This window comes from Lytechinus variegatus, chromosome 15 (genome assembly GCF_018143015.1).
Source record: "Lytechinus variegatus isolate NC3 chromosome 15, Lvar_3.0, whole genome shotgun sequence".
NCBI lineage: Eukaryota > Metazoa > Echinodermata > Echinoidea > Temnopleuroida > Toxopneustidae > Lytechinus > Lytechinus variegatus.
Window position 1 is genome coordinate 21,548,517 of NC_054754.1, and position 144,179 is coordinate 21,692,695.

The following is a 144,179-nucleotide window of genomic DNA, read 5'->3' on the forward strand; positions in this document are numbered from 1 at the left end:
TAGAGACGTTATTTATAATGTGTTATGCGCTATACAAGAACTGTCTATTATTATTATTATTATTATTATACATACTTTATAGTTTATACATACTTTCTCTAATGAATTTGTGGAAAGTGTTATTACAGTTTTAGATTACGTAAAGATTAAAAAAAAATCTGCGGGCATAAAAGAGAGTAGGTACTTGATTTACATCCCAGATTTAATATTTGTTTGTTTGAAAAAATGGAAATATTACACAAACTTTATCATTATTATTATTATTATTGTTATTATCAATATTATTGTTATTATTGTTGATATTGTTATCATTATCAATATTATTGTTGTTATTATTCTAACTTTTCGCATCAAATATTAAAAATCGCAGATTAGAAAATATATTTGAATTTCAATTAAGCTTTATTATGATTTCTGTAGATATCCTTGTTCATTATTCGTTTCATTATTTATCTTCATTTGTATTCACAGTGGAGAGGTTTTTTTAATAATCATATACATTTGCATTAGCAAATATGATAAAACATGAATGACTTTTGCCTGAAATCCCCTGATAACATGGCAAGATGGGCATGAAATCTTTTAGTCTATGTAAAACACTAGTATTCTTTATAGTGAGATAACTGAGCACAACTTATATTGTTTAAGCAAAGACCTGTATCTTTACAGGGCCGTCACCAGCTTTTTTCTAGGGGGGGGGGTGCTTTTTATGAAAAAAACACAAAAAACAACGTATTAACACAATTTCATGCAGTTATATAGCCCGCCGGCCAGAATGGGTATATCCCTCAAGTATCCCTACCCCCCCTCCGGTTTTTTTTTTTTTTTTTTTTTTTTTTTTTTTTTCTATTTTTATTTTTTGGTTCTGAAGGGGGGTGCGTTCGCACCCTCCGCACCCCCCCCTGGCGACGGTCCTGATCTTTACATTAATTTCTAGCTTCAGGTGTTTTATTATTTTTAATTTACTATTCATTCTCATGATAAGCACATAATTTTAATTGTTTATCTCTAGGCCTTATAGTATTGAAAACAGATTGATATCATATTTTTGTTATCCCCTTCACCAATGATCGAAATAAATAAACATCTATTATTATGCTTGCTCCATCTGAAATATCGAATGATGAAGTCAAACAAACCCCTTCCAATAAACATGAGAAATTCTGGTTCCAACTGGTCTGAAGGGAATTCCCCTTAATGATATCGCAACAATTTGTAACCTCTCTGATTGGATGTAGAGGATATGACGTGTCATATTTTCAGCCAATCATACAACGTCACTGTACACACCCATCCAGAGCTGGAGCTGCCGGTGCGAATTGCAGTGCATGCTGCATACCTTTTGTCATTTCAACGTGGGCTTTGTATCGAGTGAACGTGCATGCACCCCACTGAAGATTGCATGTTTATTTACTCTATTATCACATTGATCAAGATTGAGAAATATTTCTGGTTTTCTTTTTCGATGGATTTGATGGAGAGCTTAATTCGAACGATCATCTTTGGAGGACTACTGCTGGAATGGGTCCGTTTTCACGTTTTACAAACTCAACAAAATTAAGCGTTTCTGATTGTTATTGGATCGAGCTTCGATTAATTGTAACGCTTTCTGCAATTGGATCCAGAAAGGCATTTTCACGAGGAAGCTTTATATTTCAGGTTTTGTAGCAAATTGCTATGCATTTGCGAAGGCAGCTAAGTCCTTGAATTGCGCATGGGCATAACAAGAAGTTTGGAAAATAAAGATCGTCATAAATATCGCAAATTTCCAACTGTGTGTTGTTTGATCGAGCCATCATCGATGATGCTGTTACATGTCGGTTAAAGGACGGTTTAAATACTTTAATCTTAATTGTGACGAACAGAGGTAGTAAAATTATTTCTCACCCATATTTGTGATTTACGGGGTGAGAATTTATTTGTTGTCACTTTGAAACATGCCGGTTGCCTGTTTTAAATTTAAAAATATAGCCTATATGTTTGATTAATCATTGACAAAGGTGGATAGAATGTTGGTTCATCTGTAAATGGTGGATTAAAGATCAATTCAGATTTCATGTGAGTAGATACTGCTTGTGTACGATTTTCTTATAAATCAAAGTAAAAAAACATAAATAATGGTTAAAATGTCATATAATTATGTCATGTGTCCTGCTATGTACGCTATACGCACAGTAAAACGCGTGTTGTTTTTTTCTTGTGAACGAATGTGTGTATATCAATAATTATTTGAATTGTTTTCCTCTCCCTTAGCTGTTCCTTGAATGTAAATAATTCATCCTTCGATATGAATGTAATATATGCCTACATCATAAGTTATTCTTTTACTGTTTGTTTTTAACATTTTAATTATTGCATTTGTAGAAGTATACGCCTAGCATATAGCCATTATCCATAGAACATTATTTAGGCCTAGATAAATATAAAGATAAATAGATAGAAAATTGCATGTATGAATAATCAGAAAACTGTAGATAAATAACCTGTAAACTGTACTTATAAGATTATCATTAAAAGGACCTATAATTATATCCCCAAAAGCTATGCTCTATTATGCAGGCCGACTATTCTAATGTTGAATTTTTCATACTTGTAAATCTATTTTGATTGGTAGAGAAGACTGGATAATTTATTTTTTTTGCTAACATTCTTTTACCATTGCCTCTTTCGGTCTTACACCCCACTATTTTTTTTATTCGTGCCGACCAATGCAAGTCAAGACACTTGGAATTTACCTTTGATAAGAAGGGATTTTGTTGTAAAATTCCAAAATTGTAATCTCGGGTTAACCTCCAAATTACACAATAATGTTGATGAGATGGGACAGGTTCGATTCCTGTGAGATTCCGATCATAACAATATCGATCACGAAGAATCTTCATTGGTGTCCATTCATAATCATTATTGTGTTGAATATGATAATTATACAATCATTTTTCATTCAAGATTCAAGAAGTTTATTTCATTTCCATGACAAATATAAACCAAATACAGACACAAATCAAATTATGAAAACAAGATCAATTTTACCTCGGCATATGTATATAAAGGCTTGTTTTAAAATAGTATCAAGCCGTGTGAATGGAAATGAGGGGATCCACTATAGCATTGCTTGTGCGTGGGTCCCCTATAGCGAGTTGAAGAAATAATTTCTATTAACCAATTGAGAAAAAGCTAAGTATTAACAGGTAATGAAAAGTGGAAATACATTCGATTGTACAAATGTACAAATATACAATATTATGAAATGGGAAAGTAAAATGTGATAAATATAATAGGAAAAATGTTTAAATGTCATGGATTATTAGGTGTGGGGATATATTCTGGTTACCATTGATCCTTTTCTGTGTAATGTTTGTGTAATATTTGACCGTAAATGTATACAGGTAGCTACAGAATTTTATTTTGTATTAACCAATATTGAATCTTTTGATACAATAATAAAGGCCGGCATGACTTGGCATTACAAATTATTATTGATGTTTTCAGATTTTTGAATTGGTGGAAAATTGAGGATGAAACTTAATTTGCTTTCATCGTGACGTATGGTAATTATATTTTTAAATAGAGCAATTTTTAGATATAGTATATTATCCTAGGGGAAGCTGGGCTCAAACTTCAAATATTGATCCAGAACAATCTTGATTCCTCATACATTTTAAGAGCATATTTTTCATAAAAATTCCACATTTTAGCAAGTCAGTTATGATTTAGCTATTTACATGAATTTCTTCCTAATTTTCTTTAAATTGTTTTTTTTTATTTCATTTTTAATACCATATAACCGTCAGATTTCTTGTCTTTCTGTAGCTTTCACATGCCGCTCCTGACTCCGAGTTTCAGATCATTCCCTTTCAACCCCTCCCCCATTCTCACCGTCTCTCTCCCCCCTCTCAGCATCTCCTCACTCATTCTCATCCATCTCTCCTCTCTCCCCTTCTTTTATCCCTCTCCGAGTGTAACAGCTAAACCAATAGTTTTATCTCTAATTTTACATTCTATCTTGTATGACACTGTATGAGATTTGTTTGTATTAAAATTCATAATACTTTGATTTTAGTTGTAACTAAGATATCAATTATATGAGCTCATCAAACCTTTTAATGCAAGTACAAGGTACACGAGTGTCGCTTAAAGGCATGTAGGAAACTATAACAAATCCGTCAATTCGCAAATACCGCCTTTAGATAAAAGAAATGAGATACACTGAATAAGAAATTAGAGAGAAACGGGAATGAAAAGTACGAAAGTCGAAATAGGTGGAGAGAGAGAAAGAGAAATACGATATTATTATTTTGCAATTTCCTGTCCCTTTCCTTGCTGACAAATACTTGCTTTTGATTATTACAATTTCAGGAGAGCAGGGGAAAAGACGAAGAGGGAGAAAAAGAAGAAAAATGAGGAGAAAGACGTAGTATACCGTTATGAATATCTTTCAGATCATAACCATTATCTTTATTGTCATCATCATTATCATCATCGTCATTATCATCATCATCATTAGTGTCATCCCCAACATCATTTTCATCACAACCATTCTTATCTCCGTTCTCTTAATGATCTACATGTTCATCTTCAGCATCATTTTAATTATCGTAGTCATCACAGTAATCATCGTCATCATCACCACCATCATCACCACCATCATCATCGTCAGCACCACCTTCATCACCATCACCACCATCATCATCACCACCCTCATCATCATCTTAACTATCATCATCATCATCTTAGCCATCATTATCATCATCACTTTCATCATCATCGTCATCACATTTCTGGTTGTCAGCCACGATCGAGCTCGACTACCAATATTTGATATACAAACATACCGGCCAAGTGACAATATAGACGACAGCTGTCAGGGCATTTACCATAATATAACATAATATTTCTTCATAATTTCACATGGAATACACAAGAGGATTGAAGTTACAATTACCTTATATTTATTGATCACTAACTGAAAATATTATTTCATTGTTATATCATTTCAGGGATTGTTAAAAATATGATTTCATTTCAGGCATTGTTATACAAAACAATTTTATTTCAGGCATTGTTATACAAAACAATTTCTTTCACTCATTGTTATATAATATCAGTAGCGACACCACAATGAGGGATAATAACCATGCTCCCACCAAATTAAACCTAAATCCATTTCACTTTATTTCATTTCATTTTCATTTATTTATTTCTACAATAAGAACAAAGATAGTTGTAGCATCTATCAAAAGTAATTATTCAAAACTCCATTTTAAACTGCATATGAAATGTAACAATTCAATACACATATCAAAGTAGTTGAATAATTATGTATATTCATGTAATTTGACAACTGTATTGTAGTGGAAAACTGATCCCCCACAAAATTATCATGTGAATCAAAATCCTATCAATTAGTGTCACATCAATCGAACACCGGCGAAAATCCGTGATTATAGTTTACCCCATCCCATTGACTCCTTATTTCTAATGAAAAATAATGAATTTGGTATTATCTACATCATATACTCCTCTTAATCTAGCGACCCTACCCCCCCCCTTCCCCTACTTCTCCTTAATCTAAGAATTCTATTCTGGCATCGCCCTTGAATCTTTCCAAACCAAACATAAACATGATTAAATTAATCAGCTTACAAAAATCTTTTCATGTGTCTAGAGTATGTGCGTCCCAGAAAAAACGAAACCGAGATTTAGCGATGATTTATCATGACTTAATCATAAATAAAATAGACAAATGACCCATCAATGTAAAGCTTAGAATCTCCTCTTTCATCTGGTATTACTTAGATTATTTCTCATTCACGCATGAGTGAGCAAAAATAATTTGAAAAGGGGATACCAAAAAGTCACTTGGCGGGCCGTATCTGTGTTTTGAAAAGAAAACCACATTTTTAAAAAGTTCAATATCTGCTCTTTAATTTCATACCTAAATTACAGAAAATGGTCTAGAAATAACAAAGTTCTGGTTATTTGAAATAAGGCTTGAATTTCAATAATTTTAGAAAATGAAGAGGTTTTACAGGCTAGGGTTCAAACTCACTCGACACTCCTTTTTGTTGACGATCAGCCATGCATGAAGTCTTTTGTTACCGTGCGATAGCTTCTGTGGGAAACCGGTGAAAACAAGTTTATTTAATGAAATTAGGGAAATACAAGCATTGTTTTGAGGGATCATAACTTTTTTAATACTCGACCATTTTCTGTGATTAAGGTATCAAAGAAAAGAACAGATATTGAACTTTTTAGTCATGTGATTTTTCTTTTTGAAATTCTTCGAATTGTTTTTACTCACTCATGCGTAAATGAGAAATAATCTAAGTAACACCAGATAAAAGAAGAGATTCTAAGCTTTACATTGATAGGTCATTCGTCTATTTTATTTATGATTAAGTTATGATAAATCATCGCTAAATCTCGGTTTCGTTTTTTCTGGGACGCACTGTATAGAAACACGACAAAGATAATTATATTCATAATTAATATAGAGCCTCTTAACTGTCGCTAAGCGAATATGAAAAAAAAATATCTTATTATGTACATTACAAAAATGAATGATATACCTTGGGCCCATCTTACAAAGAGTTACGATCGATCCGATGATCAATCGCAACTATGGAAAGCCAGCAAGGTCAATATCTAAAATGAATGTTTTTTCAAAATATTTTCAAGATGTGATGTATATTCATAAATTCATTGTTTTCTTGGCAATTCAGTGTGCTCCCCTTTATTTACAAAGGACATTTTGCAGATTTCCTGTGGAAAAATTATTTATGACACTGATGGATTTTTCATAGAGTCGGATCAATCGTAACTCTTTGTAAGACGGGGCCCAGGCCTGATATACCATGCCTATACTATAGGCAGGTAGCCTGAATTTCGAAGATACAAATGAACGGGTTCTATGAAAGACTAATAACGATTAACACATAATTAAGTACAGTACTTTAAAATCAAAGATACATTTAGGTACAACGGTCTCAGATATTTTTTATCAGCTGGTGGAGTTACCCCCCCCCCCTATTCTTGCTCTGAGTCAAGCAATTCGAAAATGCCTTTATTTCTTTTCCACTTTATCATACACACTATGCTGTTTGGTAGATCCCCTTATTTCCTCAGATATTACATCTCAATATACAAGGTGTATGATAACTGAAGTTATTCATCAACAAACGAGAAACATATTTGTAAGCTCATCTTGTTTTCAGTACCTCAATTGAGGATAATTAAAAAAAAATCCCAGAGAAACTTGCCTCCCTTCATCAGATCTATTGTCTTACCATTCCCTGTACCCCTACTGTCCCCTCCCCTCCCCCTACAAGCTAATTTTGATTCGCGATTACTCCTCTGGCAATCCCACAGAAATTTGCCTACCTTCATCAGATCACAGTGGTCCCTATGAGAAATGAGAAAAGTATTTAGGTTGAGAATAAGATTTTATTCAAGAGACAGCATATTTACACTATCGTTGTGTAGAATTTGATATGGAATATCTTGGAATAATGATATGCCATATTGCCATTATTATTTTTAAAACCATGTTCTCGAAAATTAAGTTTTTAACATTCTCTGGACATAATTCCATATGCACATTTACAGGGATTTGCATTTCTCCACGCTAACGTTTGCTAAAGCTGGCTACTCTCATCCCAAACACGCACACACGCCGCAGAGAAGGGGGGGGGGGGGCTAATAGAAGAAATAAGCGCTGTATACTTACAATTTCGGACATTATCGTCATCGTGTGTCTCCGACCCCGAAGTTTCGGGAGCAGTGTCCAGTCCCGCACCGATGTTTCATTCGTCCTGAGGCTGTACACCCACTTTCAAGACCTCTTTTTCTTCCTTTAAAAGTGTGGGGGAATTAAGAAATAAATGATGAGGTTGAGGGAAAACTATTTCATTGTGAGAAAATGTCAAAATTTACTTTATTTTCTTTCTCCTGTCTATGGCAGGCCTATACGAAAAGGTGAAATGAGAGAAGTGATAGCACTCATGCATAGGGCCTATATTAAGTTGATCACTTCTGACAGCCGTTTCTTTTTGGCTGATAAACACAAAGCTGGTATTTAACCATTTACGTAGGGAGCATTTACCTCGAAATAAATCAGGCATAGTATGGCTGACCTTCTAGACGACAGAGAACTCTTGGGTCTTTTTTTAAAAATCAAATTGGCAGAGCAGGGATTCGAGCTCACAACTTTACAATTTTCTAACCACTGGACCACACGACCCGTAAACGTCATTACAAAATTTAGCAACAAGAGGATTTATTCTTATTAAGGTTTGCATACGAGGAGTGATTGACACAAAATGAATATGAAAATGAAAATTCGATAAGTTTATTCTGTGTAGCACTTGTCTGATTATTTCAGTTGGTCAAAGTCTTAGAACGGCATGTAGAGGGCAGCATTCACATTAATCAATTTTGCTCTTCAAGCTTTATTTGCATCCGTAGCTTCATATTGATTGATTTTTTTTCAAATTAGCATTATCATACTGTATGAAATCATTTATTTAAACAATATTTTCAATAATATCACAATGAATTCTACCGTTTTATTGATCTACTCACCTTGATTTTTAACACGATTTCTACTTCATTTTTATCAATGGAGCAGGAGAATTTGGTCTGGCGAGTTGAATAAATTTCAAAACGTAAAACTTTGAGATTTATTGATATCTAACAAAATAAGAGCAAAGAAAAAAAAATTAAAAATAAAAAAATCTGATGAAATACAAACTGTGAATTTATAGTTAATTCCTACAAAAAAGCCTTAGAATACCCCTCTTGAAGTCTGAATTTCCTAAATTTTCAGCTCGCGCTTCGCGCTCACAATATTTGATTAGTGAGATACCTGTTCCTCATAATTACAATGACTACAAGTGCTTCATGTGTTTGTATAACAAAATCAGCAAGCGCTTGGTAATCACATTAGATGACTATGGTGAGAAATGCATATTTGTAATGGATTCCTAAAATATAGTCGGTAATATGTCCCTGTTTCGGATCTATACAAAAATTTCAACTCGCGCTCGTATTGTTTGTTGAAGCGAGACAGGTACGTATTATGATTACAAACATTTGCTTATAATGTCCCTTTTTAGGTCTGAATATAAAAGATCTTCAGTATGCGATTCGCGCTCGCATTATTTGATCAGTGAGATACAATGCTGTTTAATGGCACTGTCCATAAAATTAGGTCAGTATACCTGGCACTGTCCATAAATTAGGTCAGTATACCTGGCAACTGAGCACTTTTTGCGCGCTCGCTAAATGAATGGAATTTTTTGCTGATGCCCCCCCTTGCCGCGACCCACGGTAACATCCTAAATGTTGGTAATCTTAACACCAGTGGCAGTAACTCCAACACCAAATGGTGTGGTCCTTTATTGATTAGGCTGATGTTCGATTTAACACCCGTGGTGTTAAATATAGCTAACGTTGCATAGTCTCCAATATTATATTTAATGGGATTATCAGTGATTCACCGTATGATTTCTACTTAATGGAAAATGAATTCTAGTTTGTTATTCCTATTTAATAAACCAGCCTTTTTCCTTCTGGATGTACAGCCGAAAGCAGCACACGATCCCGGCATGATTTCCTCAAAATTAACTGAAAGGAGGGGAAACTTCAGACCAAGCCCTGATCGACATCATAGGTAATGCACGTACAGCAACCTATTTTTTGCCCCGAACATGGATTCACCTTGTTCACAGCAATTTGATGAAGTCCGCCCTCTAGTGTCAATAATATACATCTCTATGCCTTAATCTCACATGAAAGCAAAAGTAAATGAACATTATTTTTTTAGTGAATTACTACAAAATTAGATTTAAGCTCTTGAATATATCTCCAGATGAGTATGCCCAAAAGGACTTTTGACAACTAAATCATTCTATCAGGTAGACCAATATCAGTATCACGTACTTATACACTCTCATTCTCCGAATTATAAACTTCCTATTTTCTTACCCTATTTTTTAGCGTTGTCTCTGTCACTGGGGTATGTTTCGCGATGCTGAGTTGCCATGTCTTTTGATACTCGTTCTAGAAACCAAATATATATTGCAAAACATACACTTAAATGACTAGTTTATAGGGCCAGCTGGGTGCAACTGTTATTCTAGTAGTATTTTACTATTTTCTAGTCGTATTTTACTAGAAAAGAGTTATTTCTGACTAGAATATATGTCAAAATGTGACTGTCAGTGATTGTCATATTAGTTGCACCCATCTGACTACTGGTTTAGTCAATTTGACTGAATTGTTCTGAGAGTGATGAGTTGACATTTCTATGCATGAAATGGAGAAAGAAAATGATTTTTTCTTCCTTTTTTATTATTTTCCATTTTAACCGAAGAACAAAGTAATGTGCTCAAAATAGTTATAACGAACTTATACAGATAAAATAAATTTAGGCATATACAGTATATGACATTTATCTATTAAAAGAAGTAAAACAAAACAGAATATTATATATAAATAAATATCATAACCATTACCTCGGAGTGTTGTGGCCCAGTGGATAAGTCTACGGACTCTGAAACAGAAGGTCGTGGGTTCAAATCCCAGCCATGACGTAATTTCCTTCAGCAAGAAATTGATCCACAATGTGCTGCACTCAACCCAGGTGAGGTAAATGGGTACCTGGCAGGAATTTATTCCTTGAAACGCAGCGCGCGTAACACCTGCACTGCTAAAGCCATCAGGGTAATTATTAAAGCTGCATATACTGTAGAGCGCTTAGAGACTTCTGACAAAGTGAGTATTAAGCGCTATATAAGCAAGTAAAATTATTATTATTATAAAATAAAATTCTGTGAAAATGGAGAGATCCACTAAAAAGCAGTGCATGCTTGTATTGGGAAAAGCAGTGCTTGTATTGCATTCTCAGGCTCCAAATTAAATACATTATAAAACATCAAATAACTCGTAAAAATACTTTTCTGCCGTATAATTTTGATCTGTCCTTTATAACAAATTTATTCTCTTTCTTCTCACCACATCTCATTTAGCTTAATTTCTACTAAACGTTTTTTTTTAGTTATGAGCCTTCTGACCAGTGTAATATTGTTATACCAGACTGTTTTTTTCTTGTCAATTTGTCTCTTATTTAATCTTTCATTATTTACATTAAAAAAAAGATAAACCAAATGTTAGTTACAAATTCCATCGATATTTGGTAATATGATTTTTCTCTTTTGCCGAATCAGAGTCGATGGGGGCGAATCAATACTACACAGGGGCCGCGGAAGCAGGGGTCATGGGTTGGGAAGGGGTAGGGGGGCTTTAGCCCCCACTTTTTTCCAAAACTGTGTACTAAAACGTAAAAATGACCATAAGATTGTGTTTTTTGCATGGTCAGCCCCCCCCCCCTTTGAAAACCGTTCCGCGGCCCCTGCTACATCGTATGACATTTGATTTTTCTTTGTTGAAGGACAAGTCCACTCCAACAAAAAATTGATTTGAATAAAAAAGATAAAAAATCAGACAAGCACAATTCTGAAAATTTCATCAAAATTGGATGTAAAATAAGAAAGTTATGACAGGTATTTAAGGTATTTAAATCAAGTTTTTGTTGGGGTCGACTTGTCCTTTAAGAGCAAAGTTTATTTCCCGAGCCTCCTTTTTATGTTTTGGTGCGGCACAAAGGTATCATCTTATAATTTGAGTACCCCTCCTCCCCCGGGGCATTAACATGTATGAAGTGGTGATGGATCCTTATCAAATGATTGGCAGAAATCCATCACATGACCAGTCGTACATTTCAGCTGACGGGAAGATGTTCTGACCGATACTGATGACTTGTTCTATTGACCAGTCATGGTTTTGAGACGAGGATGGCGTATCAAACAACAAGGATGCACATCACTATCTTTTAAAACATACACATCATTATGGTTGGGCACTGGAATAATAACCGACACTTCATGCGTGTACCCATAATTCTTCCTAATGTCCTCAATTAAGAGGGGGGGGGGAATAACTGGCGAAATCTCCCCGAGCGGAGGATGAAAATGCTTTTTTTGACGATTCCAAATGACCCAAGGTTAAATATTGAAATTAATCAATTCTACTAACTAGTTTGCAAATAGGTCATATTTTTTTGTACAGTAAAATAAGTACAAGAAATGGTGATGGGTGCAATATTGTAGAGTAGTGTTTGTGATATCTTTTCTGCTTCTTAGTAGAGCGGATAAGCTCCAAAAATCACAAGAATTGTGCAAATTTTGACTAAAGCATGAAACTTTCACAAGTATTAGTATATGCCGTAAGATTTATTTTAAAGATGGGAGGTAAATTTAAAAATGCCATTTTCGGCCGTTGCCATGGCAACGGAATAATTTCTCAAAAATGACATACATGCCCATGTAAATGGTAAATAAACATGATATAGATGAATAAAATGATAATTTTCAAGCTTCCAATTGAATATACATAAAATTTACAAACATTCAAAATCAACAAGATAGTTCCAATTGGTCCGTTGCCATGGCAACGGCTTGTTTTTCCCCAGAAAAATAAAAATTTTGATTAAAAAAACGTTGTAGAATATGATTTATCTTTAATTTCCCCTAATTTTACAGTGTTAAACAAAGATATTTTGGTTGCTAGATGTATAAATCATATCTCAAGCCATTGCCATGGCAACCAAATAACAACTGATTTACAAAAATAACATGGTTGACAAGACAATGGGCAGGTGGAAAAATCAACTGGAATTGACTTAATCTGTATGCTTTAGTTTTGACCCCCTCATTTGAACCAAAAATACAGAAAGTGTTCTGCAGGAGTTCTTTATAAAGATAAAACTTTATGTTGCCTTGTTAATGCTTGAATTAAATAAAAAAACAATGTTGCAAAGATCCCGTTGCCATGGCAACAGCTTATTTCCCTCTAGAAAGGTAAAAATATTGATAAAAATGTAGAATACATGTATGATCATCAGTCCATTTTCAATCATTTTTGAGGTACTAATCGAGATATGCTTGTGACTAAATTTATAAATATAACATCTCAAGTCATTGCCATGGCAACCAGATAACATCTAATTAAAAACAACAACAGGGATGACAAGGTTATTAGGTGAGCGGCCAGAAGCCAAAAAGTGCCTTATTTCTTGACTTTAATCCCCCCGGCTGGATCAAAGCAAGATCATACATCAAATTAAAGGAAATTTCCTGAATTTTTCGGAATTGGGCATTAAAAATGCTGTAATGTGTAGCATCACTATGGAAACCAGCCTTGAACAAGCCACGCCCATTTTATATACTTATTGAATATTTATCACGAATATTGATTTTTACTTATCAATTTAGATTATCAGATATTTTTTCTTATTTCTAAAGGATAGATCTACTACATATTGTAAGAAGAATTACTGAAAAACAACTTGGCATGAATTTTATGAACATTTTCTCAGAAATTGTTGCCTAGCAACATAACTTTCCTTAGCAAACATTTAGCTCCTTAAGTTAACCACTTATTTTTCCATTTCCATGGTAACGGCAAATTAAATATCAGACCTATTTCTGAATATCGCCACAGGTAGATTTAAGTTCAGAACCAATTCATTCGTGGAAATAGCAAGAAGATCGAACTCTACAAAAGAAAACATAATCCTATACAATATCATGACGAGTATCGCACTGATATAAGATATGTGCAATATCGATGTAATATTGTGCGCTGTTTATTTTTTTATAGGAAATGCGCATCTGATAAAATAATGTGCATTGTTATATTTCGCATATATAACATAAAATGATATATATCTTGCATCTTATTTCAGTATTTGTTTTCACTGTATGTGACATGACAACAATTATGAAGTATTTATTCGGTTAGCACTAAATCTTGACGAAATTGAGATGCGGAACACAAACATTATACCATTACTAATTTTTAAAAACCTTTATTTTGAGTAAATCACGATTTTATATTTCATATTGCCATATATGTGTGTGTAATATTCAAATTTGAAATGCATATTTAGTAGACTTATAATTTGAAACTCTGAATAAAAACAATTCCATATCAAAGATAATAAAAAATATGATGATAATCCGTCAAAATATCGAAATGCGTGATTTTCAACAGTCTTCCAGATTTTACGCTAAAAATGATACTTTCACGCAAAAGTGCACTTGGCATCCGCCCGTACGCTATTCCTCAGTATTTCCGCAAGACTTTTAGCTGGGATGCAAGGAATTGACAAATTGTGCTATCCAATTAAAAACTCGCTTTATTATGGACTTATACATGTAAATAAAAACTCGCTTTAGTATGTACTTATACATGTAATTATGTACATAATGTACGGTATTTTCAATTTTTCTTTCAAAATGCGCACCCGGTAAAATGCACATTGTCTCGTTTCGGATAACATAAAATAAGATATCTACCATCTTACTTGAAAATTCTTTTAATATTTGTGGCACTAGGACATTTACTATACATTCGATGGATAAACGCATTTAAATCGAAGAATTTATGTTGCGTAAAAAAACTTCAAACTATTGATAGTTTTCACAAACTTTTATTTCGAGGAAATCGCGGTTTTATGTTTCCCTGTGCCATATGTGTGTGTGTAATATTCAAATTTGAAATGCATATTTAGTAGACTTATAATTTGAAATTCTGAATAAAAATAATTTCATATCAAAGATAATCATAAATATGATGATAATCCGTCAAAATATCAAAATGCGTGATTTTCGACAGTCTTTCAGATTTTACGCTAAAAATGACACTTTCACGCAAAATTGCGCTTGGCATCCGGCCGTACGCTATTCCTGGGTATTTTTGCAAGACTATTAGCTGGGATGCCAAGCATTAACAAATTTTGCCGTCGAATCCTTATCTAGAGCACTTTTTGAGGTTTGGCCGGTCTACTATATACAATATGCCTTACACGTGCCTCAATTTTAGGCTTCCACCAACCTTAATGATCGTTTTGGCCGAGCTTTCGTCCACTCCTGTAGACTTTCTCAAGCCGATTGATCAGTCACCAAGTTTGCTGCCTGTGGTTGGTTGGAGCTTGAAATTGTTTAATTTATCATCCCCAACGGATGAAAGTTTCCTTATTATGCCTCACATGTATGTTGATATCGTAATGTATTCAAATTGTGTGTGTTTCTTATTTGTCATCGATAATGTAAATGTCCTCTAGGATCGTAGGAAGATATATTTCTAATATGATTTGCTTAAAGCCTGTATTGAGTTTGTTACATCTTGAGGCCTGTCTAACGCTTTGATATATGGTCTGTTATCGGAAATTTAGTCTAGTATCATCTTGCATTCCAATATTACAAAAGTTTAATGGTGGATGGGTTTTGTGCCATTCATTGTGTTGGAAAAATATGAATTTATATTTTTTAGTGTATATCTTGTGCCTTCATATGGGACCATTCTCATTGTTCTTTAGACAGAATCTATGTATGGTCTAGTGGTTTAGAGCATTGGATTCAAGTCGCAAGGTTGTGAATTCAAATCCCCGCTCTGCCATTGCACTCCACTTTTTACAAAAGACCAGAGAGTAATATCTGTCATCTGTAAGGTCAGCCAGTGTACCTGCATTCGACCCAGGTGAGGTGAATGGGTACCCGGCAGGATCAATTCCTTGAATGCATGAGCGCTGAAAGGCAGCTCGAGCGAAAGCCGGGGTAATAATAATAAAAAACGCGCCTCGGAATAGAATATTTCTTGAAAGCTGGCGCTATATAAAGGCCTGTTATTATTATTATTGAAAATGCCCATCATAACAAAGAACAACAAGGACAAGTCTTTGTCGTAATTTGGTGAATCTAGACAGCAGTTTATTCCTGGATTCTTTGCATACAACCTATTTGCAGTGTTTCTCCTGCTTCGAAATATAGGACAAAATTGCTGTTCCGGTCCACTGATTTTAGACAAAGTCCTCCCAGCTGTTCTTTGTCATTTGACGGGCGTCTTTAATATGTTTTCTGTGTTCTGGAGTCCTATGTAGGCCACGGAGCAATAATCCCAGATGTGGCATCCGTTTCACTGTAAGTTCAGAGTGTAAGCTAGTTCGTAGTTCCTTTCTGTGCATGATCAGAGGAAGGTCATTGATACTAACATGACTAAAGTGACTTGGTGGTTTTAAATTTAATGAGATAAGCACCATATTTGATGTCTTGATTATTTATATATATTTCTTTAAATTGTGTTTTTCATTTACATCCACAAGAAACAATGCGTCCACGAACGACTGGTATTTCACAGTCCGCCAAGTATATTGTGCAACATGCTATGATATGCATTCTAAGTAGAAATGCAACAAATACCTTCATAAAGTGTTCATTGAAGTGCTATTCTAGTCACCTGGTCTATTCAGTTTCTTCATCCTGCTATGTAAGGCATGCTTATGTAATATCTTGCTTTGAAATCTGCCTATTATAATGAAAGAAATGAAAGGTCATTTGACCAACATTGTCTACGAAATAACTTCAAACAGATCTATTGGCGAATAATTTGTCACCAGTTTGGATAACATGTATTCATTTTCAAGATTTGAATTCATTGTCAGATGAGACGAACAAAAAAATAATGAATGAAACAATTGTGTGAAAATTGTGATCCAGTATCTGATACATACAGATAAAGGAACAAAATAGCAATTAAATGTTTTAGGCAAAAGAATTTGGTTTTCCAAATTTATTTTCTTTAATACCGCTTTATGGAACCTAGATTGTTTGAAAAGTGAATGGTTCATTCTTTATCTTTATGTTTTTGATGTCCAGCAACTAATGCTAGATATTTTTGTTGTAAGTAGTCACGAGAAGGCATTTAATATAATTGATGGTGAAATTAGTACTATTTTAAAATATTTGATGTTAGTTTATTAATCCCATGGAAACTATCATACAATTTACTGTACATGGGAATAAACGTAAAATATTCATATAACATTACAACATAGTTATTATAAGGATGCAATCAATGATAAAGAATCAGTCACTGCACTTCCATTTGATTTAAATGACACAGGTGAATAATAGTTTGATATAATTTGCAGTAATAAATTTTCAATTTCTGTAGACAGGCTTTATAATGCTTTGTATATAAATTCAAATCATTTGTGTATGCTGCATTTTGATGACTATGTAGCAGTTTCATGAATGAAATTAATTTCATTTCTAAAGATTTCTTGTCATTCTGTAGTGGCATATGGATGTTGACATTGTGCCTTGAAGGAAAGTCTACCCCGGCCTTTTGTTGAACAACAAATTCAAATTGGGTATTGGCTTTAAAAAGATGTCATCGTGATATGTCTATTGCCTGGTGTGTGATTATCAATAGTGGTGGACCAAAATGGCCAATTCCAAACTTGTAGTACCATACAAATGAAATATTCACTCTTTTAAACCTGAAATGATTATAGGTTTACAAACATATTCAATGTGATGGAAGTAAAGTCTAAGATGGGATGTATGATGAAGGTCAAGTCCATCAAAGAAAAATGTTGATTTGAATAAAAAGATAAAAAATCAAACAAGCCTAACACTGAAAATGTCATCAAAATCGGATGTAAAATAAGAAAGTTATGGCATTTTAAAGTTTCGCTTCATTTCGCAAAACAGTTATATGCACATCTCGGTCGGTATGCAAATGAGGAACTGATGACATCACTCACTATTTCTTTTGTATTTTATTATATGAAGTATGAAATATTTTTTTTCTCGTCGTTGTCATGTGAAATGAAGTTTCATTCCTCCCAGAACACGTGGAATTCCATTATTTTAACATTTTGCACTTCAGGCAAGGAGGTCATAATCGTCAAATTCGTAAAAATTGAAATATTGTATGATTCAAACAATAAAAACAAAAGAAATAGGGAGTGAGTGACATCATCGAATCTCTCATTTGGATGTAACTGGCTCGTTCATATAACTATTTTGTTAAAATAAGCGAATTACTTCAAATCATTTTTCTGAGGTGGACTTGACCTTTAAGGTCAACATTTGGACTTGACCTTTAAGGTCAAGTCCATCCAAGAAAAATATTGATTTGAATCAAAAGAGAAAAATCAAACAAGCCTAACACTGAAAATGTCATAAAAATTGGATGTAAAATAAGAAAGCAAGACCTTTTTACGTTTGGCATATTTTCACAAAATAGTTATATGCAAAGATCAGTGACATGCAAATGAGTGAGTCGATGATGTCCATTACTCAATGATCCTTTTTTTTCTTTTAATTGTACAATATTTCAATTTATACAGGTTTGACAGCAAGGACCGACTGAACTGAAGCATCAAATGTTAAAACAATGGTGATTTCACATGTAGAGGGAGGAATAATACTTTGTTTCAAAGGACAAGGAGGAAAAAGTCAATTTCAAATTTCATACAATAAAATATACAAAAGTAGTAGTGAGTGTGTGATGTCATCAATCCCCTCATATGCTTTTGCTTTCTTTCTAGATCGAAACCAAACAGAAAGGGAAGATAATTGAAAAGGAAACATGTATGTTTGGAGGACGAGGTGAAATAAATTGGCCTCTTTGAATCATGGAAGAGACAAAGAAGGTTCACTTCTAGGTACGTGATTGGAAATACGTGGTGGTGATGATATAGGGATGTCAGTTTTCAGGCAAACCCTGAATTTAGGCTCCGGCAATTTATTTTCAGGCCATAGTTATAGCATTTTTGTGTACAAAGTATTGTATTTTAGGTGGTTTTCATACAGGCAACCGCGTAGCCAGGATTTTATTTTGGAGGGGGCGGTAAATGCACGCGAAGCGTGTCAACACTTACAGAGCGCGCGAAGCGCGCTCTCTAGGGGGTGGGTGCAGGGAGGGGGAGTTTCCCCCTCCCGCGCAAAGCGCGAAGCTTTTAGTGTTTCATAAATTAAAATGAAAAGGAGCCGTTTCTCTTGTCTCTAGTACCTCCAATTCGACTATATTGCGATTTTGAACCTTGTTTTCAAAGGATTGTGAATGCACAAAAGAGGTATACAATGGAGGAAATTAAAATGATAATAAATCCGCGCGAAGCGCGGAAGCTAAAGCGTTTTATCAATTTTTCTTGCCATAAAAGGGTTTTCTCAAAGATATATAGAATGCTTTCTTTGGAAAGATCAGATCATTGATTACAAACAATTTAGCAACAGTGCATATTTTTAACTCGCAAAACAGAGAAGATTGGTAGAGGAAGATATTCCTCCCCGCGCAGAGCAATGAAACTCTGAAATTTCAACGGGCGGACGTTTCATCAAATGTAGATGAATACCCAATCGGCTCTAATTCAATTGATTTTCTAAGATTATTGAACTTCATTACAAGGAATATAGTGCGCAAATCGCTTCTGCGATTTATTGAAACTATCTATATAAAAAAGCATGCCAATTTTTTTTTTGACTTATCCTGAAGCGCTTCATTTTGAATATAAAGAAACTTAAGTGTCATTCAAAATTTCAAAATTTCAAAATGAGGGCGCATAACAGGACAGGAGATGAATCTATACAGGGAAATGACATGAAGTTTAATACAATTTGATAAAAAATATTGTACTTTTTTATTTAATACGACACGAACGAAATTAGGAACCTGTTTGCCCCAAAATTATGGTTGTTTAGTAATGAGCTGAAAAGCGGGAGAAGTTGACTTTATGTAGGTGACGGCAGAAACTGATATAAAGATTTTACCCGCCCGGAGCCGACCAGACCAGAAGTTGCGCGATCAATTGAAAAAACAGATAACTTCATATATTTACTTCGGTCTAACCTTACTCAAATTCATACCCTAATGTATACAATTTTAACTGGCAAGAAGCACATAGCTGAGGTGGAAAAACAGGGTTAGAGAAAAGGTGGGGAAACAATGGAGAACTTCAATATTGCCATCTAACCGCGCGCAGCGCGGAAGCAAAATTCATATATAGATTTAGAGCAAGAAGAGTGAAGGAGTTTCTCTTTTGAGAAAAAAATAAAGAATAAAAAAAAACACAAAGCTACCTTCCTTTCTTCCCTTTCCCTTTTCCTTTTCTCCTCTCTTTTTTCCTTCTTTTTTTTTCTTGGGGACGTTTTGGGGGGCGACCGCCCCACCGCCCCCCGGCTACGCGCCTGCATTCAGGCCCTCTGGGGTCTGTTGCAGAAAGAGTTGCGTTTAAACGCAAGTCAAAAAATCAATCGCAAGTCCCAAATGCGCGCTGTTGATTGGTTGAAAATCAAGTTTCGCATCATTTTTAGAGTTGCGATTGATTGCAACTCTTTCTGCAACGGGCCCCTGATCAATTCCAACTGGCATCCCTAATGATGGTTGGTATGATTGGGTGTACGGGTGGTTGTCTTCAGTGTGTCTTTTTTTTATCCAACTTGGATATTATTTCAGTCCAAAATATATATGTTTGTAAAACCAATAACAAAAAATAAAAATTTCTTGAATTCATTCATTAATCATTTTGTGTTATGTGATTCAATGTGCGCATTGTGCTGAATATTGATAAAATTAATCGGAAGGGGTTTAAAGAAAAAAAGCCCCACAATTATCACCTGTACACCACAAACTTCATCCTCCTTATCATCGTCATCATCATCAGGGACATCGTCAACATCACTTTCATTACCAACATCGTCATTATCACTATCGTCATCAACACAACACCATTATCGTCATCATCATCATCATCATCAACACGATCATTAACATCAAAATAATCACCATCAATATAATCATAACAATCATCATTTACATCACCATCATGATCATCATCATTACCATCATCAACATATTCATAATTATTATCACTACCACCATCGCAATCATCATCATTATAATTATCATCATCATCATAACCATCATCATTACCATCGTTATCATCATCATCATCATCAACAACACGATCATTACCATCATCATATTCATAATCATCGTAATCACTACCACCATCGCAATTATTATCATCATCATAATCATCAACAAAATCATCACCATCATATTAAAAATCATTATCACTCCCACCATCGCAATCATCGTCATCATCATCACCATTATCATCACCATCATCATTATCATCGCCATCATCATCAACATGATCATCATTGTCACCATCATCATATTCATAATCATTATCATCGTCATCATCACCATTATCATTATCACTATCAACATCACAATCATCGTCATCATCATCACCGTCATCATTGTCATGATAATGATCATCATCACTTTTCTGTTTTTAAGCTACTATTAAGCTCGACTACCAATAATTACACAAAAATAGTCCAATATAAACGACAGCGCGATTAGAGGGCATTAATCATGATTTTATTCGCCTGGATTATATCCATCATTTCAGTAACTGTTACACAACATCAAAAGTGGGCACACTAGTATAAGAACGGAATATTTACTATGGCTCTCAAAGGTGGGGGGGGGGGCACGGATGGGATGTGCCTCCTCCCCTACCATGATTTGAATTCAGGCACCCCTCCCATTAAAATCCCCTGGCAAAAAAAAAACAAACAAAACGCGTTGCCTTTAGCATTATGATAAGCAGATATAATTGTTCCCTTTTGACAAAAAAATCGTGGTCATATACAGAACAATGGGATTACCCAGTAAAATATTTCCGGCGTTTAATACTAAAAAAAGTGAATATATGCAATTTGTAAAGTAAATGATTGTCTAGCCCAGGGCAAAAACCACTGGCGTAAATCCCGGGGGGATAGGGGGGATATATCCCTCCCACTTTTTGAGAAGGGGGGGATGGCCTGTACAACATCCCCCCACTTTTTACGAAAGAAATGAACAAAAAAAAGCGCAAGAGATAGTTGCTTTCTTGGTAAAAATTCTTCCTAATATACCGCTTAACAAATAAAACAATATTATTGAAACATGAAATGCAAATAAAGAGCCAGTTCACCATTTCCAAACGAAATACTTATGTCCTTAATTATAACATTGAAGAGAAACCCTCGTTTCTTCTAATTCATCAATGTTGGGGTCTTTGGGAAGGGATTAAGATGGAAAGTCATTTTTTATGTAATCTCTAATAAAACCATTGAACCATCATGGGGTAAGAAAAATAATAATATATTTGAGGGGTATTTGCCATATGGATATAGAGTGGCGTAACTACGGGGGCACATACCCCCCCCCCTCCATCGGCTGACCCCCAAAAAAGGGGGGAAAAGAGAAAAGAGGGAGAAAGGAAGTGAGACGTAGTGGGAAAGAAGAAAATATTATTCATTACGATGTTATATTATAATTATGTTACATTACATAAGAAACAGTTTTATCATAACTTTATGAAACATAATTTGCCCAGGGCCTACGTCTTCATTGTTCCTGGTGCTCGCATTGTCTGTTTAACGAGATATCTAATCCTGAAGTACTAAACCATACCGTTTTCAAGTCAATATAAACCAAATATATTTCCTAGCACTTAAGTTATCATTGTTTTATGTAGTGACATATGCTTCTTTTACATGACTCAAAAAGTGATTGCCCCATGTTAAGGTCTTCATATATATAAAATATTTCCTGTCCGTGATTGCGTTCGCATTAGTGGATTGGTGAGATATGTCTGCTCTTCATGAATTCCTAAAATCAGTCCTTAAAATGTCCATTCTTCTGATCTGAATATCAAAAATTTTCAGCTCGCGCTTCGCGCTCGCATCATTTGACTAATGAAATACGTATGGTCCCAGTTACTTCCTACAAGGAAACCTTAGAATGCCCCACTTCAGGTCTAAATTTTCAGCTCGCACTTCGCGCTCGCAATATTTGATTAGTGAGATGCGTATGATACTCATGATTGCAATGACTACAAAAAGTGTTTCATGTGTTCAGATGTAATTCTAATAAAATCAGCAAGCGCTTGGCACTCGCATTCTATGACTATGGTGAGATATGCATACTCTTAATGGATTCCTAAAATATATTCCTTAAAATCTCGCTGTTTGGGGCCAAAATATGCGAAAATTTCAGCTCGCGCTTCGCGCTCGCTTTATTTAGCAAGACAGGTACCTATCGTGATTACACAAATTTGATTATAATGTCCCTTTTTAGGTGTGAATATGAAAAAAATTCAGCTCGCGCTTCGCGCTCGCATTATTTGATCAGTGAGATACATATCCGTTTAATGACATTGTCCTTAAAATTTCTCAATTAGGTCAGTATAACTGTCAAATGAGCGCCCTTCGCGCGCTCACTCAGTGATTCAAAAATTTTGCTGGGTCCCCACAATGCCGTGACCCACGGTACACCACAGTGGACATATCAATGACAATTCCTTGCATATCTAAATACATGATTGCAAAAAAATGCCAAAATATTTCAGTCATCCCCCCACCCATCAACATGGATTTACGCCAGTGGCAAAAACAAACAAACAAAAACGGGTTGCTGTTAGCATTATGATACAGGCAAGATAATTTTCCGCCTATGGCGGAAATCGTCATATACAAAACACGCCGGCAAATTACAGTAACATAATTCAGGCGTTTATTTCAGAAAATTGTGGATATATGCTATTTGTAAAGTAAATGAATGTCTTTCCATCAACCTCTACCCCCCCCCCCCCAACTGTAATGGCGATAATTCCTCGGGTCCCGAGATAAAACTTGACGGTCGTTCTCTCTTCAGACAGATCGGAGAGGACCCTATGGTAATATAAAACAAAATTGAAAAGGAATAATGAACAATAAATATGAAATTATAGTTGTAAAATTATCAGTAGCATAATGAATCGATAATTCTAAGGGTGCTGGACATAAGCTATGGGGAAAATTACTAAAAGGCTGCACACGAGCGAAGCGAGCGAACAAAAATCACCCTTTTTGATAAAAAAATCTGCGATTGATGTTAACATAAAATTCAGGAAATACTATCATGTCACGTATATTCCTTTTTCTTTCTACCTTTGTTTCGTTGTCGTGAATTGTTTTGTGCGGCTCGTGGCCTCGAAAATCGAGTGTTAGATCCAGTGCGTTACACTTAAACAAGAACTTTGTTTTTGCTATGGTAACACTGACGAAAATTAACAATCACCCCCTCCCCGCCTCCTCTAGCAAAGATGAACTCAAAATAAAAGTAAAAAAAAAGAAAGAAAGACTGAAGCTCCGATCACTTACAATCTCAGATGTGTCCTGAGGCTGTACTCCCCCCTGCAAGACCCGCTCTCCTTCCTTAAAAAAAGAGAATTACATGTAGAAATGAGTGATGAGTTGGAGAGAAGACTATTTTCAAACGTAAGAAAAAAAACGACAAAATTTACTTTATTTCCTTTCTCCCGTTATTGTCTTCACAAAGCAGTGATATTGGAAATGATAGAGCATTCATGCATAGGGCTTATGTATTGACTTGATAATCATAACCATAAGTTTAGCCCCAAGAGGATTTTTTTACATACTTTATATGGTTTGTATAAGTGGAATGGTTAATTTAATATGAAATTTCGATAAGCCCATAGTTTAGTAACACTTGTCTGATTTTGAGAAGTGTGTATGTGTGTGTGTGTATTTGAGTTTTGTCAGACGTGTATCAATCAGATATGATTATTTACGTCTGGGACCGACCTTTAACGTCACCATCCGAAAGACGTGACCAGGGCTCGAACCTCGACCCTCTGCATCAATTTGTAACTTCCTCACAGCTTGAATTACAGGCGCACGCCACAGTCTGCGCCCAGTTCTAAGTGTGTGTGTGTGTGTATTTGAGTTTTGTCAGACGTGTATCAATCAGATATGATTATTTACGTCTGGGACCGACCTTTAACGTCACCATCCGAAAGACGTGACCAGGGCTCGAACCTCGACCCTCTGCATCAATTTGTAACTTCCCCACAGCTTGGATTACAGGCGCACGCCACAACTCCCAGTTCTAAGTTCCAAGTATTAAAATAGCACATAGAGGGCAGCATTCACATTTATCAACTTTGTTCTTCAGCAGGTGTCAAGTATATTATCTCCATCCCAAGCTTTATTCACAACGCATGATTTGTTCATATTTGCATGAGTATACTGTATGAAAATATCTTTTTTATAAATAATTTTGAATAATATCACAGTAAAGTTTATGTTTTTATTGATATACTCACCTTCATCTTAAGGGTGAATTCTATTTCATTTTTATGAACAAAAAATGAAATCTTGGTCGTGCTGGATGGGTCGATTTCAAAATGGAAACCCGGTCCCTTCAATAATATCTAACAAAATAAAAGCAAAATAAAAAAGATTTTTGAAAATACAAAGTGATAGACACCATAATCGCACATGAAAACAACAATAAATGAACATTATTTTTAGTGAATTACTGCGAAATTATAATTAAGCTTATGAAAATATCTCCAAACCAGTTTGCCCAAAATGACTTTTGACAACTAAACAATTCTATCAGGTAGACCAATATCAACATCACTTATACACCCTCATTCTCTGACTTATAAACCTATTTTTCCTATTTTCTTACCTTATTTTCGGCGTCATTGTCTCTGTCACTGGGGTATGTTTCACGATGCTGAGTTGCCATGTCTTTTGATACTCGTTCTAGAAACCAAATTGCGAAACATACAGTTAAAATGACTAGTTAATAGGGTCAGCTGGGTGCAACTGTTATTCTAGTCGTATTTAACTATTTTCTAATCGTATTTTACTTGAATTGATTTATTTCTGACTAGAATATATGTCAGAAATGTGACTATCACTGATTGCCATATCAGTTGCACCCATCTGACTACTGGTCGAGTCAATTTGACTGATTTGTTCTAAGAGTGATGAGTTGACATTTTTATGCATGAAATGGAGAAAGAAATAATGTTTCCTTCAATGAGGATCTTATCTCAGGCTCCAAAATAAATACATTATAATAACTCGTAAAATACGTCTCTTCCATATACTTATGATCTGTCCTTTAAAACATTTTTTCTCTTTTTTCTCATCACATCATAGCTTAGTTTCAGGCTATGACACGTTTTGTTTTTTAGTTATGAGACTTCTAACCAGTGCAATATTTCTATACAAGTCTTATCTATTTGTTGCCGATTTGTCTCTACTCTAATCTTTCCTCATTTACATTAAAAAAAGGATAAACAAAAAGTTAGTGTAACAATTACCCGGGAACAATTATTCATTACAAACTCTATCAATCTATCCCGTGATATGATTTTTCTCTTTTGCCGAATCAGAGTCGATGGGGCAAATAAATACTACATATTGTATGGCATTTGATTTTTCCTCGTTACCAGGGTATACAAGGATCAAAGTCCATTTCAATATTATATACTATAGTCATGATAGTGGAAGAAATTATGCTGTACGTACACCGCAGCTATGTAATACATACCAGCATACTGTATATACATGTATACTAATCATAACGCAAGCATTTCCATGCACTGCAAGCAAAGTGTTGATAAAATATAATGTACGATTTCCTCATGTATTCGAGTCATCATACATTGGAATAAAGTCAATATGAAGGTAATATGATGTGTTTTGTTTTAGTAGACATTTTATAGAATATTATCATATGATTTTGCCTTAATCTATCTGGCTATGTTGATAATAAAATGGTTACATTCAGTCGTCTTTCCCGTACAATCTCACTGTGATTTGCATGGTAATAATTTTCATTGTACTGTAAATAGATTACATAGACCAAGTGAACAATCATAAATTCATGGACTTGACTGACTGAACGAAGAGCAGGATTTTTTTTCAATGCATCTCCCTCAAAATAAAAATTACAATCGCAATCATAATGCATATATTTCAAAGGAAATTGTTCATTATTGAAGAGAATCTCACTAATCGCATACACCCTGCGGGTTTTAGCAGTGGTGTATTGAGTAACACATATTTCTTTTTTTTTTGGGGGGGGAGGGGCAAGACATGGCGTATAAGGCAAAATCTCTCTCTCTAAAAAAACAACAACTGCGAGAGGGCGAAGCGAGAGAGAGAGAAAAAAAGTTGACACTTTTTAATACAAAAATCAAAGTTTGTGATGTTTATGATAGATTTTGAGATAAAATACAAAAGATGGCCCGTATTGGTTTCTCTTCCTTTCCATTTCTCCCTTTTACCCCTTCGTTGTGTATCTTTTTTTCTTTGGGGGAAGGGGGGGGGGGGCGACGCCCCTCATTATGAACTCAAATCTGTTATTCTAAACACTTATTTAAACTGTTAAAACAACAAAGTGTGTTGTATAAACTTAAACAAGGTTTTGTTTTTACTCTGTATACTAACGGCACTCTATATTGAGACAAAAGAAAATATCTTCATGCACGACTAGCAAGTTTACAATTAGCAGACCATGGTTTGATATTCTTTTTTTATTAAGTGTTGGTTTTTCTTTTAGAGTGGTGCGTATGAGAAGTAGACCACCGTTCTTACGCTCAATTACTATTCCAATACATCAGCACATTTCCTTTCGCGAAAAAAATATCGCAATGATCACCGTTCAAAAACTTTTTTTTCGTCGCCTCTTCGTTCTAATTCGTTTCTTTTCTTCATGTATGTGAATTCGGTTGACACGCTGCACGCTCGGACGCACGCATCGAAGTCCGTATTAGCCCCCACATAGATGTACTATAATGATAGAGATGTGATGCAATCTATGATTATAATGGGGGGGGGGCTACATGACTATATGATTCACCCCTACCATGCCTATTCGCACTAAGCGCGTAAGAGTCGGTCGGTCAGCAGTGTACATCATGTACATCGCCAGTTTACAGAGGCCATCGTTGTCACCAAATTCATAAACAGTTTGCATAGTTCCGAAGACCGTCTTTTTCACGATTAGTCAGTCTCAATGCTGGCTCCCTGTTTAGTTTTTTTTTGCCCGCAACGTATACCTACCAATTCTGGGGCCAAGCCCCCGGCCTGGCTACCATCTTCATGTATTATGACTAGCGACCCTTCGCTGAATTATGACTAGTTGTTTTTCTTTTTCCTATCATGACTTTTGGACAGGTCAGTATGACTATAGCATCTGGACTCCGAGGATAGAAGGAGATCCAGAGTATTTTTTTTCATCTATTTTCTGTCCGAACCGAGAGAGTGAAGCGAACGAATCCATTTACCTGTTTTCTTTTGAACTCTGTCTCTCTCTCTTCAACCCTTTCTACTCTTTTTTTCCAATCTGCATGCTCTTTCATTATTTGCCATAAAATTTTTCTTCTTTCTACATTGAAATTGAAGAGTTGACAATTCGTTGTAATAACTATGGCAAGAAAATCTACGTAATGTTTGAAAGGAGACGTTAATTTCAACCAGTATTCGTTATAAAAACTGAACAAGAAAGTTCCATTTTCACTGTAGATATTTTGCACCGGCTACCCCTCTCCCCATCCCACGTATGAGAAAACAAAAATCGTGAAGTTGCCGTGACCAAGTGGTTATATCGCCTGACAAAACATAAAACATTCAGGATTCGAATCCTTGTCATTGCACCTACATGCACTTCTTTTCTATTATACAAGAAAAAAGACCCCAAAAGTTTAGTGTACATATTATTGACACATAAAACTGGTGCACGAAATTTTTAGATAATAAACATATACAACATTTTATATTTCGCTTAATCTTTTTATTCTAACATGTCTACATGATCTAAGCGGTGAATTTTTTATAACCCCTAGCACAGCTACTATTAGCACGACCGCTCGAGCGTTCAAGGAATTTCTACCTACCTGGCACCCTTTTACTACACTTGGGTGGAGAGAGACAAATGCAGATAAACGCCTTGCCAAAGGACGAGAGTACCGCGGCTTGATTCGAACCCGGACCTTTTGGTTCAAAGTCCAGAGACTTATCCACAACACCCTTTTGCGGGGTTTTTAATATTGTCAAATTTTTAATGATCGATTACAATCATATGAATAATCAATAAACCGTTAGGTTGATTTATATTGTAACATGCACAATGGCTTGCATAATTAAAAATGAACGAATTTAATGAATACTATTATGAAACGAAATACTATTCTTCAAGCACTCTCTTGAATCTATTGGAAAAATACATAAGAGGATTAAAAAAAAATCAATTTTTCTATATAAATAATTAACCTTTGAAAATGCCTCATTATATCTTCATATTCAATAGTGCGCGGATGTTCAAATCGGTGAAAAAGAAACTATAAATCTGATAATGAATTAAGTTATAAAGAGATAATTTTGTGTGAATCTCTCTAAAATTTACAGGCCTACGTCTTTATTTCGCACGTATAAATATCTTTTAACAAATAAAATTTCAGGATTATGATTAAGTTTTCTATATAATTTTTTCTGATCTCTCTGAGTTAGATTCTTCAACAACTTTCTTTTTTTTATTCATAGGCGTACGGCAAAATGAAATTGACCTTGACTTTTCAACAAATATTAATTCGACAAAAGAGCAATATTTCCTTGACAACTGGCAACCATGAAGTATCTATGACATATATTCAAAACCAAAAAATAAAAGGTTTTGAGTGATCGGTGTCATTTGAATGTCAGCACAAATTAATTATGAAGAGAAACGATTATGAAAGAAGCGTTAATTATCGCAATTATTTCGTAATTAGGATCATGATTATACCATAATTAAAATGCAAATTTTCTAAAATATTTCAAAAATGCACCACTGAAAGAAACAGTTTACAATTATTTTCTAGTTTCATATGAAATTTGAAAATCAGAAAATTAGAGCCCTTGCATATTTAGGCTACTAATGCTTATTGCTAAAATTTCTTTGGTGAAATTATATCTCGCATTTGTGATTAAAAAAATAACTGAAGTAAGGCCTACTTACTTTTTTGGAAAGTTGAAGATGAGTCGTTCCGTACCAAGATGGACTGTGAAATAGATGTGAGAAGATAAATTGAAAAAAGGGTTAAAAAACTACATGAAGCTCTCTCCCAGCGCAAAGCAAAATGAAGTACCCTTAATGGTATAGGTATATGGTATCGTAACGTTGCTGTAGACGCAGAAAGTTGATTGGCTTCCACGGAGAGTGTTGGAGTGGTGAAGTGGTGACATGAACTTCCGCGGGGGGCGAATCACTGTAGTATATATAGCAGACCCAAAGATATATGCAACTTGTGCTGGTTAATACTGTTATGACAAAGTAAATCGATAAAATAAGGAAAATAATATTAGTTTGGAATAGTTTTTCTTTTCAACTTAATGATTTTATTAACGCACGTTATTGACTAAAATTTGATTTGGATTCCATTATATCCAGCCAAATATAACGATGTAATTCAAGAGACTTGCATTTAATTTCAGTTTATTTCATAATCGATCTATGACATAAAAATCCAACCCCACACATGAAGAATGATGAAAATCGGGGGGGGGGGGGTGCTCGGGAAGATGGCTGCCTTATTTTAAACGAGATAGATATTAAAAATGTTATTGATTACTCCTTATCTAACCTCAACAGGGTCTTCAAATGAGACTAAGGTAGCACGTTTTGTTGTTCTCATAAATGAACGCACAATTATAATGGTATAATCACGTACATGGAGCGCTGTACGCGTAACGATTGATTTTAGAGCTGATTGCATTGCTTATTGCGTATGATCAATCGTAACATGAACCTCACTATCAATTGCAGATCCTTTGTGTTACCGGGCCGTGGTCTACATTTCTATTCTTTTCCTCAATCTTTTCTCATCCTTTAGAGACTTTATATCTATTGACTTTGTTGGAAGTGTGATGACAGTTTGAGATGAAGTAAGGTTAATCCCGGGGCCTTATACACAGCAAAAAACTGGTGTTAACCGGTGTACATAGAGGACCACACCAGTTATTTTACACCGGTGTTAAATTGGTGGTCTTAGTTTTACACCTTTAGGTGTTATTACAACACCTATGGTTGTTACATTTACACTCTTTGGTGTTATGTTCAATCTCTAGGGTGTAAACACCTCAGGGTGTGGTCCTCTATTAACACCAATTGGGTCAGTTTTAACACCACAGTTTTTACAGTGTAGGCCAGTGGCGTACCGTGGGTCACGGCATTGGGGGGGCACCAGCAAAAATTTCGGGTCACTTAGGGAGCGCGCGAAGCGCGCTGAGTTGTCAGGTAAACTGACCTAATAGAGATATTTTAAGGATATGCAGTGCCATTAAACGGATATGTATCTCACTGATTAAATAATGCGAGCGCGAAGCGCGAGCTGAAAATTTTTGATATTGAGGGCTAAAAATTGACATTATAAGCAAATTGTTTTTTAATCATGATACTTAACTGTCTCGCTAAACGAAGCGCGAGGAATTTTTTTGTATATTCTGACCCTAAACAAGGAGATTTTAAGGATTATATTTTAGAATCCATTAAGAGTATAAAATTGTCTCACCATAGTCATCTAATGCTAGTGCCATCCTTTGCTGATTTTGTTAGAATTACATCTAAGCACAGTCATGAAGCACCTTTTGTAGTCATGTAATCATGATTATCATACGCATCTTACTAATCAAATACTGCAAGCGCAAAAGCGCGAGCTGAAAATTTAGGAAATATAGACCTGAAGAGGGGCATTCTAAGGGTTGTTTGTAGGAATTCTCTAAGACCCTACGTATTTGACTATCCAAATGATGCGAGCGCGAAGCGCGAGCTGAAATTTTTGTATATATTGACCACAAACATGGATATTTTAAGGACTATAGTTACGAATCCATTAAGTCAGAGTATACATATCTCACCATAGTCATCTAATGCGAGTGCCAAGCGCTTGCTGATTTTGTTAGAATTACATCTAAGCACATGGAGCACTTTTTGAAGTCATTGTAATTATGATTATTATACGCATCTCACTAATGAGATACTGCGAGCGCGAAGCAAGAGCTGAAAATCTAGGAAATTCAGACATGAAGAGGGGCATTCCGAGGCTTGTTTGTAGGAATTCACTAAGACCCCACGTATTTCACTAACCAAATGATGCGAGCGCGAAGCGCGAGTTAAAATTTTTTGATATTCAGATCAGAAAAATTGACATTTTAAGGACTGATTTTAGGAGTTCATGAAGAGCAGAAATCTCACCAATCCAGTAATGCGAACGTTAGCACGGACAGGAAATGTTCTATATTAAGACCTTAAAATAGGGCAATAACTTTCAGTAGTCATGAAAAAGAAGAATATATCACTACTTAAAACAATAATAGCTCTAATTGCGAGGAAATATATTATTTTGTTGTATATTGATTTGAAAACGGGAGGCTTTAGTACAGCAGGTTTATATATCTCGTTAAAAGGTCTATGCGAGCACCAGGAACAATGAAGACACAATTAAGCAAATAATGTTTCATAAAGTTGTGAAAAAATGCTTCTTATGTTATATAACATAATATAATATAATATAACACTATGATAAACAACAATTTCTTCTTTCCCCCACTACGTTTCTCTTCCTTTTTCCCTCTTTTTCTCCTTTTCCCCGTTTTTTTTTTTTGGCCAGCCGATTGGGGGGGCACGTGCCCCCCATGCCCCCCGTAGTTACGCCACTGGTGTAGGCACTTGATTTTCATCCCGGTTGAAATCTTTATTTCTTTGAGAAAAAATGGAAATAAAAACAATCCATTCATTTTCTGGCTAAGGCCAGTTGAGGACTCATATTTCACAATACTGTATAAAGATTCAAGTCCTAAAAAAAATGGACCAAAAATTTTTAGTAACATTTAAGGCCTTAAAATTCACAGTTAGGAAAATATGTTTTAATTTCCAAGCTTCATTATGATTTATTGTTTCTTAATCTTTTTATTGTTTTACTTTCGTTAGTATTCGCAGTGGAAGGGGAGGGGGTGATATTCAGTACATAAGTAAAAACGGGAAAACCACAAAATGTATTGAAGTAAGAGATAAAATCATAATAATTATGTATAAATCCTTCTATGACAATTTTCAAAGTCATATTTACACATGTTTATTTGAGATAAGGTGCTTATCATAGTAAGTTAAATGAGCACAACTTTTTTTAATAAGGACCTTTGTTTTTATGAAATTTCTTACCTCTTTAGGCGTTTTATTTATCTTTTAACTAATATTTTCATTCTCATGACAAACACATAAATTGAATAGCATATTTTCAGGTTTGACTTCTTGTACTAATTGTAAGCAAATAAACATCACAATTAATGTACCCCGAAGAATGAAAATAGAAATTCATTTAAGCATGTTTCTCTGCCAGAAATTTCCCTGCAGTTTTATCATTTGAAATATTGGATGAGGAAGTGAATCAGACAACACTGCCTATGGTATGGGGTGCATACCTTACAGGTAAACAGTGTCTCTGATTGGCTAGAGAAGTCATAGCCAATCAAAAATGTAGATTCTGCTTCACCGCTCTTGAGGGTATTCCCTGTAATGTATGTCGCAACCATTTAGAACCATCTCTGATTGGATAGAGAGGATATGACGAATCACATTTTCAGCCAATCATCATCTTACGTCACTGTACTAGCCATAATGGTACTAACCAACACAACCGAACCTACCAGACGCAGAGCTCGCGGGGCGCATATCGCATGCCATTGCAGTGCTTTATATCATTTCAACGTGTCGCTTTCTCGAGAGAACATTGTACTGCTCAGTCATTATAATCATTATCTCAATCAGATTGATCATAGAGAAATATTTAGAGTTTTTCTTGTGATATAAAGATACAGTTGTAAATGGAGAGCTTGTAATTCGGAGCACCGGAGTGGAAAAGTTATGTTCAATCATACATCTTTTCACCCTTCAAAAATAGACGGGAAAAGCGTTTCATCGATTTGTCGGAGTTTCGTTATATTGCAACGCTTTCTGCCATCGGTCCCAGAATATGATTTCACGGGGCAGCTTTACATTTCAGGTTTTGTGGCACGCTTGAGAAGGACAATTACTATAGTCGTTATATTGCTCATATGACTAACAGTAATATTTTGGAAAATAAAGTTCGTCATGTACGTATAGCAAATTTCAAACTGATTTTGGATCGAGGAGGATGTTACATTGGAGTAGAAGGACCGATTTGAAATACTTTCATCTTTGTGATGATCAGATGGAGTGCAATGATTCCTCAACCAAATTGATATACGGTGTGGGATCTCATTCGATGCCACTTTGAAACATGCGGTTAGTTTGCCTGCTTTAGATTTAAAAACATATTTCTGTATATTCTTGGTCGCGTTTGATTAATCCTTGACAAATGTGTATAGAATATTGGTACATCTGTACATGCTGTATTAAAGATCAACTCAGTTTCGAACATGTGAGTAGAAACTGCTTGTGTATAATTTTTGTTAAAAATCAAAGTAAAACATACACTTATAAAATTAGACCTATGTCATGTGTCGATCCTGTTATGTACGCACAATAAATCACGTGCTGCATATATATATTTTTTCTTGCGAACGAACGTGTGATCTGTATCAATACTTCTTTGAATTTCCTGTCTCTCCCTCTAGCTGTTCCTTGCACAAAAATTATTTCATTTTTTGGAAGATAGTATATCCTCCGATAAGACTATGGGGCATATCATGCAATGTTTTTATTTTTTGACTGTAAATGTTGTCTAACGTTTTTCATTATTGCACTTGTCTTGCACTTGTAGAAGTCTAGTCCTAGTCCGTAGCCGTAGAACATCTACATAAGTAAAAAGAAAGCTATATTTATACAATAGTCATGAGAAGGACCTTTATCTCGACAAGATATGATTTCTTTATGATCGTGCTCGTACCCCCTTAAGTTAAAGAACTCATGAAATTCGATACATCATCGTGCATGTCTACACTGTTAGAAAATTTATCCTTAAACTAAAAGAAGTTCCTGCAGCAGAGTCTCGAGAACACCTGTAATCTTACCAGATTGCGTAATCTTACAGGAAATTGGTATTTGGTGTGTGTAATCTTACAAATTTCCTTAAATAAAACACTCTTTTCCCCTTTTTCTAACAGACCTGTTCTATTAAATTGCAGAAAAATTCCTGTTTCATGAATTTAAAGAATGATTCTGGTATTGCTTTCTGCAAAATCTTCTTTTATTTTTCTGTAAAATCAGGGTTTTTTTTAACAGTGCACTATTTGAAATCGTAGTTTATCGTACTTGTGAATGTACTTGACTGGTAGAGAATTTGATATATAGACTGGATTATTATAATTTTTGACAACATTCCCTTACCAAGACTATCCGCTCTTTCAGTCTTACAGCACCCCCCCCCTTCCGTCCCGCTACACCCCACCCTTATGGATTCATGCCAACCAATACAAATCAGGACTCTTAGCATTAAGAAGGTATTTATTGTAACATTCCAACCGACCCGCACACTTTTCAAAATGGCGCCCAATAATTCATGGTTGCTAGGTCGAAGCGCCATCGGCACCAATCTTGCTTGAGGCTTGTCAAGAATGGGGGTGTGGGTGGTTAATGCCCTTTGTTGATTCCAAGTAACAGAGTTAAAATTTTATTTACATCGAAACTCATCAGAAATCATGACTGGGAATTATGGGATATCACGTGATCTCATGTAGTACATAGCGCTTTTAATGTTTCTAAGCAAAGCATAGGCCTACTGTTACCCTGGATCTAGCACCGCTACCTCGATCGGGTGCTCAAGCATTCAAGGGTACCCATTTACTACACCTGGGTTGAGAGTTCCAAATGTAGGCCTTGCCAAGGGACTCATTGTTGTGGTAGGGTAAGAAATAACCGAAGGTAGCTGGTCAAACATGTTTAGGAAATTTTTGGCTAAACCAAAAATCACACAATAAAGTTGATGAGATGGGACAGGTTCGATTCCTGTGAGATTCCGATTATATTAATATCGATCACAAAGAATCTTCATCGGTGTCCACTCATTAACAATATTGTGTTGAATATATTAATACAATCATTCTCAATGTTATGGAATGTAAAGTTTCCCTTTGGGAGTATATTCTTTTTATCACTTTGATAATTTTCACCACAATATTTTCGTAAAATTTGACTTGAGAGTTTAGTGTCAATTGAATTTATGTATTTTATTCATATACCTACCTAATATATAGTGAATGTAAATAAAATAAAATTTAATTTTAGTATGTTATCTATGGGCTTAAACCTCAAATCTATAATCCCGATACTCGTATATTGACGTGAAACATATGTTTTTTTTTCGCGATCCAATATATCTTTGGCAAGTAAGTTATGATTTAGCTATTTACCCGGTTCTTAATTATTTACTTTCAATTACTCTATTTTATTTTTCCCCATCCTTGCCAATTGTAAAAGCTTGAATCTTTAAAAGATTCATAATCATTTTTATGTTATATCATGCATTGCAATGTATCTGACGTTTTTTTTTAATGAAATCTATATAATTTTATTGTTTAAGCCACCTTTCTATTATATGAAGTATGAGCTCATAATACTTTTTAATCTAAATAGATGAATAAAAAGGTGTCGCCACAGGGGTGTAGGAGAATGTGACGTATCCACTCGTGTTTTTTTTTTTGAAAAATGACTGGAAATTGAAAGGTAGTTTGAAGAAGGGAATAGAAAGAGAACGTAATGAAAGACACGAAAACCGAAAAAATAGATGGAGAAAGAGAGAGAAAGAGGGAGAGGGGGAGAAAAGAATATCCTGTTATTTTGTCATTTTTAGCGACAAATAATTTTATGTGCCAGGTTTTATCACAATATTTCAGTGAGAAGAAACAGAAAAGAAGGAGGAAAAAAGAAGAAGACAAAAAGAAGAAGACAAAAAAGGAGAGGAGGGAAACGGAGGAAATAGTTAATAACATTCCTAACATCATTCACCACCACCGTCATTATTACCAGTGATATTACCATCATCATCATGATCGTCATCATGATTATCTTCATCTTCGTCATAATAATCTTCATCGTCATTCTCATCGGTGTTATCATCATCACCATCATCATTAACATCATAATCACCCTCATCACCCTCATCATTATCATCATCATCATCATCACATTTCTGGTTGTCATCCACAATGCAAAAGAAAACAATAAATCAAATAAATCGAATTAAGCTCGACTACCAGTGTTTTATATTCAAACGTATAAACGACATCTGTTTGTGCATTCAGCATTATGATATAACATAATATTGCTTCATAATTTCACATGTATTACACTCAAGAGGAATAAATGTGCAATCATTGTTTATACGCAAATATGAACAAGGTATTTTTTTAATTACATTATGTAATAATATGCATAATAGTCAAGAGACTCTATGCGCTGTACAAATATTAAATTACTGAATTATACGAACTATACATTACACATAATTTAATTTGTCCATTAAACCCCAAAAATATGTCTTACAAGTAAGAAAAAAATACATCAACACATGAAATTTACAAAATTAATGAAGACAAATAATATTTAACAACAACATACTTTACCGAGCATTATGAATACTATTTTGAATAAAAAAATAATGTACTGCTGTGTAAGAAAATGTGTTTCAGAATTTCTTCTGTTGAACATGCGTTGATAAAAGAATATAAATCAAGATGCATATTTCGGCACCCCTCCCATTAAAATACCCTTGCGTAGACCATGATTACAAAAAACGCGTTGCTTTTAGTAGATCATACAGGTATGGTAATTGATTGGGGGAAATCGTAGTCAATTAAATGCAGCACATGCAAAATATACTGTAGTAAGATATTTCAAGCGTTTATTTCAGAAAATTTTGGAAATATGCAATTTGTAAAGTAATAGGGATCGTTCCTCTGTTGATCGAACAGAACCTTGCCTCCCCTTATCAAATCCAATACCATACACCCCCATCCCCTCTCCCAACTAAAGAATGTGATCACGATCACTGCCCTGATAATCCAAGGGAACCTTCAAAGTACAAAAATAACAAAAAATAACGTTGTTTAAGCCTGTCACTCTAACAACAATTTGTTTAAACTGTTTTAAAAACTTGTTAAAAAAGGTTAAACAGTTGTTTATTTTAAACAGTTGTTTAAAATGTTTAAACGGTAGTTGTTAGTGACGGACTTAAACAACGTGCTCAAAATTTTGAACAGCGTTTTTACAGTGTTGTCTCCCTTCATCAGATCCATTGTTTTACAATCCACCCTTCCCCACCCCATTTCCAAATTAAAGAGTGTGATCACGATCAATTCTGGTAATCCCAGAGAACAACGTCTCCTTTCATCAGATCCATTGTCTAACCCACCCTACAACCCACTCTCCCAACTAAAAAAAAGTGATCCGCGATCACTTATCTAAAAATACAAGAGAACCTTGTCTCCCTCCATCAGTCCACAGAAGACCCTATAATGGAATAATTGAAACATGATAAATTGAAGTAGGATAATGAAAAATAAATATGACATACCAGGCGCGCCGGAACACTTTCAGTTTTTTGGGGGCAAAATCCCGAAAGGGGCACAATATTTTTGACAGTGTGAGATACCAAAGCGATCGAGCGGGAGAGGCTGTGGGACCCCCCCCCCCCACGGTAAGGACTTTGTGTGTAAAAATGGAGTATAAAAGTTGCGTTTCTAAGAGCATTCAAAATAAATTTCTTGAGAATTAAACAGTCTTGGAGTTCTTTTTGCTCCTTCTGTTTCCTCCCTTCTAACCCAGACTGGGTCGCAGTTACAGCAAATTACGAGCCTTATTGCAAACGAAATTGTTTCAAACCAATGTAATATAGGTCTTTTAAAGACTTTAAGATGACAAACATGACCGTACGCAGCCGGGGGCAGCCGATCGAGAGGGCAAAATTCACCAAAAGTGTGCACGAAATCCTTCAATTTTATTCTAGAAAATTTTTAAGCTCCCTCATCACAAACCCCCTCGCTCTTAAGTTTCTTCGAAAATTTAGGTCTTGCAGCCCCACCCACTCCCGGATTGTTTTTTTTTTTTTGCAAACGTCCATGAATAACAAAAGCTGGGATGAACCAGAGAACATAGCTGTCATCTCGATCTGATTAGTAACAGGTAATGGGTTTTGGAATCTAAAACACATAAGCGCTATATCACATGAGCTGAAATAGTATCAAACAAAACGCCTTCCAATCATGCCAATGAAAAGGAATAGAGGAAAATACGGGGCTGTGAAAATATCTGAAGATTTTTTTTATAGTAGAGCAGTACTGTAACGCTTATTTTTTCTTTTATATTCTTTATTTACATTTTTATTCACATGTCGGATAATATGAGTCCGGTCAAGAAGACACTTTCACAGATGATTTTATTTCTTTCATGTCTAAACATTATCTCAAGTTGCTTTCGAGTGGGCCATTTTCACAAATTATAAATTATATTCCTCTACACATGATTATTATGCGTGTAATTTTCTGATAACATGTCTATATTGAGTTGAAATGACCATGGTATATTCTTTAGGCACTGACTTGTTAGCACTGTATTAACTCAATTTATATTCAGTTGAAAATGATTTTTTTTAAACAAGTTTCTCGAAATGTTATGGTTTCTGGGCTTGACAGCTATGACATAGATTCCATATGTTGCTCGAGTAACTAGTGTTCACGCGCGTTAGTGATATCGGGTCTGGTCTGAGCTTTTCTAGGCGACCGCGCGTTTGTTAGACGACACAGCCAGCATCATAGAGTTATAAACGTAGTCATTGGTGGACCACTATCAATTTGCCATTCGCTTTTAGTCCGAAATGTATTCATTAAAAGGTTAAACGTTATCACACTGTTAGATGGAAAAGGTGCTTATCAAAGGTATGTTTCACAGATCAGAGGAACTGTTCGTCGAAAGACGCGAGACTTACTATAATAATGTATTTGCCCCGTCAGGGGCAAAATTTTGACAATGGAAATGGCAATTTTCAGGCAGAAAATTGCCTTCGTTTGCTTTTGTCCTTAAATAATTTATCATTTTTCTACTTTCAGGGGGGCACATTGGGTGGAGGGGGCAAAATCTCGTTTTGCCCCCCAAAAATTTTATTTGGGGGGGCAAGTGCCCCCCTGCCCCCCCCCCGCTTCCGGCGCCCTTGTGACATACCATTTCAAGTAGCACAATGAGACGAACATTTTGAGGGGGCCAACATGGCGTATGGGGCAATATTTTATTCTAAAGGCTGCGAACGAGCAGAAAATTGACCCTATTAAGATATTATCTTTGCTTAGATCTTAAGATAATACTCGTAAGATATTTCATTCGTTTTCGTTTCTCGTTTTTTGTGAAAATTTCGGGGTCAATCCTAGTCCAGATCGGACCTTGTTGTTTGGAAGTGCCCTTTCCCAAAAGCTAACATAGAGGGCACATGTCTCCCAATCTCTAATCAGCGACAATCCACTCATCTTCGCTCCCGGCGAGATGAGTGGATTGTCGCTGATTAGAGATTGGGAGACATGTGCCCTCTATGTTAGCTTTTGGGAAAGGGCACTTCCAAACAACAAGGTCCAATCTGGACTAGGTCAATCCCCGCTATATGTACGGCAGTGTTTGCCATTGATATATAGTCGACCGAATCTTTATTCTGAAATCTTTGTTCTCGAAAATCGAGTCTTATGAAATTCTACGGACTATGTATTCATAATTTCCAACGCTGTAGCTTTGGCCAAAATTAACTATTACCCCCCCCCCCCCCTATTACTCCCCTCTAGAGGAGAAGGAAAACAGAGTAATAGAAAAAACCTCTGTATTACTTACAAGACATTGGTTCTTCATCAAGTGTCCCCGATCCCGATTCCTCTACATCCATTGTCACGACCTCCTTTTCTTCCTTTAAAATGTAGAAAATTAATTATAAAGTAAATGATGAGATGGAGTTAGAAGACAATTATATACTCTAGAAATTATGCGTAATTTACTTTATTCAATTTCTCCCGTCATTTAGCTTCACCAAAAAACGTGAAATGAGAGAAGTGATAGCATTCATGCATATTTTAAATTGGGCCCATATCGAGTTAGAATAGAGTTTCTGACAACAGTTGTTGTCCCCGCAAAGTTGGTATATAATCAATTAGGCCCATGTAGTGATCACTTTTCTTCTTGGTTATGGGACAGTCATATTTGGCAAACGCTGGCCGTACGGCGAGCCAAAACATAGTCAGGCAGCATAATTATTCACTTATTGTAAATGCTGACATCACAAGGAACAACTTTCAACTTGGTGACATTTCTAATGGTCATCTTGACCATGTTAGGCAGTGGCGTAACTACGGGGGGGGCATGGGGGCACGTGTCCCCCCCCCCCCATCGGCTGGCAAAAAAACGGAGGAAAGGAGAGAAGAGAAAGGAATGAAGAGAAACGTAGTGGGGAAAGAAGAAATTATTGTTTTTATAATTTTATATCATATTATGTTATGTTATATTACATAAGAAGCATTTTTTCATAACTTTATGAAACATTATTTGTTCAAGTGATTACTCTATTTTAAGGTCTTAGTACAAAACATTTCCTGTCCGTGCTAACGTTCGCATTAGTTGATTGGTGAGATGTCTGCTCTTCATGAATTCTTAAAATCAGTCCTTAAAATGACAATTTTCTGATCTGAATATTTAAACAAAAACAACAACTCGCGCTTCGCGCTCGCATTAATTGATTAGTGAGATGCGTATTATACTCATGATTACACAAAAAGTTCTTCTGTGTTTAGAAGTAATTCAAACTAAATCAGCAAAGGATTGCACTATCATTAGATGACTATACTGAGATATTTATACTCTTGATGGAATCTTAAAATATAGTCCTTAAAATGTCCCTGTTTGGGGTCAATATAATTTTATACAAAAATTTCAGCCCGAGCTTTGCGCTCGCATTGTTTGTTTAGCAAGACAGGTACATATCATGATTACAAAAAAATGCTTATGATGTCCCTTTTTGTCTCACCTGCGAAGCAGAGTGAGACTATAGGCGCCGCTTTTCCGACGGCGGCGGCGGCAACATTAAATCTTAACCTGAGGTTAAGTTTTTTTGCAGGAGTTTCTGCATTTTATTCAGAAATCAATGATAGATTAACATGTTCACATAATTGAATGAATACAAATTAAATGTGACAATTTAAAAGATACAATGTAAATAATACAAACAAGACTGGTAATTAAATCATACCTAAGCATGTGATATATTTCGGTAAAATACAGGGGCCAGCTATTATAAGCACAGAGGTGCTTGAAGCAATAGCAGCCAGGAGAGGGGGCTACATGAAAACCATCATAAATTATATTTGATAAACTGATCGTCACGAAATATAAGATTTATATATATATATATATATATATATATATATTGGTATATAAAAAAAAATTGGTAAAAAGAAGTGCAAGTGTGTGCATGTGGGTGAGTGCAGGTGAATTAAATTAGGTATACTTAGAAATAAGAAATTTTTTCAACGAAGCTTTAAACGAATAGAGAGATGTACATTGTTTTATATCATGTGGCAATGCATTCCAAATGTCTGGGCCACGGTGGCGTATCGTCTTAAGAGCGAGTAATATTCTTGGGTTGGTTAAGTGGAGATCTGTTGAATGCCGTGTTGGATAATTGTGAATGTCTTTGTTGTAAACAAAAAAATTGCGAAATGGAATCGGGATTGTATTGGATGAAAATTTAAACATAAATATGGCCGTTTGATAAATGTTAATATCTTCAATTTTCAATGTTTTTAAGTTGTGAAATATTGGATCAGTATGTGCAATGAAATGTGAATGAGTACATATGCGGAGTGCTTTCTTTTGGAGACGGAAAATCCTTTCTATTTTTACCTTACTACCATACCCCCATACTAAGTTGCAGTAAGATAAGTGAGATAAAACGAACGAATTATAAAGCATAAATAATGATTTTTGGGAGAGATAATATTTTAATCTAAACAGAATTCCTATTCCTCTGGATGCCATCATGCAAATATTGTGAATGTGACTGTTCCAGGTTAAATTTGAGTCAATCCATACACCTAAAAATTTGGTTTCTTGTTTTTCAATGATAGGGATGTCATCTATGTATATATTAAGGAACATATGTTTAGTTTGAATGTGTTTAAAATACATAAAATTTGTTTTGCTTATATTTAGGGAGAGTTTATTAGCTTTAAACCATTTTGATAATTTCTTTAATTCTAAATTAAGTGTCGGGACGAGTATACTTAAGTCTTTGTGGGAATAGAAGACATTTGTATCGTCTGCAAATAAAACATATGTTAATTCTCGAGATGCATTTACAATATCATTCATATAAATCAAAAATAGCAAGGGACCTAAAATCGATCCTTGTGGTACTCCACATTTCATAGTACAAATATTGGATGTGTTTGATTTGAAAGAAACATAATGGCGTCGATTACTTAAGTAATCTTTGAACCAAGTGAAAACAACTCCCCTGATTCCATATCTCTTTAATTTAGAAAGTAAAATGCGGTGATCCATAGTATCAAATGCTTTTGATAAGTCCATAAAAACCCCAACATTGTGTTCTTTTTTAGAGAGAGAATCAGATATTTTGTCGAATAATTGTAAAATTGCATAATTGGTTGAGTGATTCTCTCTGAAACCATATTGATTTGGAAATAATATATTGTTATTGTTCAAAAAGGAATACAATCGTTTGTAAACTACTTTTTCAAGAATTTTAGAGATACTCGGTAATAAAGATATTGGTCGGTAGTTGGAAGTGAGACATGGGTCATCTTTCTTGTATATTGGTATTATTTTTGCAATCTTAAGTGAATCGGGAACAATGCCATGATACAGAGAGAGGTTAAAAATATGCATGAGCGGTGAAGCTATAAAGTGAATTATTTGTTTTAATAACCAGACACTTATTCCATCATGCCCTAAAGATTTAGTTGGTTTCAAAGACATAACAATTTCTAAGATCTCATGAGTGTTAGTCGGATTAAAAAATAAAGAATGTTCCGGAAAGTCGTTTAAGTATTCAGAAAAATCATTATCATTAGATACTATTTTTGAAGCTAAATTTGGACCGATATTATTGAAGAAGTTATTAAAGGCATTAGCAACATCATTTGGGTTTCGCAAGTGTTGACCATTTTCTACGAAATTGATGTTATCATAGTTTTCTTTTTTCTTACCTAAAATCTCATTTACAGAATTCCATAATGAATTTTTATTATCTTTGTTATTTTCAATTTCATCAGAAAAGTAAGATTTGCGAGCTCGGCGAATAACTGAAGTTAATTTGTTGCGGAATTTTTTGTATTTATTTATGTTTTGAATTGTAGGCGATTTAATGGATATTTTATAAAGTCTATTCCGAGTGAATATGGATTTAATTATACCTTGTGTGACCCACGGTTGTTTGTTCTTCTTTTTACTCGATTTAACTCTTAGTAATGGCACGTTTTTATCATAATAATAAAGAAGTTTGTTTAAGAATATTACATAAGAGTCATTATCATATTGTTCCAGGTAAATATCATGCCAATCTTCTTCAGCCAAATCTACCTTAAGGGATTCTATATTACGTTGGGTTTCATTCCGTCTGGTTATGTTTTCTTTGTCCCTAGGTTGGTGAGGGCGTTTGTCATTTGGATACATTGCAAAAATAGGCAGATGGTCTGAAATATCATAGTATATTATTCCATTATCACTTTTATCAAGTGCATTAGAAAAAATATTATCAAGTATTGTATTTGATATGTTAGAAATTCTAGTTGGTTTATTAACGAGATGTTGTAATCCAAATGATGATAATAAATTAGTAAAATGTTGACCTTTTGTAGTATAGGGAAATGACAAATCAATGTTAAAGTCGCCCATGATATAGATTTTTTTGTTTTCTCGAGAAACTGATTCAAGACTAGATTCCAATTCATTTAAAAATATGTCAGCATTATTGGTTGGGGGTCTATAGATTACACCGATTATTTTATTCTTATTTTTAGCGTTAGAAATTTCAATGAATAAGGATTCCACATTTTGAAGTTCAATATCATGTCTTACTTTGTAATTAAGATCTTTATGTACATAGAGAGCGACACCTCCTCCCTTACCAACTTTTCTATCTATATGGAGGAAATTGTAATTATCAATGTTGTAAATTGGAGGAGACATTGGATGCAACCATGTCTCCGTGAGACCAATAATAGAAAATGGAAATGTGTTTAATGTGGATAAAAATTCGCAGAAAGTATCAAAATTTTTTTGTAAGCTTCTTATATTTAAATGCATTAAACTAAAGTAGTCGGGAATATCACTTTGAGCTAATTTATGAAAAGCCTTATTAAATTCACTGGCTGTATAATATTTGCACTGGGGTGAAAAGGTTTCCCCGTTTAGTACGTCTGCTCTATTGAAAGAGAATAGATAAGATTCTGTTTGCAATCGTTGAAGAAGTATCCGAGGTGCGTGGTGCATGTGAGTGCAAATAAGGGTGTATGCCAGAAGCATTGAAGAAAGTGTTATACATGTTCACTTATGTGTGACGATCTGACAGACTCGGGCTGGTGCTTACATCATTGTCATTAAAACAAGTTATAAGGTGGATCTTTGAAGATATTGATATATCTTTATATAATTGTCCAATATTTGGTAAAAATAAGTTTTAAAGATAATATGAAATTGAAATGACTTTTTAAAACGTTTAATACAATCAACAGCTGGTAATAAAGATTTTTCCTTTCCAGACGATTTCATTACATCATAGTGCCTTAAATGATTAATGTGCTTTACATTATTCTTCACTTACAGCAGGTCTATCTTCTTCATAGGCATATCTATATGTATATACAGTGAATGGGGAATAGTCCATCTATAGAGTCATTAGCTCCAACAAATACAATAATCAAGAGCAAAATGTGATTGTTAATGAATAAAGAGGCGTCTTCAATTTGAATAGAAAGTTTCTTGCCTCTCAGAGATAGAAAAAATATAGGAAATTGCCATCACACTGTGAATGGCATTGGAATGCACATAGATAGATAGAAAAGCATTTACTTCTGTGTCAGCAAGCCATGAATGATTGAGAATGTATATTAGGGCAATACAGGTATTGCTGTGATTAAAAAAAAGTACGAGATCAAATATATACATAGCAACGTCTCAATTGTTATACAAATAGCGATTTTTTTTTAAGTCGTTGAAAGAGCAAAAAGATCCTCATTTACATGGGATTCCGACACACCTATATACGTATACTGTATAACCGATTCAATTCTATTCAATTCTAATTGATCAACGAATGCAGTATAACTACAAAAAGGTATTTATGTCAGACCACAATTGAAACAATCTAAATGTTTGCTCTGGAATGATGATAGATACAAAAGAATGCATTTATAGTGCATGGTATACACAGTAGACAATATGTAATGTGTCGGAAACGTGATTATATGGGATCCTCATTTATCCTGGAATTTTTTGTTTCAAACAATCAAACAAGGCAAAAAGACTAATTGAGATGCCACAATTAAATCCGAAAAGGGGCAAGGTGTTGTTAAAATACAATAGTACACTTGGAATAATGTAGATATTTGCTTGCAATGCAACCTGTTCTATTCACACTCATTTACATGTAATTTAAATTACTTGCAAGTTAGACAAGAGTGTACGGAAGACAGAATACAGACAAAACCAAATAAATAATGACATTGTATACAAAATCAGTTCAGTGCAAGACTTTAAATTGTTTGAATCGAATAAGCGATGACCATTTGCATAGGCATTCCACTATATATATTCAGTGCATTGAACTGTTTGGGAAGGTGATTTTACTCGCAATGAAAGAAAAAAAAATCAGTTCTCTGCAAGACATTGAACTGTTTGAATTGTAAAGCGATGATTATTTGCTTAGGCATTCCACTATATTCATTGCATTGAACTGTTTGAGGAGGTGATTTTAATTGCAATGAAAATAAAAATCGTGTGAACTCGACAGGATTTAAGTTGGATGGTTATAAACAATGATACAAAGTGAGATCCCTTTCTTTTGAGAAAATATACAAGAAGTTTTAATATTTTAGATATGTTTTAGTATATTTTTGGAAGGAAGAGTGAAGAAATAAGCATTTATGGAAAAGCAATACCATAATCTTTTTTTTTTACTGCATTCGATATCAAGAGAAATTTATTCATTTTTTTTTTCTGAAAAGAATATAAAAGAATCTCAGCTTCTCAACATGTCAATCGTGTATCATTGATTATAGGAGTGATATTTCATATAAGCCTGTAAACCTGCAAATTTACAAGTAAAAAAAATAATCGAAAAGTTTACATAATTTTTAGGAATATTCAAAGTCACAATGTGTGTATACATAAATACAGCTTATCTTTCCTCTTTGACAGTACGCTACTGTATTCAGTATTCTACTCGAAGTAACATCTGTTTTATATTTCTTTTGAAAAACAAAATTAAAAAAGTAAAAATGATCACAAGACATGTACACCTTGAATTGCCGAGTATACAGAGCGATTCTAAACAAGATGTAAAAAGCAGCGCTTTTGAGTGATCATGTAGTTTAAGAAAAGCTGTATTAATGTAAACAAGCATTTCCAGCAAAAGGGTGTTATCTTGGCCAAACTGAATTGAGATCACTCAATAGCTGATGCGTACATTTCAATTACACACAAAGGTTTCTTGTGAAACAGGTTGACGAAAAGAAAGACACTTTCTGTGAAAAAGAATTTGTGCGTCCAAAAATTGTTGATATCGAAACTCAAATCATGACTGTATGTTTTCACCGATCAGTAAGAGTGGAATAATAAGCATGATTATTATTTTCTTAATGGGAATGTGATGGATAAAGGACTAATCCCTGATAATAACAATCTAGAAAATCACACAGTTTATATTAAATTTGTTGCAAATTGTGAAAGCAACTCTTTCAATATTTTTGTATTATCATCAAAGAAAAAAAAAGGTCGTACATCATATCTTATAACAGCTTTCATTTTTTCTCAGCAATAATACACATCGTATTTGGTAATAATGAATATGATTACAGTACTGCATTTACAATGGAAAAGAAAAATCTTTACAAGCTCACACGTACATGTATATACCCAGAATGGTATATTAAGCAAGCATTTATATGGAGCGCAAAGATTATGCTATTGGAAATGCATGTGATTAAAGAAAAAAGGAGCCGTGTGAACGTGTTAAGCAAATTTCTGTTCATAGAAATGCATTAAAGAGCCAGACTGTGTTTTCATGCTAAGTTACACTATTTCGTGTGTACAGGCACAGTAAGAGTACGTTCCAGAATGTAAATGCTTAATTTGCTTTATCGTATATTGAAAATGAAACTGTTCTGCGGAATAAGAGCATATACAGGCATTTGACATGATTGTATTATCCATGTTTGATCACATTGTGGTCTTTTAAAGAAATACATAGGTTTCGCAGATATTTAATACAGGAAAAAAAAACACACACACAAAAAAAAAACAATCCAATTATTTTATCTGGCTAAAAAATTGATGTATTAATTATGTTTTTAAAATTCTTTCAGCTCAATCTTCTATTGTGAAATAAGATAACAAGATAAAGGTATAAATCTTGACATTTCTTTCAGATTTATCTTTTAATATTTATGTCAACAGACTATAACTTCGTTTAGAAAAAAAAATGAAACTAAACAAATATTTTAAATCATCGTCAAATCTTTCTCAGATTATCTTTTTATGATTTTTTTTACATTAAAATGAGGGAAAGGGGTGAATCTTACTTTGGTTTCATGTTCTTGCCTTAGTGTGTTGATCGGAGAAGTCTTCATCCTCTGATTAACTTGTGATTAAATTTTATTCGTCGTTGTAGGTTTTCCATTCTCTCTCGTTTTTTCCCTTGAACTTGAGAATGACTTCAGTGCCTTGTACAAGTATCTTCGTAGACATATTATTTTCCTTGCGAAGGCGATATGCAACGCTTGCTAGCTTTCCACGACGGAATTTCATGCACGGCGGGAGATCAGTTCTCACTGAGATTCTGCTTCGCGTTCCGCGGGGAGCACCCTGGCTAGTCGCTTGATCGTCGCTGTCGGTTACGTTTTTGTTGCGTGCTAGGTAAGCGTCGAGAATGTGCTGGCGATCCCTCATGATTGCAAACTTTTTTTTGAAATGACGTCATAACTTAGAAAGTATATGGACCTAGTTAATAAAACTTGGCCATAAGGTTAATCAAGTATTACTAAACATACCATTAGAGTTTCATGTCACATGACCAAGGTCAAAGGTCATTTAGGGTCAATGAACTTAGACCATGTTGGAGGGATCAACATCGAAATCTTAACCTGAGGTTAAGTTTTTGAAATGTCATCATAACTTAGAAAATATATGGTCCTAGTTCATGAAACTTGGACATAAGGTTAATCAAGTATCACTGAACATCCTGCACGAGTTTCACGTCACATGATCAAGGTCAAGGTCAAAGGTCATTTAGGGTCAATGAACTTTGGCCGAATTGCGGATATCTGTTGAATTCCCATCATAACTTTGAAAGTTTATGGATCTGATTCATGAAACTTGGACATAATAGTAATCAAGCATCACTGAACATTTTGTGCAAGTTTCAGGTCTCATGATTAAGGTCAAAGGTCATTTAGGGTCAATGAACTTTGGCCGAATTGGGGGTATCTATTGAATTACCATCATAACTTTGAAAGTTTATTGGTCTAGTTCATTAAACTTGGACATTATAGTAATCAAGTATCTCTGAACATCCTGTGCGCGTTTCAGGTCACATGACCAAGGTCAAAGGTCAATGAACTTTGGCCGAACTGGGTGTATCTGTTGAATTATCATCATAACTTTGAAAGTTTATGGATCTGATTCATGAAACTTGTACATAAGAGTAATCAAGTATCACTGAACATCCTGTGCGAGTTTCAGGTCACATGATCAAGGTCACAGGTCATGTAAGGTCAATGAACTTTGGCCATGTTGGGGTTTTTTGTTGAATAACCATCATATCTCTGTAAGTTTATTGGTCTAGTTCATAAAAAGTGGACATAAGAGTAACCATGTATCACTGAACATCTTGTGCTAGTTAGAGTAGTATTCAAAGTCAATACTGCTGCTATATTGAACCGCGTGATGCAGGTGAGACGGCCAGAGGCATTCCACTTTTTAGGTCTAAATATGGAAAAAAAATCAGCTCGCGCTCACATTATTTGATCAGTGAGATACATATTCGTTAATGGCACTGCATGTCCTTAAGATGTCTTTATCAGGTCAGTATACTTGGCAACTGAGCGCGCTTTGCGTGCTCCCTAAGTGACTCGAAATTTTTGCTGGTGCCCCCCCCATGCCGTGACCCACGGTACGCCACTGATATTAGGGGTCAAAATGGGGGTAAATTGGGTCAATATTTGAACATTTCCTGATTTGTCAGTGATAAATCATATTGTTTGTCTTGTTACAATGAACTAAAAAGTGTACAAAACCCAATACCCTTGACTTCTCGTTAAACAGTTATGACAGGAAAGGTCAAAAGGTCAACGGAATTTCATTTAATGCCAAATTACACTAAAAGTGTTTAAAGCTCATTTTTCGTATATTATTCGTGTTTTGTTTATGTATTTTTTATTATTATTTTCGATATTGATATAAAGTTTATCTTGAGAAGTCCTTATCCAGAAGATATAAAGAGTCAGGACATGGTCATGGGGGGGGTGAGCTCATTTGAGAACAATATACATTAATATTTATGATTAAGGGCGATATGTATTGTTTTGACTTTAGGTGTATATGCTTATATATTTAACAGGTCATGATAAGTTATTAAAGGTATATTTAGGGGTTAAAACCAATCTTACAGTGTGCTGATATGTAGTTGCTGGTGACCACAGTGTAAAATTGTTTGATATGTTGTTATCTGACCATCTCTGCACTCTTGTTTATTGTGGTTTGTAATGTATGATATTGTTGCAACCCAATAATACAAGTGGATAGATGTAGTAGGCTATATGCAGTGTCAGAAGCGAAATGGTAGTCAATTCGAGTCAAACATTGTTTATTGATATATATATTTCTTGTTCAAGTTAGTATTAGAATTATCGAAGATGTGGCCTAAGCAAATGTAGGTTTGGCCATCCAGGTGCATCAAAGACATGTTTGATGTAGTTGGCATCGTTTATGTATGCTTTTGATTATGGTAGACGCAATTATATTATAGGATGCTAAGTTCAGAATCTTAGGCATCAGTCTTAATAATATCCAGGATTCTGGGGCTCGCAAAATGAGCACATCATGATTATGACGATGTTGGACTGATGACCAAAGACAAGGGTGGACAATGCGCCAACTGGTGAAACAAGAGAGATAACTTTTGTTTTAGAACCTTGCCATGGTTTACTTCAATGACATGTGATTATTCTTTCTGGCAAAAAAGCTTCCAGGCAGCTCAGTAAGTAGGAAGAAACCAAGAAAAAAAAATCAGCAACTATCCACCATCACTATGAAAAATGCACTCTTAAAAAAATCAGTCAAATTGATTTAATCAGTGATCACCTGGTTGCTACTGCATGTCTAGTAAAATTAATTCTCACGTCTATTCTGGTAAAAATAAAAAACCGGTACCCTATTAACTAGTCATTTTGACTGATTTGTTTTGAGTGTGTGACATTGAGCATGTGACCTAAGACTCGTGTTATCTGATTACACTCATGTTCACATTTCATGAACTATACACATAAACTTCAAAGTTTCAAAGTCATGATGGAAATTCAACAACTACCCTAAACATGACCAAAATCCATTAAATTGCCTTTGACCTTGGTCATGTTACCTGAAACTCACGCAGGATGTTCACTGATACTGATTAATCTTATGTCCAAGTTTCAAGATACTTTCTAAGTTAGGATGTCATTTCAAAAACTTAACCTTGGTTGAGATTTCAATGTTGACGACGCCACCGTCACTGTCGAAAAATCAGCGCTCTGCAATGCAAGCGAGACCCCCCCCCCAAAAAAAAGAGGGTTAGGAGAGAAACAGTAGAATACAGCATGATAATAATATTATATAAACAAATTAAGAAAATTCAGACAATCAAAACACTGAAAATTTGATCAAAATCGGACAATAACAAATTTATGACGCGTTACATTTTTGCATTGTAATAGTTATTACAGTAAAACAGCTCTATGTAATATGAATATTAAAAAAAATATGGTATTATATCCCTACTTGTTCTTCTGTATTATATTAAATTATGCTTATTCCAATTTTGTCTACCAAGAATTTAAAAGGAAAGTATTGGTAACCGATTTAATTATGCATTGGATACCATTGTTGCAACTTACTTTATTGTAAGAAAGACATATCGTACACATTGTATGAAAATGTGAAATAACGATAAGTAGGGTGCATTTCATCATCAGCCCACCTCATCAATGTTCCTGGCTATTTTTTAAGATATAATTATTTTCAGCCATTCCATGCGCAAGTTTTAAAAAGTGTTTTGAGAAACATTGTTTTGGCGTTGTGTTGCGTAGGAACGGCGTACAGGTGCGTAGTGTTGTGTTGGCTTGCGTCGACTTCACCCATGTTCACTGATCTCTCCCCTATCTGTATGGGAACAATAACGCTGATTGGCCTATTCCGTGTTGAAGCACCGGAAGTTGGTACCTCCGCACGCCGAGTTCCCCCCCAAAAGCCAAAATCGGAGTAGAGTCTGGTTCACGACAATAGTATCAATCTTAATTATACTTACCAGATCAACTCTTAAAACAGCACTTTTCAATGAGAATTTATACCTAATACAAAGTTTAAGATGTCGTCCTGTGCCGCGTATAATTGCACTAATCGTGACGACCGTGGAAACAGAGAAAAGGGGATTACTTTTCACAGATAAGACAAGCTGGTGAACTGCATAGTTGTAGACTTTATGTAGTCCCATGTGCTCAAATACATATGTGGTATTTCTAAATTACCAGAGCAAGTTTCCAAAACTTTAAAACTCCAGGGGGGGGGTTATCGATTGTTGTGATTTCTCTGGAAGCGTGATGAATTTAAACCATGATTCAAATAAATATTCAGTTTATTAATATTCACAAGTGTCTCCAAGTTCTATGAGTTTTATCAGTCATGTTTGGACAGAAGAATATCACGAGACACGAAAATACTGACCGTGTAGCCTGTATTCTGAAATTTGACTTGAGTTAAAACTGAAAATCTGCCGTTTCGGAGGAGTTAAAAAAAAAATTTGCGAAGCATAGATCCTGACCGAAAAAGACTGATTTTGGGGACAAGGACTGGATCTACAAGATATTCTGAAAATTATTTCATCTTTTATTTGTGAAAGGACAATAAAATTTACAAGCTAGAGGTACATGTACGGTAGGACTAGACTTTAGGGGGCTTATGTAACTTGTGGCATGTGAATTTGTGATATTTCTCTGTCAACAATAGATCGAATTATTTTTTCCAAGAACTCATTTTTTAAACAAAAGTATGTAAAAAAGACATTAAGCTACAGAGACGGATTTACAGACTTCAGAAATTTCACAGAACTTATTTTGAGATGCCGAATGTCTTCAAAGAAAAAAATGTCTCGGTGGAGCAAAAAAAAGGGGGGTTATCATCCAGAAATTTAGGGGTGATGCAAGAAAAATAAGCCGACAAGCAAAAATAAAGGTTATCAACCCAAAATTTAGGGAGGGATGCAAAACAAAAGAAATAATCTGACAAGCATAAAAAAAAGGATATCAACCAGAATTTTAGGACGGACCACAATGATTTTAGGGGGGTCCACCTGAATTTAGAGGGGATGCAGGAAAAAAAATTGACAAGCAAAAAGAACAAAAAAAAAGTTGTCGACATAATTTTAAATTTTTGGGGTCTATCCCCCACCTAAAATATAGGGGGACAGGACCCCCCCCCCCCCTCCTCCGCTGCCTATATGAACAAACTGGGTAGAGGATAATTGAAGAGGGTCGATCGATGTGACAGAAGGAGAGAGAGAGAGAAGGTCAAGTCCACCTCAGAAAAATATTGATTTGAATCAATAAAAAAAAATCCGACAAACACAATGCTGAAAATTTCATTAAAATCGGATGTAAAATAAGAAAGTTATGACATTTCAAAGTTTCGCTTATTTAAAACAAATTGTGATATGAACAAGCCAGTTACATTCAAATGAGAGAGTCAATGATGTCACTCACTCACTATTTCTTGTGTTTTTTATAATTTGAACAATACAATATTTCAATTTTACGAATTTGACGATTATAGGATCTCCTTGCCTGACGCACAACATGTTAAAATAATGGAATACAACCGAGATGTGCATATAACTGTTAAGTGAAATGAAGCGAAACTTTAAATGCCATAACTTTCATATTACATCCGATTTTGATGAAATTGTCAGTGTTATGCTTGTTGAATTTTTCTCTTTTTATTCAAATCAATTAAGTTTTTGTTGGGGTGGACTTGTCCTTTAAAGGGCGGTCCACCTCACGGAAACGATTATTTGAATAGAAAGAAAAACCACACAATAATGCTCAAAATTTAATCAAAATCAGAAGTAAAATATGAAAGTTATATTTTTAAAGTTTTACTTAAGCGATGAATTTTTCGGTGTTACACTGGCCTGCTTGTTTGATTTTTTTTTTTGGGGGGGGGGGTGGGTGGACTTAAATTAAAGGGGGTTTCAAGCCCAGTGTTATAAGCCTGCATAACCTAAAATCCTCGCCCTATATATCGATCCTAAGAGGTAATTTGGCAAACCTCAGAAACACCCCTAGACAAGTCAAAGATTTCATCCATTCTTTTTTAGGTGAGAAAAACACCAACCCCTTCAAAATTATGTTTCTGAAATGTACTGGGAAAGTACCATGGTTTCAAGAAAATTGCGAATTCTGGCACCTTAAATATAATGAAGTTTTGTATAAAAGCAAGGGCTTCAGTGTGCAGACAGCTAGCGTACGCTCACAATTCATATGCTAATGGAGCGATCGCGTTCCTTTTGGCAATGTTTGGGGGAACTGGTATGGCGGACAATAGAACCCGCGGGCTTATAGACTCGCGTATACGTTCTTTCTATTTTAAACTCTTTCATAAAGCTATCTCCTTAAACGACTTCTTACATAAAATTAAAAGGAATGATTCTCCGAATTGTACATTCTGTCACTCCCTATCAGAAACCATTATCCATGTATTTATTGATTGTGACATTGTGAAAATCATTTGGAACGAAATAGTTCTTGAAATTTCTCGACATACCAAGAAGGTTTTTAATCCGTCCCCCCTTTGAAAAGATTTTTGGAGTTAAAGATGACAAATTTATCACTTATATTTTCCTGATTTTCAAATATTATATTTACTTATGTAAATTCAAAAATAACATTCCTTCATTTCAGGGTTTTAAAGTCTATTTGAAAACTTGTAAGGAAACAGAATATCGCATTGCCAAAAAGAAAAGTACTCTTGCACTCCACTTTAGGAAGTGGAAATATGTGTTCTGATGTACACTGTACTTGTGTAAGAAACTGCTTGTATATTAGATGTACTTGTTTACTAGCTGAGCTCCTTTATTCCATGTAATACTGCTTTGTTTTGATTCATTATGATTATGTTATTTTTTTTTATTATTGTGTTTGATTTCGATTGTATTTTGATATTTGTGTAATCATTTTATCGATCAATAAAAACTTAATGAAAAAAAAAAGAACCCGCGGGCTTCAAAGGACCCTGCCCGCATATCCAGTTAGGGGAGAGATCAGTGGTCGACTTGCGCAGACTTCATCAGTGCGCCAAAATGTACATGTTTAATTTTTGCGCGCCCGATTGTGCGTAGAGTTTCGAAGGCAAAACGAAGGGAGGCGTTGCGTACATGTAGTCTCTACGCATAGGTACGCAACTCTACGCAGATCTCTGTGTAAAACCCCCTTAAGGGTTTGTCAAGTCCAACGAACGTAGAGGGCAGCAACACACAAGCGTGTTGCTCTAAGGAAGGTCAACTCCGCTCGAATTTTGTGACCACTCTAAAAAATAAGGGGGACTTTTCGGAAATTTGTCGAGTTGATTTTTTTTCATTTGTTAATTTCAAATATTTTTTAATGAACAATTATTAGATCGGTTATTCTGGGTAGAAATATTAAAAATATTAATTTTAATTTTAAAGAAATTATTTAGCTTAAATAATCATGATTTTGACATTTTTTCTCATTTTGGAATATTAAGTCTATGACGAGGATCCCTCTTATCTCTTATTTTCCTCTGCTGAATTTCGCTGCACCACTAATAAATGCATAGACAACCACCGTAATAATCGAGGTCATTTTTCTGGCCTGGGTGCGCCGAGTCTGGGCCGGTCGCGTAGCTAACTAGTGACGTTGATGATGCGCTGGGGCTTCAGTCGACTCGTCATAGATCTTCTAGCAACACAGACAATGACATCTAATTTGCCTGGTCTGATTTGAAGTGCAATTGCTTCAGGGCTGATGTTTATCAACGATGATTGTTCAAGGTCAGATTTCAAATTTTAAATTGCATTTGACTTTTAAGTCTATAAATCTTAATAGAAGAAGCTGCATCCCCGAAATCCGGGTCTAATTTCAACTTCGAGTCCGAGACTATGGACGGCGAAAAAAACCCCATGCATCGGATGCATTGCATTGGCTGCGCGCTGCGCTGCAGCTGAGCTGCACAGCCATGCAGGCGCTGCGTCGCGTCGAAGGTCGATAATCATTGAGCAACCAAACTTCCAAAGCCAAATTAAAGCTTGAATAAACGGCCACCTATTCACATTTTCCCTGGTTTTCTTCAATAATTTCTAAGAAAATCAGCCAATTGAGGGAAATTGATTGCAATGTTACATCGTTTGCAGAGTGCCATCATCGACATTCGTTTTGCGTTAGAAACCTTAGTTATAGATCTAGGCCTAGACTAGAAATGGGGGCTAGATAGATTAGACCATCTTAATTTCTGATTTTGGGTAGAAAGTAGACTTGATAGACAGCATCCATATCTTAATTTGACCATTGATTCTGTGCAATCAATGTTTAAAGACTTTTACATAATTTGTTTGCCATATTGCAATTGGTAAATTTTCCTGGGCCTGCATGGCCTGGGCTTGGCTGGCAGAACGCGGTTTTTTTTGGAGAAATTTCGAAAGTGAAAGAGCAAAGTGACTGAGCTCGTCGTGATTTTATTTTTATGCATTTTCTGACTGAATTTTTAAAGATTTCATGCCTAACGCTAAGGCCTAACGGTAACTTGTCAACCATATAATCTTCTAGTTCTAGATCTAGACTTTACCCTGTATGTAGGCATTTAACGGACTAAAAAATCATAACCTCCTAGCGGCTAGCCCATGCAGGCTGGCCTTAATTGAACCAAACTTAGCTTGCATGGACCAACCCTCAAATGGTCTAGATTTAGGCGTCCTATACTATAAAGACAATGTGGAATTCGTCTGTTTTGAGTTGATTATTATTTTAGTATTTTTTTTATTGTTGCATAGACTCATACCAACTCATACCAACAAGACGTGCTAGATCTATAGATATCCAGTGTGGAACAACATCTTCAGCAAACAGATCGAGACTGGTCAAAGCATTTGTCTACAGTCTAGTTAGACAAATAAAGTTTTCTAGATCTTTAGACTTGGGTCTATCGATCAACTAGACAGGAATAACCGTCGTTTCTGGGGATTTATTCAACAATTTCTGACATTTTACTATAATCTCCATCGGTGAGTGAGCCAGCGCAGTTCAGCAGAGCAACCAAAATACAGAGACTGAAGCTTTTGGTCTATCGATCAACATGATCAAGATCTAGGTTATATGTAGACTTCACTTATTACTGATTGGAATGTATTTCTAAATTTATAAGTTTTGGGGAAAATGGTGAAAAGAAATGATAACATACTACTGATAGATACGTGAATTATTTTTTTTAATACCCATTGGCATTGCTGCCTGCTCTAATAAATAAATAAATGAGTCACGGCCTATATGGACTGCAGATAAATGCTGATCGACGCCTAGCAGAACAAGTACGTACCAGTGCTAGACTAGGGGGTTGAAATCTAAGCAGACGACGGAGCATAATGTAGCTTAAGCATAGAATGATGATGGGTTCAGCGAAGAGCCCAGAGAAAATAAGGGGGACATATTCAATCCCGAAATGCTTTGCGAGTGGTCACAAAATCGTCTCGGCGCAAATCACCTAATTCAGCCGTCTGGTGAAATCGCTGATAACAACAATCACCGATTTGGTAATTATTTTAGTTTCCTGAAACTTGCATTTGTAAAGTTTTAAATATCAAAGTATGTTTTCATATTTATGTATATCCCTCAAAATATTTTTTAATGTTATTTTTGATATCGTTGTAGTCATATTCTTTCATATTCGTTTCTTGATCACTACTAATTTGTTGTTGTATTGGATCGGCATTTGATTTCGTTGTCATGAACAATAAAATATGCGCGCAGCTCAGTTGCATGCGCGTATCGAGTTGACCTTCCTTAGAGCAACACGCTTGTGTGTTGCTGCCCTCTACGTTCGTTGGTCAAGTCGTATCGAGGTATTCCTGCAATACCATGATAACGCAATGATGAAGTCGATGTCTATGTACACTGCACATCTTTTGCTTAATATAACAACACAAATAATTTTACGAGTCACAATCAGGGCATTATTTTATTAAATATTAACTTACATTGACCCAATATGACCCTCAACTGGGCGTTGTGGCGTGCGCCTGTAATCCAAGCTGTGGGGAAGTTACAAATTGATGCAGAGGTTCGAGGTTCGAGCCCTGGTCACGTCTTTCGGATGGTGACGTTAAAGGTCGGTCCCAGACGTAAATAATCATATCTGATTGATACACGTCTGACAAAAACTCAAATACATACATACATGGTCCAGTATTCATTTTTATTCAGTTGTTCCTTGTGATGTCACCAATCACATAAAAATGAAAAACCAGACTTGGCTAATTTGTCGACGTAGCCGTTATAAAATTATGACATAATATGCATGCTGCCTGATTAACAACTGCTTCTTAAGTATATTCATATATGTGGTTAACGTAAAAATCTGTAAAACGGCTGTTTTCGACTCACCATGCGGACATCGTATTGGAAATGTGACTCCTGCATCAATCAGGCATAGACAACATAAATTACTCTCGGGTCTTTTATCAAAGTGGAGACAATTGCAGAACGAAGATTCGAACTCTCAACTTTTATACTCTTATGAGTCCAATGCTCTAACCACGTACACGACCCGTAAATGTCATGACATAGCCCCAATACGATTTTTAACATATTTATTAACGTTTGCATTATTTGGAATGATTAACTTAAAAAAATATCAATAAGTATATTCTGTGTAGCACTTTTCTGATACATTATCTGAGTTGGAAACTGTTTTGAAACAGCATTTAGAGGGCAGCATTTCAATTTTTCAACTTTGTTCTTTAAGTTTTATTTTGTATCAGGAGCTTTTATTCATATTGTGAATTGGAAAGTGCCAGTATTCATGTTTAGGACCTATTGATAGCCATTAAAAAGAATAGACCCGAGAGGATTTTTAACATACTTAATGAGGTTTGCATAGTAGAAATGTTTGACTTAAAATGAAATTTCGATAAGCCTATGTGTTAGTAGCTGCACTTTTTATTTTATTTTGAGTTGGTGAAAGTTTTAAAATATCAGGTGCAACATTCACATTTATCAACTTTGTTCTTGAGGTATTATCTCCATCCGAAGCTTTATTCATATTGCTTATTTTTTCCAGTGCATTATTAAACTCTATGACATCATTTGTTTTAATAATTTCGAATGATATTGCAGTGAGCAGTGAAGTTTCCCGTTTTTATTGATATATTCACCTTCAGCACAATTTCTACTACAGTTTTATTGAACTTCTTCTGGATGTCAATCTTCATCGATATCTACCAAAATGAAAACAAAGAAAAATAAAAAAGATAAAAGACTTATAAAATACAAACCAATATACATACACACTCGAAAAATATCACATAAAAACGAAAGTAAATTGATTTTTTTAAATATAGTAATTGTCTTTGACAGATATATGGCGCTATATGCTGTGCATCATCATCATTATCATCATCATCAATTAGAATTAAGATGTCCAAAGTGACTTTTAATAACTGAATACTTTTATTTGAGAAAATCCACACTTTATATCACTGCCTTACACATTCATTGTCTAATTAGAAAATTTCTATTTCCTTACCTTTTTTTCACCGTGATTTTTGTCAATGGGGTTGGTTTCACCATGTTGATTTGCCATTCCTAAGCGTGAAATGAAAATCAATTGTATTTTTTTCCTTAATCTCCAGAATAATACATTATACATCACATAACATATGTAATACATTTCTGTCATATTATAATCTGTCACCCCCCCCCCCCCCCAAAAACAAAAAGAAGTTTTTTTCTTCTCACAAAATTATAGCTAAATTTCTACTAAACGTTATTAAAAAAAAAAATAAAAAGAGTTATAGCCTTCAAATATGTGTAATAATTATTAGTCTTATCTAGTTTTTTCTTTTCGATTCGTTCCTTCTCTAATCCTTCCTATACGTAATATTGATTATAAAAGTATTAGACCAATTATTATACATTACAAAACACCACAGTCTATACGGCCATTTGATTCTTTTTCTTTTCCTTCCCAATCAGAGTCTACGGTGCGAATCAATACTGAATCGTATCTTGATTTTTGGTTGTCTATTATAAAGGGTATATGATGACCAAAGTCCAATCCAGTATATCTTTATCTTGTTTGTTTGTTTGTTTGTTTTATTTCCGTAATCAGATAAAAAATATACAATATACAGGAGAGATACATACAATAACGGAGGATCACCCAATTCAGCTGTATTTGCAAAATACTGCTGTTCTTCCTTGGGGTCCAACATTTACCATACAAATTAATATACAACATTAAAAAATACTTAAAACGAAACATTTCCAAGTACAATACATTGACAAAAACATTACTTAATTAAATCTGATTTGCATGATCATGATTTTCACTGCACTGTTTTATAAAATAAGCTGCGGAAAGCAAATATATGGGCTCGACTGACGTAAGGGTAGAAAATTGTTAGATAATGCATACACCCCCCCACAAAAAGGGGGTTTTCAGTCATTATCTTGCATGAAATGAAATTCTTGATGTCACTGTTTAAGAGAAGTTCATTATGTCGCTTATACACTACAGGTTATAGCAGTGCATAAGCGTTATGAGACAAAAATATTGAGGAGGCCAGACGTGGCCCATGGGGCCAATTTCCTAACAAGCTCCTGTGAGCGAGCGAAGTCAGGGGACAGAACTTCTACCAGAAAAAAAACATGTAATTAATATACGGAAATCTAACTTTGTGATCGATTTTGAAATAATATTCGTCCTTTCCTTTCCTTCCTTTCCTTTCCTTTCATTTCCTTCCTTTCCTTTCCTTCCTTTTCTTTCCTTTCCTTTCCTTTCCTTTTCTTTCCTTTCCTTTTCTTTTCTTTTCTTTCCTTTCCTTTTCTTTCATTTCCTTCCTTTCCTTACCCTTCCTCTTTTTTCCAGGTTGTTAAAATCATAGGCCTCCAAGCCCCCCCCCCCCCCCCCATCTGTACGGAAGCCGGTTCTGGCGGTTATAGCCGACCGATGTATATAGGTTGAAATATTGCAAAATAAACAGACTGATATAACCTTTTTTTTATAATATATCTTTCTAATATATTTCATATCCTGTCTATCTCTCCTATCTACCTATCTGTATATCTGATATCTGTTCAATATGTAAAAACATTCTTATAAAGTGGAAAGTAATTCTTGGACAGTTGCATTTGTCAAAATTGTTCATGTGGTTGTTTGTACTTTTTAAAAAGTCTATTCGCATGTATTGTATTTTACATGTATTATAACATGACTACATTTAACTGAGAATCTTTGCTGTGTAAACACACCCTCACACACACACCCACACTTTTTCAACATGTTTTTATTAAGGATTTCATTCAAATTGATTACATATTCTCAAGATAAATACAAAACAATTACAAATCTTCATTTTATTTCAGCAAGGATATGCAAAAAAAATACCGAAAAACTGAAGGAAATTAAAAAAAAGATAAACCAAATGTTAGTTACAAATTCCAATGATATCCCGTGATTTAACTTTTCTCTTTTGCCGAATCAGAGTCGATCGGGCGAATCAATACTATATAGTATCGCATTTGATTTTTCTTTGTTAACAGGGTATACAATGATCAAAGTCCATTTCAATACACGAGCGGAAGAAATTGTGCTGCATACAACGCATCTCTGTAATACATGCTGTATATACATGTATCATAATCATAACGAGAGCTTTCCACTGCAAGCAAAGTGTTGATAAAATATAATGGACAATTTCCTCATGTATTGGAGTCATCATACATTGGAATAAAGTCAATATGAAGGTAATATGATGTGTTTTTGTTTTAGTAGACATTTTATAGAATATTATCAAATGACTTTGCCTTAATCTGTCTGGTTATGTTGATAATAAAATGGTTACATTCAGTCGTCTTCCCCGTACAATCTCATTGTGATTTGCATGGTAATGATTTACATTGCACTGTATTATGTCTAAACTGATTACATAGACCAAGCGAACAAACGTGAATTCATGGGCTTGACTGACTGAATGAAGGGCAGGAAATTGTTATGTCAATGTACCCTCCCACTCAAAACAAAAATTACAATCATAATTATAATCATAATGTGAAATTGTTTATTACGTTATTGAAGAGAATCTCAATAGTCGCATACACCAATTAGGTTATAGCAGTGGTGTATTGAGTAACATCTTTTTTTTAATGTTTTTTTTTGGAGGGGGGGGGGCAAGACATGATGTATGAGGCAAATCTCTCTCTCTCTCCTATTAAAAAAAAACAATAAACAACTGTGAGTGAGCTAAGCGGGAGAAAAAAAAACACTTTTTAATACAAAAATCAAAGTTTGTGATAGATTTTGAGATAAGAATACAGAAGATGGCCCCCTTTTGGTTCCATTCCTTTCGATTTCTTCTTTCCCCCTTATTCGTGTATTTTTTCGGGGGGGGGGGGGGGCGACGCCGCTCATAATGAACGCAAGTCGGTTATGCTAAACACTTGTTTAAATTATCTAAAAGACTACAAAGAGTGTTGTATAAGACTTAAACAAGGTTTTATTTTTACTCTGTAGACCAAGGGCATTCCTTTTCATACATATATTGGGACAAACGGAAATAAATTCATGCACGACCAGCAAGTTTATAATTAGCAGACCATTATTCGATTATAACTATATATATTATTTTTTTTATTGAGTGGAGGTTTTTATTTTAGAGTGGTGCGTATAAGAAGCAGACCACCGTTCTTACACTTAAATTACTATTCCAATGCATAGAACATTTCTCTTCGCGAAAAATAAAATGATCACAATGATTACCGTTCAAAAACTTTTATTTTTTCGTTGCCTCTTCGTTCCAAAGAGCGTCGCCATTTTTTGCATGTATGTGAATTCGGTCCGCACGCACGCATCGAAGTCCGTATTCGATCCACAGACAGACAATATCATAGAGATGTGATAAAATATATGACTATAATGGAAGGTGGGTGGGCTACATCTTTTTTTTAATGTATTTATTATATAATCAAACAAATTTTAATATTTATGATTCACTCCTAAAATGCATACTCGCACTAAGCGCGCCAGAGTTGGTCGGTCAGCAGTGTACATTGTTACTTTACAGAGGCCATCGTTGTCAGCAAAGTCTCAAACAGTTTGCAAAGTTCCAAAGACCGTCTTTTTCACGATTAGTCAGTCTCAATGCCCCTTATTATTGTTTTTATTTGCCCGCAACGTATACCTTCCAATTCTGGGTCCAAGCCCCCGGCCTGGCTACCCTCTCTATATATTATGACTCGTGACCCTTCGCTGAATTATGACTAGTGATTACTCTTTTTATTACCATGACTCCTGATCATTAGGACTATAGCATCTGGACTCCCAGGATAGATAGAGTCCCAAAGTATTTTTTTCATCCATTTTCTGTCCGAAGCGCACAACCGAAGGAGTGAAGCAAACGAATCCATTTACCCTATTTTCTTTTGAACTCTCTCTCTCTTTTGCAATCCCTTTTACCCTTTCTTCCTATCTGCATGCTCTTTTCATTATTTTCCATAAAAGTTTTCTTCTTTTGACATTAGAATTAAAGAGTTGACATTAAAGTAGTTTTTAACCAATATTTTGTTATGAAAACAAAACAAGAAAGTTCGATTTTCACTGTAGATATTTTGCACCAGCTACCCCTCTCCCCATCCCACGTATGAGAAAACAAAAATCGTGAAGTTGCCGTGACCAAGTGGTTATATCGCCTGACAAAACATAAAACATTCAGGATTCGAATCCTTGTCATTGCACCTACATGCACTTCTCTTCTATTATACAAGAAAAAAGACCCCAAAAGTTTAGTGTACATATTATTGACACATAAAACTGGTGCACGAAATTTTTAGATAAGAAACATATACAACATTTTATATTTCGCTTAATCTTTTTATTCTAACATGTCTACATGGTCTAAGCGGTGAATTTTTATTACCCCTAGCACAGCTACTATTAGCACGGCCGCTCGAGCGTTCAAGGAATTTCTACCTACCTGGCACCCTTTTACTACACTTGGGTGGAGAGAGACAAATGCAGATAAACGCCTTGCCAAAGGACGAGAGTACCGCGGCTTGATTCGAACCCGGACCTTTTGGTTCAAAGTCCAGAGACTTATCCACAACACCCTTTTGCGGGGTTTTTAATATTGTCAAATTTTTAATGATCGATTACAATCATATGAATAATCAATAAACCGTTGGTTGATTTATATTGTAACATGCACAATGGCTTGCATAATTAAAAATGAACGAATTTAATGAATACTATTATGAAACGAAATACTATTCTTCAAGCACTCTCTTGAATCTATTGGAAAAATACATAAGAGGATAAAAAAAAATCAATTTTCTCTATAAATAATTAACCTTTGAAAATGCCTCATTATATCTTCATATTCAATAGTGCGCGGATGTTCAAATCGGTGAAAAAGAAACTATAAATCTGATAATGAATCAATTTATAAAGAGATAATTTTGTGTGAATCTCTCTAAAATTTACAGGCCTACGTCTTTATTTCGCACGTATAAAAATCTTTTAACAAATAAAATTTCAGGATTATGATTAAGTTTTCTATATAATTTTTTCTGATCTCTCTGAGTTAGATTCTTCAACAACTTTCTTTTTTTTATTCATAGGCGTACGGCAAAATGAAATTGACTTTTCAACAAATATTAATTCGACAAAAGAGCAATATTTCCTTGACAACTGGCAACCATGAAAGTATCTATGACATATATTCAAAACCAAAAAATAAAAGGTTTTGAGTGATCGGTGTCATTTGAATGTCAGCACAAATTAATTATGAAGAGAAACGATTATGAAAGAAAGCGTTAATTATCGCAATTATTTCGTACTTATGATCATGATTATACCATAATTAAAATGCAAATTTTCTAAAATATTTCAAAAATGCACCACTGAAAGAAACAGTTTACAATTATTTTCTAGTTTCATATGAAATTTGAAAATCAGAAAATTAGAGCCCTTGCATATTTAGGCAACTAATGCTTATTGCTAAAATTTCTTTGGTGAAATTATATCCCGCATTTGTGATTAAAAAAATAACTAAAGTAAGGCCTACTTACTTTTTTGGAAAGTTGAAGATGAGTCGTTCCGTACCAAGATGGACTGTGAAATAGATGTGAGAAGATAAATTGTAAATAAAGGTTAAAAAACTACATGAAGCTCACTCCCAGCGCAAAGCAAAATGAGGTATTTACGCTTGTAATTTACCAAAAGATTGACAGAGGACACGTGTGACCGATCGGTAATATTGTTAGGTGATTACAGTCACTGTGCGGCAAGTTTATTCGCAAAGCTGCTGATAGTTAACGAAGAACCACTGTAGTATATATAGCAGACCCAAAGATATATGCAGCTTGTGCTGGTTAATACTGTTATGACAAAGTAAATCGATAAAATAAGGAAAAATGATGTTTGTTTGGAATAGTTTCCCTTTTCAACTTTATGTTTTTATTAACGCACGTTATTGACTAAAGTTTGATTTGAATTACCATTATATCCAGCCAAATATAACGATGTAATTCAGGAGACTTGCATTTAATTTCAGTTTATTTTATAATCGATCTATGACATAAAAATCCAACCCCAGACAAGAATGATGAAAATCATGGGGGGGGGGTGGTGCTCGGGAAGATGGGTGCCTTATCTTAAACGAGATAGATATTAAAAATGTTATTGATTACTCCTTATCTAACCTCAACAGGGTCTTCAAATGAGACTAGTCGTACGTTTTGTTGTTCTCATCCGTGTTATAAATGAATGCACACTTACAATACTGAACACATTCAGTTTCATTTTTTTTCAGTTTTTTATTTTTTCTCATTTCCAACAAAACAGTCGACAAAATCCATCATAAATACAGTTATAACAATTGAAATGTAATAAAGAAACATGTAACACAATATACATACATGTATATATATTCATCTAAATTATACATTTGAAACTTAATATGGATTATGGAATATTTGTGGCTGAAAATAACATGCTGGAAATGGAGAGGTCCACTGTGAAGATGTGCTTGTAAATCGTGGACCCCTCAAAACAAATTATTCATTAATATTAGATTACATATTAATTAAAATGATAGTGGCCAAAAGAGAGAATAAAAATGTGAAAAACAATAACATGAGGCATGAAATGAGTAATGTACGAATAATAACAATGGGAGAAGATGAGAAGAACATACTGCATGTGGACTAAAATAAGAAAATTTAAAAATGTATAACGAGTATGAAGCAAACACGCAAAGAAAACGAATCAAAGTGTATATGCCTTGTTGAAAAGTGGTGACGAGTTCTTCGGATACCAACAATAATAACAATGACATGAATAATAGAGATAATAATAATGTTGATGATATTGATATTCACAATAATAGCAATCATGATAATAGTGATAATATTAAGAAAAGGGCAAACTAAGTACAACAGGGAGAGCTAGGTTTTATACGTAACCAATAAAATGTCTTAAGTTTTCTTTTGAAGACTGCGAGTGAAGGGGAGTTTTTCAAATCTATACGCAAAGTATTCCAAAATTTAGGACCTTCAAAAATGAATGTATTTTGTGCTGAAAGTGTTTTTAGTAAAGGTAAATAAAATTCTTCAGACTGTCTTGTGGGATATTTATGAAGTTTGATTCTTTATAAACATGTCATGAAAAACTAAGGGAGGGCACCAAAATTGAATTTATACATAAATTCTCCAAGATGAAACAAGAAGAGATCGTTTACTTTGAGAATATTATGTTCAAGGAAAAATGGATCTGAGTGGGCACGAACGGAGCATTGCAGATTATACGAATTACTTTTTTTTGTAACAATATTATAATTTTTTCTAACAGAGTTTGATGGGTGTTTCCCCAAAGCAAAAGCCCATAATTTAAGTAGGGTAAAACAAGAGAATAGTAAAGAATAAGCAAAGATCGTTGAGGAAGATGTGATTTTAGTCTGTTAATGATACCAATATTTCGAGAGATTGTTTTGCAAATATTTTCAATATGTAACTTCCAGGAGAGCTTTCTATCAACCAAAACACCTAAAAATTTTGTATGAGAAACCTGCTTAAGTGGGGTATTGTCAAACATAATTTGAGTCGGTAATGAAGCTAAGGAGTTACTGAATAATATGTAATTCGTCTTCAAAAGATTTAATGACAGTTTATTGGTTCTTATCCATTCTAAAACATTTCGCAACTCAGCATTGACGACATCAACAAGAACATTTGGATCTCTGTGTGAAAAAACAAGTTAGTATCATCTGCAAATAATATGAATGACAGTATATTGGACGATTTATGAAAATCATTTATATAAAGAATAAACAACAAAGGGCCTAAAAGACTCCCTTGTGGAACACCACAAGTAATATTTCTAAAATCAGATTCTTGCTCATTTAAATAAACAAATTGTTTTCTGTTAGAGAGGTAACTCCTGATCCACTCCAAGGCCCTTCCACGGACACCGATATGATTGAGTTTATAAAGTAAAATGTCATGATTTATCGTATCAAAGACCTTGGAGAAGTCCAGGAATATACCAACTGTGTGAGAAGAAGAGTCAGTTAAATGGGCAACCTTTTCTACAAAAGTCATTAAAGCATGAACAGTACTATGTTTCTCCCTAAAACCAAATTGGAAGTTTGAAAAGATATTATTTTTCTTTAAGAAAGTTATCATTCGAGTGAACACTATTTTTTCTAAAAATTTTGGAAAAAGAAGACAGTAACGAGATTGGCCGATAGTTACCTACTTCAAGTGTGTCATCCTTCTGAAATAATGGTATGATTTTAGCAAGTTTCATAGAATTTGGAAATTCACCAATTTTCTTTTTAAATTTTATTCCATTCTTAGGACAAACGCATGGATTCAATAGCTTATCTCTAGGTTTGGCTTATTGTATTCACTGTAAGCAGATCGACAAGCATGATAATTCATGCAAAACCAAGGTTAAGAAAAAAAATCGATTTATGCTTGTTTCTCGACCAGAAATACCGTTTAGTTTTATCATCTGATATACATGATATATAATGAGGAAGTGAATCACAACCGTAGAGATGTATATATCTAAATGATCACAACAGAAATAGTATGGCACGATGCAAGTATGCTGGGTGCGGCCTTGCAGGGTACACGATTGTCTATGATTGGCTAGACATGTCACGTGACGTCTATAACCAATCAAAATCTGGTCTGGATGGAATTCCCCGTAATATTGTGTCACTACCATTTGTAACCTCTCTGAATGGATATATATATATAGGATATGACGAATCACATTTTCAGCCAATCATCATCGTCTGACAGCATAACTGTAATGACGTATTGACACCCCCCCCCCATGCAGAGCTGCTGCTCGCGCAGTGCGCATTGTAGTGCTTTACCATTTCAACGTGTCGCTTTCTCGAGAGAACATTGTACTGCTCAGTCATTATAATCATTATCTCAATCATATTGATCATAGAGAAATATTTAGAGTTTTTCTTGTGATATAAAGATACAGTTGTAAATGGAGAGCTTGTAATAACCATATTCGGAGCACCGTTGAGGAAGATTTATGTTAAATCATACATCTTTTCACCCTTCAAAAATAGACGGGAAAAAGCGTTTCATCGATTTTGCGGAGTTTCGTTTGCAACGCTTTCTGCTATCGGTCCCAGAATATGATTTCACGGGGCAGCTTTACATTTCAGGTTTTCTGGCACGCTTGAGAATAACAATTACTATAGTCGTTGTATTGCTCATATGCCTAACAGAAATATTTTGGAAAATAAAGTTCGTCATGCACGTATAGCAAATTTCAAACTGATTTTGGATCGAAAAGGATGTTACATTGGAGTAGAAGGACCGATTTGAAATACTTTCATTTTTGTGATGATCAGATGGAGTGCAATGATTCCTCAACCAAATTGATATACAGTGTGTGATCTTATTCGATGCCACTATGAAACATGCGGTTAGTTTGCCTGCTTTAGATTTAAAAACATATTTCTGTGTATTCTTGGTCGCGTTTGATTAATCCTTGACAAAGATGGATTGAATTTTGGTACATCTGTACGGTTACACTTCGTAATTCCGAAGCTTCGTAATTCCGAAGGTTCTTTATTCCGAAGGTTCGTAATTCCGAAACACGTAAATTTCCTATACCTCGATGTTCGTTAATCCGAAAACGAAAAAGGGTTCGTTAATCCGAACATTTGTGGCGTAATTCCGACGGTTCGTTATTCCGAAGGTTCGATAATCCGAAAACGTAATAAGGTTCGTTGTTCCGAAGGTTCGTTAATCCGAAAACGAAATAAGGTTCGTTGTTCCGAAGGTTCGTTAATCCGAAAACGAAATAAGGTTCGTTTTTCCGAAGGTTCGTTAATCCGAAAACGAAATAAGGTTCGTTAATCCGAAAACAAAATAAGGTTCGTTAATCCGAAAACGAAATAAGGTTCGTTAATCCGAAAACGAAATAAGGTTCGTTAATCCGAAAACGAAAAAAGGTTCGTTAATCCGAAAACAAAATAAGGTTCGTTAATCCGAAAAATGAAAACCGGGAAAGCAGAGGCAGAGGCAAGGAGGAGGGGGCGGGGGACACTGTTGCCGTTCAATTGTTATGAGGATGGGAAGGCAAGGGCGGCCGAACGAATTTTCGTTTGGGGGGTAAAGCCAAAAAAATGAAACTCATACGTCAAAATTGACATTTTCACCTTAAGATTATCATCTGCTTGAAGTCATTGTGTGTTTGATAGTGATTAAGTAGAGAAAAACCTTTTTTTTAAGTGATTTCTTATTAAGGCAAACGCATATTTAGGCTTTATTTTTCGGGAGAGAGTATAATGAGCGAGCGGCTTGGTAAAACAAATTCAAAGGTGAAGTTGTAAAACTTTTTTGGGGTCAATTATTCTTAAAATGGCATTATTGTGAGGTGTTGCGAGCGTGAATCACAAGCTAAAACTTTAGGGAATTTCAATAAAAAATGAAAATAAGTTTTTAAAAATCCGAGCAGATTTCTGCTGTCATTAAACAGATGTGCATCTAACTAAAAAATTAACACGAGCGCAAAACGCGAGCTTAAACATACTGACCAGAAAAGGAACCTGTTAAAGAAAACATTTAGTGAAAATTTGCAATATTCCAGCCTGAAAACTTAACTTGTATACTTTAAAAAGAGTATTTTATTTCGAAAAACACGAAAAACGGCATATTTATTTTTGAAAAAGGAACTTTCCCATTTTGGAAAATATTAATTTCCCTGGTTTTTTTTTAAATTTCATTTGGGGGAAGTGCCCCCTGCCTCCCTCCCGGCGGATCCAACTATCGTCAAATAGGGAGGGGGCAATTTTTTTCCAGCCATATTTTCCTCGATCGGCAGCTTAAAGTTGATTTTTGTTTGTTTCTTTGAAAGGGTAGTCCTCACAGTCAATAATTAGCTTTATACTTATAAAAGAAAGTAAATATGTAATAACATGATAAACCCTTTTTAAATAATGCGAGCGCGAGCTATATATTTTTTTTAATATGATGGGCAATATGTTTGTGATCTTCAAAACGAGATGCCTATGTAACTAAATTTAGATAATAACTGCGAGCAAGAAGCGCAAATAGACATTTTGAATATATAAGCTCTGACCTGATCTAAAGGGGACATTTTAAGAAATTTTTGCAGTTAGCCATGAAGACAATGCGTGTTTCAACCAGTGGCGGCGGAACATATTTTCCTGGGGGGGGGGGAGAGCAAAGCCCAAACGTATATTTTCACCATGAGATTATCATCTGTGTAAAGAGGTTGTGTGTTTTGTAGTAATTGCATTGAGCAAAATATTTTAAGTGATAACTGATTGATAAATTATATATCTATGTGTCATTTTTGCGAGCGTAGCGAGCAAGTGGTTTGGGGGAAAGAAACCAAATATGAAGATGTATTCGCCTTTATGGTCAATTACTTTTAAAAGGGCATCCTTGTGAGATGTTGCGAGCGAATCACGCGCTCAAACTTTTGGAAATTTCATGTAGGCCTAGAATGATAATAATGATAATTATGATATAGATATTATTTACCCTGGGAAGCCACTTCAGTTCTGAAAACTGTTCTCCCAGCTATTATTATTTTTTTACAAGAATGCTTAGAATGTCCAGTTTTCAGGTTGGAAAATCGGAATATTTTGGCTCACGTTTCTCGCTCGTATCAAATATTGTTCATTGAGGAACTCATTCTATTCCTGGTTACAAAAAAGTATAAAAATGTCCAGTTTTCAGGTGGAATATCACAAATTTTAAGCTTGCGGTTCGCGCTCTCATTATTTAGTTCGTGAGATATATACTCTATTCATGAGTCACTAAATGCAGTCCTTAAAAGATTACTTAGAAGCCTGTTGCATAAAACATTTTACCTGAGAAAACTGGTAAAAACTGAAAACTAAGGTTAGTCTGATTTCCGCCATTATGCCTTTAGCACAGAGCAAAAACTCCGGTAAAAACAACCGGAGTTTTCTCAGGTAAAAAGTTTTATGCAACGGGCCCCAGGTCAGTATATAAACAAATTCGCGCTTTCAACATCTCACAAGGATCATTATTAGTATTATTTTTATTTTTATTACCAGCAGAAGCTGTAATAAAAAATGACATCCCCTCCAATACAAATTCTATTATCTATGGTTACTCGCACGCGACCAACACACTTGATCCCTGCATCTTTAAACCATTTGCTTAGGCAGCAATTGCTTGATCAGGGCGCCTATTCTTAATGAAATACATGCTTTTGGCCACAACACACGCATGTATCATCGATCGTTATTACTATCATTGCAGAATATCGTGTAATCTTGTAATGACAACACCGTTTTTGTTACCAAACTGAATAATTTTCATTTTCGGAAATACGAACCTTATCTAATTTTCGGATTAACGAACCTTATTTCGTTTTCGGATTAACGAACCTTCGGAATTACGAACCTTATTTCGTTTTCGGATTAACGAACCTTCGGAATTACGAACCTTATTTCGTTTTCGGATTAACGAACCTTATTTCGTTTTCGGATTAACGAACCTTATTTCGTTTTCGGATTGACGAACCTTCGGAATTACGAACCTCATTTTGTTTTCGGATTAACGAACCTTCGGAATTACGAACCTTGTTTCGTTTTCGGATTGACGAACCTTCGGAATTACGAACCTTCGGAATTACGAACCTTCGGAAATACGAACCTTCGGAATAACCGAACCTTCGGAATTACGAAGCTTCGGAATTACGAATGTATGCGCATCTGTACATGCTGTATTAAAGATCGAACATGTGAGTAGAAACTGCTTGTGTATAATTTTTGTTAAGAATCAAAGTAAAACATACACTAATAAAATTAGGCCTATGTCATGTGTCGATCCTGTTATGTACGCACAATAAATCGCGTGCTGGATATATATTTTTTCTTGCGAACGAACGTGTGATCTGTATCAATACTTCTTTGAATTTCCTGTCTCTCCCTCTAGCTGTTCCTTGCACAAAAATTATTTCATTTTTTAGAAGATAGTATATCCTCCGATAAAACTATAGGGCATATCATGCGAGGTTTTTATTTTTGGACTGTAAATGTTGTCTAACTTCTTTCATTATTACACTTGTATTGCAAGTCTAGTCCTAGTCCTTAGCCACAGAACATCAACATAAGTAAAAAGAAAGCTATATTTATACAATCGTAAGGAGGACCTATATCTCGACAAGCTATGCTCTTTTTATGCATGTTATGATCATGCTCGTACCTCCTCAAGTTAAAGAACTCATGAAACTCGATAATGTCAATTACTGTGCAAGCCTACTCTTTGAAATTTTAATTTTATCATACTTTGAGTAATGGAGAATAGACTGGATTACATAATTATTTTTGACAATATTCCTTACCATCCCCTCTTTCGGTCTTACACCACCCCCCCCCCCTCCGTCCCGCTACAACCCCACCCTTATGGATTCATACCAACCAATAAATTAGGACTCTTAGCATTAACCCTTATTAAAATGGGAGGGGGGCAAATATATAGACCCTGACAAATTTCGTCACTACACCATCGCGTGATTTTTTTTTTACCGCTCCACTCGCGGACGTCTTTAAGTCTTGGGCATCTTTTGAGACCAAATTTCCGACGCCCGGGCACATCTATAAATGAATAATCTGAAAATGTAATTGTACATGTACAGTTGTCATGAGAATGACCTATATATCTCGACAAAGTATACTCTCTTTATCACCGTAACCCATAAGTTATAGAACTCATGTAACTCGTTACTGTGCAAGCCTACTCTTTGAAATTTCAATTTATCTTACTTTGATTAGTAGAGAATTTGATAGACTGCATTACAAAATGGCGCCCAATAATTCATGGTTGCTAGGTCGGAGCGATAGATCATAGAGAAATATTTCTAGTTTTCTTGTGAAATAAAGATACAGCTGTAATGGAGAGCCTGTAATAATCATCTTTGGAGCACCGTTGCGGAAGAGTTACGTTCAATCATACATCTTTTTATCCTTCAAAAATAGATGAAAAAAATCGTGATTTCTTGGAGTAGGGTTTGATTGCATCGCTTTCTGCGATCGGTCCATACTTTCATCTTTGTGATGATCAGATGTGTAATGATTCCTCAACCACATTGATTTACGGTGTGGAACTTCCGGGGGAACTTATTCGATGTCACTTTGAAACATGCGGTTAGTTTTCCTGCTTTAGAATTTAGATTTAAAAATACATTTCTGTGTATTCTTGGTTGCGTTTGAATAATCATGGACATGTTTAGGTGGATGGAATGTTAGTACATCTGAACATCATGCATGGATTGATGATTAACTCAATTTCGGACATGTGAGTAGAAACTGCTTGTGTATAATTTTGATTAAAACTTATGATCTCTTCACAACATAAAATAGCGGTAGAATGTCATAGTTTTCTGCTATGTACACACAGTAAATCGCGTGTTGTATTTTATTTTCCATTGTTTTCTTGTGAACGAAGTTATTATTTGCTTTACTGCTCATGATTTTTAACTTTTAATTAGTGCACTTGTTGTAGAACGCCTAGCCATTAGCCATAGAACTAGATAAATAATCTGAAAATTGTAATTATACAATCATCATGAAAAGGACCTATAATTATATATCAACAAGCTATGCTCTCTTTATGATCATTTTCGTATCCCCTTAGTTTAGTAGACCAAAAGCTTCGGTCTCTGTTTAATTGGTTGTTCCCCTGATCTCCGTTGGCTCCACCTAATAATTAGAGACCGAAGTTTTAACTCGATCTGTACAGGAGCTCAATGGTCATGTTTATGTATTAAGTTCGGATAAACCAGGGAAGTTGGAGTTGCGCGACAGCCGAAGTAAGTCATTGTTTTGTCCTTTTAAGCCCCCCCCCCCCTGTTTTGGTTCATCTTAGGCCAAAACGGAATAACAATCTTTATTTTTGTCGAGTTCTTTTCATATATTTTTATAAAATAAAGACAAATTTCGATGAGCCCCGTCGGGGGGGGGGGGATTTTGCATTATTAACCGCTCTAATGGCGACCCGTCTGTGTACGAGGAGAAATATAAAATGATAATGTTTAAAAACTCATCGAAACATACGTCTAGTTGTCTTATTAAGTTGCTAAAGAAACTCATGAAAATGTGCAAACCTATTATTTAAATTTTTGATTTATCATACTTGTTAAGTATTTGATTAGTAGAGAATTTAATACATTGATAATTTATTTTTTGCCAACATTCCTTTACCATCTTTCGGTCTTTATATACCCCACTACTTCCTGATTCATGCCCACCAATACAAGTCAAGACTCTTGACAATTACTTTGATAAGAAGGTATTTCTTGTAAAATTCAAAAATTGTAATCTCGGGTTAACCCCAAATCACACAATAAAGTTGATGCGATGGGACAGGTTCGATTCCTGTGAGATTCCGATAATATCAATATCGATCAAGAAGAATCTTCATTGGTGTCCATTCATCGTCATTATTGTGTTGAACATAACATAATCATAAAATCATTCTAAATGTACTGGAGTATTAAGTGTCATTTACATGGGAAGGGGGATATATTCTATTTTTACTGATATTTTCACAATAATATTCGTGTAATAAATTATTTGACCGTAGAAGTATAGGTAACTGCAGGGTTTCATGTCTTAATCAGATACCTAACTAATATTTTGTAAATGAAATTCCATTTTGGATGCAATAATAGAGGACGACATGCATGGCATTGCATAATTATCATTGATGTTTTCAGATTTTTGACTTGGTAAGAAATTGAGAATGAAACGTAATTTGCTTTTATCATGCCGTATGTTTAATTGCATTGTTAAAATAAAGATTATAGTATATTATCACAGGGGAAGCTCGGTTCAAACTTCAATCTAGATCCAGAACAATTTTGATTCCTCATACATTTTAAGAGAATAGTTTCATAAAAATTCCACATTTTAGCAAGTCAGTTATGATTTAGCTATTTACATGTATTTCTTCCTAATTTTCTTTAAATTGTGTTATTTTTATTTCATTTTTTTTTCATATAACCCTCAGATTTCTTACTTGTCTTTCTGTAGCTTTCACATGCCACTCCTGATTCCGAGTTTCAGATCATTCCCTTTCACTTCCTCTCCCCTTTTTCTCACCCATCTCTCCCTCTTCCCTTCTCTTATCCTTTTCCGAGTCTAACAGGTAAACCGATAGATTCATCTCCATTTTTATAATTCTATCCTATATGGCACTGTATGAGATTTGTTTGTATATGAGTTTATGTTACTTTGCTTTTAGTTGTAACTAAGATATCAATTATATGAGCTCATCAAATCTTTTAATGCAAGTACATGAGTACACGAATGTCGCTTAAAGGCATGTAGGAAACTATAACAAATCCGTCAATTTGCAAATACCGCCTTCAGAAGAAAGGAAATCATGAGATACATTGAATAAAAGAATAGAGAGAAACGGGAATGAAAAGTTTGAAAGTCGGAATGAGTGGAGAAAGAGACAGGGGGAGCTATATATAGAGAAATACATTTTTATTATTTTGCCATTTCCTGTCCTTCTGCTTGCTGACAAACAGTTGTTAGATTATTACAATTTCAGAAGAAGGAGGAAGAGGAGGGGAAAAGACGCAGAAGACGAAGCAAAAGAAGAAGAAAAGGAGCAGAAGAAGAATTGAAAAAGAGGAAAGAAAACTAGAAGGGGAAGACGAAGTAAACCGTCATGAATATCTATAAGATCCTTTCACTACCACCGTCATTATCTCCAGTTTAATCCCATCATCATCATCATGTCATCACAACATCATTTTCATCACAACCATTCTTATCTCTGTTATCTTTAATGATCTACATTTTTCATCCCAATCATCTTGAGCATCATTATTGTAATCTTCATCACCATCATCACCTCATCATCATCACCACCATCATCATTATCATCTTAGCAATCATCATCACTGTCACCATCATCATCATCATCACCACCCTCATCATCATCCTCTTAACTATCATCATCAACTGTTACATCATCATTATCATCATCACCATCATCATCATCTTCAAAATCATCACCATCACCACCATCATCATCATCACCTTAGCAATCATCATCACTTTCACCATCATCATCACCATCGTCATTACCATGCACCCTCATCATCACCATCACCACCATCATTATCATCACCACCATCATCATCATCATCTTAGCAATCATCATCACTTTCGCCATCTTCATCATCATCGTCATTACCACCCTCATCATCACCATCACCACCATCATTATCATCACCACCATCATCATCATCATCTTAGCAACCATCATCATCATCACCACCATCATCATCATCACCATCGTCATCATCACCACCACCACCATCATCATCATCATCTTAGCAATCATCATCATCATCACCACCATCATCATCATCACCATCATCATCATCACCACCACCATCATCATCATCATCATCATCTTAGCAATCAATCACTGTCACCATCATCACCATCGTCATTACCACCCTCATCATCACCATCATCATTATCATCCTCTTAACTATCATCATCAACATCATCATTATCATCATCACCATCATCATCATCTTCAAAACCATCATCATCACCACCCTCATCATCATCATCTTAGCAATCATCATCACTTTCACCATCATCATCGTCATCATCATCATCATCATGCACATTTCTGGTTGTCAGCCACGATTGCAGCTCGACTATTTTGATATACAAACATTATAAACGACAGCTGTCAGGACATTCAGCATTATAATACAACATAATATTTCTTCAAAATTTAACATTAAATACAAAGAGGATTGAATTAATAACAACTTTATGTTTATTGATTACTAACTGAAAACATTATTTCATTGTTATCATTTCAGTCATTGTAATAAAATATGATTTCATTTCAGGCATTGTTATGCAAAACAATTTCATTTCAGTCGTTTTTATATAATATTAGTCGCGACACACAAATGAGGGATAATAACCATGCTCCAACCAAATTAAGCCTAAATCAATTTCACTTTATTTCATTTAATTTTAATTTTATTTATTTCCACAATAAAAGCACAAATAATTGTAGCATCTATCAAAGTAATTATTTGAAACTCCACATTAAATTGCATATGAAATGTGACAATTCAATACACATATCAGAGTAGTTGAATAATTATGAATAATCATGTTTTTGACAGCTGTATTGGGATGGAATACTGACCCCTCCCCCTCAAAAATCATGTGAATCAGAATCATATCAATTGATATCGCATCAATCGAACACCGGCGAAAATCCGTGGGGGGGGGGTAAATTATAGTTTACCCCATCCCATTGACTCCTTATTTCTTATGGAAAATAATGAATTGGTATCATCTACATCATACCCCTCTTTAGGTAGCGACCCTACCCCTCCCCTTCCCCTGCTTCTCCTTAATCTAAGAATTCTGGCACCACCTTGAATCTTTCCTAACCAAACATAAACATGATAAAAATTAACCAGTGTACACAAAAATCCTTTTAATGTCTAGAGTATATGTAGAAATACGACAAAGATAATTCATAATTTATAAAGAGTATCTTAACTGTCTCCTCGCGAATATGAGAAAGATATATTTACATAAAGAATGATATTGAACAGGTAACCCGAAAAGCACAGATACAAATGAATGAGTTCTACGAAAGACCTATCGATTAACACAGTACTTACAAAGCAAAGATTTAGGTACAACGGTCTCAGATTTTTTTTTTATTTCAGCTGATAATTTATTTTTGCCCTTGTTTTTGCTCTCTTTACCAAGCAGTTCATAAAAACACGTGTTTCTATTCTGGGTCCACATTATCATGCACACTATGCTGTTTTGTGAATTCCCGTATATCATCAGATATTACGTCATGCATTTTGGAAAGTACGGGGTTGTTTTATCCTTCACCCCTATGCTTATTATGATCTGTGGTCACTGCTCTAGCAGTCCCAGAGAACCTAGTCTCCTTTCATCAGATCTATTGTCTTACCATTTGCCCCTACAACCCCTCTCCCAACTAAAGAATGTGATCACGATCACTCCTCTGGTAATCCAAGAGAACCTTGTCTCCCTTCATCGGATCGCAGAGGTCCCTGTGGAAAATGAGAAAAATATTTAGGTAAATAATAAGATTCATACAATACAAATGAAAACGTATTTCCATTACCAATGTGTAAATTTTTGACATGAAATATCAATGAATTGACTAATAGAGGAACAAATATCTACTAATTTTTCCAAAAAAGAAATCTTGAAAATTGAGGTTTATAACATTCTCTGGACATAATGTCACATGCACACATACACATGGATTTGTATTTCTCTACGCTAACGTTTGCTAAAATTGGCTCCCCCATCCCCAAAACACACACACACACCACAGAGAAGAAGACAAGGGGGGGGGGGCAAATAGAAAAATAAGCGCTGTATACTTACAATTTCAGACATTATATCGTCATCCTGTGTGTCAAACCCCGAAGTTTCGGGAGCAGTGTCTAGTCCCGCTCCGGTGTTTCTTTCGTCCTGAGGCTGTACACCCACGTTCAAGACCTCCTTTTCTTCCTTTAAAAGTGTGGGGGAATTACAAAATAAATGATGAGATGGAGAGAAAACTATATTATAGTGAGAAAATGTCAGAATTTACTTTATTTTCCTTTTCCCGTTTTATGGCACGCCTATACGAAAAGGTGAAATGAGAAAAGTGATAGCATTTATGAATAGGGTCTATATTGAGTTGATCACTTCTGACAGCTTTTTTTTTATTTTCATTTTTTTGCTGATAAATGCAAAGCTGGTATATAACCTATTACATAGGGAACATGTTACTTCGAAATTAATCAGGCACAGTGGCTGACCTTAAGCATGTTTAGACGACAGAGGACTCTTGGGTATTTTGTTTTTCGAATTGGTAGAACGGGGTTTCGAACTCACAACTTTATGATCTTCTAACCACTAGACCACACGACCCGTCAATGTCGTGACAAAATTTAGCACCAAGAGGATTTATACTTATTAAGGTTTGCATACGAGGAGTGAATGACTTAAAATGAATATGGAATTGAAAATTCGATAAGTTTATGGTGTGCAGGTACTTGTCTGATTAGTTGAGTTGGTCAAAGTCTTAGAACGGCACATAGAGGGCAGCATTCACATTTATCAATTTTGTACTTCAAGTTTTACTTGCATCCGTAGCTTTATTCATATTGCTTGATTTGCCCAAATTTGCATCATTATACTGTATGAAATCATTTATTTAAACAATATTTTGAAAAATATAACAGTGAATTTTACCGTTTTTATTGATCTACTCACCTTGATTTTCAACACGATTTCTACTTCATTTTCATCAATGGAGCAGGAGAATTTGGTCTGGCGAGTTGAATAAATTTCAAGACGTAAACCTTGGAGATTTATTGATATCTAACAAAATAAAAGCAAAGAAAAGATTTAAAAAAAAAATATTTAAAAATCTGATGAAATACAAACTGTGAATTTATAGTGAATTCCTGCAAACAAGCCTTAGAATACCCCCTCTTCAAGTCTGAATTTCCTAAATTTTCAGCTCGCGCTTCGCGTTTATTTGATTAGTGAGATACCTAACTTGGTTACACTCAACCACGCCATCCATTTTCAACATTGACAATTATACATTTAAACATAGTGATCGTAATCGTGGAACTGGAGGAGGTGTCGCTTTTTATATTCACAATGATCTAAATTTTAAAATAAGACATGATATTCAACTCCAAGGTATAGAATCATTATTCATAGAAATTATTGATGAAAAAAATAAAAACAAGATAGTCGGCGTAATCTACAGACCACCAAATAATATCGCCAACATATTTATGGATGAATTGGAATCTTGTCTCGAATGTATATCACACGAAAACAAGGAAACTTATCTCATGGGCGATTTCAATATAGATATATCTATGCTTCATACTCCACAGGGCCAACAGTTTATTAACTTGTTTTCATCATTTTCATTTAAATCTCTCATTAACAGACCAACACGGATAACAAGTACAACACACACAATCATTGATAATATATTTTCCAATGTAGGTCTATTAAATAATGATAATAACAATGGAATAATTTACTACGACATTTCAGACCATTTACCCATATTCACAATTTGTAAAGATAATAGACATTTACAAAAACAACAAAATATAGAAAATATTACCCGACGAAAAGAGACTAAACGTAACATAGAAACTTTAAAAACTGATTTGAGTGCAGAGAGTTGGGAAGATGTCTATAGAGAAGACAATGTTAATAAATCATATGATGTATTTTTAAATAAACTTATTCATTACTATGAAAAAAATATACCTCTGATAAAAATTAAACTAAGTAAAAAGAAGAATAAAAAAACCATGGATCACTCAAGGCATAGTTAAATCAATACTGACTCGTAATAGATTATATAAAATATCACTAAAATCACCTACTCAAGAACATAAAAACAAATACAAAAAATATCGTAATAAATTAACGTCAATAATCCGTTTGGCACGCAAATCGTACTTTTCTAACAAAATAGAAAACAATAAAGATAATAATCAAACATTATGGCACACAGTAAACGAAATGTTAGGTAAGAAAACGCATGATCTTAATGTTGATTTCCTTCTAAACGGACACACAACGAAAAACCCTTCCGAAATTGCTGAAGCATTTAATTCTTTTTTCGCCAGTGTTGGTCCTAACCTTGCATCTAGCATTGTGACTAATACCAACAACTTTTCTACATATTTACATAACAATGCCGAAGATTCTTTATTTTTTAATCCTACTAATCTTCATGAAATTTTAGAAATCGTCCGATCCTTGAAATCTACTAAATCGTGTGGCCATGATGGTATCAGTGTATATTTACTAAAACAAATAATTCATTTTGTGGCTTCTCCCCTTGTACATATTTTCAATTTATCTCTCTTAAAGGGAATTTTCCCGGATCAACTTAAACTTGCAAAAATAATCCCCATATACAAAAAAGAAGACCCTTGCCAAATTGCTAACTACCGCCCTATTTCATTACTACCAAGTATATCCAAAATACTTGAAAAAATTGTTTATAAACGACTATATTCTTTTCTGGACACAAATCAGTTATTAATTCCCAACCAATACGGCTTTAGGAAAAATCACTCAACTGACTATGCAATCTTACAATTATATGATAAAATAACAGCTTCACTTTCCAAAAAAGAGCACACCATTGGGGTTTTCATGGATCTATCGAAAGCATTCGATACCATGAATCATCATATTTTGTTGTGTAAATTAAAGAAATATGGAATTAGAGGTAGTGTTCATTCTTGGTTTAAAGATTATTTAAGTAATAGACGTCAATTTGTTAATTTTAGATTCAAATCATCCCATACATGCCCCGTTAAATGTGGAGTACCTCAGGGTTCAATTCTAGGCCCCTTATTATTTTTAATCTATATGAATGATATTGTTAATGCATCACCTTTACTTACATACGTTTTATTTGCAGACGACACTAACATATTTTATTCACATCAGAACTTAAACATTCTAGTCGCAACTCTAAATCAAGAATTAAAAAAATTATCATTATGGTTTAAATCAAATAGACTCTCCCTTAACATAAATAAAACAAACTTCATGTACTTTAAACATATTAATTCGAAACAAGTATTTCGCGATATCATTTATATCAATGATATGCCCATTAACGAAAAACAGGAAACAAAATTTTTAGGTGTATTGATCGATTCAAACGTAACATGGAGTAGTCATATTCGTAATATAAGCATGATGATTGCAAGGGCCATAGGCATCTTGTACAAATTGAAATATTATATATCTCAAAGATCATTACTAATGCTTTACAACTCCTTTATTTTGTCACACATTTCTTACTGTAACATAGCATGGGGAAATAGTAACAAAATAAAAATAGACTCAATATAACGTCTTCAAAAGAAAGCTCTTCGTATTTGTTATCACTCTCATTATCTCGCCCATACTGATCCAATATTTCATTATTTTAAGACATTGAAAATTTACGATATACACACTTTTCAAACTGCCATTTTCATGTATAAATTTTCCACCAACACTATTCCAGCATCCTTCCGTAATATTTTTGTTTACAACAGAGACATACATTCATACCCTACACGACATTCATCTGACTTTCACCTAACAAATCCAAAAATAATAATTGCTCACAAAACAATACGTCATAACGGTCCTGAAGTTTGGAACACTCTACCGAATAACATCAAACAAGCTACCTCTCTTTTTTCCTTTAAAGCTTTATTAAAGAAGTTTCTTGTATCAAAGTACGTGTAAAAATCTCACCTGCACGTGCACCCACATCTGCACCACTTCACATGACCCCTTTACCCTCTCCCCCTTTTTTTTCATAAACATTTCAAATAATTATGTGACATCATTATTATAGACCCGTGATTTTTCTTTCTACAATGGTTTCATGTAGCTGCCTTCCTTTGGCTGCTATTCTCTCAAGCATTTTGCTTATGATAGCTGGCCACTGCATTTTATTTTATATAATTATCATTACTTACATGTACATGTATATCTATGTAAATTATTCTATTATGTAATCGTCACAATTTGTAATTATTTCATTTATTTTTGTATTTCTTTATATTCATTATGATTACTGTGTTTGATATATTGAATTTTCAATAAATGCAGAAACACCTGCAATGTTACTCATGATTACAACGACTACAAGTGCTTCATGTGTTTACACCAATTCTAACAAAACCAGCAAGCGCTTGGCAATCACATTAGATGACTATGGTGAGAGATGCATACTTTTAATTGATTCCTAAAATATAGTCCGTAAAATGTCCCTGTTTCTGGTCTATACAAAAATTTCATCTCGCGCTTCGCGCTCGTATTGTTTTTGAAGCGAGACAAGTACGTATCATGATTACAAAACTTTGCTTTTCATGTCCCTTTTAGGTCTGAATATAAAAGGTTTTAAGCTCGCGCTTCGCGCTCGCATTATTTGATCAGTAATATACATATCTGTTTAATGGAACTGTCCTTAAAATTAGGTCAGTATACCTGGCAAGTGAGTGCACTTTGCTAAGTGACTCGATTTTTTGCTGATGCCCCCCCCCATGCCGCGACCCACGGTACGCCAAAGTAGACCATAGTCTCACATGAAAGCAAAAGTTAATGAACATTTTTTTAGTGAATTACTACAAAATTAGATTTAAGTTCTTGAAAACATCTCCAAATTAGTATTCCCAAAAGGGCTTTTGACAACTAAACAATTCTATCGGGTGGAGCAATATCAATATCACGCACTCTCTTATTCTATGTTTTATAAACTTCCTATTTTCTTACCTTATTTTCAGTGTTGTCTCTGTCACTGGGGTATGTTTCACGATAAATATTGAGTTGCCATGTCTTTTGATACTCGTTCTAGAAACCAAATATATATTGCAAAACATACACTTAAAATGACTTGTTATGATAGGGTAAGCTGGGTGCAACTGTTATTCTAGTCGTATTTAACTATTTTCTAATCGTATTTTACTAGAAAAGGGTTATTTCTGACTAGAATATGTGTCAAAATGTGACTATGAGTGATTGACATATCAGTTGCACCCATCTGACTACTGGTTTAGTAAATTTGACTGATTTGTCCTAAGAGTGATGAGTTGACATTTCTATGCATGAAATGGAGAAAAAAAATCACTTTTCCTTCCTTCTTTATTCTAAGGCGCCAAAAAATACATTATTAAACATCAAATAACTCGTAAAAATACTTTTCTGTCGTATAATTATCATCTGTCCTTTATAACAAATTTACTCTCTTTCTTCTCACTTAGCTTAATTTCTAGTAAACGGGTCTTTTTTAGTTATGAGCCCTCTGACCAGTGCAATATTGTTATACCAGTCTGATTTTTTTTCTCGTTGATTTGTCTCTCCTCTAATCTTTCCTAATTTTCATTAAAAAAAGATAAACCTAATCTTAGTTACAAATTCCATCGATATCCCGTGATATGATTTTTCTCTTTTGCCGAATCAGGGGCCGCGATAGCGGGGGGTTTCACCCCCCCCCCCACTTTTTTTCCAAAACTGTGTACAAAAACGTAAAAATGACCATAGGATTGTGATTTTTTGCATGGTCACCCCCCCCCCCCCTTGAAAACCGTTCCGCGGCCCCTGCTACATCGTATGGCATTTGATTTTTCTTTGTTTAGAGGGTTATATGCGATGATCAAAGTCCAAAGCAAAAGCGGAAGAAATTATGATATACATATACAACTGTAAAACACAGCTCTATAATACATACTGTATATACATGTATAATAATCATAACGGGAGCATTTCCACTGCAAGCAAATTGTTGATAAAATATAATGTACAATTTCTTCATTTATTGGAGTCATCATACATTGGAATAAAGTCAATATGAAGGTAATATGATGTGTTTTGTTTTAGTAGACATTTTATAGAATATTATCAAACGATTTCGCCTTCATCTATCTGGTTATGTTGATAATAAAATGGTTACATTCAGTCGTCTTTCCCGTACAATCTCACTGTGATTTGCATGGTGATAATTTTCATTGCACTGTATATATGTCTAAACTGATTACATAGACCAATCGAACAATCATGAATTCATTGGCTTGACTGACTGAATGAAGGGCAGGAAATGGTTTTGTCAATACATCCCCCCTCAAAACAAAAATTACAGTAATAATTATAATCATAATTTATATATTTTAAATGAAATTGCTTATTACGTTATTGAAGAGAATCTCTCTCGTCGCATACACCCAGCAAGTTACAGCAATGGTGTATTGAGTAACACATTTTTTTTTTGGGGGGGGGCAAGACATGACGTATGAGGTAAAATCTCTCTCACCCTGACAAATAAAAACCAACAATTGGGAGAGAGCGAAGCGGGAGAAAAAAGACGCTGTTTAATACAAAAATCAAAATTGTGATAGATTTTGAGATTAAGATAAAAGATGACACCCTTTTTTTTCCTCCTTAGTCGTGTATTTTTTTCGGAGGGGGGGGGAGGGTCCAAGGCCAGACGCCCCTCATAATGAACTCAAGTCGGTTATTCTAAACACTTGTTTAAACTATTAAAAAACTATAAAGAGTGTTGTATAAAACTTAACAAGGTTTTATGTTACTCTGTATACTAAAGGCACTCTATATTGGGACAAACGAAAATATCTTCATGCACGACCAGCAAATTTTATAATTAGCAGACCCTGGTTTGATGATAACTAAAGATATTCTTTTTTTTATTGAGTGGTGGTTTTTATTTTAGAGTGGTGCGTATATAAAAGAAGCAGACCAACGTTCTTCTCAAATCACTATTCCAATGCATAGCACATTTCTCTTCGCAAAAAAAACCCGATCACAATGATCACCGTTCGAAAACTTTTATTTTTTCGTCGCCTCTTCGTTAAAGAGCTTCCCCTTTTCGGCATGTATGTGAATTCGGTTCGCACGCTGCACGCTTGCATGCACGCGCGCATCGAAGTCCGTAGCCTAGCCTATAGATGTGATAAAATCTATGACTATATTGAAAGGTGGGGTGGGCCTTTTTTTGTATTTAGTATATAATCAAGAACAAATTACAATATTTATGATTCACCCCTACCATGCTTTCGCACTACGCGCGCCCGAGCCGGTCGGTCAGCAGTGTACATCGTTACTTTACAGAGCCGCTATCGTTGTCACTAAAATTATAAACAGTTTGCATAGTTCCGAAGACCGTATTTTTTTACGATTTGTCAGTCTCAATGCGCCCCCGGTTAATTTTTTTTAAAATTCACCTTTGCCCGCAACGCATACCTACCTCGCGGCTGAAACTATCTTTTTTCACCGCAATTCCGGAGATCAATATGAATATTCATAACTTTCGTCTTCAAAATAAGACTGCACAAGTCCACGCTCATGCGTACTCTTATTCCGAAGACGAAAGTCATGAATATTCATACTGATGTCTGCAACTGGGAGACTCCGAGGAAGTGTGGGGTTCCAAAGTATTACTGGTCAAGCCATTTTCTGTCAGAAGCGCACAACAGAGGGAGTTCTTTTCTTCTGTCTATCTCTTCTCTTTCTTCCACTCTGCTTTTTAGTTGCCCATATTTTTTTTCTTCTCATGACATTCACTCAGAATTGATAACCATTCTATTTCCACAGGGCTCTTTTGTAAAGCATGCCTATATGCACTGAAAGGACTACCCTGTTTTAAAATAAAACTGAATAAGTAACTCTTTGTAATAACTGAAAGAAAAATTGAAGTTGCTGTGACCTAGAGATTTAATGCGCCGCACAAAACGAAATATTCAGGATTGGAATCCTTGTCATGGCGCCTACATAGCGAGGCACTAATCTGCACTTCTCTTTTATCATACATGAACAAAGATAAACATGTTTTATGAGTAATATATTACATGGTGCACGAAATTATGAATGTTAATAATATGCAACATTATGTGGTGCTTAATGCATTGTTTCTAAGCGCGGCATACTATTAACCCTTAATACAGTCAGTCGGCAAGCCCCTGTGTTAATGAGCAAATTGGCCAGATTTATCCAAGTCCTCTCGTGGCTGAATTCATGTCCCTGCAAAATCTCGTGAATTGTGAGATTTTCTTTCTCGAAGAATTTAACCACTTTCTCCTGGAATAAAATTGATTATTTTTGTACCAATGGGAAGAGTAAATGTTACTCTTTCATACTGGTTATTTCTTTTGGATAAGATATTTTGATAAATAAGTTATTTTTTTACGAGAAAAGATGCATCAAACAGAAATTTCTTCCTCTGTTTTCACTTGCAATTTGTGCAACATTTTGTGTTTTAGGTACCAACATTATTTATATCATCAGAAAGCTCAAACTCTATACTTTCTTACAATGTCACTCTTGATATGTGGCATCTTTTAGATGGGTCAGCAGCCAGCTTTTTCCATCAAGATGCAAGACGAGATTTCTAAAATTTCTGAGTAACATAAAATCCAGAGTTCTGATTGGCTGAATAATGTTTTCACAACAGCAGGCGCGGGTTATTTGAAGAGATTACCACATGGTGAGTGTGACCTTGCAAAGGCCCAGTGTGGGGAACATTGGAATTTGCCTGGGTGTGTGGTCTCGACCAATCAGAGTGCAGTATCCTTGTTTTTGAACTGCTAAATGTACTTGGCCTATGAAAAGCTGGCTGCTGACCCATCTAAGATACATCTTCTTATACAAATTATATCATATTAAAGCGTAGATCTTCAGTTTTATTATGATCTGAAAATCATTTGTACTCAAACAGAATTCAAGTGTGAAAACAACAACATTTGTTGCATGAAAAAAATCATTTTGTTTCATGTTTTATATCGAAAATTTTCCCTATACTACAACATTTTTAAAGAATTCCAAACACATGACCTGAAAGAATGATTCTTCTTCTTTACAAAGATACCAAACACATGAAATTTGGTTAATATTTAGAGCAGCAATGGCAGAATAAAAAGAGGTGTTTTGGTTCGCACCAAGTTCATTAACTATGCAAAAACCCTATAGTCATGAATATCACTTGGATAAAAGAAGCTACTTTTTCAGGGCTTGCCGACTGACTGTAATAGCACAGCTAGTGTTAGCACTTCTACTCTTAAAGGTTACTCGACCATTCAATGAATTTCTTCCCACCTGGTACACATTTACTACACATGGGTGGAGAGTGGCAAATGCAGATAAACGCCTCGCAAAAGGACGCGAGTACCGTGGTTAGATTCGAATCCCGGCCCTTTTGGTCCAAAATCCAGAGATTTATCCACTGATCAACAACACCTTTTCTGTGGGTCTTTAATCGATGTATTGTATGATCGATTATAATCATATGATAATTACCTGTCTTTATAAAGAGTGTTGGTTGATTTAAATTGTAACATGCACCATGGCTCGTAGGACTTCAAAATGAATGAATTTAATGAATGCTATTCCAGACGAAATACTTTTCTGTAATCACTCTCTTGAATCAAAAAAAAAATCGAAGCGGATAAAAAGAGCCCACTTTCTCCATACATAATCAACCCTTGAAAATACCTCATATTTTCATATTCAATATGTAGGGCGCTAATAATTAGTGATGTAAATAAACTATAAATATGAGATGAATTCATTTATAAAGGGGATAATTTTGTGTGAATCTCTCAAACATTTATTGCATACCTATATCTATTTCACACGTATAAATGTTTTTAAACAAATTAAATTTATGATCACGGTTAAGATTTTTATTTTTTTTTGTTGATTCACTGAGATCAGTTCCTCGATATCTTTCTATTTTTTTTATAAGCGAACGGAAACTTGAAATGTTTGCAATTTTCAGCAAACATTTCTTCTACAAACGTGAAATATTTCCTTGGCAACTGATAATCGTGATATCACACTGATAATATATGATACATAAATAGAAAATGAAAAAAAAAATGAATTTAAGACAAGCTTTAACTTGCTTGATTTTCCAACAAATTTCCAAAATACATCACAGAGAGTAACTTAAGAATACCTACATGAAATCAGTGTTTGCTGCAACTACTGGAATTTCTCTTTAAATTTGTGAATTTGCCATCCATCTGTTAGTGGGACTTTGTAACTATTGGTTCTTAATTACTGGGACCCCACTCTGGTAAATGAACCTGTCACAATTTGGATCAAGAAGCGTGTTTTTGCTGCTGTTTCATTCCTTCAGTTTGGAAAAAATAATACAGCCAGTCCCATATATTCAGCTCTGTGTGTTGCAGTGAGTGTGTCTCTACAAGAGAAAGTGAAACTAACTTAGGATCTTTGTGAAGTGACTGACCTTGCTGTTTATTAACCCCAGAAGACCATCATGGGTCGTAAAAGAAGCAGCAAAGGAGTACCTGGGAGATTCCTAAATCAGGCAGGTGCGGAAAAAGGGACTGCCAGTGGAAGCAGTAAAGCTGGAAAAAACACATTTGCAGCATTGAGTGAAAGTGAAGGGAAAAAAGAGGAAGGTGTGTTCATCAGTTTGACTGATGTCATGGAGAACTTTGAAGATGATCAGGACCGTGAAAAACTAGCTCAAATCACTATGAAAGCTGTGCAAGCTGCTGTCCAGGCAGCAATACCAGCAGTGATTAAAGCAGTGAAGGATACCTGCATCTCAAAGGAGGAAATGAATCCTCACATCCTCCGATCTCAATTCAAAGTGGATGCTCTTGAGCAGTATACTCGCCGAGAGAATCTCCGTTTCATGGGAATCCAGGAGTCTGATGATGAGAATGTAGATGACCTTACAAGAAAGATCGTCAAGGTGGCAGATAAAGCAGGTGTTAAGATTTCAGAAAGCGACATCTCTACCTGTCATCGCCTGGGATCCCCAACCAAAAGCAAAGGCAAACCAAGACAAGTCATCATGAGGTTCACAACAATGAAAAAAAGAAACGAATTGTATGACAGCAGATTTAAATTGAAAGGGAAAGATGCCTGCAAAGGTGTCTTTATAAACGAGGACCTTACAACAGTCAGGTACTCCATCCTCATGGCAGCGAAGAAGGCGACCACTGTAAAGGGTGTGTCCACAAAGAATGGCAACATTATATGTAAAATGAACGATGACACTTACAAGACTCTTCGGTCACCAGATGACCTCTTTGACATTGGAGTGGACGATGTCGCATACGACAATTTTGGCCTCCACATTTTGGCTTGACTTTCTTGATTTCTAGAACCATGCAGGCACTGCATCATGTTACTTCCATAAATAATGATTAATAGTAATGTAACTGATGATATAGAGATAATCTCTGCAAATTTATGTCCAAGTTCATTTGATGTTAAGGTAAACAAGATTACTGAAAATGCTTTAAATGTTTCACATGTAAACATAAGATCCTTACAAAAATATTGATAGTTTACGATTACTATATGAATGTTCGTTGCAAACAAAATTTCATGTGATTGGGTTATCTGAAGTTTGGAATGTATCTTTTCCACAGATGTTAGGTTTACAAGGATATTCATTAGAAGTTCAGTGTCGAAAAGCGCCTCAAAGAGGGGGAGGTGTTGGCGCATACATTCATTCATCTGTACCATACAAAGTACTAAGTCCCAGTTTTGAAGTAAAACATACTGAATCCATTTGGATTGAAGCATCATTTGAAAAGCAGACATATCTTATTGGCATACTTTATAGAAAACCAAACACAGATGTATTAGAATTTCAGGAAAGTTTACTTGATGCACTTGAAACCTTAAAAGTGGATAAAACAAAGTGCATTTTAATGGGTGATTTTAACATCAATATGAATAACCCTGGAAATACAGAAGAGGATTTTATTTCAGCTTTACAATGTATGCAATTTCAACAACTTATTAAGGTTCCGACAAGGGTGAATAATTTGTCAAGTTCTTTGATTGATCATGTGTATTCAAACTTCATTTCAAAATGTGTTTATTCAGGTACAATAAATACCGATATTTTTGATCATTTTCCCATTTATGTTATATTTGAAAATGAATTAAGGATGCAAAAGGTCAAACAGAAGATATTTAAGAGGAATTATAGGTATTATAATAAGGTCAGTTTTTGTGAAGAGCTCTCTGCTCAAGACTGGAGTGATATTGAAAATAAGACAAATGTAAATGATGCTTATGATGTATTCTTACAAACTTTTGGAGCCATTTGTAACAAACACGCCCCAATTTTGAAGTGTTCTGTTGTAAAGAAAAGGGCAAGGAACCCATGGATAACAAAAGCTATATTGAAATCAATCAAAACAAAACATAAGCTTTATTCTAAAATGATTTCATCTAACCACCAGCCACAGCATGTTGAAAAATATAAGAAGTTTCGGAACATCTTGACAAATGTTTTAAGAAAAGTGAAAAGGGAATATTACAGCTGCCTATTCATGACTAAAAATAAAAATAAAAAAAAAATGACACAGGTCAGACCTGGAAAGTGATAAATGACCTCCTCCATAGTGGTAACAGTAGATCAAAGGTCACACAGGTTGAAAAGTTGTGCTCAGAATCAGATACCAATGGAGGGAGGACTCACGTTTCTTCTGCAGAGGAAATCGGACAGGTTTTTAATAACTTTTTTGTAAATGTGGGTCCGAAATTAGCAAGTAACATACAGGAAGACACTGCTGGTCGTAGCTTTAGGGATTATCTTTGTGATAAAAGTAAAGGTAAAATGGCTTTTAAACCAGTTACAGAATATGAGGTCCAATGTCAATTATTGTCTCTGAATGTAAATAAAGCATGTGGTCATGATAATATCCCAGCTAGGTTAATAAGGGATGCAGCAGATTTTATTGCTAGACCATTGTCTCATATTTTTAATCACTCACTTCATACAGGAAGAGTTCCAAATTCAATGAAAGTGGCCAAAGTCACACCTATCTACAAAAAGGGTGAAAGGGATAACCCTGGTAATTATCGTCCAATATCTGTCCTTCCATTATTTGCAAAGATTTTAGAAAGAATGGTAAATGATAGATTACTTGTCTTCTTGGAAATGAATGAAACATTGTATAAGCATCAGTATGGTTTTAGGAAAAAGTTTAGTACAAAACTTTCCTTAATTAACCTGATTAATGATGTTATCAAGTCGATAGACAATAGAATGGTTACAATTGGAATTTTCATTGATTTTAAAAAGGCTTTTGATACGATAGATCATACTATCTTGTCCAAGAAATTAGAACACTATGGGTTGGAAGGTATGCCCCTTCAATGGTTTATGGATTACTTATCTGATAGATTTCAGTTTGTAACTTATAATGGGGCACTCTCTGAGTACAGTCCAATAACTTGCGGCGTACCTCAGGGGTCTGTTCTTGGACCAACTCTATTTCTTTTGTATATTAATGATTTACCAAGGTCAAGTAACTATTTCACATTTAGACTGTTTGCTGATGATTCCAATTTGTTTCATACATTTCAAGCTGGAAAATTTGAGATAGATCTGGGAGAAGTGACCCTAGAATTAAAGAAAGTTCTGAATTGGTGTAATGTCAATAGAGTTACTATAAATTTGTCAAAGACAAATTATATGCTAATTAGAGGGAAGAGACAGGCAATTAAGGTAAGAGAGAAAATTCATCTCATGGACACAGAGGTGCATGAAGTAGATGTTACAACATTTATTGGAGTAGACATTGATAAACATTTGACATGGAAAAATCATATTGCAAAAATTAAATTATGCATACGCAAGAAGGTTGGTATTCTTTATCGACTGAGACACTTCGTACCACGAAGTATTTTGATTCTGCTGTACAAGACATTCATACAGCCCCACATCACATATGGTATTGAAGTCTGGGGTGGAGCTAGAAAAAGTTTTCTAGATTCTATATTATTAATTCAAAAAATGGCAGTGCGTGCGATAACATTCAGTACATATATGACAAGATCAGCACCATTATTCAGGGTTCTTAAGATACTTGACATTTACCAACTGTATAGATTATCTATCTGTAGTTTTATGTACGATCTAATTAATACAAATTTGCCACATTCACTGCTGCAATATTGTTCACTGATTAAACATAGATATAATACAAGGCAAAAGGAAGACGATAACCTGTATGTACCAAAGGTTAGGACAAGTTTGGGAAAAGAGTGTTTATCCTATGTAGGCACAACTTCTTGGAATGAGCTACCAACCAAAATTAGAACGAAACCATCAAGATCAAGTTTTCGTAAAGCTATTGTCGAACATCTGTTGGAAAAATGAATTTTGATACCATCTATATTTTTTATCATCTAGATATCTTTCATATGTAAATACTGTTAACTAATTTTGTTAAATTGTTATGTAGTCATTGCTAGCGTGTACTAGTAGACTCACGATTTTCATTCTTAAAAACATGTTTCTATCTATCTAGACTAGAAGGGGCCAGACTTGACTAGCATCCATGCTATTTTCTGGTTCCTATTATCCTTGCTTTTCTATGTATTCATAAATTATTGTCTGTAAACTTGTAAAATTTGTATTATCATTGCATTGGATAATAAATTCATTCATTCATTCAATATTATCTTTAAGTTTCATCAGAATCATTAAATAGAGACCCAGCATATTTCTAGACTAACATGCTTATTGGTAAAAAATTGTCTTGATGAAATTAATGGTAAAAGTAGAAGTAAGGCGTACTTACGTGAAATATTTCCTTGGCAACTGATAATCGTGATATCTCACTGATAATATATGATAAAAAAAGATGAACCTAATCCTGCCAAAGACTTTGTTCAAATGAAATATTGTAGGTCGAGGAAATTTACAACGAAAGGAAAGAAAAAAAAACCCAAAAAACATATCCATCCATGCTCTGTTAAGATTTGAAGTGAAGCGAAGGAAAGAAATTAAAACCCAAACTGGATGCCCTCAAGCTCTGTTAGATTTGAAGTGAAGCGTGAAATAATCTAGAAAATTAGATCAATATGTACTACAATTCGTAGTCTGACTAATGACTATGTTTGTATATATAGTGTACCCATAATAAAATACAGCCTGTACTGGTTAATATTTTTATGTAAAAGTAAATGGAATTTTTCTAAAAGCCATATTTATTTTGACTAATTTTGCTTTAATAACTGAAACAGTTTGATAGAATCAGATTATTTATTTCAAATTGATTTGGTTTACCTAGTATATCCCGTCAACTATGACGATGTAGTTCCAGAAAATTGCGATTTAGTTGCAAAATGATTTATAATCGATCTATGGCACAGCGAATAATGTGGATTAAAAGACTTTTAAATAAAGATGAAGATATGAAATGGAAACGGTACTTTAATTTTGCCACTAAACATTTGGGTGGAGATTTGTTATTTTCATGTGACTATATACCAGGTTTATTGAAAGTAACAGCTTCCAAATTTTACATGGACTTATAAATTAGAAGAGTGGGTAAATATAAGACATACTAGAAGTACAGAGTTTGGGAAAGTGGTGATTTTTAATAATAAGCTTGTTCGATACAAAGGGAGTTGTATATTTGATAAGATTCTATACGATAAAGGGGTTTATAGACTGCATTATATTTTGGACAATAACGGTAAACTAAAATGTGATACACATTTTCTTAATTTGAATTTAGATGCAAATAATGTTGAAAAGATTAAGCATATTTATGCCTGTTTACCTGTTAGTTGGAAGAACAATAGTGAAATGAATGCAAAGCATAACTCTGGAATCGATTTCAATTTGGGTAAGAAAATGACTAATTTGATGTTTTTAAAATCAAAAGAAATATACGAACAGCTGTTATATAAAAATGAAATTAAACCTTCCATTTTTGACAGAATTAGAACGAATTATGATCTTACCAATAAGGAAATAGAAAGTATATTTTTAAGACTAAGATATTGCACACTGAATAGTCGATTAAGGGAGTTCCAGTATAAACTCTTGCATAATATTTTATACACTAACCACCACCTTTTCCGTTTTGGTCTTATTTCGACCAATTTATGCTCATTTTGTGAAAGGGAAGAAGAAACATATGAACATCTATTTTATACTTGTGAATTTTCAAAATCACTTTGGGATCTATGTGCAAGAAGTTTAAATTTTGAAATAGATAAATTTAGTTGGCAGGAAATTCTTTTCGGGAAGCAGGAGAAAAGTAAAGGTAAATATCAATTAATTAATCATGTCTTGATTTTAGTTAAATATCTTATTTACAAAAACCGAGAATTAAAAAAACCTCCTTCATTGATTGAAATAAAAAATAGTATTAGGGGGGATCAAAGAGAAGAAAAGAAATTAGCAACAAAGAGGGGGAATCTTACAATCCATTTATGTAAATGGGAAAACTTAAATTATATTAGACCATATACTGGAGCCCAGAGCCAGTTCTCCATCGGATAGGGGATGGGGTGTTCAAGGGAGGGTTGGGGGGGGGATGACAAGGGCTGAGAAAAAAAGAAAAAAAATCATAATCCTTTTTTTCTTTTATCCTTTTTTCTCTCTGATCATGTCATATTTTGTTAATATTTCATTTTGTAATTGCTGAAACGCATTAGTATATTAATTTCTAGTATTTTTGAAGTTTGATGTATAAGTTGTATAATTATATTGTAATGGATTTATTGTATAATTTATAATTATGTTTTAAATAGTTTGTACAAAGTATGTATGTTGATTTGAGAGAATATAATAAAACATCCTTTAAAAAAAAAGAATCCAAACCGAGGCAGGGAACATTTAATATAAAGATCGGGAGGGGGTCAGGGGTGGATGTGTACCTTATCTTAAACGAGATAAATATTAAGAATGTGTCCTGGTCTAACCTAAACACGGTCTGGAAAAGAGACTACACTAGCACTACGAATGGATGCATAATTACAATGCTAAACACATACTGGAGCCCTGTAACATTACGCTGAGCAATTGATTCTAGAGCTGGTTTCTGCAATAATTTGCATTGCTTGTTGTGTATGATCAATTGTAACATAATGCTCACAATCAAGTGCAGATCCTTTGTGTTACCGGGCCTTGGCCACATTTCTATGATTTTTTTTGTCTATTATAATCTTTTTCATAGTTTATACATACTTTATCTGATGAATTGTGAAAAGTGTGATGACAGATTTAGATTAAGTAAGGATAAAAAAATGTGCGGGCCTAAAACAGAGTAGGCACTTGATTTTCATCCCAGTTTTAATATTTGTTTGTTTGAAAAAATGGAAAAATTACGTAAACATTGTCGATTTTATAGGTCTACACAAATTAAATCGAACTTATGGTGATAGGACTTTAGAACTCAGAAAACGTGTTTGAATTTTGTTAAGCTTTACTATGATTTCCATACATTTCCCTGTTAATTAATCCTTTCTGTGTTTTATCTTCATTTGTATTAACAGTGGATCGTTTTTTGTTATCATAAACAGTACCTGAGTAAAATGGGAATACATTACATACATTCCTGAAAACCGCAAGATGTATCTAAGTTGGAGATAACAATCATAGTGTATGTGAGTATCTGTCTATGACCATTTTTAAAGTAATATTTAGCCTACAAATGTTTATTTAAGATATGGTAAGGCCCTTATCATGCCTATCATTGTGAGACAAATGAGCACAACTTGTATAATGCAATACGGACCTTTAAAAAAACAAGTACACCTAGTTACCAGTAATACATATAGCATTTCCATTTATTTGAAAGCAGGATAAAAGAGCATTGCAGTTTAAATGCCTTGCTCACGGGCATAGGTGCCGCGGCCGGGGATAGAACCCCTGACTTTCCATAGACCACTAGGCCATGGCACCTCCACCTTTTGTTTGTAGCTCGATTTCTTCAGCCTTAAGCCGTTATATCGTTTTTTTTGTCAAATATTATTCCATTCTTATGACAAACGCATGGATTCAATAGCTTATCTCTAGGTTTGGCTTTTTGTAGTGCACTGTAAGCAGATCTACTAGCATGAGAATTCATGCATACCCAAGGTTAAGAAAAAAAATCGAATTATGCTTTTTTCTCGACCAGAAATACCCTTTAGTTTTATCATCTGATATACATGATATATTGAATAAGGAAGTGAATCACAACCGTAGAGATGTCTCTATGATCACAACAGAAATATTATGGCACGATGCGAGTCTGCTGGGTGCGGCCTTGCAGGGTACACGATTGTCTATGATTGGCTGGACATGTCACGTGACGTCTATAACCAATCAAAATGTGTCCATCTGGTCTGGATGGAATTTCCCGTAATATTCTAACACTACCATTTGTAACCTCTCTGAAGGGATATATATATAAGGTATGACGAATCACATTTTCAGCCAATCATCATCGTCTGACAACATAACTGTAATACCGTATTGACACAACCCCCCATGCAGAGCTGCTGCTCTCGCGGTGTGCATTGTAGTGCTTTACCATTTCAACATGTCGCTTTCTCGAGTGAATATTGTATTGCTCTGTCATCATAATCTTTGATTAATATCTTAATCAGATTGATCATCGAGAAATATTTCTAGTTTTCTTGTGAAATAAAGATACAGCTGTAAATGGAGACCTTGTAATAATCATATTCGGAGAACTGCGGCGGGAAAAGTTATGTTCAATCATACATTTTTTTTCAATCTTCAAAATAGACGGAAAACGGCGTTTCATCGATTTGTCGGAGTTTCGTTTAATTGCAACGCTTTCTGCTATCGGTCCCAGAATATGATTTCACGGGGCAGCTTTACATTCCATGTTTTGTGGCACTCTTGAGAAGAACAATTACTATAGTCGTTGTATTGCTCGTATCCCTAACAGTAATATTTTTGGAAATAAAGTTCGTCAAATACGTATAGCAAATTTCAAACTGATTTTGGATCAAGGAGGATGTTACATTGGAGTAGAAGGACCGATTTGAAATACTTTCATCTTTGTGATGATCAGATGGAGTGCAATGATTCCTCAACCAAATTGATATACGGTGTGGGAACTTATTCGTCATTTTGAAACGTGTTTAAAATTAAGAATACTTATATATATATATATATTCTTGGTTGCGTTTGACTAATCATCGACAAAGGTGGATGGAATGTTGGTACATCTGTACATGATGGATTAATGATCAACTCAATTTCGAACATGTAAGTATAGACACTGCTTGTGATTTTTTTTATTATGATCTCTTAGAAACTTATAGAAGAGTGGTAGAATGCCATAGTTTCCTTCTATTTACGCACAGTAAATCGCGTGCTGTATATATGTTTCTTTTCTTGCGAACGAACGTGTGTTCTGTAGTTGTTTGAATTTCCTTTCTCCCCCTTTTTAGCTTTTATTTGCAAGCAAATAATTTTTTTCTTGGTAGATAGTTTTTGATATAACTATAATGCGTTTCATGCTTTTTTTTACTATAAATGGCGTTTAACCTTTTCATTGTTGCACTTGTAGAAGTCTCTACCTAGTCATTGGCCACATGGACATCTACGAATACACAATATGAAAACTGTAATTATACAATCGTCATGCGAAGGAGCTATAATTACATGTATATCTAAACAAGCTTTGCTCTCTTCATGATCATGCTCGTATCCTCTTAAATTGATAAAGAACCAATGCAACTCGGGCTCGATACTGTGCAAGCCTACTACTTGTAATTTATCATACTTATTAACATGATTAATGTATTTGATTGGAAGTGAATCTCAGTCTACCCCCCCCCCCCCCCACACACACACACACAAGTAAGGACACACGCTATAGTGGTAAATATAGATAAAGGCCTTGCCAAAAGGACGCTAGTCATGCGGTGGGGTACGATATATGTAGCTGGTCAAACATGTTTAGGAAATAATAATTTGATGAACCTGTTTTAATGTTGTGCATTCCAATATTCGGCTTAAGCAAAAATAACACAATAAAGTTGATGAGATGGGACAGGTTCGATTCCTGTGAGATTCCGATCATATCAATATCGATTATAAAGAATCTTCATCGGTGTCCATTCATCATCAAAAAAAAAATCAATATTGTGTTCAATATATTAATACAATCATTCTAAATGTCAAGGAATATAAATTGTCCCTATGGAAGTGTGTCCAATTTGTCACTTTGATAAAAAAATCACTTCAATGTTTTCATAATATTTTACCGTAGGAGTGTCAATAATTTTATTTTTTATAAATATACATATACCTAATATTGAGTGTAAATGAAACTTACTTTTAGAAACAAAAGGACAATGCCGGCAAGACATGGCATTAATATAATATATTTTTATTATCGTGTTCAGAGTTTCCTTTGAATGATAAATGTGTTATGCATTTTTCTTAACTGATATAGTATATCTATGGGCTTAAAAGTCTATCTACATCTCAATAATTCCGATTACTCATAGATTAACGTAAAATTATATTATTACGTATTGCTATTATTGATGTTATTTATATGAAATGCCATCATGATTCTACATTTCAGCGAGTAAATTATTTACATCTTCCTTATTTACTTTAGATTACTTAATTTCTAATCAATATTTATCTCTTGCTTTCCAATTCGAATAGCTTAAACCGATGATAGATTCACTTTCATTTTGATGTTTTGGGGTATTACATAATATTACCTACAAGAAATTATATTAACTTATAATACATGTTGATGTAAATAAATGAATACACAAATGTTATCACATGGATGTAGGAGAATCTGACACAACCTCCCGAGTTTGTTTGTGTTTTGCAAATTGGCAAATCCAACCCGCAGAAAAGGGGAAATTGTAAGATTGAATAATAAAGAGAAAAAATGAAAGACTCGAAAGGCGAAATAATAGGTGGATAAAGAGGGAGTGAGAGAATTTATATTATTTTAATGTTATTTCCTGTCCGTTTTCTTGATGACAAACAGTTGCGAGGTTAGATTGCAATTTCAAGAAGGAGAGGAAGATGACGAAAGGGGTAGGGTTATAAGAAGGAGGAGAAGAAGAAGAAAGAGAAGAAGAAGGATGAGGGGAAAACAGGAGATTTTGTCATGATCATTGTTTACATCATTTTCTTCACCACCATCATTATCACTTTTGTTATCACCACCACCATCATGATCTTCAATCTAATCATAAAGATCTTCATTGTTATCATCACCATCAGTGTTATCTCCAACATCATTTTCATCAGGACAATAATTACTATCTCCGTTATCATAATGCTCTTCATCAAATTAATAATCTTCATTGGCATCATCATCAATTCAACATCAATTTCAAAACAATCGTCACCATCGTCATTGTCATCACCGTCATCATAATCACCGTCATCATCATCTTCACCATCATCATCACTGCCATCAACATTATAACCATCATCATCCCCACCATCATCCTCATCATCATCATCACCACCATCGTCATCATCCTCACCATCATCATTACCATCAATATCATCATCACCGTCATCATCATCATGTTTATCGTTGTCAGCCACGATTAAAGGGATGGTCCAGTCTGGAGATATTTATATCTCAATAAATAGAGTAAAATTCACAGAGCAAAATGCTGAAATGTGATCAAAATCTGATAACAAGTAACAAAGTTATTGATTTTTTAAAAAATTGCATTATTCACGACTGGTGAAACAGTTCTAGGCATGTCTTTATAAATATTCATTATGTTGGCTGATGAAGTCATATCCCCACGTGCTCTTTTGTATTTTCTTATATGAAATTCAGTTTATTCCAAATTTTCTATAATAAAACAATTGGATTGACAACCGATTAAGTGCATTAGTTATTTATTGCCGCAAATTATTTCATAATAATGGAACACATCATTTTCACATGTATGAAAAAATGACAAATTTATGATTTCATGTAATAAAATAAGAAAAGGGAAAGTGGGATGTGACATCATCAGCCCACCTAATGAATATTCATGACGATGTGCATATAACTGTTTTTACAAAATATTGCTAAACTACGAAATTTTGAAAACTTTCATTGTTATTCTACTTTGATGAAAATTTCAGCTTTTTGGGTTGTGAACTATACTCTATTTATTTAGATATAGATATTAGACCATCCCTTTAGACTCGACTATCAACATGATCAATAGTTGATATACAAACATACCACAATGCAAACGACACCGGTCAGGGCACTTAACATGACAATTTTGCTTTATAATTTTACATGTAATACACAGGAGGAGTGAATGTATAATCACTCTGTATTTATTGATCACTAAATGAAAATATTATTCTATTGTTTTAATTATGGCAGTCATTGTTATATATATATATATACAATTACCAAACACGACACCACAATCATGACAATAAAAAAATCAGTATTAGGACAATTACCATGGTACCACCGGATTAAACCTAAATCAATTTCATTTTATTTATTACTACTATAACAGCAAAATGAATTTCGCACCTCAAAATTATTATTAAAAATACACTTCGAACTGCATATGAAATATAACAATTCAATACACGTATCAAAGTGGTTGAATAATCGTGATAATTATAAATCTTAACAACAGTACTATGGAAGAAAAATGACCCCCCCATTACAAATCATGTGAATCAGAATTGTATCAACTGGTATCACATCAATCGAACACCGGCGAAAATCCGTGGGGGGGGGTAAATAATAATAATAATTATAATAATGATAACAAATAATAATAACTCTTATAATAAGAGTTATTATTATTTGTTACCCAGGGTAGCCAGTCTCAGCTGTAAGCTGTTCTTCCAGCGGGCCCTGCATAACATAGTATGTTATTACCCTTCTCCATTCTAAATGCTGAGCGCCAAGCAAGAAGGCAGAAGGTTCCATTTTTTATCAGTCTTTGGTATGACTCGGCCGGGGATCGAACCCACGACTTCCCGTCCATGAGGCGGGCGCTCTACCACTGAGCCACCATGTCCCACTGAATCATTATCTCTAATGGAAAATAATGAATTGGACAGTTATTATCTGCATCATACCGTTCTTTAGATACATATCCTGCCCCACCCCCCCCCCCCCCCCCCCGCTTCTCATTAATCTAAGAATTCTGCCATCACCTGGGCCTTTGACTAAACACAAATGATAAAATTAATCAGATATACAGAAAAGCATCTGTCCAGAGTATATACAGAAATACGACAAATATATATTCATAATTAATAAATAGCCTCTTAACTGTCTATACGTGAATATGAACAAGATGTTGTTTTTGTTTATGTACATTACCATGGTTACAGATACCTTATGAGTAATATGGAGCAGAGTATGCTATGTAGGCAAGTTACCTTCTGAAAATCGAAGAAAAAAATAATGTGTTCAATGAAAGACTTTTCGATTACCACATTTAGTACGTTAAGAGCAAAGAGTACATTTAGGTACACCGGTCCCAGATTTTTTTTCAGCTGATATTTTTTTGCCTTTGTTTTTGCTCTCTTTACCAATCAGTTCAATGCATTTGTTTCTTTTCTGAGATCATATTACCATGCACACTATGCTGTTTTGTGCACAGCAAAAATTGTGGTGTTAACTGGTGTACATAGAGGACCACACCAGTTATTTTACACCGGTGTTAAATTGGTGGTGTTAGTTTTAAACCTATAGGTGTTATTACAACACATATGGTTCTTACATTTACACTCTTTGGTGTGATGTTCAATCTCTAGGATGTTATTTTAACACCTCAGGGTGTGATCCTCCATTAACACCAATTGGTGTCAGTTTTAACACCACAGTTTTTACAGTGTTGATTCTAGTATTTCATTAGATATTACATCAAAATATAATTCAATTCTGGTGCCCCTTTCATTAAGATAATGCAGCCCCTGATAAAAAATACACCATCCAAAAATGTTCACATTACCGTACATACTATGCTGTTTTGTGGATCCCCGTATTTCATTAGATATGACATCTAGATATAATTGAAGTTAGGTGCCCCTCCAATTAAGATCATGCAGCCCCTGATAAAAATCACCAAATAAAAAAACACCACCAAAATGCAATGCTTTTAAATTTAGAGGCATGATTATTATTACTATTTTTTTGGGGAAAAAAAACGTGGTAAAACACAGCACAAGGATTAGTAAAGTATTTCAGGCATCTATTTCAGAAAATTCTGATAAGCATTTTGGAAAGTAGAGGAGTGTCTTTCCATTCACCCCACCCCCTCCAAGGTAATTATGATCCGTGATCACTCCTCTGGCAATCCCAGAGAAACTTGCCTCCCTTCATCCGATCGATTGTTCTTACCATTCACTCTACCCCCCCCCCCCCTACTGGCCCCTCCCCTTCCTCTCCAAGCTAATAATGATCCGTGATCACTCCTCTGGCAATCCCAGAGAAACATGGCTTCCGCCATCAGATCGCAGTGGTCCCTATAATAATTGAGAAATTAGACAAATATTTGGGTAAATATATAATAAGATTTATGCAATGCAGTACAAGTGACAGCATATTTTCATTACCAGTGTGTATAATTTGTCATGAAATATCATCGAATTGACTATTATATAGAGGACCAAATATCTATCAATTTTTCCACAAAATAATCTCGAAAATTGAGGTTTATAACATTCTTTGGACAAAGTGTCACATGCATATTTACATGGACTTGTATATGTCCACGCTAACGCTGGCTAAAATTGGCTAACCCCATTCCCAAAACACACACATACACGCCGTGGAGAAGAAGACAGGGATGGGGCGCTAATAGAAGAAATAAGCGTTGTATACTTACAATTTCAGACATTATATCGTCATCGTGTGTCTCCGACCCCGAAGTTTCGGGAGCAGTGTCTAGTCCTACTCCGATGTTTCTTTCGTCCTGAGGCTGTACACCGATTGTCAAGACCTCTTTTTCTTCCTTTAGAAGTGTGGAGGAATTACAAAATAAATGGTGAAGTGGAGAGAAAAGTATTTCATAGTGAGAAAAGGTCGCATTTACTTACTTATTTTCTTTCTCCCTTCATTTAGCCTTGAAAACGGATGAAATGAGAGAAGTGATAAGGCCTATAGTTGATCGCTTCTGACAGTCTTTTTATTTGTTTGTTTGTTTTTGCTTTTTTTTTTGCTGATAAACGCAAAGCTGGTACATAATCAATTACATGGCGATCATTTTACTTCGAAATTCATCAGGCTCAGTGGCTAACCTAGACGAGAGAGGATTCTCGGGTCTTTTAGAAATCAAATTTGATACAACACTCTTAAAAATATTGGGTAAAAATGCTCCATGATGGTAATTATGTATCCAACCAACATTGGGCATTTCTTTTGGGCATTATTATTTATCCAGAGTGATGAAATTTTGCTCATTCTTAAGTAATTTCTGCTTATTTTTTAACCTTACTGGACAATATGCTTCCTGCATTCGGTAAAATACCGCCCAAAATTGGTTTGATACATAACTACCCTCGTGCTGGTTAAAATTTTGCCCAATATTTTTTACAGTGAATGCGAATGGCAGAACGGGGATTCGAACCCACAACTTTATGATGCTCTAACCACTAGACCACACGACCCGTTAATGTCATGACAAAATTTAGCACAAAGAGGATTTATGCTCATTAAGGTTTGCATACGAGGAGTGAATGATTTAAAATGAATATGAAAATTCATTCTGTGCAGCACTTGTCTGACTATGTGAGTTGGTCAAAGTCTTAGAACGGCACATAGAGGGCAGCATTCGCATTTATCAATTTTGTACTTCAAGTTTTGAAGTACAAAGTAAAGCAAAACTTCAAGTTTTACTTACATGTACATATACATATTTAACAAGGATTTACATATAATTTTTACAAGAAAGATATGACGACTTGTATATTATACATATTTTGAACTTCAACAAGAACGATATGATTTGTATATTATATATAGATATATATTTGTTTTTGCATTAATATGTCTTATTTATTGAAGGAAACCTTCGATAACAAGCTTTGCTTTCCAGAAGGTTCCTATTTCATTTCAAAATGTTATATTATCTTTTGCTTTACTTTGTAACTTTGTTAAAATTTTGGAATGAATAAATTCGTTATCAATCAATCAATCAATCAATCAATCATCCATAGCTTTATTCATATTGCTTGATTTGCTCAAATTTGCATCATTATACTGTATGACATTATTTGTTTAAAGAATATTTTGAATAATATCACAGTGAATTTTACAATTTTTATTGATATACTCACTTTGATTTTCAGCACGATTTCTACTTCATTTTTATCAATGGAGCAGGAGAATTTGGTCTGGCGAGTTGAATAAATTTCAAGACGAAAACCTTGGACCTGTATCGATATCTAACAAAATAAAAACGAAGAAAAAACTGAAACTAAAAATAAAAATATAAAGACTGATAAAATACAAACTGATAGAGACCATAATCCCACATGAAAACAAAAGCAAATGAACATCATTTTCAGTGAATTACTACCAGATTAGATTTAAGCTTATGAAAATATCTCCAAACCAGTTTGCCCAAAATGACTTTTAACAACTAAATATATCTGGTATACCAATACTTTATATCACTGCCGTATACTCTCTCATTGCCTGATTAAACAGTACTATTTTCTTACCTTATTTTCGGCGTTGTCTCTGTCACTTGGGTATGTTTCACAATGCTGAGTTGCCATTTCTTTTGATACTCGTTCTAGAAGCAAAAATATATTGCAAAATAGATACGCTTAAAATGACTAGTTAATAGGGTCAGCTGGGTGCAACTGTCATTCTAGTCGTATTCTAACATTTCTCGTCGTATTTTACTTGGATTGTGTTTCTAACTAGAATATAATTATGTCAGAAATGTGACTATCAGTGATTGCCATATGAGTTGCACCCATCTGACTTCTGGGGAGCGTTTTGTTTGTATGTCTGAGTTATATTATATACTTTGTGATATCATGGATATGGAAATAAATGAAATGAAATGAAAGGACTTGTCAGACGTTTTTTCCGACAAGTCCTATTTTACCCGACAGTTACAGTACTATAGTAACAGTGCCTCTCAGCCGAATGAGAATCAAGAAAAGATGTCAGACCTGACAACTTTTCAGACAAAAATTTTGATGAAACGGTCCCCTTGTCTAGCAGGGGCGTCGATCCATTTTTCAGATTGGGGGGGCAAAATCATGAATCAATTTTCCAAAGGCGCTTGATCACACAAACACACACATATGCCTATATATGTGTACATTTATATATATATATACACACACACACACATATTTATATATATATATATACATACATATCTCACCACATGCCAGCAGATTAATGCGAGCGCGAAGCGCGAGCTGAAAATTTTGATATTTCGATCTGAAAAAAAAAATGAGTTTAATGGACGTTTTTAATAAAGAACAAGATATATATATCCAACAAAAGATTATTGCAAATCGAAGTGGGAGTTCTTTTGAGGTTTAGAACTGAAAACGGGACCATATTCACCTATTTAATCATGGAAAGTATGGGTTTTTTGTTACAAAAATGATGCGAGCGCGAAGCGCGAGCTGAAATTTTTTGATATTCCAAACTGAAAAGTGGACATTTTGAGCACGATTTTAGACAAAGAACGAGTTTTGTATCTCAATCTCGCTTGCTGATTTCTGTGTAACATTACAATCTTATTTTATTTTTAGCACATGCGGAATTATTGGGGGGGCAAAATGATATGTTTGCCCCCCCAATATTTTCATTGGTGGGGCGATCGCCCCCCTGCCCCCCCCCCCATAATCGACGCCTCTGTTGTCTAGTCAATTTTACTGAAGAGTGATGAGGTGACATTTCTTTGCATGAAATGGAGAAAAAAATGTTTCCTTCAATGGGGTTCTTTATTCTCGCGCTCCAAAATAAATACATGATAAAATATCAAATGAATCGTAAAAATACTTTTCTGCCATATAATCATGATTTGTCCTGACAAATTTATTATCTTTCTTCTCACCACATCGTAGGTAAATTTCTACTAAACGTTTTTTGTTTTTGTTTTAAAGAGTTATTAATTAGCCATCCAACCAGTTACACCGTGTAATATTGTTATACCAGTTTTATTTTCTTGCCGATTTGTCTCTTCTCCAATCTTTCCTAATTTGCATAAAGAAATAAACAAAAAGTTAGTCTAACAATAATTACAAACTCCATCAATGGATCCCGCGATTTGATTTTTCTCTTTTGCCGAATCAGAGTCGATGGGGCGAATCATTTATAAATTGTATCGCATTTGATTTTTCATTGTTACGAGGGTAAACGATGATCAAAGTCCATTTCAATACACCAGCGGAAGAAATTGTGCTGCATACAACGCAGTTCTGTAATACATACTGTATATACATGTATTATAATCATAACGGGAGCATTTCCGCTGCAAGCAAATTGTTGATAAAATATAATGTACAATTTCCTCATGTATTGGAGTCATCATACATTGGAATAAAATCAATATGAAGGTAATATGATGTGTTTTGTTTTAGTATACATTTTGTAGATTATTATCAAATGATTTCGCCTTAATATATCTGGTTATGTTGATAATAAAATGGTTACATTCAGTCGTCTTCCCCTTACAATCTCACTGTGATTTGCATGGTAATAATTTTCATTGTACTGTAAATAGATTACATAGACCAAGTGAACAATCATGAATTCATGGACTTGACTAACTGAACGAATGCATCTCCATCAAAACAAAAATTACAATCGCAATCATAATACATATATTTCAAAGGAAATTGTTCTTTATTGAAGAAAATTTCATTAATCGCATACACCCTGCATGTTTTAGCAGTGGTGTATTGAGTAGCACATTTTTCTTTTTTGGGGAGGAGGGGCAAGACATGGCGTATGATGCAAAATCTCTCTCTCTAAAAAAACAACAACTGCGAGAGGGCGAAGCGAGAGAGAAAAAAAACGTTAACACTTTTTAATACAAAAATCAAAGTTTGTGATGTTTGTGATAGATTTTATGATAAAAAATTAATACAGAAGATGGCCCCTATTGGTTTCTCTTCCTTTCCATTTCTCCATTTTACCCCTTCGTTGTGTATCTTTTTTTTTGGGGGGCGACGCCCCTCATTATGAATTCAAATCTGTTATTCTAAACACTTATTGAAACTGTTAAAACAACAAAATGTGTTGTATAAACTTAAACAAGGTTTTGTTTGTACTCTGTATACTAAAGGCACTCTATATTGAGACAAAAGAAACTATCTTCATGCACGACTAGCAAGTTTACAATTAGCAGACCATGGTTTGATATTCTTTTTTTATTAAGTGTTGGTTTTTCTTTTAGAGTGGTGCGTATGAGAAGTAGACCACCGTTCTTACGCTCAATTACTATTCCAATACATCAGCACATTTCCTTTCGCGAAAAAAATATCGCAATGATCACCGTTCAAAAACTTTTTTTCGTCGCCTCTTCGTTCTAATTCGTTTCTTCTTTTCTTCATGTATGTGAATTCGGTTGACACGCTGCACGCTCGGACGCACGCATCGAAGTCCGTATTAGCCCCCACATAGATGTACTATAATAATAGAGATCTGATGCAATCTATGATTATAATGGGGGGGGGGGGGCTACATGACTATATGATTCACCCCTACCATGCCTATTCGCACTAAGCGCGCAAGAGTCGGTCGGTCAGCAGTGTACATCATGTACATCGCCAGTTTACAGAGGCCATCGTTGTCACCAAATTCTTAAACAGTTTGCATAGTTCCGAAGACCGTCTTTTTCACGATTAGTCAGTCTCAATGCTGGCTCCCTGTTTAGTTTTTTTTTTGCCCGCAACGTATACCTACCAATTGTGGGGCCAAGCCCCCGGCCTGGCTACCATCTTCATGTATTATGACTAGCGACCCTTCGCTGAATTATGACTAGTTGTTTTTCTTTTTCCTATCATGACTTTTGGACAGGTCAGTATGACTATAGCATCTGGACTCCGAGGATAGAAGGAGATCCAGAGTATTTTTTTTCATCTATTTTCTGTCCGAACCGAGAGAGTGAAGCGAACGAATCCATTTACCTGTTTTCTTTTGAACTCTGTCTCTTTTTCTTCAACCCTTTCTACTCTTTTTTTCCAATCTGCATGCTCTTTCATTATTTGCCATAAAATTTTTCTTCTTTCTACATTGAAATTGAAGAGTTGACAATTCGTTGTAATAACTATGGCAAGAAAATCTACGTAATGTTTGAAAGGAGACGTTAATTTCAACCAGTATTCGTTATAAAAACTGAACAAGAAAGTTCCATTTTCACTGTAGATATTTTGCACCGGCTACCCCTCTCCCCATCCCACGTATGAGAAAACAAAAATCGTGAAGTTGCCGTGACCAAGTGGTTATATCGCCTGACAAAACATAAAACATTCAGGATTCGAATCCTTGTCATTGCACCTACATGCACTTCTTTTCTATTATACAAGAAAAAAGACCCCAAATGTTTAGTGTATATATTATTGACACATAAAATTGGTGCACGAAATTTTTAGATAATAAACATATACAACATTTTATATTTCGCTTAATCTTTTTATTCTAACATGTCTACATGATCTAAGCGGTGAATTTTTTATAACCCCTAGCACAGCTACTATTAGCACGACCGCTCGAGCGTTCAAGGAATTTCTACCTACCTGGCACCCTTTTACTACACTTGGGTGGAGAGAGACAAATGCAGATAAACGCCTTGCCAAAGGACGAGAGTACCGCGGCTTGATTCGAACCCGGACCTTTTGGTTCAAAGTCCAGAGACTTATCCACAACACCCTTTTGCGGGGTTTTTAATATTGTCAAATTTTTAATGATCGATTACAATCATATGAATAATCAATAAACCGTTAGGTTGATTTATATTGTAACATGCACAATGGCTTGCATAATTAAAAATGAACGAATTTAATGAATACTATTATGAAACGAAATACTATTCTTCAAGCACTCTCTTGAATCTATTGGAAAAATACATAAGAGGATTAAAAAAAATCAATTTTTCTATATAAATAATTAACCTTTGAAAATGCCTCATTATATCTACATATTCAATAGTGCGCGGATGTTCAAATCGGTGAAAAAGAAACTATAAATCTGATAATGAATTAAGTTATAAAGAGATAATTTTGTGTGAATCTCTCTAAAATTTACAGGCCTACGTCTTTATTTCGCACGTATAAATATCTTTTAAAGGGGAATCCAACCCAAATAAAAACTTGCTTTTATAAGAAAAAGAAAAATCAGACAAGTTGATAGGTGAAAGTTTGATCAATATTGGAGAAACAACAAAAAAATATGAATTTTTAAATGTTGTAAATATTGGTAATCACTATACCCATGGAGACTTCAAATTTGCGGCATATGGGATGTCAAAGTGATGTAAGGCAAGGACTACTCTTCCATGTACTCCAATACATATTACGGCTAAAATGTCATTTATCCAAAAAGTTTTATTTTAAATTGTATTTTTCGCTCATGAGGACATAAAACAATATACTGCCTGGATTATAATTAGATTACTGCCCCAGGGGAATGGGTACTTAGGAGAAAACCACAAATCCCTGATAATAAAGTACATGGCCTATGGGAAAGTGGTCCTTGCCCCTTGTCATAATTTACTTACCCAGTTGCCAATTTGAAATCTACATTCTATTAGTGATCTCAATTTTAAAGCAGCTATAACTTTCTTATTGCTTGTCCGATTTCTTTCAAACTTTCGCCATTCTATTTAATTTATTTTTCGCCTTCCCAACACAACATTTTATGGCCAAGGCTGGATTCCCCTTTAACAAATAAAATTTCAGGATTATGATTAAGTTTTCTATATAATTTTTTCTGATCTCTCTGAGTTAGATTCTTCAACAACTTTCTTTTTTTTTATTCATAGGCGTACGGCAAAATGAAATTGACCTTGACTTTTCAACAAATATTAATTCGACAAAAGAGCAATATTTCCTTGACAACTGGCAACCATGAAGTATCTATGACATATATTCAAAACCAAAAAATAAAAGGTTTTGAGTGATCGGTGTCATTTGAATGTCAGCACAAATTAATTATGAAGAGAAACGATTATGAAAGAAGCGTTAATTATCGCAATTATTTCGTAATTAGGATCATGATTATACCATAATTAAAATGCAAATTTTCTAAAATATTTCAAAAATGCACCACTGAAAGAAACAGTTTACAATTATTTTCTAGTTTCATATGAAATTTGAAAATCAGAAAATTAGAGCCCTTGCATATTTAGGCTACTAATGCTTATTGCTAAAATTTCTTTGGTGAAATTATATCTCGCATTTGTGATTAAAAAAATAACTGAAGTAAGGCCTACTTACTTTTTTGGAAAGTTGAAGATGAGTCGTTCCGTACCAAGATGGACTGTGAAATAGATGTGAGAAGATAAATTGAAAAAAAGGGTTAAAAAACTACATGAAGCTCTCTCCCAGCGCAAAGCAAAATGAGGTAAACACAATTGTAATTTACCAAAAGAGTGAGAGTAGTAGCCTGTGCGGAGTCGGAAAACATTGCGTGGTCGCCACGACGAGTGGAAAGTATGAAGCGGTGTCGTGAACTTCCAAGGTAAATAGAATCACTGTAGTATATATAGCAGACCCAAAGATATATGCAACTTGTGCTGGTTAATACTGTTATGACAAAGTAAATCGATAAAATAAGGAAAATAATATTAGTTTGGAATAGTTTTTCTTTTCAACTTAATGATTTTATTAACGCACGTTATTGACTAAAATTTGATTTGGATTCCATTATATCCAGCCAAATATAACGATGTAATTCAAGAGACTTGCATTTAATTTCAGTTTATTTTATAATCGATCTATGACATAAAAATCCAACCCCACACATGAAGAATGATGAAAATCGGGGGGGGGGGGGTGCTCGGGAAGATGGCTGCCTTATTTTAAACGAGATAGATATTAAAAATGTTATTGATTACTCCTTATCTAACCTCAACAGGGTCTTCAAATGAGACTAAGGTAGCACGTTTTGTTGTTCTCATAAATGAACGCACAATTATAATGGTATAATCACGTACATGGAGCGCTGTACGCGTAACGATTGATTTTAGAGCTGATTGCATTGCTTATTGCGTATGATCAATCGTAACATGAACCTCACTATCAATTGCAGATCCTTTGTGTTACCGGGCCGTGGTCTACATTTCTTTTCTTTTCCTCAATCTTTTCTCATCCTTTAGAGACTTTATATCTATTGACTTTGTTGGAAGTGTGATGACAGTTTGAGATGAAGTAAGGTTAATCCCGGGGCCTTATACACAGCAAAAAACTGGTGTTAACCGGTGTACATAGAGGACCACACCAGTTATTTTACACCGGTGTTAAATTGGTGGTCTTAGTTTTACACCTTTAGGTGTTATTACAACACCTATGGTTGTTACATTTACACTCTTTGGTGTTATGTTCAATCTCTAGGGTGTAAACACCTCAGGGTGTGGTCCTCTATTAACACCAATTGGGTCAGTTTTAACACCACAGTTTTTACAGTGTAGGCACTTGATTTTCATCCCGGTTGAAATCTTTATTTCTTTGAGAAAAAATGGAAATAAAAACAATCCATTCATTTTCTGGCTAAGGCCAGTTGAGGACTCATATTTCACAATACTGTATAAAGATTCAAGTCCTAAAAAATGGACCAAAAATTTTTAGTAACATTTAAGGCCTTAAAATTCACAGTTAGGAAAATATGTTTTAATTTCCAAGCTTCATTATGATTTATTGTTTCTTAATCTTTTTATTGTTTTACTTTCATTAGTATTCGCAGTGGAAGGGGAGGGGGTGATATTCAGTACATAAGTAAAAACGGGAAAACCACAAAATGTATTGAAGTAAGAGATAAAATCATAATAATTATGTATAAATCCTTCTATGACAATTTTCAAAGTCATATTTACACATGTTTATTTGAGATAAGGTGCTTATCATAGTAAGTTAAATGAGCACAACTTTTTTTTAATAAGGACCTTTGTTTTTATGAAATTTCTTACCTCTTTAGGCGTTTTATTTATCTTTTAACTAATATTTTCATTCTCATGACAAACACATAAATTGAATAGCATATTTTCAGGTTTGACTTCTTGTACTAATTGTAAGCAAATAAACATCACAATTAATGTACCCCGAAGAATGAAAATAGAAATTCATTTAAGCATTTTTCTCTGCCAGAAATTTCCCTGCAGTTTTATCATTTGAACTATTGGATGAGGAAGTGAATCAGACAACACTGCCTATGGTATGGGGTGCATACCTTACAGGTAAACAGTGTCTCTGATTGGCTAGAGAAGTCATAGCCAATCAAAAATGTAGATTCTGCTTCACCGCTCTTGAGGGTATTCCCTGTAATGTATGTCGCAACCATTTAGAACCATCTCTGATTGGATAGAGAGGATATGACGAATCACATTTTCAGCCAATCATCATCTTACGTCACTGTACTAACCATAATGGTACTAACAAACACAACCGAACCTACCAGACGCAGAGCTCGCGGGGCGCATATCGCATGCCATTGCAGTGCTTTGTATCATTTCAACGTGTCGCTTTCTCGAGAGAACATTGTACTGCTCAGTCATTATAATCATTATCTCAATCAGATTGATCATAGAGAAATATTTAGAGTTTTTCTTGTGATATAAAGATACAGTTGTAAATGGAGAGCTTGTAATTCGGAGCACCGGAGTGGGAAAAGTTATGTTCAATCATACATCTTTTCACCCTTCAAAAATAGACGGGAAAAGCGTTTCATCGATTTGTCGGAGTTTCGTTATATTGCAACGCTTTCTGCCATCGGTCCCAGAATATGATTTCACGGGGCAGCTTTACATTTCAGGTTTTGTGGCACGCTTGAGAAAAACAATATAGTCGTTGTATTGCTCTTATGCCTAACAGTTCGTCATGTACGTATAGCAAATTTCAAACTGATTTTGGATCGAGGAGGATGTTACATTGGAGTAGAAGGACCGATTTGAAATACTTTCATCTTTGTGATGATCGGATGGAGTGCAATGATTCCTCAACCAAATTGATATACGGTGTGGGATCTCATTCGATGCCACTTTGAAACATGCGGTTAGTTTTCTTGCTTTAGAATTAAAAAACATATTTCTGTGTATTCTTAATTGGTCGCGTTTGATTAATCCTTGACAAAGGTGGATTGAATGTTAGTTCATCTGTACATGCTGTATTAAAGATCAACTCAGTTTCGAACATGTGAGTAGAAACTGCTTGTGTATAATTTTTGTTAAAAATCAAAGTAAAACATACACTAATAAAATTAGGCCTATGTCATGTGTCGATCCTGTTATGTACGCACAATAAATCACGTGCTGCATATATATTTTTTCTTGCGAACGAACGTGTGATCTGTATCAATACTTCTTTAAATTTCCTGTCTCTCCCTCTAGCTGTTCCTTGCACAAAAATTATTTCATTTTTTAGAAGATAGTATATCCTCCGATAAAACTATAGGGCATATCATGCGAGGTTTTTATTTTTGGACTGTAAATGTTGTCTAACTTTTTTCATTATTGCACTTGTCTTGCACTTGTAGAAGTCTAGTCCTAGTCCGTAGCCGTAGAACATCTACATAAGTAAAAAGAAAGCTATATTTATACAATAGTCATGAGAAGGACCTTTATCTCGACAAGATATGATTTCTTTATGATCGTGCTCGTACCCCCTTAAGTTAAAGAACTCATGAAATTCGATACATCATCGTGCATGCCTACTATTTGAAATCGTAGTTTATCGTACTTGTGAATGTACTTGACTGGTATAGAGAATTTGATATCTAGACTGGATTATCATAATTTTTGACAACATTCCCTTACCAAGACTGTTCCCTCGTTCAGTCTTACATCATCCCCCCCCCCCTTCCGTCCCGCTACACCCCACCCTTATGGATTCATGCCAACCAATACAAGTCAGGACTCTTAGCATTAAGAAGGTATTTATTGTAACATTCCAACCGACCTGCGCACCACTTTTCAAAATGGCGCCCAATAATTCATGGTTGCTAGGTCGAAGCGCCATCGGCACCAATCTTGCTTGAGGCTTGTCAAGAATGGGGGTGTGGGTGGTTAATGCCCTGTTGATTCCAAGTAACAGAGTTAAAATTTTATTTACATCGAAACTCATCAGAAATCATGAATGGGAATTATGGAATATCACGTGATCTCATGTCAGTAGTACATAGTAAATTCTATCACATTATTTTCAATCTGATCCGTTACTTAATGATATGCTACATCCACATAGCGCTTTTAACATGTTTCTAAGTACAGCATATATTGTTACCCCAGATTTAGTACTGCTACCCTGATCGGGTGCTCGAGCATTCATGAAATTTCTTCCTGCCGGATAACCATTTACTACACCTAGGTTGAGAGTAGCCAAATCAATGTACATTAAGGCCTTGCAAAAGGACGCTAGTGGAGTACGTTATATGTAGCTGGTCAAACGTGTTTGAGAAAAAATATTTTTTTGAGCTTGTAATACTGCACATTTCAATCTTCGTCTAATCCCAAATCACACAATAAAGTTGATGAGATGGGACAGGTTCGATTCCTGTGAGATTCCGATCATATTAATATCGATCACAAAGAATCTTCATCGGTGTCCATTCATCATCAATATTGTGTTCAATATATTAATACAATCATTCTAAATGTCATTGAATATAAATTATCCCTATGGAAGGATGTTCAATTTATCACTTTGATAAAGTTCACTACATTTTTTCGTAATATTTTACCTTAATTGAATTCATTTTTTATTCAAATACCTAATATTGAATGTAAATAAAATCTAATTTTAGAAACGAAATGTTAACACCGGCAAGGCTTGGCATTGATATTGTATTTTAGTATTGTTTTCAGAGTTTTCTCTGGGATGAAACCTAATGTACATTCATTATAAAGTTTATAACCAAGCAATATGTACATTCTGCTTCACACCGCTCTTGAGGGTATTCCCTGTAATGTTATGTCGCAACCATTTAGAACCATCTCTGATTGGATAGAGACGAATCACATTTTCAGCCAATCATCATCTTACGTCACCGTACTAACACCAGATTACAGAGCTCGCGATGTGCATTGCTGCGGTTCACCATTTCGACGTTTGGCTTCATCGAGTGAACATTGAATAGGCGTCCAGTCAATAATCATTGACTAACATCATAATCAGATAGATCATAGAGAAATGTTTCTGGTTTTCTTGTGAAATAAAGATACAGCTGTAAATGGAGAGCCTGCATGTAGTAATCATCTTCGGAGCACCGTTGCGGAAGAGTTACGTTCAATCATACATCTTTTCACCCTTCAAAAATAGACGAAAGAGGCGTGATTTGTTAGAGTTTCGTTTGATTGCAACGCTTTCTGCGATCGGTCCATACTTTCATCTTTGTGATGATCAGATGGAGTGCAATGATTCCTCAACCAAATTGATTTACGGTGTGGAGCTTCCGGGGGAATTTATTCGATGTCACTTTGAAACATGCGGTTAGTTTTCCTGCTTTAGAATTTAGATTTAAAAATACATTTCTGTGTATTCTTGGTTGCGTTTGAATAATCATGGACATGTTAAGGTGGATGGAATGTTGGTACATCTGAACATGATGCATGGATTAAAGATCAACTCAATTTCGAACATGTGAGTAGAAACTGCTTGTGTATAATTTTGATTAAAACTTATGATCTCTTCACAACATAAAATAGCGGTAGAATGTCATAGTTTTCTGCTATGTACACACAGTAAATCGCGTGTTGTATTTTATTTTCCATTGTTTTCTTGTGAACGAAGTTATTCATCTTCACCATTTCACCATCATCTTCATCCTTATCATCTCCATCTTCATTGCTCAAATTACATTACTGCCGTTTTTCATGAAATGAACTGTTTATCGATTCTGCTGTATTAATGTATTATATTAATTAATGAGTTCTAACATGGGGTTGTCATTTTTTCAAGCAATCTGCTTATGATGACAATCCTTCTCCTGCAAATTGTAAATGTTAACTAATTTGGTATGAGATCAGTTTTTGTTTGTAATGATAATTTTAGTACATTTAGTTATGATTCATGCCAAAAAAGTTCTCAATATACTATGTTTGTTATGTTATGGAAAATGTATTATATACGAATGATGTAATTGCAGAAGTAAACAATAAAATCAAATCAAATTATTTGCTTTACTGCTCATGTTTTTTACCTTTTAATTAGTGCACTTGTTGTAGAACGCCTAGCCATTAGCCATAGAACTAGATAAATAATCTGAAAATTGTAATTTTACAATCATCATGAAAAGGACCTATAATTATATATCAACAAGCTATGCTCTCTTTATGATCATTTTCGTATCCCCTTAGTTTAGTAGACCAAAAGCTTCGGTCTCTGTTTTATTGGTTGTTCCCCTGATCTCCGTTGGCTCCACTTAATAATTACAGAGACCGAAGTTTTAACTCGATCTGTACAGGAACTCAATGGTTATATATATGTTTATGTATTAAGTTCGGATAAACCAGGGAAGTTGGAGTTGCGCGACAGCCGAAGTAAGTCATTGTTTTGTCCTTTTAAGCCCCCCCCCCCCTGTTTTGGTTCATCTTAGGCCAAAACGTAATAACAATCTTTATTTTTGTCGAGTTCTTTTTATATATTTTTATAAAATAAATACAAATTTTGATGAGCCCCGTCGGGGGGGATTTTGCATTATTAACCGCTCTAATGGCGACTGCACGATCGCGACCCGTCTGTGTACGAGGAGAAATATAAAATGATAATGTTTAAAAACTCCTCGAAACATACGTCTAATTGTCTTCTTAAGTTGCTAAAGAAACTCATGAAAATGTGCAAACCTATTATTTAAATTTTTGATTTATCATACTTGTTAAGTATTTGATTAGTAGAGAATTTTATACATTGATAATTTATTTTTTGCCAACATTCCTTTACCATCGCCTCTTTCGGTCTTATACCCCACTACTTCCTGATTCATGCCCACCAATACAAGTCAAGACTCTTGACAATTACTTTGATAAGAAGGTATTTCTTGTAAAATTCCAAAATTGTAATCTCGGGTTAACCCCCAAATCACACAATAAAGTTGATGCGATGGGACAGGTTCGATTCCTGTGAGATTCCGATCAAATCAATATCGATCACAAAGAATCTTCATTGGTGTCCATTCATCGTCATTATTGTGTTGAACATAACATAATCATAAACATCATTCTACATGTACTGGAGTATTATGTGTCCCTACATGGGAAGAGGGGGGGGGGGGTATATTCTGTTTATTACTGATATGTTCACTATAATATTCGTGTAATAAATTGTTTGACCGTAGAATTAAAGGTAACTGCAGGGTTTCATGTCTTATTCAGAAACCTAACTAATATTATGTAAATATAATAGACTTACCAAATTTCATAACAGAATGGCAAGGATGATCTTGGGGGCCCATCCGCGAACTCACATTTGTGATTTATTTTCCGTTCTAAAATGGAAAGATCTCTTTTCCAGACGGCATTTCCATCGAATGTGTGAAGTATTTAAATGTGTTAATTGTATTTCTCCCCCATATTTAAGTGAACGGTTTATTAAACCTAATTATGATATAGGCACTAGATCAATGTTCACTGCCTCCCTGCAGGTAAACAGTGCTCCTCTACATAATAACAGTGGGAAGAGTACTTTTCAGTACATCGGGACCACAGAATGGAATAATCTAAGAAAAGATCAACGCCAGGCTTTGTCCCTCAATTCATTCCGTGCCTCGTTTAACAAATGAATAAATGATAGGCCTTGCAACGAAGAGGAGTAATATTGCGTTATTCAATCATATTCATATTCTAATTTGGCAAACATTACAATCTCTACTCAAATTATTATCAATCAATGTGAACATAACTCTGTCACCAGTCATCCATCCTTCTCCCGTTAAATCGTATGCAGCAGCTTCCAATAGCCTTTTCGTTTTCCTTTGTTTCTTGAAATTCAATGTTGATCTTTTATTAGATTGTATTTTTAATGTTTTTATTTGCTGTTTTAGTGTATGCCATTTTGATTTATGTATTCATTCTTTGTAAATATTGCACATATTGATTTTTATCCCAGGGCTCTCAAGGACAGCAGTTTTTTAACTGATGAGGCCACCCTGATTAAATAAAACTGAAAATAAATAAAAATAAATAATTCCATTTTGGATGCAATAATAGAGGACGGCATGACATGGCATTGCACAGTTACTGTATCATTGGTGTTTTCAGATTTTTGACTTGGTAAGAAATTAAGGATGAAACGTAATTTGCTTTTATCATGCCGTATATGTAATTATATTGTTAAAATAATGATTGTAGTATGTTATCATAGGGGAAGCTGGGTTCAAACTTCAAATATAGATCCAGAACAATTTTGATTCCTCATACATTTTAAGAGAATATTTTTATAAACATTCCACAATTTAGCAAGTCAGTTATGATTCAGATATTTTGGCTTTTCCTAATTTCTTTAAATTATTTTATTTTTATTTCATTTTTTATTTGATTTGATTTATTGTTGTCTTCTGCATACAAAACATTCGTTTAATACATTTTCATAACATAATAAACATAATTTGTTAGCATTTTCTGGCATGAATCATAAATAAAGAGTACTAAAAAGATAATTCCAGACAAAAATGATTAACTATATTATATTCACAATTTGCAGAAGGATTGCCATCATAAGCAGATTGCTTGAGAAAAATGACAATCCCAACTTATACTAATTGAATTAATTAATACATTTATAAAGCAGAATGGGCATATATTTTCAAATACGAAACATGAATTCATGCAATATTTTAGTATGAAGATGGAGACGGAGATGGAGATGGTTTTCTTTGAATTATTTTATTTTAATTTCATTTTTCACACCATATAACCGTCAGATTTCTTACTTGTCTTTCTGTAGCTTTCACATGCCGCTCCTGATTCCGAGTTTCAGATCATACCCTTTCACTTCCCCCTCCCCCATTCTCACCGCCTCTCCCCCCCCCCCCTCCCTCCCTCTCATCCATCTCTCCGCTCTCTCTCCCCTCTTTTATCCATCTCCGAGTGTAACAGCTAAACCAATAGTTTCATCTCCAATTTTACATTCTATCTTGTATGACACTGTATGAGATTTGTTTGTATTATTATTCATATTACTTTGATTTTAGATGGAAGTAAGATATCAATATGAGCTCATCAAACATGTTAATGCAAGGACACGAGTGTCGCTTAAAGGCATGTAGGAAACTATAACAAATCCGTCAATTCGCAAATACCCCTTCAGATAAAAAGAAATTATGAGATACATTGAATAAGAGAATAGAGAGTAACGGGAATGAAAAGTACGAAAGTCAAAATAGGTGGAGAGAGAGGGAGAGAAAGAGAAATACGATTTTCTTATTTTGCAATTTCCTGCCCCTTTCCTCGCTGACAAATACTTGCTATAGATTATTTCAATTTCAGAAGAGCAGGGGAAAAGACGAAGAGGGGGAAGGAGAAGAAAAAAATGAGGAAGACGAAGTATACTGTTATGAATATCTTTCAGATCATAGCCATCATTATCTTATCATCATCATCGTCATTATCATCATCATCATTAGTGTCATCCCCAACATCACTTTCACAGTGGCGGATCCAGAGGGGGGCGCCCCCCTATTTTCGCCGGATTTTTTTTTTTTTGGATGGTTATATTTACTGGATTGGTACAATGTAGTCAATTTCAAGGACTAGATCTAGTCAAAACTATATTTTAACTTACGCTCATGGCCTTTGTGTTCGCACAAATGCACCTCTGTCATACTGTATTGCAATATGTAAATTCCGGAATTCCAGGGCGCGCAAGTCGATTGGTTGGAAAGTTGCACCACTTGTAATCGGGAGTTGCAGTGCAGTGACCAGTGTGAAGATGTTGGATGGGATATCATTTTTTCCCGAAATTTTGTGTTTTTTGTAACATGCGTTTGTCCGTCTTTATGGCAAATACATGTAAATTGTAAGTAACAGATCGCGAGAGAAAGTGTCACGATGCGAATGATGTCTATCCCCGAGATTATTCTTCACTCAAAGATGAAGCCCTGTATCGGGCGCTACGTGCGCAGCATTATCATTCTGCCTTGGTCATGTACGTTTTCACTGAAATGTATAGGTCAGACATATTTGTATTTAATGTAAACTAACTTTTACACTTTCTGGTAGATTCAGAGGCATATTATCCAGGGCGCCCCAACCATAGGCGGATCCAGGGGGGCCGAGGGGCCCGGCCCCCCCCCCCCCCTATTGGCGGAGCAAAAAAAAGAAAAAAAGGGGAAAAGGAAGGAAAAATGAAAAAAAGGAAAAGAGAGGAGAAAAGAAGGAAGGCAAGCATAAGAGGAGGAAGATGAGTGAATAAAATAAGATAAGGGGAATTAAGACTTGGAAATTATTTTTTTTTAAATCTTTCATGTCGGGATATAAAATTTTCGCTCGCGCTTTGCGCTCGCATTGCCTTTTAGGTAATATCTTGCTCAATATGGACCTTAAAATATCAAATTCTGAAGTCAATATACAAAACATATTTCAGCTGGGAAATTGAACTTTCATTATTTTGTTTTATTTACAAATTGATTTTTTAAAAGTGTAAAAAATTCTGTTTTATGGTCTGAATATTAACAATTTCTGCTTGCGCTGCGCGCTCGCAAAATTTGATTTGTCAGGTACCTATTATTTTCCTGTATTCCATGAAGTTCTCAAAATATCCCTATTTAGGTCAGATTGTCAAAACGTATCAGCTAGCGCTGCACGCTTGCATTTTGATTAGTGAGTTATGTATATCGCAATATTAATTCTAAAACAAACTACTTAAAATCACCATTTGATGACAATTAATCATAAATTTCTGCTCGCGATTTGCGCTCGCATTGATATATTTTAAACTCGTGCATCTTATACATAATTACAAAAGTGCTTAAATGTCCAATTTTCAGGCCATAATATTAATAGATTTAGCGCTCTCATGCTTAGGAAGAGAAATAGGAAGATAGTCATCATTTTCTTATGATGACATAATGTCCTTATAGAATATCCCGGTCCTATGTCAAAACTCAAAGTAACAATAATTGAAAATATCAGCTCTGTTTTTACCATGTTTACTGTGATCCTTCTTCACCTCACAATTTTTCCACAAAGTGCTTGCATTACAGAGCTTAAAGTGACCCCTTTTCTGATCTGAATATCATATATTTTTAGCTCGCGCTTTGCGCTCGCTTTATTGATTGCCTCGCACCACATGTTTGCCTAATTTCGTTAATTGTAATCCAACAAGAAATACTCTTTAATACCTGTACTGAATTTAATCGATCTGTTACCCGCAATTTTACACTGCATGTGTTCCGATTTTTACTATTCTTTTTAATTTATGTTTGGTTCTTTGACTAAGGTTTATCGATAGATTTTTATAGAATTATTTAGACAGGTTTCATTTCTTTATTCACTTTTGTGATTACAACAATTCTGGTTCTACTTTCTGTTAACGTTAAGGTGGCCAGATGCTCGCAGGTTAGGACTTCATTGACCTCCCGTATGATTTGCTATCATTGTCATCATCATCATTACCACCACCATCATCATCATCATCATCATCATCATCATCATCATCACCACCACCATCATCATCATCATCATCATCATCACCACCACCATCATCATCATCATCATACTGTTCCGGCATAGAAAATTTACATACAAATCAGTTATCATATCTTCGATCTTAAAATCTTGGTAATATCGTTTTTTCTTCACGAGTAATGACATAGACATTTTTTCTATTTTCAATACAAACAATGCATCATGTAATAAATATTACTCAACTGAAGATTTTACTTCTAAATTTAGAGACACAGAACACAAATTCAGTTTGCTTCACGTTAATGCCAGAAGTTTGAACAAAAACTTTGAATCATTGGAATCATTACTCTTTACTCTAAATAATTTCAAATTCTCCATTATCGGTGTCACGGAAACATGGCTTCATAATAATTCACCTAACATATTCAACTTGCAAAACTATAATCTTATAAGGCGAGATCGTGAAGATCAAAGAGGAGGTGGTGTAGCATTTTACATCAATGAACATTTGCAGTTTAAAATAAGAAAAGAAATATCATTAAAACAAAGTGAAACTCTATTCTTAGAAATCATGAAGCCGAAAGGCAAAAATATAATTATTGGATTAGTTTACAGACCCCCTCATGGCAATGCAAATTTATTTTGCGAAGAGCTTGAAATATGCCTTCATACCATAACAAAAGAAGATAAACAAATATATCTAATGGGTGATTTTAACATTGACCTGTTATCCCAAAATAATGACAACGATTTATTCCTACATACTATGCATTCATTTGGTTATTATCCCCACATAGATCAACCGACCAGAATTGATAGCCATTCATCAACACTTATCGACAACATATTTTCAAACATACTAAACAGAGATACTTCCAGCGGACTAATAATATCTGATATAGCTGATCATTTACCGGTTTTCTTATTATGTGATAATGATATTTCAAAAGAAAATTCACCTAAATCTACAATGTATAGTAAAGAATCCCCAATAAATATTGAATCGTTTAAAAGTGATCTTGCGATTGAGGAATGGTTAGATGTATTTAATGAGTCAAATTCAGATATTGCTTACACAAATTTTAACCAAAAATTGCAGAAATATTACGATAAAAATTTTCCTCTATCACCTATCAAAAAAAGAAAAGCAAAAATGCCGTGGATTACTAAAGCTATTCTACGATCCATACATACCAGAAATAAACTATACAAGACATTTTTAAAGAACCCTTCTATTCAAAACAAAAATAAATATAAAACTTATAGAAATAGACTAACCAATATAATTCGGGCTTCTCGCAAATTGTTTTATTCCGAGAAACTTAACAAAGTTAAATCAAACATGAAAGCCACATGGGAGATCATCAATGATTTGATTGGCAAGAAACCCAAAGTATTACCTAAAGACAATTTCACAGTTCATGCTGCTGCAATAAATTCAGATGATGTAGCTGATACCTTTAATTCCTTTTTCGTTAACATAGGACCCTCTTTGGCAAACAACCTTGCCAGACCAAACCAAAGTTTTTCAAAATTTCTTCCCACACCCATCAATTCTTCCCTATTCTTTAACCCCACAAATGTTCAGGAAATAATTGAAATAACAAAAAATCTCAAATCCAGCAAATCAAAGGGATATGATAGAATTAGTACTTTCCTTCTTAAGCAGATCATACATTATATTGTCACTCCATTGTGTCATATTTTTAATCTGTCGATCAGCACCGGTAAATGTCCAGATCCCCTTAAAATTGCAAAGGTAAATCCTGTTTTAAAAAAAGACAATCCACATGAAATAACAAATTATAGGCCTATTTCTATTCTCCCCAGCATATCCAAAATATTAGAGAAGATTATTTACAAAAGACTTTATAAGTTCTTAGATACTTTTCAGTTTCTAAATTCAAACCAATATGGATTCAGGAAAGGGCATTCAACTGATCAGGCTTTAATACAAATATACGATAAAATTACAAATGCAATGACAAATAAAGAACACATAATAGGAGTATTCATGGACCTAAGCAAAGCATTCGACACTCTTGACCACCAGATTTTACTTAAAAAACTTGAAAATTATGGAATTCGGGGAATCACACTATCATGGTTTGAGAGTTATTTGACTGGTAGAAAACAATATGTCACTCACAATAATATTTCTTCTAATTTTCAGACAATAAAATGCGGAGTTCCACAAGGATCGATCCTTGGCCCCCTACTTTTCCTTATATATATTAATGATTTGACTACTGTAACGCCTTTATTATCATTTGTATTATTTGCCGATGACACAAACATTTTTTGTTCACACACTAGCTTAGAAACTTTAGTAGATACATTTAATCGTGAATTACCTAAACTATCTTTATGGTTTAAATGTAATAGGCTATCACTTAATATAGACAAAACAAACTTTATGTATTTTAAGCATACAAGTTCACATATTACTGAGTTTCCATACGACATAAGCATAGATAATATTCCACTCAAAAGGAAAAAAGAAACAAAGTTTTTAGGTGTCACAATAGATGAAAATTTAAATTGGAATGAACATATACGTTGTATAACTACTGACATCTCCAGAAACGTAGGTGTACTTTACAAAATGAAAAACATAATTCCTCATACTACACTCGTTTTACTCTACAATTCATTGATATTGCCGTATATATCGTACTGCAATATAGTTTGGGCAACGTGTGCAAAAACTAAAATTAATACAATATATTTATTACAGAAAAAGCAATTCGAATTTGTACTAATTCGCAATATTTATCACACACAAATCCATTATTCCATAAACTAAAGACTCTAACTATTTTTGACATAAATTCATTTCAAAGCTTACTGCTTATGTTCAAATACGTAAATAACATGCTCCCACCTTCATTTCACAATTTTTATACTATGAACACATCTATCCATTCATACCCTACGCGGAACTCTTCTAATTTCCATTTAATCAACCCCAAATTGCTTATTGCGCAGAGATCCATAAGACACCATGGTCCTGATTTGTGGAACTCTCTACCAGAATCTATAAAAAGATCCACGTCCCTTTACTCATTTAAAGCAAACGTTAAATCCATGTTGATATCAGAATATTTGAAGTAAAATTTCTGTGTCGTTGTGTCATTAAAGCATCATCACCATCATCCTCTCCATCACCTTCATCTTCACCATTTCACCGTCATCTTCATCCTTATCATCTCCATCTTCAATGCTCAAATTAGATTACTGCTGTTTTTCATAAAATGTACTGTGTATCGATTCTGCTGTATTAATGTATTATATTAATCAATGAGTTTTAACCTGGGGTTGTCATTTTTTCAAGCAATCTGCTTATGATGACAATCCTTCTCCTGCAAATTGTAAATGTTAACTAATTTGGTATGAGATCAATTTTGTTTGTAATGATAATTTTAGTACATTTAGTTATGATTCATGCCAAAAAAATTATCAATATACTATGTTTGTTATGTTATGGAAAATGTATTCTATACGAATGATGTAATTGCAGAAGTAAACAATAAAATCAAATCAAATCAAATCAAAAATTTTCATGGTAAAAAAAAGGTATTTAGAATACCCAAATTCTAGGTCGATATCTCAAACACACGTTTATTCAGATACGCACCTTGTTCTCCATTTAAATAATTATCCAGTTTCAGATAACAATATAAAAAATTGTCTGCTCGCGCTTTGTGCTCGCATTATTAATGTATGAAAATTTCCAATAGCTTAACCTTTTCATGATTTACAAAACATGAATAGAGTGTCCAGAATTTTTCCGCTCGCGCTTCGCGCTCGCATCAATAATGTTCAGTTTTTGACTTATCCTTTCCACGATTACAAAAAGTGCTTGAAATTTCCATTATTCAGGTAGAAATGTCAAAAATTTCAGCTCGCGCTTCGCGCTCGCAATATTTGAATGTTGAAATATGTAACGTCTTCATGGCTAAGTTCAAGCAGTCCATAACAAATACGTTTTCGATCAGCTCAAAACGTATATAAAAATTTTCCGCTCACGCTCTGCGCTCGCATTATTAATGTAAGGAAGATCCCCACTTCCTCATCCTTTTCATGATTTACAAAACTCGAATAGAGTGTCTCGTTCAGTAGGTCTATATCACGAATTTTTTTACTCACGCTTCGCGCTAGCACTAATCGTTTAGTTATATACCTATTCTGTTAAGTTACAAAAAGTCTGTTAAGTTACAAAAAGTGCTTAGAATTTCCATTCCTTAGGTAAAAATGTAAAAAAAATTCAGCTCGCGCTTCGCGCTCGCATTATGTGATTTTTAAAAATATGTAACGTCTTCATGGATAACTGCAAGCAAGTCCTTAACAGTATCTTTTCCATCAGTTCATTTTTGCTCGCGCTTCACGTTCGTAATAATTATTCACTTGCATACACATCTTTTTTCGGGATTGCCCAGAATGTTCAAAACTTTTAGAAAAAAGTAAATAAGATTCCCCCCAAAAAAATAGCTCGCGCTTCGCGCTCGCATTTTATAAATAATGATTATGGTATTATATATTTATGTTTATTCATAAGAATAAAGCTTAGAAGTCATCAGATCTTAGAATATCAGCAGATATATTGTCTTACCATTCCCTGTACCCCTAACTGTCCCCTCCCCCTCCAAGCTAATTTTGATTCGCGATCACTCCTCTGGCAATCCCACAGAAATTTGCCTACCTTCATCAGATCACAGTGGTCCCTATGAGAAATGAGAAAAGTATTTAGGTTGAGAATAAGATTTTATTCAAGAGACAGCATATTTACACTATCGTTGTGTAGAATTTGATATGGAATATCTTGGAATAATGATATGCCATATTGCCATTATTATTTTTAAAACCATGTTCTCGAAAATTAAGTTTTTAACATTCTCTGGACATAATTCCATATGCACATTTACAGGGATTTGCATTTCTCCACGCTAACGTTTGCTAAAGCTGGCTACTCTCATCCCAAACACGCACACACGCCGCAGAGAAGGGGGGGGGGGCTAATAAGAGAAATAAGCGCTGTATACTTACAATTTCGGACATTATATCGTCATCGTGTGTCTCCGACCCCGAAGTTTCGGGAGCAGTGTCCAGTCCCTCACCGATGTTTCATTCGTCCTGAGGCTGTACACCCACTTTCAAAACCTCTTTTTCTTCCTTTAAATGTGTGGGGGAATTAAGAAATAAATGATGAGGTTGAGGGAAAAGTATTTCATTGTGAGAAAATGTCGAAATTTACTTTATTTTCTTTCTCCTGTCTATGGCAGGCCTATACGAAAAGGTGAAATGAGAGAATTAGTGATAGCACTCATGCATAGGGCCTATATTAAGTTGATCGCTTCTGACAGCCGTTTCTTTTTGGCTGATAAACACAAATCTGGTATTTAACCATTTACATAGGGAGTATTTACCTCGAAATAAATCAGGCATAGTGGCTGACCTTCTAGACGACAGAGAACTCTTGGGTCTTTTTTTTATAAAATCAAATTGGCAGAGCAGGGATTCGAGCTCACAACTTTACAATTTTCTAACCACTGGACCACACGACCCGTAAACGTCTTTACAATATTTAGCAACAAGAGGATTTATACTTATTAAGGTTTGCATACGAGGAGTGATTGACATAAAATGAATATGAAAATGAAAATTCCATAAGTTTATTCTGTGTAGCACTTGTCTGATTATTTCAGTTGGTCAAAGTCTTAGAACGGCATGTAGAGGGCAGCATTCACATTAATCAATTTTGCTCTTCAAGCTTTATTTGCATCCGTAGCTTCATATTGATTGATTTTTTTTCAAATTAGCATTATCATACTGTATGAAATCATTTATTTAAACAATATTTTCAATAATATCACAATGAATTCTACCGTTTTTATTGATCTACTCACCTTGATTTTTAACACGATTTCTACTTCATTTTTATCAATGGAGCAGGAGAATTTGGTTTGGCGAGTTTAATAAATTTCAAAACGTAAACCGTTGAGATTTATTGATATCTAACAAAATAAGGGCAAAGAAAAAAAAAAAAAATAAAAAAATCTGATGAAATACAAACTGTGAATTTATAGTTAATTCCTACAAAAAAGCCTTAGAATACCCCTCTTGACATGCTTGAAGTCTGAATTTCCTAAATTTTCAGCTCGCGCTTCGCGCTCACAATATTTGATTAGTGAGATACCTGTTACTCATAATTACAACGACTACAAGTGCTTCATGTGTTTGTATAACAAAATCAGCAAGCGCTTGGCAATCACATTAGATGACTATGGTGAGAAATGCATATTTTTAATGGATTCCTAAAATATAGTCGGTAATATGTCCCTGTTTCGGATCTATACAAAAATTTCAACTCGCGCTCGTATTGTTTGTTGAAGCGACACAGGTACGTATTATGATTACAAACATTTGCTTATAATGTCCCTTTTTAGGTCTGAATATAAAAGATCTTCAGTATGCGATTCGCGCTCGCATTATTTGATCAGTGAGATACAATGCTGTTTAATGGCACTGTCCATAAAATTAGGTCAGTATACCTGGCACTGTCCATAAAATTAGGTCAGTATACCTGGCAACTGAGCACTCTTTGCGCGCTCGCTAAATGAATGGAATTTTTTGCTGATCCCCCCCCCCCCTTGCCGCGACCCACGGTAACATCCTAAATGTTGGTAATCTTAACACCAGTGGCAGTAACTCCAACACCAAATGGTGTGGTCCTTTATTGATTAGGCTGATGTTCGATTTAACACCCGTGGTGTTAAATATAGCTAACGTTGCATAGTCTCCAATATTATATTTAATGGGATTATCAGTGATTCACCGTATGATTTCTACTTAATGGAAAATGAATTCTAGTTTGTTATTCCTATTTAATAAACCAGCCTTTTTCCTTCTGGATGTACAGCCGAAAGCAGCACACGATCCCGGCATGATTTCCTCAAAATTAACTGAAAGGAGGGGAAACTTCAGACCAAGCCCTGATCGACATCATAGGTAATGCACGTACAGCAACCTATTTTTTGCCCCGAACATGGATTCACCTTGTTCACAGCAATTTGATGAAGTCCGCCCTCTAGTGTCAATAATATACATCTCTATGCCTTAATCTCACATGAAAGCAAAAGTAAATGAACATTATTTTTTTAGTGAATTACTACAAAATTAGATTTAAGCTCTTGAATATATCTCCAGATGAGTATGCCCAAAAGGACTTTTGACAACTAAATCATTCTATCAGGTAGACCAATATCAGTATCACGTACTTATACACTCTCATTCTCCGAATTATAAACTTCCTATTTTCTTACCTTATTTTTTAGCGTTGTCTCTGTCACTGGGGTATGTTTCACGATGCTGAGTTGCCATGTCTTTTGATACTCGTTCTAGAAACCAAATATATATTGCAAAACATACACTTAAAATGACTAGTTTATAGGGTCAGCTGGGTGCAACTGTTATTCTAGTAGTATTTTACTATTTTCTAGTCGTATTTTACTAGAAAAGAGTTATTTCTGACTAGAATATATGTCAAAAATGTGACTGTCAGTGATTGCCATATTAGTTGCACCTATCTGACTACTGGTCTAGTCAAATTGACTGAATTGTTGTGAGAGTGATGAGTTGACATTTCTATGCATGAAATGGAGAAAGAAAATGATTTTTTCTTTCTTTTTTATTATTTTCCATTTTAACCGAAGAACAAAGTAATGTGCTCAAAATAGTTATAACGAACTTATACAGATAAAATAAATTTAGGCATATACAGTATATGACATTTATCTATTAAAAGAAGTAAAACAAAACAGAATATTATATATAAATAAATATCATAACCATTACCTCGGAGTGTTGTGGCCCAGTGGATAAGTCTACGGACTCTGAAACAGAAGGTCGTGGGTTCAAATCCCAGCCATGGCGTAATTTCCTTCAGCAAGAAATTGATCCACAATGTGCTGCACTCAACCCAGGTGAGGTAAATGGGTACCTGGCAGGAATTTATTCCTTGAAACGCAGCGCGCGTACCACCTGCACTGCTAAAGCCATCAGGGTAATTAAGCTGCATATACTGTAGAGCGCTTAGAGACTTCTGACAAAGTGAGTATTAAGCGCTATATAAGCAAGTAAAATTATTATTATTATAAAATAAACTTCTGTGAAAATGGAGAGATCCAATAAAAAGCAGTGCATGCTTGTATTGTGAAAAGCAGTGCTTGTATTGCATTCTCAGGCTCCAAATTAAATACATTATAAAACATCAAATAACTCGTAAAAATACTTTTCTGCCGTATAATTTTGATCTGTCCTTTATAACAAATGTATTCTCTTTCTTCTCACCACATCTCATTTAGCTTAATTTCTACTAAACGTTTTTTTTTAGTTATGAGCCTTCTGACCAGTGTAATATTGTTATACCAGACTGTTTTTTTCTTGTCGATTTGTCTCTTATTTAATCTTTCATTATTTACATTAAAAAAAAGATAAACCAAATGTTAGTTACAAATTCCATCGATATTTGGTAATATGATTTTTCTCTTTTGCCGAATCAGAGTCGATGGGGGCGAATCAATACTACACAGGGGCCGCGGAAAGAGGGGTCATGGGTTGGGAGGGGGTAGGGGGGCTTTAGCCCCCACTTTTTTCCAAAACTGTGTACTAAAACGTAAAAATGACCATAAGATTGTGTTTTTTTGCATGGTCAGCCCCCCCTTTGAAAACCGTTCCGCGGCCCCTGCTACATCGTATGACATTTGATTTTTCTTTGTTAAAGGACAAGTCCACTCCAACAAAGACTTGATTTGAATAAAAAAGATAAAAAATCAGACAAGCACAATTATGAAAATTTCATCAAAATTGGATGTAAAATAAGAAAGTTATGACATTTCAAAGATTTGCTTATTTTTAACATAATAGTTATATGAACGAGCCAGTAACATTCAGATGAGAGAGTCGATGATGTCACTCACTCACTATTTCTTTTGTTTTTTATTGTTTGAATTATTCAATATTTCATTTTTTACGAATTTGACGATTAGGACCTCCTTGCCTGAAGCACAAAATGTTAAAATAATGGTATTCCATGTGTTCAAGGAGGAATGAAACTGCATTTCACATGACAATGACAAGAAAATCAAAATATTTCATATTTCGTATAAAATACAAAAGAAATAGTGAGTGAGTGATGTCATCAAATCCCTCATTTGCATACCGACCGAGATGTGCATATCACTGTTTTGTGAAACGAAACTATAAAATGTCATAACTTTCTTATTTTACATCCGATTTTGATGAAATTTTCAGTGTTATGCTTGTTGATTTTTTCTCTTTTTATTTAAATCAAGTTTTTGTTGGGGTCGACTTGTCCTTTAAGAGCAAAGTTTATTTCCCGAGCCCCCTTTTTATGTTTTGGTGCGGCACAAAGGTATCATCTTATAATTTGAGTACCCCCTCCTCTCCCGGGGCATTTACATGTATGAAGTGGTGATGGATCCTTATCAAATGATTGGCTGAAATCCATCACATGACCAGTCGTACATTTCAGCTGACGGGAAGATGTTCTGACCGATACTGATGACTTGTTCTATTGACCGGTCATGGTTTTGAGACGAGGATGGCGTATCAAACAACAGGATGCACATCACTATCTTTTAAAACATACACATCATTATGGTTGAGCACTGGAATAATAACCGACACTTCATGCGTGTACCCATAATTCTTCCTAATGTCCTCAATTAAGGGGGGGGGGGAATAACTGGCGAATTCTCCCCGAGCCGAGGGTGAAAATGCTTTTTTTGACGATTCCAAATGACCCAAGGTTAAATATTGAAATTAATCAATTGTACTAACTAGTTTGCAAACAGGTCATATTTTTTTGTATAGTAAAATAAGTACAAGAAATGGTGATGGGTGCAATATTGTAGAGTAGCTTTTGTGATATCTTTTCTGCTTCTGAAGTTAATTGTGTTAGACACCTTTGTGGATACTATGTATACCTGCCTCTTGATACAGAAAGTGTTTTAGATTCAGGACTGTTTAAAAAGCTGGTATTAATTCAATGCTTGAATATATATGGTATGGGTTGAACCCTTATTTATAATGTACATGTAATTTTAGAACATGTTAAACTTAAGATCTCAACACGAGAAAAACATTTTTGGAGAGTAACCTCCAAATTTTCAGCCACTGATTGCAGCTTTTGTCAGTGAGATTTCTTCTTGTGTTGAGATGAGATTTAAAAAAATAACAGTAACATTTTCAACCAATTTAGATGAATTTTCATGATTGTATGATGTAATTTATCAGGGAAATCTTGTTCATGGTAAGTATCGTGAGAAATTATGTACAAATCTTAAGGACAAGTCCACCCCAACAAAAGTTTTATTTGAATAAAGAGAGAAAAATCCAACAAGCATAACACTGAAAATTTCACCGAAATCGGATGTAAAAAAAAGTTATGACATTAAAAGTTTCGCTTAATTTCACGAAAAACTTATAGGAACATCCCGGTCGGTATGCAAATGAGGGAACTGATGACATCACTCGCTCACTATTTCTTTTGTATTTTATTATATGAAATATGAAATATTCTAATTTTCTCCACATTGTCCTGTGAAACAAACAAAGTTTTATTTATCTTTGAACATGTTCAATTACCTTTGCTTAACATTTTATGGTTCAGTCAAGTGGGTCCTTATTGTCAAATCTGCAAAAAATGAAATACATGTAATGTGTAATTCGAACAATAAAAAAAAACAAAAGAAATAGTGAGTGAGGGAAATCATTGATTCTCTCGTTTGCATGTGACTTAATTGTGCAAATAACTATTTTGTAAAACATAAGCGAAACTTTAAAATGTCACAACTTTCTTATTTTACATCCTATTTTGATGAAATTTTCAGCATTATACTTGTCGGTTTTTTCTCTATTGATTCAAATCAACATTTTCATGAGGTGGACTTGTCCTTTAAGATTTAGAGATAAGAATTATGGGCCCATTTGTTGAACTCAGGTCTAACTCGGAGCGTGATGTAAAGAATTTTTTCTTCTGACCAGGTAACTAATGGTAGGTCAATCACATTTCACACTGAAATTGGTGATAACTATACTGACAAGTAAGTTTCTTCGCCATCATGGAACAATAGTCTAGTATACACGAAATGAATACAATTTCAGTGAAATTTGACATAATGTTGTTCCATAATTTGAGAAAAGATTTAGACCAAACCTGACTTCAATACAGGCTGTGAAGATTAACTTTTGACAGACTGAGATGAGGCTGAAAGTAGGATGACTTTATTTTGAGGAAAGTACATTTTTCTAGTTCACCAATATCAGATTTCTATATATGACATGGAATGATTGGCACATATATCAAAAAGTTTTTGTATGATCCGACTTTATAATATTATCTAAAATTGAATTGGGAATAATGTAACATGATGCATCTGAATTTGCAAGAAGTATTTAATACATTTCCTTACATACATGTAGAGAATTGAGATGTTTTTCACCGTGATGCTTGATATTATATGTGGTTTTCTACCTTTGTGTTGACTTATACAATATGCCTTACATATGCCTCAATTTTAGGCTTCCACCAACCTTAATGATCGTTTTGGCCGAGCTTTCGTCCACTCCTGTAGACTTTCTCAAGCCGATTGATCAGTCACCAAGTTTGCTGCCTGTGGTTGGTTGAAGCTTGAAATTGTTTAATTTATCATCCCCAACGGATGAAAGTTTCCGTATTATGCCTTACATGTATGTTGATGTCGTAATGTATTCAAATTGTGTGTGTTTCTTATTTGTCATCGATAATGTAAATGTCCTCTAGGATCGTAGGAAGATATATTACTAATATGATTTGCTTAAAGCCTGTATTGAGTTTGTTACATCTTGAGGCCTGTCTAACGCTTTGATATATGGTCTGTTATCGGAAATTTAGTCTAGTATCATCTTGCATTCCAATATTACAAAAGTTTAATGGTGGATGGGTTTTGTGTCATTCATTATGTTGGAAAAATATGAATTTATATTTTTTTAATGTATATCTTGTGCCTTCATATGGGACCATTCTCATTGTTCTTTAGACAGAATCTATGTATGGTCTAGTGGTTTAGAGCATTGGATTATAGTCGCAAGGTTGTGAATTCAAATCCCCGCTCTGCCATTGCACTCCACTTTTTACAAAAGACCAGAGAGTAATATCTGTCATCTGTAAGGTCAGCCAGTGTACCTGCATTCGACCCAGGTGAGGTGAATGGGTACCCGGCAGGATCAATTCCTTGAATGCATGAGCGCTGAAAGGCAGCTCGAGCCAAAGCCGGGGTAATAATAATAAAAAACGCGCCTCGGAATAGAATATTTCTTGAAAGCTGGCGCTATATAAAGGCCTGTTATTATTATTATTGAAAATGCCCATCATAACAAAGAACAACAAGGACAAGTCTTTGTCGTAATTTGGTGAATCTAGACAGCAGTTTATTCCTGGATTCTTTGCATACGACCTATTTGCAGTGTTTCTCCTGCTTCGAAATATAGGACAAAATTGCTGTTCCGGTCCACTGATTTTAGACAAAGTCCTCCCAGCTGTTCTTTGTCATTTGACGGGCGTCTTTAATATGTTTTCTGTGTTCTGGAGTCCTATGTAGGCCACGGAGCAATAATCCCAGATGTGGCATCCGTTTCACTGTAAGTTCAGAGTGTAAGCTAGTTCGTAGTTCCTTTCTGCGCATGATCAGAGGAAGGTCATTGATACTAAAGTGACTTGGTGGTTTAAAATTTAATGAGATAAGCACCAAATTTGATGTCTTGATTATTTATATATATTTCTTTAAATTGTGTTTTTCATTTACATCCACAAAAACAATGCGTCCACGAACGACTGGTATTTCACAGTCTGCCAAGTATATTGTGCAACATGCTATGATATGCATTCTAAGTAGAAATGCAACAAATACCTTCATAAAGTGTTCATTGAAGTGCTATTCTAGTCACCTGGTCTATTCAGTTTCTTCATCCTGCTATGTAAGGCATGCTTATGTAATATCTTGCTTTGAAATCTGCCTATTATAATGAAAGAAATGAAAGGTCATTTGACCAAAATTGTCTACGAAATAACTACAAACAGATCTATTGGCGAATAATTTGTCACCAGTTTGGATAACATGTATTCATTTTCAAGATTTGAATTCATTGTCAGATGAGACGAACAAAAAAATAATGAATGAAACAATTGTGTGAAAATTTTGATCCAGTATCTGATACATACAGATAAAGGAACAAAATAGCAATTAAATGTTTTAGGCAAAAGAATTTGGTTTTCCAAATTTATTTTCTTTGATACCGCTTTATGGAACCTAGATTGTTTGAAAAATGAATGGTTCATACTTTATCTTTATGTTTTTGATGTCCAGCAACTAATGCTAGATATTTTTGTTGTAAGTAGTCACGAGAAGGCATTTAATATAATTGATGGTGAAATTAGTACTATTTTAAAATATTTGATGTTAGTTTATTAATCCCACGGAAACTATCATACAATTTACTGTACATGGGAATAAACGTAAAATATTCATATAACATTACAACATAGTTATTATAAGGATGCAATCAATGATAAAGAATCAGTCACTGCACTTCCATTTGATTTAAATGACACAGGTGAATAATAGTTTGATATAATTTGCAGTAATAAATTTTCAATTTCTGTAGACAGGCTTTATAATGCTTTGTATATAAATTCAAATCATTTGTGTATGCTGCATTTTGATGACTATGTAGCAGTTTCACGAATGAAATTAATTTCATTTCTAAAGATTTCTTGTCATTCTGTAGTGGCATATGGATGTTGACATTGTGCCTTGAAGGAAAGTCTACCCCAGCCTTTTGTTGAACAACAAATTCAAATTGGGTATTGGCTTTAAAAAGATGTCATCGTGATATGTCTATTGCCTGGTGTGTGATTATCAATAGTTGTGGACCAAAATGGCCAATTCCAAACTTGTAGTACCATACAAATGAAATATTCACTCTTTTAAACCTGAAATGATTATAGGTTTACAAACATATTCAATGTGATGGAAGTAAAGTCTAAGATGGGATGTATGATGAAGGTCAAGTCCATCAAAGAAAAATGTTGATTTGAATAAAATGATAAAAAATCAAACAAGCCTAACACTGAAAATGTCATCAAAATCGGATGTAAAATAAGAAAGTTATGGCATTTTAAAGTTTCGCTTCATTTCGCAAAACAGTTATATGCACATCTCGGTCGGTATGCAAATGAGGAACTGATGACATCACTCACTATTTCTTTTGTATTTTATTATATGAAGTATGAAATATTTTTTTTCTCGTCGTTGTCATGTGAAATGAAGTTTCATTCCTCCCAGAACACGTGGAATTCCATTATTTTAACATTTTGCACTTCAGGCAAGGAGGTCATAATCGTCAAATTCGTAAAAATTGAAATATTGTATGATTCAAACAATAAAAACAAAAGAAATAGGGAGTGAGTGACATCATCGAATCTCTCATTTGGATGTAACTGGCTCGTTCATATAACTATTTTGTTAAAATAAGCGAATTACTTCAAATCATTTTTCTGAGGTGGACTTGATCTTTAAGGTCAAGTCCATCCAAGAAAAATATTGATTTGAATCAAAAGAGAAAAATCAAACAAGCCTAACACTGAAAATGTCATAAAAATTGGATGTAAAATAAGAAAGCAAGACCTTTTTACGTTTGGCATATTTTCACAAAATAGTTATATGCAAAGATCAGTGACATGCAAATGAGTGAGTCGATGATGTCCATTACTCAATGATCCTTTTTTTTCTTTTAATTGTACAATATTTCAATTTATACAGGTTTGACAGCAAGGACCGACTGAACTGAAGCATCAAATGTTAAAACAATGGTGATTTCACATGTAGAGGGAGGAATAATACTTTGTTTCAAAGGACAAGGAGGAAAAAGTCAATTTCAAATTTCATACAATAAAATATACAAAAGTAGTAGTGAGTGTGTGATGTCATCAATCCCCTCATATGGTTTTGCTTTCTTTCTAGATCGAAACCAAACAGGAAGGGAAGATAATTGAAAAGGAAACATGTATGTTTGGAGGACGAGGTGAAATAAATTGGCCTCTTTGAATCATGGAAGAGACAAAGAAGGTTCACTTCTAGGTACGTGATTGGAAATACGTGGTGGTGATGATATAGGGATGTCAGTTTTCAGGCAAAAGCCTGAATTTAGGCTCCGGCAATTTATTTTCAGGCCATAGTTACAGCATTTTTGTGTATACCCAGTTGTTGTGTATCCGGACGGGTTGTGTGTCCGGACGATCAATTTTAGAATGTCATTTGGAAAAAAATTACCAGCGAAGTTTCATCAATTTTTAGTACAAAATGCTAGGAAATATTATAAAGAACACAATATAAAATGATTACAAGTAATGGATTCATATTTTTAGTGTAATCCACAGACAAAAAAAGAAGGCTTCAAAAAAGATAAAGTGTCCGGACACCCGACCCCCCATCCTACAAAGTATTGTATTTTAGGTGGTTTTCATACAGGCAACCGCGTAGCCAGGATTTTATTTTGGAGGGGGGGGGGGGTAAATGCACGCGAAGCGTGCCAACACTTACAGAGCGCGCAAAGCGCGCTCTCTAGGGGGTGGGTGTAGGGAGGGGAGTTTCCCCTCCCGCCCAAAGCCCGAAGCTTTTAGTGTTTCATAAATTAAAATGAAAAGGAGCCGTTTCTCTTGTCTCTAGTACCTCCAATTCGACTATATTGCGATTTTGAACCTTGTTTTCAAATGATTGTGAATGCACAAAAGAGGTATACAATGGAGGAAATTAAAATGATAATAAATCCGCGCGAAGCGCGGAAGCTAAAGCGTTTTATCAATTTTTCTTGCCATAAAAAGGGTCCCGAGAAAAGGGTTTTCTCAAAGATATATAGAATACTTTCTTTGGAAAGATCAGATCATTGATTACAAACAATTTAGCAACAGTGCATATTTTTAACTCGCAAAACAGAGAAGATTGGTAGAGGAAGATATTCCTCCCCGCGCAGAGCAATGAAACTCTGAAATTTCAACGGGCGGACGTTTCATCAAATGTAGATGAATACCCAATCGGCTCTAATTCAATTGATTTTCTAAGATTATTGAACTTCATTACAAGGAATATAGTGCGCAAATCGCTTCTGCGATTTATTGAAACTATCTAAATAAAAAAGCATGCCTATTTTTTTTTACTTATCCTGAAGCGCTTCATTTTGAATATAAAGAAACTTAAGTGTCATTCAAAATTTCAAAATGAGGGCGCATAACAGGACAGGAGATGAATCTATACAGGGAAATGACATGAAGTTTAATACAATTTGATAAAAAATATTGTACTTTATTTAATACGACACTAACGAAATTAGGAACCTGTTTGCCCCAAAATTATGGTTGTTTAGTAATGAGCTGAAAAGCGGGAGAAGTTGACTTTATGTAGGTGACGGCAGAAACTGATATAAAGATTTTACCCGCCCGGAGCCGACCAGACCAGAAGTTGCGCGATCAATTGAAAAAAAATGATAACTTCATATATTTACTTCGGTCTAACCTTACTCAAATTCATACCCTAATGTATACAATTTTAACTGGCAAGAAGCACATAGCTGAGGTGGAAAAACAGGGTTAGAGAAAAGGTGGGGAAACAATGGAGAACTTCAATATTGCCATCTAACCGCGCGCAGCGCGGAAGCAAAATTCATATATAGATTTAGAGCAAGAAGAGTGAAGGAGTTTCTCTTTTGAGAAAAAAATAAAGAATAAAAAAAAACAAAGCTACCTTCCTTTCTTCCCTTTCCTCCCCTTTTCCTTTTCTCCTCTCTTTTCCTTCTTTTTTTCTTTTTGGGGACGTTTTTTGGGGGGGGGCGACCCCCCCCCTGCTACGCGCCTCCATACAGGTCCTCTGGGGTCTGTTGCAGAAAGAGTTGCGTTTAAACGCAAGTCAAAAAATCAATCGCAAGTCCCAAATGCGCGCTGTTGATTGGTTGAAAATCAAGTTTCGCATCATTTTTAGAGTTGCGATTGATTGCAACTCTTTCTGCAACGGGCCCCTGATCAATTCCAACTGGCATCCCTAATGATGGTTGGTATGATTGGGTGTACGGGTGGTTGTCTTCAGTGTGTCTTTTTTTTATCCAACTTGGATATTATTTCAGTCCAAAATATATATGTTTGTAAAACCAATAACAAAAAATAAAAATTTCTTGAATTCATTCATTAATCATTTTGTGTTATGTGATTCAATGTGCGCATTGTGCTGAATATTGATAAAGTTAATCGGAAGGGGTTTAAAGAAAAAAAGCCCCACAATTATCACCTGTACACCACAAACTTCATCCTCCTTATCATCGTCATCATCAGGGACATCGTCAACATCACTTTCATTACCAACATCGTCATTATCACTATCGTCATCAACACAACACCATTATCGTCATCATCATCATCAACACGATCATTAACATCAAAATAATCACCATCAATATAATCATAACAATCATCATTTACATCACCATCATGATCATCATCATTACCATCATCAACATATTCATAATTATTATCACTACCACCATCGCAATCATCATTATTATAATTATCATCATCATCATAACCATCATCATTACCATCGTTATCATCATCATCATCATCAACAACACGATCATTACCATCATCATATTCATAATCATCGTAATCACTACCACCATCGCAATTATTATCATCATCATAATCATCAACAAAATCATCACCATCATTATCATCACCATCATATTAAAAATCATTATCACTCCCACCATCGCAATCATCGTCATCATCATCACCATTATCATCACCATCATCATTATCATCGCCATCATCATCAACATGATCATCATTGTCACCATCATCATATTCATAATCATTATCATCGTCATCATCACCAATATCATTATCACTATCAACATCACAATCATCGTCATCATCATCACAATCATCACCGTCATCATTGTCATGATAATGATCATCATCACTTTTCTGTTTTTAAGCTACTATTAAGCTCGACTACCAATAATTACACAAAAATAGTCCAATATAAACGACAGCGCGATTAGAGGGCATTAATCATGATTTTATTCGCCTGGATTATATCCATCATTTCAGTAACTGTTACACAACATCAAAAGTGGGCACACTAGTATAAGAACGGAATATTTACTATGGCTCTCAAAGGTGGGGGGGGGGCACGGATGGGATGTGCCTCCTCCCCTACCATGTTTTGAATTCAGGCACCCCTCCCATTAAAATCCCCTGGCGAATCCCCTGGCAAAAAAACAAACAAAACGCGTTGCCTTTAGCATTATGATAAGCAGATATAATTGTTCCCTTTTGCCAAAAAAATCGTGGTCATATACAGAACAATGGGATTACCCAGTAAAATATTTCCGGCGTTTAATACTAAAAAAAGTGAATATATGCAATTTGTAAAGTAAATGATTGTCTAGCCCAGGGCAAAAACCACTGGCGTAAATCCCGGGGGGGGGGGGATAGGGGGATATATCCCTCCCATTTTTTGAGAAGGGGGGGATGGCCTGTACAACATCCCCCTACTTTTTACGAAAGAAATGAACAAAAAAAAAAGCGCAAGAGATAGTTGCTTTCTTGGTAAAAATTCTTCCTAATATACCGCTTAACAAATAAAACAATATTATTGAAACATGAAATGCAAATAAAGAGCCAGTTCCCCATTTCCAAACGAAATACTTATGTCCTTATTATAAAATTGAAGAGAAACCCTCGTTTCTTCTAATTCATCAATGTTGGGGTCTTTGGGGAAGGGATTAAGATGGAAAGTCATTTTTTAATGTAATCTCTAATAAAACCATTGAACCATCATGGGGTAAGAAAAATAATATATTTGAGGGGTATTTGGCATATGGATATAGAGTGGCGTAACTACGGGAGCACATCCCCCCCCCCCCTCTCCATCGGCTGACCCCTAAAGGGGGGGGGGGAGAAAAGAGGGAGAAAGGAAGTGAGACGTAGTGGGAAAGAAGAAAATATTATTCATTACGATGTTATATTATAATTATGTTACATTACATACATAAGAAACAGTTTTATCATAACTTTATGAAACATAATTTGCCCAGGGCCTACGTCTTCATTGTTCCTGGTGCTCGCATTGTCTGTTTAACGAGATATCTAATCCTGAAGTACTAAACCATACCGTTTTCAAGTCAATATAAACCAAATATATTTCCTAGCACTTGAGTTATCATTGTTTTATGTAGTGACGTATGCTTATTTTACATGACTCAAAAAGTGATTGCCCCATGTTAAGGTCTTCATATATATAAAATATTTCCTGTCCGTGATTGCGTTCGCATTAGTGGATTGGTGAGATATGTCTGCTCTTCATGAATTCCTAAAATCAGTCCTTAAAATGTCCATTCTTCTGATCTGAATATCAAAAATTTTCAGCTCGCGCTTCGCGCTCGCATCATTTGACTACGTATGGTCCCAGTTACTTCCTACAAGGAAACCTTAGAATGCCCCACTTCAGGTCTAAATTGTCTAAATTTTCAGCTCGCACTTCGCGCTCGCAATATTTGATTAGTGAGATGCGTATCATTTTCATGATTGCAATGACTACAAAAAGTGTTTCATGTGTTCAGATGTAATTATAATAAAATCAGCAAGCGCTTGGCACTCGCATTCTATGACTATGGTGAGATATGCATACTCTTAATGGATTCCTAAAATAATTTCCTTAAAATCTCGCTGTTTGGGGCCAAAATATGCGAAAATTTCAGCTCGCGCTTCGCGATCGCTTTATTTAGCAAGACAGGTACCTATCGTGATTACACAAATTTGATTATAATGTCCCTTTTTAGGTGTGAATATGAAAAAAATTCAGCTCGCGCTTAGCGCTCGCATTATTTGATCAGTGAGATACATATCCGTTTAATTATATTGTCCTTAAAATTTCTCAATTAGGTCAGTATAACTGTCAAATGAGCGCCCTTCGCGCGCTCACTCAGTGATTCAAAAATTTTGCTAGGTCCCCACAATGCCGTGACCCACGGTACACCACAGTGGACATATCAATGACAATTCCTTGCATATCTAAATACATGATTGCAAAAAAAAAATGCCAAAATATTTCAGTCATCCCCCACCCATCAACACGGATTTACGCCAGTGGCAAAAACAAACAAACAAAAACGGGTTGCTGTTAGCATTATGATACAGGCAAGATAATTTTCCGCTTATGGTGGAAATCGTCATATACAAAACACGCCGGCAGATTACAGTAACATAATTCAGTTTATTTCAGAAAATTGTGGATATATGCTATTTGTAAAGTAAATGAATGTCTTTCCATCAACCTCTACCCCCCCCCCTCCCAACTGTAATGGCGAGAATTCCTCGGGTAATCCGAATGAAACTTGACGTCCCTCTTCAGACAGATCGGAGAGGACCCTATGATAATATAAAACAAAATTGAAAATAAAATGAACAATAAATGTGAAAATTATCAGTAGCATAATGAATCGACAATTCTAAGGGTGCTGGACATAAGCTTGGGGAAAATTACTAAAAGGCTGCACACGAGCTAAGCGAGCGAACAAAAATCACCCTTTTGATAAAAAAAATCTGCGATTGATGTTAACATAAAATTCAGGAAATACTATCATGTCACGTACTTTCCTTTTTCTCTACCTTTGTTTCGGTGTCGTGAATTGTTTTGTGTGGCTCGTGGCCTCGAAAATCGAGTGTTAGATCCAGTGCGTTACACTTAAACAAGAACTTGGTTTTTGCTATTGTAACACTGACGAAAATTAACAATCACCCCCTCCCCGCCTCCTCTAGCAAAGATGAACTCAAAATAAAAGTAAAAAAAAGAAAGAAAGACTGAAG

General features: G+C 34.8%; 2 protein-coding genes and 2 long non-coding RNA genes across 4 annotated transcripts; all 4 read right to left on the minus strand.

Annotated features, from left to right (window-relative positions):
- Positions 1-25,084: 25,084 nt before the first annotated feature.
- On the minus strand, positions 25,085-29,848 carry LOC121429223. The gene is made up of 3 exons (XR_005971880.1): positions 29,770-29,848; positions 25,447-25,523; positions 25,085-25,183 (listed from the first exon to the last, which is right to left on the minus strand). It is a non-coding gene; the product is annotated as an uncharacterized LOC121429223 (long non-coding RNA).
- An 8,339-nt stretch (positions 29,849-38,187) lies between these two features.
- On the minus strand, positions 38,188-65,643 carry LOC121428838. Its single transcript, XR_005971841.1, has 5 exons — positions 65,592-65,643; positions 60,052-60,110; positions 59,681-59,743; positions 40,597-40,669; positions 38,188-38,238 (listed from the first exon to the last, which is right to left on the minus strand). It is a non-coding gene; the product is annotated as an uncharacterized LOC121428838 (long non-coding RNA).
- A 13,416-nt stretch (positions 65,644-79,059) lies between these two features.
- LOC121429078 lies at positions 79,060-80,690 on the minus strand. The gene is made up of 4 exons (XM_041625981.1): positions 80,664-80,690; positions 80,375-80,482; positions 79,499-79,624; positions 79,060-79,155 (listed from the first exon to the last, which is right to left on the minus strand). The coding sequence occupies exons 1-4, from the start codon at positions 80,688-80,690 to the stop codon at positions 79,099-79,101; spliced, it is 318 nt and encodes a 105-aa protein (XP_041481915.1). The 3' UTR covers positions 79,060-79,098.
- A 23,175-nt stretch (positions 80,691-103,865) lies between these two features.
- On the minus strand, positions 103,866-112,011 carry LOC121429079. The gene is made up of 5 exons (XM_041625983.1): positions 111,870-112,011; positions 106,122-106,195; positions 105,735-105,842; positions 104,285-104,410; positions 103,866-103,922 (listed from the first exon to the last, which is right to left on the minus strand). Exons 2-5 carry the CDS (start codon positions 106,176-106,178, stop codon positions 103,866-103,868), a joined length of 348 nt encoding a protein of 115 aa, XP_041481917.1. The 5' UTR covers positions 106,179-106,195; positions 111,870-112,011.
- Positions 112,012-144,179: the final 32,168 nt, after the last annotated feature.

What these genes read in the sequence shown, in the direction of transcription:
- LOC121429078 (XM_041625981.1), bottom strand. Translation starts at nt 80,690, where the DNA reads ATGGATGGCGTGGTTGAGTGTAACCAA. An exon ending in GCGTGGTTGAGTGTAACCAA is followed by an intron (nt 80,483 to 80,663) that starts GTTAGGTATCTC and finishes TTATTTTGTTAG; the next exon opens with ATATCAATAAATCTCCAAGG. An exon ending in AAATCGTGTTGAAAATCAAG is followed by an intron (nt 79,625 to 80,374) that starts GTGAGTAGATCA and finishes ACACTTTTAAAG; the next exon opens with GAAGAAAAGGAGGTCTTGAA.
- LOC121429079 (XM_041625983.1), bottom strand. Translation starts at nt 106,178, where the DNA reads ATGGCAACTCAGCATTGTGAAACATACCCAAGTGACAGAGACAACGCC. An exon ending in AAATCGTGCTGAAAATCAAA is followed by an intron (nt 104,411 to 105,734) that starts GTGAGTATATCA and finishes ACACTTCTAAAG; the next exon opens with GAAGAAAAAGAGGTCTTGAC. An exon ending in ACGATATAATGTCTGAAATT is followed by an intron (nt 103,923 to 104,284) that starts GTAAGTATACAA and finishes CAATTATTATAG; the next exon opens with GGACCACTGCGATCTGATGG.